Below are 144,179 nucleotides of genomic sequence, written 5' to 3' on the forward strand. Positions count from 1 at the left end.
GAGTTATAGGGAGAGGTTATATGGAGGAATAGGGGGAGTTATAGGGAGAGGTTATATGGAGGAGTAATAGGGAGGAGTTATATGGAGGAATAGGGGGAGTTATAGGGAGAGGTTATATGGAGGAATAGGGGGAGTTATAGGGAGAGGTTATATGGAGGAATAGGGGGAGTTATAGGGAGAGGTTATATGGAGGAATAGGGGGAGTTATAGGGAGAGGTTATATGGAGGAATGGGGGGAGATATAGGGAGAGGTTATATGGAGGAATAGGGGGAGATATAGGGAGAGGTTATATGGAGGAATAGGGGGAGTTATAGGGAGAGGTTATATGGAGGAGTTATAGGGAGAGGTTATATGGAGGAATAGGGGGAGTTATAGGGAGAGGTTATATGGAGGAATAGGGGGAGTTATAGGGAGAGGTTATATGGAGGAATAGGGGGAGTTATAGGGAGAGGTTATATGGAGGAGAGGTTTTATGGAGCAATAAACTTCCATATTCTTACCTGAAACTCAAGGAACTTCAGTGAAATTCATCATACAGTACTGTATACTTTACTTTTACAGTTGGCACAGACCTTAAAAAACAAAACAGTGGCTTTCAGCAGTCTGCGTGGAGTTCATACATTTTGCTTCATGTATATAGGAATTCAGAAACGGAAACTGAGGTTATATAACATTTTGTAATATGTTTTAAAGTATACATGGAGAAGGAGCGGCTCAGTGAGTAAAGACACTGACTGACACTGAGATTGCTGCAGGGGAACCTGGTTCAATTCCCGGTGTCGGCTCCTTGTGACCTTGGGCAAGTCACTTTATCTCCCTGTGCCTCGGGCACCAAAAACATAGATTGTAAGCTCTGCAGGGCAGGGACCTGTGCCTGCAAAATGTCTCTGTAAAGCGCTGCGTACAATTAGCAGCGCTATACAAGAACCTGCTATTATTATTTATAAATGTTTTATTTTTTGGGGGGAAAATGGGTTTTGTTATTAAAGAACAAATTACGATTGCTGCTCTTCTTTTTGTGTTTAATATTTACACCATCTGTAACCCTTTCTCTGCCAGAGGGAGAGTGGGTTCTTTCTACACCATGAGACGCATTGCAGACAAGGATTCTGGGTAATGATATGCAAATGAGCTTTCTGAGTGTGTCAATTATAGCTCGTTATCCATATGTGTTATGCAGCAGGCGAAAATAGAGGTAATCCATGTCGAAAATGGATAGGAAGCTAAAAATGACATGCCCAGCGTGTTCATTTGCGTGTCACTACCCAGAATCCTTGTTTGCAGTTTAACCAATGGGGCGAATGAGGCCGGTTTGGGGACCATTTGGGGAACAAGTTATGCAGACATATTTGTGGGATCTCTGTCATTATTTTAACTTGCATCGCTGTGAGATTTGGGACTTTTTGTCACTCACCATAACTTTACAGTGTACAGGGGTGGCCAACGCCTATCCTCAAGAGCTACCAACAGGGCAGGTTTTCAGGATACCCCTGCTTCACCACAGGTGGAGCAGTCAAAGACTGAGCCACCTGTGCTGAAGTAGTGATATCCAGAAAACCTGACCTGTTGGTGGCTCTTGTCTAAAGACTAACGTATAGAAGATTACATGGTAATATTACAAGGAAATCTATGCTCTAGTACAGCAATGTATGGACAATAAACTAGATAAAGGCTCAACTAGTTCTCCTAAGGGCATATCAGAAAATATTTAGGAGAAGGGCTTTTTGTAATGTTAATTTATATACATTTAATGACCTAAAAATGTGTTATTTATTTGATTACCACATGTATTACTACTGTGAAGCGCTATGTACACTAATGGCGCTATATAAATAAAGACATACAATACAATACAATACATTTAATGACCTAAAAATGTGTATGTCAACATTGTGCAAGTATTTATAGCAGCTGTACAATATATATTTACATTACCTTAAAGAGGCGCTCCTAGGGAGCGTTTAAAAAAATAATAAAATATATATATATATATATATACTGTGTGTTTATATATATATATTTGAAGCCGGGGGTCCCTGGAGCTGAACCACATTAATTTCAGCTCCGGAGACCCTATGCGTCCCTAGATACTTACCCCCGGCGGCGTGGCGGTAGCAGCCCGGACCGGGATATTTGGGGCTAACTGCTAAATTACTCCTTTAAAGTTCCTGCGTCGTGTGGGCCAATAGGAAGCCGTGGCATCATCCCCTGCGTTTTCCAACCGGCACTGTGACATTTAAACAGGAAAGACATACCGGTGCCCCCTACGGAGAGAGTATCTCGGGAAGCAGGCGGTCCCCAGGGTGCTCCTTTAGTTTCAGTGTGAAAAACTGCACTTGGCTGTGTGAGCAACTAGTATGAAACTAGCAGGAGCAGAGAGCCCGAGGGCCACACATCAGGGAGGTCGCCAATTGAAGAGCGCTGGATTAGCCTGTACGACTCTTCATGAGCATTCACATGATAACGAGGAGTCTTATACTTGCTCGGTAAGACAAGGACAGAGAATGCGGGCACATCTCCGGAAAGGAATCGCTCTGTCTAACGTGAATGCCTTTTCATCCCCAACACGTTGTATACATTTGTATGCAGAATGTGTGTATTTTGTCAGAAACAGCGAGAAAATGAATGATGAGTTGTCCTTACGTTGCTCATCCAACGACAACCGTTCTGAATTCAACAGTAATTCCTAGCCCCTTCACTGCCAAAGCGCACTGCAACACAGCTAATCAAATTACCAACGACATGGGTACATTTATTATTATCATGATGATGCCCTTTGTGCATACATTGGAGCGGTCCTACTCACTGCAATGGCCACTCCCTTGACCTGGTTTACTCCCGCTTCTGCTCTGTCTTTAATCCCTCTATCATGCCCTTTCCTTTCTATGATCATCACCTCCTAACCTTTAAACGCACTCTACCCTATGCACCTTCCACAAAACCTACTTCCACAGAAACCAGCATACTCCACACCTCCAATTTTCAACATCTCTACAATCTCTTCTCTCTGCCATCTCTAACCTTTCCTGTCTCAACCTAGCAACCCCTCTATATAACAGCATACGCTCATTAAGACAAGACTGCTCCCGCCACCACACGTCGCCCCCGAAAATTCAAACTACAACCGTAGCACACACCTTCCACCCGCTATCTCCAAAAGTGCTCACCCACTCATAAGGTGTCTGGAGGAAATCCCGTTCAAAAGCAGACTTCCTTCACTATAAATGTATGCTCCCCTCCTACAACACTGCCCTCTCCCTTGCCAAGCAAACCTACAGTACTTCTGTTCACTCATACAAACTTTGCCCTCTAACATTCAATGCCTATTTGCCACCTTTAGCGCCCTTCCCCACCCAACCTACCCACTCCCCCCCCCTCCACCCTAACGGCCAAGACCTCGCCACCTACTACACAGACAAGATTAAGTCAATAAGACATGATATCTCTTCATGTAATGCTTCACATGCAACGTCTATCTCCCCTCGGACACCTAAATCCACTCTCAGCTCATTTTCCCCTGTGATCGAGGATGAGGTCTCCATGCTCCTCTCATCATCTCGGCCTACATCCTGCCACCTTGATCCTATTCCTTCACATCTCCTCTGAATCCTCTTTGGCACACTATGCCCCAACCTAACACCTTTTTAACTTCTCTCTCATCTCTGGCACATTCCCATCTTCTTTCAAACATGCACTTGTCACTCCCATTCTAAATAAACACTCACTTGACTCATCCTCTCCCTCTAACTATCACCCTATCTCTCTTCTCCCCTTTGTCTCCAAGCTACTTGTGTGACTTGTGTATAACCGCCTGACTCAGTTTCTCTCCTCCAATTCCCTGCTTCACTCTTTACGTTCTGGTTTCCATCCTCTACAGTCCACCAAGACAGCACTAACAAAAGTAACCAATGAACCCCTCATAGCTAAATCTAAGAGTCATTTCTCCGTACTAATTCTCCTGGATCTCTCCGCTGTCTTCGACACTATTGATCACCCCCTTCTCCTAAAAATTCTCCACTTCCTTGGCCTCTCTAATGCAGCCTTGTCCTAGCTCATGTACAGTACTACATTTCCTTCAGTATTTCCTTCTCTGCTGTCTCCTCTTCTCTCCTTTCTGTTGAGTTCCAGAAGGTTCTGTGCTTGGCCTTCTGCTCTTCTCACTCTACACCTCTTCTATTGGTGAATTAATATGATATTTTTTCTTTCAGTATAATTTTTATGTCAATGATACCCAAATGTATCTCTTCCCTGATTTCTCCCCCTATTTTCTGTCCCATGTCCCTATAAGGATCTCTCAACATGGCTGCTGAGGCAGGACATCTGCCACTACCAACATGGCCACCGAGGCAGGAAGTCAGTCTCATTCTGGATCTATTGCCTGCACCTGCCGGCTCCCTTTATAAAGCTGCATTCCCCTCTCTTCCTTGCCTGTGCAAGGTTCTGTTTACCTGGACTCCTGCTGTAACCTTATCCTGCCTGCCTTGTTCATTCCTGTTACCGATCCCAGCCTGTGACCATGACCAACCTACTTTCTCCAGCCCAGACCTCGGAACTGTGACCCCTACTACTCTGCCTTCTCCAGCCCTGACCCCGGAACAGTGACCTCGAACATCCTACCTTCTCTTGCCCTGATCCCGGAACTCACGATTCTACTCTTCAGGATTTGGATCCCAGGTACAGGTCGGTCTCTATTCTCCATCTCTGCCTAGTGGATCTGTCTCCTGGACAGTACACAGCGACATACACGACAGTAACAGTCCCCAACTGTCTTTCTGCAATTTCCTCCTGGATGTCTCACCGCTAACTGAAGCTTAAAATGTCCAAAACAGACTTAATATTCTTTCCCCCTTCCACTGCCAACGTTACACCAACATTCTTCTTCACTGTCAATAACACCACAATCTCTTCAAAACATCAAGCCTGCTGTCTAGAGGTAATTTTTGGCTCTATTCTCTCATTCATTCCTCACATTCAGTCCCTCACTAAGACCTGCCATCTCTACCTCCAAGATGCAACTAAAATGCTTATTCACTCACTCATGTCCCGCCTCGATTACTGCACCAACGTACCGGTATACCAGGCACTAATCACGCCTAATAAAGTGGGGCTTACACTTGAGACACTTAAGGAACAGAGTGGCCAAGGGCCTCAGACATTACTGTGGACACGGTGTGGGTGTACACGGTGGTGGGGGAAGGGTGATACTTTCTATAAGGGAGAGTATTGTTTATGACAATTATAGAGTGATAAGTGATATAGATGTGCATTCAGTAAAGACCGTTTTTTTTTTAATGCCAGTCAGTATTCTTGTGGTTGTGTCCTGTGAGGGGCTCCTCCCACTCTGTTGGGATCCCTCCCAGGTGGAGGCGCTGCACCAATTGGTAGAAATATATCGCCCCAGGCTCTCCGTGGCAGAGGCTCAGGCCCTGTGAGCAAACAGGTTTATAAACAGCATTAGTAGTTCTGTGTTCAGAGGGAAACAGCGTTACATTTGGAGGCGCTGCTGAGAGCAGACCTGGGGTACCCGTACTCAGTAAATTATGTCGCTCAATCTGACGCTACCCTCCCGCCAAGAGGTGTACGCATGGGCGGTAAAGAGGCAAGTCCCATCTGTCCAAACTCTTGCTATAGGACGAGTTCCCACCAACACCTCCTCCTTTGAGATATGCTTACTATAAATGCAGTATCCAGGCCTAGAGGATGCCAGAATCCTAGGTCGCCACACCGACGCAGGTGGAGTATGGTGTGCAGTACTCGCCACTGGGGGATGTGATTTTTCCGCAGACAGAGGCCCGTCCAATTTACAGCCCCTGTTCCCATAGGGCAGGGGATATACAATTACTAGCCAAAGCCATAAAACAACTGGGAGTGCCCAAAACTGAATCCCCACCACAGTCACACTTTCGCAAATTGATAATCTTTTCCGGGGCCATCCCTACACCTACCGGTGAAGAGGCTTTCGAAGCCTGGAAAGGTTACACTCTACAGGTCTTAGAAGAATGGACGTGCCCTGACCCTGTGAAGAGACAGAGGATCATGGAATATCTAAGACTTTCTGCCTCTACCACGATAAAATGTATAAGGATCAACATTCGGAGGTCACGACGCAGCAAATGATAGAGTCTCTCAATCGAACCTGTGGCAGAGAAGACGACGTGAGTGAACTGTGGTCCAAGTACTACCACCTCCGTCAAAGGGAGGGAGAAGACCTATCAGATTTTATACATCGGATCCAATTAATCTTGAGGGATCTATGTTCCCGTAATGTCATCAAGGCCTCAGTGAAGACGTCTGCTACGGCCGCGGTCAGAAAGGCCACTTCTACAGGGACTGTCCAGAAAAGGGAGACCCGGATGAAAAACCTCCCAATCGAAGAAGTTCAGCTCGGTCCATGGTCTGCCATGTACAGGCGGCAGAGACTGAAATCTCTGGAACTCCTCCTGAACCCGCCGAGGTCACTCTTGAACCAAGCCTCTGTGATGAAGCTCCACCACTGGACGACTACTGTCGGGTGGGCCAATTCGCCATCGTGCCAGTTGTAGTGGAGGGAATCTACTCATCAGCCTTGTTGGACACTGGGTCACAGGTGACCATCATATACCAAGACAAATTTCCCTAGCCAATTCCAATCTGGCTTTCACCCCAAACACTCCACCGTAACTACCCTGCTAAAAGTTTGCAATGAAATCCAGTGTGGAATGGAACGGGGACAACTCACTGGTGCACTATTTATAGATTTTGCAAAGGCTTTTGATACTGTTGATCATGCTATCCTGCTTAACAAACTCCAGAGCTCTGGAATAGGGAAGCATGCTTTAAACTGGTGTCAGTCCTACCTATCAGGTAGATCCCAACATGAGTCCATCTCAGGCTCTAACTCCAACCCCCTGGATATCACATGTGGTGTACCGCTAGGCTCTGTTCTGGGGCCCCTACTCTTCTCAGTGTTCATCAATGATCTTCCCACAGCTTGTAAGGAAGCCTCAATACACATGTATGCAGATGACACAATCCTATATGCACACAGCCATAGCCTCTCTGACCTTCAACACATACTTCAGTCTGACTTTTTGAGACTCGAAAACTGGATTTACCACAACAAACTGTTTTGGAACTCTGACAAGACTGTAACAATGGTATTTGGGATGTTTCAGACAGTCCAGGAGGAGCAAAATATGGGGAAAAAGGAAACAAAAAACAGTGCAAATTTAAGTGCAGACGTTGAGACTAAAATCCAATATGATGTCAGTGTCTTGGCTCTACTGGTTATTCTACTCACAAGATGTTACTTGGTATATAAGCAGTTGGCAGATTGGGCTGCCACCCCAGGTGAATGCTGAATACTGTGTGACTCCCTCCAGGCTCGTCTCGTCAGAATGGTAGATACACATGCAGGGGAAGAAACAGAACTACATAGCGATCTGTCTTTGAATTGACTTTATAAAAGGTATTAGGCATATAAAATGTGCACTTACACTGTGCCAAAATTAAAATCGCATTTTTCACATATATAGTGACTCTAGGGCGTACTCCGCCGTTCTCACCACCTCCTCTCTGGCTCTGGATCTCCTCCGTCTGCAACCTGGGACTCTGAACTCCGTGTCTCCTCCGGTGCGTGTGACGTCACTGCTCAGTGGATGGTGCAGCTACGGATCCCTCACTAGACCAAAATACCACTCTACTCGTTTCGCCCAGCTCTCACAAGCTGTCAATGGCTTCGTCAGGAGTGTGTGAACGAAGCCATTGACAGCTTGTGAGAGCTGGGCGAAACGCGTAGAGTGGTGTTTTGGTCTAGTGAGGGATCCGTAGCTGCACCATCCACTGAGCAGTGACGTCACACGCACCGGAGGAGACACGGAGTTCAGAGTCCCAGGTTGCAGACGGAGGAGATCCAGAGCCAGAGAGGAGGTGGTGAGAACGGCGGAGTACCCCCTAGAGTCACTATATATGTGAAAAATGCGATTTTAATTTTGGCACAGTGTAAGTGCACATTTTATATGCCTAATACCTTTTATAAAGTCAATTCAAAGACAGATCGCGCTATGTAGTTCTGTTTCTTCCCCTGCATGTGTATCTACCATTCTGACGAGACGAGCCTGGAGGGAGTCACACAGTATTCAGCATTCACCTGGGGTGGCAGCCCAATCTGCCAACTGCTTATATACCAAGTAACATCTTGTGAGTAGAATAACCAGTAGAGCCAAGACACTGACATCATATTGGATTTTAGTCTCAACGTCTGCACTTAAATTTGCACTGTTTTTTGTTTCCTTTTTCCCCATATTTTGCTCCTCCTGGACTGTCTGAAACATATCATTCTATTTGGAACCCAGGAAACAGGTTCTACCAGAGGGTTTGAGCAGGGATTTATATTGAGCACTTATTTATTGTTTATTGCACTATTAACCTGTAAAATATCACTATTATTTAAGTTGTTAGCGCCTTATAATCACTATCACTCACAATACAATGGTATTTGGGACCAAGACTAAATTTGTAAAGCTTCCAGCGACTGAGCTCCAGATTAGAACCAACACTAACACCACCCTAACCCCTGTCACTAGTTTTAAATACCTGGGCATATGGTTTGACTACCACTTAACATTCGGGATGCACATTGATACCCTGACAACCAAGACCTATGCCAAACTAGGGGTACTTTACAGGAACAAATCCTCCCAAAGTCTCCTGGTCATAAAGCGTATCGCACAGCAGATGCTAATGCCAATTATTGACTATGGAGAGATAGTATATGGCTCGGCACCTCAAACCCACCTTAGCAAACTTGACACCCTCTACAATTCAATTTGTCATTTTGTTCTCCAATGCAACTACAACACACATCACTGCGAAATGCTCAAAGAACTAGATTGGTCATCACTCGAGTCTATGCGCAAAGTTCACCTTTCCTGTCTTGCCTTTAAATTCTTTATGGGCAAGTTACCCAGCTATCTGAACAAGGTCCTCACCCCTACCACATGCAGCACTTATCATCTGAGATCAGACTCCAAAAGACTGTCCATGGTCCCAAGGCTCAACAAAGTATCCGGCCGTTCCTCCTTCTCTTACCGTGCACCCCAAAACTGGAACAACCTACCGGAGACTCTCACATCCACCACCAGTTTAAGTTCTTTCAAATCTAAGGCTGTCTCACATTTTAATCTGGTCTGTAACTGTTTCATTCGCCCATAATATATATTTTCTTTAACTGTGCATGCAATGTCTTGTATATAATGTATACCCTGTTCATTTATGTAACTGTATTTGTAACCATGTATTATTTGTCTTAACTCTGTGCCCAGGACATACTTGAAAACGAGAGGTAACTCTCAATGTATTACATCCTGGTAAAATATTTTATAAATAAATAAATAATATATCGAAAGTTTTATGATCAGCATCTCAAACACTGCCCTTTACAGTCAGCGTAGCACATGAAGGTGAGGGGAATGAGTAATGAGGATTACCCCATTGATGGAATCGTACGGGTTGAACTAGAGATACTTCAACTGAACACAGGCAAGAAACACCCCATGAAGGTGGAAGCAATGGTATGTCCTGAACCGCAAGAACAGTCCAAGTACCCGATCATCCTGGGAATGAATACCGATATAGTGCGAGCTGTAATCCGGGTATACTTACAAGAAACCAACGAATTGCCCATGGCCAATCCCCTTCTCGACCCCGTCCTACAGGAGGAGTGCAACCAGATATATGTTTTAGAGCGTCACGGGGACCTCTACAGCCGTCAAACCGGGCTGATAACGATTTTACCAGGGGGAGTGCAACGCATGCCGTCAGGTGCTGCTATTCCGATCGAGATGAGACCGACCAACTTTTCTCTCTAGAGAGTACCCCTGAGGAAGATGTTCAGAGAGGGTATAGGGTAATACCCGAAGTGAGAGAATGGACGACTAAAATTCCTCTCCGAACCTATGTATATGTTCAGAATATTTCCCCATTCCCGATGGACCTCGATGCAGGACAAAGTTTGGGCCGCATATATCAGGTCAGCTCTGTGGAAACAATGCCACAGGTGAACGCCGCTGCAGTGGGTGAGCAGTTAATCGACCTGGACTTCAACTTTGGAGATTTGACACTGCCAACTGAGTGGAAAGACCGACTGACAGCCAAGTTGTATGAACGCCGGGCTGTGTTTTCCATGAGTGAGATGGATGTGGGTTGCAGTCGCAGCGCCCAACACACCATTAGACTGAGTGAGGCTACTCCTTTCCGTGAATGCTCTCGTCGCATCGCCCCTAGGGATGTGGACAATGTAAGGAATGTCCTGCAAGAAATGGAGACCACCGGGATTGTGACGGAGTCGCGGAGTCCTTACACCTCGACCATAGTGGTGGTAAGGAAGAAGAATGGATCCGTGAGACTGTGTGTCGATTATAGAACCCTGAACAATCGCACGGTACCTGACCAATATAATCTTCCTCGCATTGAAGAGATTCTAGACGCTCTAACCGGGAGCCAATGGTTCAGTGTTCTCGACTTACGATCGAGGTATTACATGGTACCCATGAGTGAAGAGGACCAGGAAAAGACAGCCTTTGTCTGCCCCTGTGTTTCTACCAATTTACGCGCATGCCCCAAGGCATATGCGGGGCCCCTGCCACCTTCCAGCACCTGATGGAGAAAACTGTAGGCGATATGAACCCTTGGAAGTGTTTAGTCTACCTGGATGACATTATTGTCTTCAGGAGGACTCTGGAAGAGCATGAAGAGTGGCTGCTTAAGGTGCTGGACCATCTTGGTAAAGAAGGGCTGAAGCTGTCACTCGACAAGTATCGGTTCTGTCACACCTCAGTGACTTACGTGGGACACATTGTGTCTGCCCAAGGAATTGCCACCGATCCGGCCAAAGTCGAAGTGGTGGTGAACTGGCCTCGTCACGAGAATGTTTGGAGCTATGATCGTTTCTGGGCTTCTGTGGATATTATCGTCGCTTTATGGAAGGGTACGCAAGTCGGGCTAAGCCCCTCAACAATTTATTGAAAATATATCCCGAAGATACGGGGCGGAAAGCCACTTCGGCCGTGAACCATTTGGCGATAAGTGGACACCTGAGTGTGAGCAAGCCTTCCTGAAATTGAAGAAAAGTCTGATGGAAGCACCGGTGCTTGCATATGCTGATCCAGAACAGCCCTACGTTCTGCACATGGATGCCAGTCTCAATGGACTAGGCACCGTTCTACATCAAAAGCACCCCGAGGGTCTTCAGTCTGTGGCCTATGTCAGTCGCAGTCTGACCCCCAGTGAACAAAAATACCCTGTGCACAAGTTGGAGTTTCTGGCGCTCAAATAGGCAATTGTGGACAAACTTCATGATTACCTCTAAGGTGTTACTTTCGAAGTACGGACTGATAACAATCCCCTCACGTACATTACGATTTCCGCCAAATTAGACGCGACCGGCCACCGATGGCTGGCAGCCCTATCTAACTACACCTTCACCCTAAAGTATAAGCCGAGTCCCTTGAACTTCGGAGCTGATGCTCTATCCCGACGACCAGGACTGAGTGCTACTCCAGATGATGATCAGTGGCAAGAGATTCCGGGATCAGGGATTCGAGCTATGTGCAGAACCGCCGCCATTATCAATGATCGCGTGGCCTTCTCAGAATTGAGGGTTGCGGACTCCTTAGGATGCCAGTCGCAGGCTATTCCCATCGCTTACTGTGATCCAAAGGGAATGAACATAATTCACGACAAAGTAATACGGTGGAAAGACCTGGTAGACTACCAAATACGAGATCCTGTAATCAGTATCATTCGGCAAGCCGTTCAAAAGAAGAACCCAGTACTCCTAAAGCGTGCTCCCAGAGACTTGGTTGCTTTGCTCATGCAGGAGGCGGACAAATTTGAAATTGACAACTGCTTACTCTATCGGGTGGTGCAATACCATAAACACCCGGATAGACGACAGTTATTCCTACCTAGGAACTTACAGTATATGGTGTTGAAGTCCCTACATGATGAACATGAACATCTCAGTGTAGAGAAGACCTTTGCGTTGGTCCGAGATTGCTTCTTCTGGCCCAAGATGCGAGAAGCGGTAGAACAACACTGTCGCCGTTGTTCCCGGTGTATACAACGCAAGACACTGCCCACCCGAGCAGCGCCCATGAGCCATCTGAAAAGTTCTCGCCCTATGGATCTAGTGTGCATGGACTTCCTGTGCATTGAGCCCGACACCAGAGGAATATGCAACGTGTTGGTCATCACGGACCATTACACACGGTATGCTCAGGCTTTCCCCACTAAAGACCAGAAAGCCATCACAGTCGCAAAAATTCTATGGGAGAAGTACTTCGTCCACTACGGTCTTCCAAATAATCTTCACTCCGATCAAGGCCGGGATTTCGAAAGCACTCTGATCCGGGAATTGCTCAAAATGATGAACATTAATAAATCCCGGACGACTCTGTATCATCCCGAAGGAGACTCTTTGTCAGAATGATTTAATAGTACTCTATTGGACATGCTCAGAACCCTGAAGGGTGCTCAGAAGACTGAATGGAGTCGGCACGTGGAGGCCTTGGTACACGTGTACAACTGTACCCGTCATGAGTCAACTGGATTCTCCCCATACTTTCTTATGTTCGGACGAGAGGCGAGACTGCCAGTAGATGTACGTCTTCGAGTTTCGACGGCTGGGATACACAATGCTACCCATTTCAAATATGTGCAAAGACTTAAGGACAGTTTGCAACAGGCTTACCAACAGGCCGAGAAGTCTACAGCTAAACTGGATGCCTACAATAAAAGACGATACGACCATAAAGTCAATGTGACAGGGTAAATAAAAGCCACCAGCTATATGCCTGGAAAACCTATGTCTAGTCTGCAGTGCAGCACTGACTAGGTTAACTTCAGCTGGGAACCTCAGGACAATTAGTTGGATCCCAGCTGCCTAATCAAGGTGTGTTAAAAACCCAGGCTGTAGACACATGGTGCTGGCTGTTGAGGAGAGATTAGTAAGATACTGAAGAGATTACTGATACAAGGTCTGTTATCAAAGTAGCTGAATGATGAACTGTCTGTCTCCTGCATAGAAAAGGGTAACAGCATTATTTTTAGACTGTCTGCTAAAGAGAAACTGTTTTGTTTGTCTGCTGAAGAAAAAGCCATTTTCTTTTCTCTTGTTTGCTGAAGAAAAAGCCATTTTCTTTTCTCTTGTTTGCTGATGAAAAGCTATTTTTGTTTTTTGTGCGCTGTATATCTTTTAAGGCTAAATAAATAAGCCTTGTCAAGAAACACCGCGTGTGTAGTTGCATGTACCCTGCAACATATGGTGTCAGAAGTGGGATTTTGAAAGGCCCCTGCAGTTAAGGACCACACACACACATACACACAAGAATGGAAAAAATGGAAGAATTTTTTTAAGAGTTTTTGTGCGAGCAGACCAAACAGCAGGGACAGTTAATGCAGGAGCAGGCCCGGCTGCAAGCAGAGAGAGATGAAAGACTATTGCAGCAGCAAACCCAGCTCGTAGCCCAGCAGCAGGCAGCACAGGAGGAGCGAATGGCCAAGCTGCTGACCCAATTCCAGGGGTCTGCAAGTCCAGAACTTGCAAGCAGACCTCCGATACTCCTGAGGAAAATGGCTCTGAACGAGGATCCAGAGGCTTTTTTACTGAAATTTGAAAGAGTCGCCAAAGCTCAGGACTGGGCTGCAGATCGCTGGGCAACTGCTTTGGCCCCGCTCCTCATAGGAGAAGCCCAGGCCTCATACCAGGGCCTCCCTACAGATCAGGCAATGGACTACCGACAAGTAAAAGCTGCCATACTGGATCGCGTAGGTCTGACCCCAGAGACTTACCGGCAGCAGTTCCGGAACATGAAGTACACCGCTAAGATGAGACCCCGGGTCCTCGCACAGCGATTATTGGACTTGTGTACACACTGGATACAACCCGAGGAGTGCACTAAGGAGGCAATTCTTGAGCAGGTGGTTTTGGAACAATTTCTACAAATAATACCCCCTTCTGCACGCTCATGGGTAAAACGCCACGCTGCTGAAACCCTAGCTTTGGCGGTCCGACTCGTGGAGAACTTCCTTGGGGCTGAGCAGCAGGCGAGTGTCCTGGACCCGACTCCACCGGCACTTGCGGACGCCCAAAGAGGGAAATCGGATCAACGGGGAACCTACGGCCCGTCCATACGCAACCGCCAAATCCAACGGAAGGAGCAGTCGTTCCAGCAAAGACGGAGTCCAAATGCTGGTCCCCGCCGAGACTCTCATCTCCTTCCTGATGTCGGCTCGTCGCAAAATGAGAGGAACTTCCGAGGACGTCGCCCACAGGACCCACCAGATGCCTGGTCTCCAGTATCCGGTCCAGCGGAGCGCTATCCACAGCCCCCTCCTGTGAGGGAACCCTCTCCATGTTCCGCCTGCGGAGAACAAGGCCACCGGTATGTGAACTGTCCACTGATGGATTGTTCATTCAGCAGGACCGTCGCCTCAGCCTTCACTGGAGAAAATTACAAGCCCTGGCTACTTCCAGCCCTGATTGGGGGAAAAACCATCCAGGCCCTTGTAGATTTGGGCTCTGGGAAAACTCTGGTCCTCCAGGAACTGTTACCGCCTAATGTGTGTTCTTTTGACTCCCCATGGAGTATAGAATGTATACACGGCGATGTAAAACGCTATCCGATGGCCAAAATCCGGCTACAGGTAAAAGGGCAGGAGGCTTACCTCGAAGTAGGAGTCGCTCCTTGGCTACCTGCCCCCGTTGTGCTCAGCCGGGACTGGCCTTTTTTTTCAGACCTAATGGCTCCAGTCTCTCACGAGGAGCCCCCTTCTATGGCTCAGGAGAACCCTGGCAAACTGTTCCCCTTCTCGGCGGACCTTTTTCCCAGTAGACACCGGGTTCAAAAGACTCGGAAGCAAAGACGCTCTGACAAACAGGACTGGTTGCAGAAATCTGGGTCTCAAGGTGACCATTCTAGTAGTCAGAGGTCACAAGTGATGGCTGGTGATGGCCAAAGGGAGGGGGATATGGGCCCTGGAGATTAACCGACCTGTACCTCCCTGACTTTCGCCAGAAGCAAAGGGAAGACCCAGTCCTTGCTAGACAGTATGACAAGGTGGTGAAAATTGATGAGCAGATTTTAGATGCACAGGGGGTGATAGTATTCCCCATTTTGAGCTATCAAATGATATCCTATATAGGGTGAATAGGCAGACACAAACAGGGGAGGTCACCAGACAGATATTGGTTCCCAAGGCGTTTGTTAAATCTGTGTTCACTCTAGCCCATACTGTCCCTTGGGGTGGTCACCTGGGCAGGGATAAAACATTGCACCGTATTCCATCCCAATTCTATTGGCCAGGGATACATAGCGATATTGCTAAGTTATGTGCGGCATGTCCGGAGTGCCAGCTAACTAGTCCAAAGGGACAAAAAACAGCCCCTTTGGTTCCTCTACCCTTGGTGTCAGTTCCCTTTGAGAGGATTGGGGTAGACTTGGTAGGACCTCTAGAACCTTCTTCGAAAGGGCACAGGTTTATTCTTGTAATTGTTGATTATGCAACAAGATATCCTGAGGCGTTTCCCCTGAGAACAGCAACGGCGAAGCAAGTAGCCAACAAGTTGTCGGAACTGTTCTCACGGGTTGGACTTCCCCAGGTTATGTTGACAGACCAAGGTACAAATTTCATGGCTAAACTGATGCAGGATGTCTTAAAGTTACTAGAGGTCAAGTCTGTTCGGACATCGGTCTACCATCCACAGACTGACGGATTGGTGGAAAGATTTAACCGAACTGTAAAAGGGATGCTGAGGAAATTTGTAGATTCAGAGAAGAGAGCCTGGGATGAACTTCTCCCTTTTCTGCTGTTTGCAGTGCGGGAAGTTCCCCAGGCCTCCATGGGATTCTCTCCATTTGAATTGCTCTATGGTCGCCAACCCCGGGGTATCCTAGACCTCCTAAAGGAGTCCTGGGAGGAACAGCGGTACCATTCTAAGAATACCCTGCAATATGTACTAGACCTTAGGAAGCGCCTAGATGTGGTCGGCCATTTTGCCAGGGAGAATCTTAGATCAGCCCAGGACAGTCAGGAGAAACATTACAATCAGAATGCTCGCATGAGAGTGTTTCACCCAGGAGACCAGGTAATATTATTGTTACCCAGTTGCGAGAGTAAACTCCTGGCCAAATGACAGGGCCCATTCGAAGTACTCCGCCGTACGGGTGATGTGGATTATGAGATCGCTCAACCAGGGTCCAGGAAGGGTAAACAAATTTACCATGTGAACTTGCTGAAACCCTGGAAGATGCAGCAGTCTCTATTCATCCACCCGGTGGAGGAGGAAACTGACTTGGGTCCTCAGCCTCCATGGGAGAACATCGTGAGTGACGATAAAATCCCAATGGGTAAAAAGTTGTCCTCTGAACAAAAAGGGGACTTGTTAGCAATAATTACACAATTTCATGATGTTTTTTCTGACTTACCAGGACAAACTAACTTAATTTCCCATGCAATCGAGACAGCACCTGGGGTAAAAGTACGTTCCCGTCCTTATAGGTTGCCTGAAAGTCGTAGGGCTCTGGTAGAGAAGGAGGTACAAGAAATGTTACACTTAGGAGTGATTGAGAAATCATGCAGTGAGTGGTGTTGTCCACTAATTATGGTCCCTAAACCCGATGGGAAGGTAAGATTTTGTGTGGACCTCCGAAAGGATAATGCGGTATCCAAGTTTGACGGATATCCGATGCCAAGGGTGGACAAATTAATTGACGCCCCTGGTAACGCGGAATATATATCCACGCTGGACTTGACATAAGGATACTGGCAAATACCCTTAGAGAAATAGTCCAAATGCAAAACAGCCTTTGCCACTCCCATGGGTTTATACCAGTTTGTGACAATGCCATTTGGACTGCATGGAGCCCCAGCCACATTTCAGAGACTCATGGATAAGGTACTGAGGCCCCATAGGAATTATGCCGCAGCCTACCTAGATGACATTATCATTTATAGTAAACACTGACGGGCCCATCTAAATAGGCTGAAAGCGGTCCTCAAATCTCTAAGAGAGGCAGGGCTCACAGCCAACCCTAACAAATGTGCCCTGGGTAAGGCGGAAACTAAATACTTAGGGTATGCAGTGGGAGGTGGAAAAGTAAGGCCACTAGCCGACAAGGTAGTTGCCCTGAAAGAAGTTCCGACCCCCCAAACAAAAACGCAGGTACGCTCTCTGCTGGGTTTAGCAGGGTACTACTGGCGGTTCATCCCCAACTATTCGGAAGTGGCAGCCCCTTTAACGGACCTCACAAAAAAGTGTGCCCCTACACAAGTGGTATGGTCAAGGGATTGTCAGAGAGCCTTTGAGGACATAAAAAGGTGTCTATCGGAGGGTCCCATCCTTAGAAGCCCGGACTTCAACAGCCCTTTTATAGTGCAAACAGATGCATCAGAGATAGGGCTAGGGGCAGTGTTGTCACAACCGTTTGAGGGAGTTGAACACCCTATCCTTTTCCTGAGTAGGAAATTGTTCCCGAGGGAAAAAAAACTACTCAGTGATTCAGAAAGAGTGCGTCGCAGTAAAGTGGGCAATCGAGGCTTTGAGGCATTACCTGGCAGGAGTCAATTTTACTTTGGTGACGGATCATGCTCCACTGAAGTGGTTAAATAGTATGAATGATTCCAATGCTTGGTTTACTAGGTGGTATATGGCCCTCCAACCCTTCTCATTTGAGATTCAGCACAGGTCGGGAAAAGAGGACGCAAATGCTGCTTTCTTTTCTAGAGAAGGGGTGGATGGTCGGGCTTCAGCCATGCGTAGCCCCAGCCACACACTAACAGGGGAGGAATGTGACAGGGTAAATAAAAGCCAACCAGCTATATGCCTGGAAAACCTATGTCTAGTCTGCAGTGCAGCACTGACTAGGTTAACTTCAGCTGGGAACCTCAGGACAATTAGTTGGATCCCAGCTGCCTAATCAAGGTGTGTTAAAAACCCAGGCTGTAGACACATGGTGCTGGCTGTTGAGGAGAGAGGAGTAAGCTACTGAAGAGATTACTGATACAAGGTCTGTTATCAAAGTAGATGAATGATGAACTGTCTGTCTCCTGCATAGAAAAGGCTAACTGCATTATTTTTAGACTGTCTGCTAAAGAGAAACTGTTTTGTTTGTCTGCTGAAGAAAAAGCCATTTTCTTTTCTCTTGTTTGCTGAAGAAAAAGCCATTTTCTTTTCTCTTGTTTGCTGATGAAAAGCTATTTTTGTTTTTTGTGTGCTGTATATCTTTTAAGGCTAAATAAATAAGCCTTGTCAAGAAACCCGTGTGTGTAGTTGCATGTACCCTGCAACAGTCAAACATCGGGAACATCAACCTGGGGACGCTGTGTTGCTTCGCAATCTGGGAGTCCCAGAAAAACATAAATTAGCTGACCGAGATGGTGTATATGAGGTAGGGTCACAGATGTTTGGCCTCCCGGTCTATCGTATCAAAGACACTGAAGGTCGGGTAAAGGTCTGGCATCGTAATTATCTTCTCCCCATTCCACAAGTGGGAGACGAGGAAGTCAACATACTGGCCACACCACTGAACGGTGAGTCCGAGTCATCAGAGATTGGTCAAGAGACTGTAAATAATCACACCAACTCTGAAACTCCTGAAGATCCTATGGAAGGACCCTATCAAAGGGACACTCTCACTGAAGGGGCATCTCCCGGAGGAGCTACGGGTAAAGGGCCCTGTAGGCCATTGCCTACTAAGGAGGCTCCAGCGAGCCAACCTCTGGATCCGCGAAGCCCGTGCTTCGTACCAAACAGAGACTGTTCAGAAACATTTCTCCCCTCAAGGGAAGAGGCTGAGCCTCAGGACTGTACCTATTACTCCCCCGAGGGGGTTGCTGAAGAACAGCTCCGTAGGAGCCAAAGAGTAAGGTACCCTTCAAACCGGGTAACCTATGATCAAATTGGGGCACCCCATTATGAGGCTCAGCAGTGGGCTCGCAGTAAAGTGCAGTCTGTAATAGTGATGTTCAATGAAATGTGCAATCTGATCTAGAGTGGATATTGTGTTTGCTGCATTTTTATTATATAATGATGTCATGCAATTTTTCATTATATAACTGCTGTATATAGTTATAGTCATGTTTCCCAAGCGAGGTCGTTGGGGTTTTACCAGGGGGAGTATGTAGCCAGGTCCCCCTCTGAATGGCGCCCCCCTCCCTGTACTCACCACGGCAGTCGGGATAGGGCGGCCGGTTGCGGGGTCGCGAGGATGTGAGGGCGCGCGCATCAGCTGGGCGCGTGAACCACATAATGCAGGGGCCGTGTGGTTCAGGATGGCGAGCAAGTCGCGGAGGCTCCGGCGGGCGGCCCGGCAAACACAGAGCGCCACCATCTTTGATTGCGCGTGCATGCGCAGTACCATTGGGCAATGGGGACACAGGTAGGTCGTGCATGCGCAGTAAATAGCGCACGAAGCCCCACCAATAGGAGAAGGCTCTTGGCAGGGACTACAAGTCCCATGAGCTTTAGGACACACCACCTGACGCCAGGAAACCAATAGGGTGTTAGGATTTCTCTAGGAAGGGGAAGGAGTAGGTTTCAGCAGAGCACGTTTGATTAGTCAGGACCAGGAAGAGCTAGGGGTAAGAGGTGAGTGCAGGGGTCGGTGACCCACTGCATTAGGCCAGCAGCCTCCTAGGCCCCAGTTAGGTCCTGAGCCACATATAGGTTGTTGTGCTTCAGAGACAGGCCCTAGGTTAGGGACCCGGCCCCTTAGTGATATATATAGTGGTAGTAAGGGATACAGCGGACACGGCACTTCCCGCAAAGAGGCATGGGATCAGGCCTACTCCACCGAGAGAGTAAGACTATCATCACGGTGGGATCACCCCTGACGGATCACTACGCTGGTGAAACCAGGACGTTGCGCAGGAGGTCGGCGGATCCTTTTCGACGATATTTACGGGCCCAGGTGCCGTCGCACTGGGCAGGTATCTTATATTTTACGTGCACCAACGTACCGGTATACCAGGCACTAATCACGCCTAATAAAGTGGGGGTTACACTTGAGACACTTAAGGGACAGAGTGGCCAAGGGTCTCAGACATTACTGCAGCCACGGTGTGGCTGTACACAATGGTGGGGGAAGGGTGATACTTTCTATAAGGGAGAGTATTGTTTATGACAATTATAGAGTGATAAGTGACATAGATGTGCATTCAGTAAAGACCGTTTTTTTTTAATGCCAGTCAGTATTCTTGTGGTTGTGTCCTGTGAGGGGCTCCTCCCACTCTGTTGGGATCCCTCCCAGGTGGAGGTGCTGCACCAATTGGTAGAAATATATCGCCCCAGGCTCTCCGTGGCAGAGGCTCAGGCCCTGTGAGCCAACAGGTATATAAACAGCATTAGTAGTTCTGTGTTCAGAGGGAAACAGTGCTACACATACATACATACATCCCTCCCCCTCTGTGATAGACTGAGCGCCTTCTCACTCACCCAGGAAACACCAGGGGAGGTGATTTTAATGGCAGTGGGATACCAAGGAGGAGAGGAGACAGATTAGATGAGTAGGAGAGGAGGGAGTGTCGTATGCGCAGAGAAGAGCAGACACAGTAAGACGGGGAGTGCAAAGAGAGGGGAGGAGAGAGTCCAAAGAAGAGGAGGGCATATACGCAAATAGAAGGGACGAACATCATGCGTGTTAGTTCAGAAACATCATGGTTTATTATGATGATAGGTAAGTATACATTAGTGCATTATCAGTCAATGTGAAAATTAATATCAACTAGTATATTTATAGTGAGGATGTAATGTTCTCATTCACACTTCCAAATTACTTGTTTGCTATTCCAAGTCAGAGTATAAAGAGGTATGCTTCTTCATGTGTGAACAATTTGAACCTGTAAAGATCGGTACACTAGTAGCAGTATCAAAATATACTGTGTACTGAGGCACACTCTACCAGTGTTTTAACTCCTCGAGGCGTGGTTCAAATGACCACATCAGTTTATAGCCTCTGGGTAAATAAATATACTCAATGTGCTGCTGGTGAGTATCTGGTTTAATGTTCTTATTCGTACTTCCAGAGCAGTTAAATGTCATTCCAGGTCGACCTTTCGGAAGGTGTACTTATTCATACGAAAACCCTTTTTAACCTACAGAAATATGTATACTGGTAATGATGTCAAAAAGTGTACCATGTACTGAGGCACACTCTACCAGTGTTTTTACTCCTCGAGGCGTGGTTCAAATGACCACATCAATTTATAGCCTCTGGGTAGATACACAGCAGTGGGCTGCTGGTAAGTATATAGTCATTCATATACAAACCAGACAGACCGAGACAATATTCAGAGACAAAGGCCTATGTGGGGTTTCAGTACCAGAGCCGGTAACTTCTCACCTGCCTCAAAATCTACTCTGCATTTCTGGATGTATTCAGCAAGTCTCAATCCGAGGAGCTTCCATCCCACCGATCATTCGACTGCCCCATCGACCTTCTACCCGGCTCAGTCCCTCCGCGAGGATGTTCTTATCCACTGTCACCTCCAGAGACAAAGGCCATGAAGGAATACATCCAAGAGAACCTGCAAAGGGGCTTCATCCGGAAGTCTTCGGGGTTCTTCTTTGTAACGAAAAAGGATGGATCCCTCAGACCATGTATTGATTATCGGGGACTTAATAAAATCACAATCAAGAACCTCTACCCCTTACCTCTCATCACCGAACTCTTTGACAGACTACAGGGTTCCACCAACTTTATCAAACTAGATTTATGAGGAGCTTACAATCTTGTAAGAACCCGACAGGGGGATGAGTGGAAAACAGCATTTAACAAACAGGATGGACATTATGAATACCTTGTTATGCCTTTCGGCCTTTGTAATGCTCCCGCGATATTCCAGGACTTTGTCAATGAGGTTTTCAGGGATCTCCTGGACCAATACATCATTGTCTATCTAGATGACATTCTAATCTTCTCCAAGACCGCACGTGAACACCTGGGTCTGTCAAGCAGGTACTCCAACGACTATGGGAGAATCACTTATTCGCAATATTGGAGGTGTCACTTTCATCAAACTACGACGTCCTTTCTGGGCTACATCATCACTGATACTGGCCTTGCCATGGATCCAGCCAAAGTGAAAGCAGTTTTGGATTGGCCTCGCCCTACGACCCTGAAGGCCGTACAATGGTTCTTAGGCGTTGCAAACTACTACCGAAGGTTCATACAAAACTTTTCATACTTAGTAGCACCTATTACAGTGTTGACACAGAAAGAAGCTGACCCGGCACTTTGGTCTCCTGCAGCCCTTCAAGCATTCGAGAAGCTAAAAACAGCCTTTGTGTCGGACCCCGTGCTGGTGCATCCTGATCCAGGACTTCCCTTCACGCTCGAGGTGGATGCTTCAGATGTTGGGGCCGGAGCAATCTTGTCCCAAAGGAAAACCCCACAAGCCAAGCTACACCGCTGTGCATTCTTTTCCAAATTTTTTTTTTCCTGCCGAACAAAATTATGACGTGGGCAATTGTGAACTGTTGGCCATCAAGATGGCCTTGGAGGAATGGAGGCATTTGCTCGAAGGCACTGAAAACCATGTAACTATTTTGACAGACCATAAGAATCTGCTCTACATTGAAGGCTCTCACCGCTTGGGGTCGCGACAAGCTCGATGGTTCCTCTTCTTTACTCGCTTCAATTTCATTATTTCTTATCTACCTGGCTCTAAAAATGTGAAGGCAGACGCCCTCTCCTACCAATTTCTTGTAGAAGACAGGGCTGAGGACCGACAGGAAACCATACTTCCCCATCATGTATCATCTCTGCCAACACATTTGATGCTATGGTGGACATCTGATATTCCAGAGGGTCTCGAAGTTCCAGAGGGACATCTCTTCACCGCAACAGACTATCATCAAAAGTTTTTGGAATGGGGTCATTCAACGAAAAGCTCTGGTGATCCAGGTACAAGGAGGACTATTGATCTTCTGGAAAGGACCTTTTGGCGGCCAGGGATGCACAACGACATAAAGGAATTTGTTACCACATGAACCACTTGTGCCCAGAACAAAACTCCCCATAACAGACTGTCACGGTAACTTATGACAAGATATAATATACACCAAAATAGCTGGGTTGAACTGAACACGACTAGATATGATAAAATATAATTTATTCCTTGAAAAAGGTGAACACACAAGATATACAAATAACAGACAAAATATGCACTTACTTAATGGTGTTGGATAAGAAAGCCATCAGAATACAGGATTGACAATTTCTTCCATAATACATGTTCAGATGTAGTCATCCCGAAAAGCACAAAAGACAATGGGCATAGGCTGAGCCTCGTTTATATACAATCTCAGTCCTATCTCTTAACCTTGGGGTGCCTGGCTGGCTAGCAGATTCCTTTGAAGTAGAATCTCCCTTATCTGCAAGTGTGAATTATGACACTTACAGACCACTCAGGCCCTTTGTTCCTCCGCCCTAGTGTATATAATCAGAGCGGTCAACCTTTGATCAGAGGGCTTATGCTAGACCATTTGTCTGCCCTCCTGACCTATTAACATAGCAGATGGGCTCTGCGTTCTCATACCAGACCCAAAATACCATTCACAGTTTAATATATTCACATATTAAAATAAGCGGTTCTGTTGGGCCAAGTGGGCTGATATTTACCAGCTTTTCTTGCCGGAAGTGTATCTTCATTGTGGCCAAGTTTCAGCCCTCTGCAACCCCCAGAACCGGAGATACACAAATGCACGTTAAAACACTTTTAAAATACAGGATTCTTCCCTTTAAAAATGAATCTCTGCCTTTCACTCTTTCCCCATTGAAATCAACGGGCTCCGCCGCCATAGGCGTTCAATGGAGTGACTTCGCCGTTAAAGTCAATGGGGTTACCCGCCATAGACTTTCAATGGGGAAACGCCGCCATTGAAGTTTATGGAAAAACCAAAAATCTTTACATTTGCCCACACTCCGTCTGGTTGTTTGGAGAGGGCTGGAAATCGACATGCATTCAAGCCGGAACCGTGGCTGCATGCGACCCAACTCACAGCCCTCTTGTCCCTCCAGAACCGGAGATATGGGCTTACACTTTTTACCATTTCGGACTTAGCCGTTTTAACGCCACGCGGCTTTCCCGCATTGGAATCAATGGCCGGCGCCGCCATAGACAATGCATGGGCGAGCGCCACCATTGGATTCAATGGGGCCTCCGCTCCGCAATTAAAGTCAATGGCGGGACCCTGGTTCATGAGTGCGGACCTTTACGGGGGTCCCTCATTCCCGGACCCGATGGGGGTCGTGTGTGGGGGTTCCTAGGGGCTAAGGGCAAAAATAATTTTATTTCTGGGTGCCCTAGAACCTAAGATTCCCACGCCAATTGTCGTTGAAATTGAACCAAGTGATAAAGCTCTTTTCAAAGCCATTGTATCCGCTTCTGCGGTTTTGCGGTTTGGATGGCTGCCAACCTGTTCCTGGAGGTCGACGTCGAGGAATCCTCATTGAAGTCAATGGCCCCATTGACTTACAATGGGAAACCACCGCTCCTCCTCTCGGACGCCACCTGGTGGTCGTCGCTGGAAACAGGTCCAAAACCGCTAGATCCGCAAATGAAATGAATGGAGCTCCAATGGCGACCTGTGGGACTCTGCAAAATGGTGCCTGAAAAGGCGGGAACATGGAATAAAGAGCTATAAACACTAAGTTAACCTTAACCCTTTCCTTTCCACATCAATCCCATTGTATGTGTTGGTGCAAACACTGGAACAGAAACAATACATTTTTACAGGGGATTATACATTGGGATGCTGAAGCAAGGTAAAAACACATTACTGGACCACAGTGTAAGGAATCCGCTCCTCGGTTTACTGTTTGCCTTACCTTGCAGACGTGTGCAGTCCTGGGACACTTCCCCTGATATTTACTGCAGCCTGGATTCACTCACCAAAGCAATACTGCCACACGCCCCTTCTGCCATTGGTTCTCTGACCTTTAAGTACTGCTTTCCCACAATGCTCCCTGCTGAGCATAGTCCTTCCTGGATGTCTCTGTGTTCTGCCATAAGCCTTGTCTTGTCTGTCTCCTTGGTTCCTGAGACCGGCTGCTAGTGTCACGCAGCGGTCTGTTCCTGTGCTGAAGCGGAGTACTCTCCTTGTTGTCTTCAGCTCCCTGGCTCCTGTGATCGGCTGCTAGTCTCATGCAGCGGTCAGTTCCTGTTTCCTGTGCTGAAGCTGAGTACTCTCCTTGTTACTTCAGCTCCTTGTTTCCTGTGACCGGCTGCTATATTCACGTAGCGGTCTGTTCCTGTCGCCTGTGCTGAAGCGGAGGTTTCCCCTGTGTTTCTTCAGCTTCCTGGTTCCTGGGGCCTGCTGCTCTTTCCCTACTGCAGAGGCCGTGTCCTGGTTCCTGCGCTGAAACAGAGGATTTCCCAGCCCGCTCAGGACTCTTGCGCTGAAGCACTGGTTTACCAGTGCAGCTAGGCGGTGTGCTACTCTGGTCTGTCTACCATCTCCTGAGACCAGTACCATGGGCCATGGTCGCCGCACGCGCAGAGGCCACTCCCGCGCTCCTAAGCTGAAGCGGGGCTCTCCTGACTACCTGTTGCCGAACTCCTGCTTGAACAACGTTTACCCTGATGTCTCCAGTCCTGACCCTGGCGTGTCCACCGACAATGCTGTCTTCTCCTATCCTGATCCTGCTACGTACGACTACGAACTGCGCAATCCGGATCAGCCTGCGCGGTCTAAGGTCGGTGCTTTTACAACCCCACCTCAGCCACGCGGTCCGACCCAGGTTTGTGGCGAGCACAGCCGTGACAGTATGCTTGGCCCCACAAACTCGGACCGCCCTGTGGTGAGGGTTGGTAAGTTTCTGTCTGAAATCCTGTCCCGGCCTGTAGACCAGTCCCAGTTTGAAAACCAGTATCTGTGCGAAATACTACCCCTGATTGAAGAACAGATTATGTATGAAGGTTTAACCCCGTTGCAAAGACAATGCCGTAACGATCTCATTATTAAGGCTTACTGCCTCAAGGACTTAAAACGGTCTCTGGCCGCTTGTGTTTGCTCCCCTGGTTCCCCTTTAACCTGGGATAATGTGAATCCTATCCAACTTGCCAACGCCCAAGATATACTCTTTGCCTTGGCCTTATAATTGGACATTCCCGTAGTACAACAGGACCCTCTCTTCATGTTGATTCATGCTCAAGACACACTCCGTGTACTTTCCCAGACTTTGGACATTTGCATAAAGGAACAGGACCCTCTCCTCGCCAGCTACGCTGCCGCTTGGCAGTCCACCTGTGCTGCCAGTCCTGTCGCTAAACCTGGGGACGTATCTCCCTCTCCAGGAAATGACCAAACTGACCCACTATCACTGCCCCCTAACGTAGAAGCTGCCACGGTCCCTAGCCCTGATTGTACACCTGGGTACTCTGACACCAATGATACGTCTACGTTAACCCCTGCTGATCAGTCCTGTGAGGTTCCCCTGGAATATACGTATATTTCTCTGGCCAACACTAAGGCTCTAGTATCCGAGAACAAGTCCCTTTGTCCCTCTATTCCTAACTCTGAATCTCCCTTTTCAGCCCTTGAAGTTTTTCCTGCTTTAACCCCTGCTAGGCAGTTCTGTATGCCTTCCCTGTCAGAGAACGAATCCCTCCTACCTCCACGTACTCAGTTTGAATTTCTAAGTTCTGTTCCCAGGGTCATTCCTGTATTAACCCCTGTGGAGCAGCTCTCTGAGTCCCCTTTGGTAACCCCCTGTTCTCCGCCAGCCATGGTCACGTCCCTAGCTCCAGAGGAAAAATCCCTTGTCTCACCTATTACAGAGGAAACACTCTCTATGTTCTACTCTCTGGTACTGTCTGCATTAACTCCTGTAAACTCTTGCTGCCTCCAAGCTAATGCCTTCGTTCTAGCCTCAGAGAATGTGTCCCCAAGTCCTACAGCAGAGGTTGCATTAAATGACTTCCCCAAGGTTGCTGAATCCTTAGTTAGTTTTTGCTATAAAACCCCTGCTTCAGCTCAAGTCTCAGCTGCTGTGCCCACTGAAACTTCGGCTAAAGTTCTGATTCCAGTTAAATGTATTCAGTTACCAAGTTTTTCCCTAAGCTTGGTCGCAGAGTTCCCATTCCCGGGTACTTCACTGAACCAGTCTGTCACCCAGAGAGCGATGATCCCTGCTTCAGCACATAGTCCCCACGTCGTGGAATCTGCAGTCATTTCTGGTTTCCCAGACACTCCTTACAAAATACCCACTTCAGAGACCAGTACAGTTATGATTACCCCCCGTGTACTGTCTGTGTTCTCCCCTTCTCAAAGCTTAGGGTTAAAACCGTACAGTGGTCAGTATGCCCCTCCTGGGGTTCATGTGGTGTTCCCAGGAAGGTTTGCTGACACACTGTTTTCACTCAAAAGTGACGCTTTTTCATATGTGGTAGCTAGAAGCCTGCACACAGTTTCCCCTCTCTCTGAAATTTGCCTTGCCGGCCCTGATACTCGGAGAGGTAAAAACCTCCCTTCAGATTCAGAATCTCTTTCTATAGAGGTCGTCCTTGCTGTTAGTTCCCCTGATTTCTCTGCTCATGCAAACCCTCCAGGGATCAGCATATCTGTTGTTACCCCCTTAATACAGTCTGACACCACCCTGCCTATATTACAAGTCCTGGTGATTAAATCTGAGCTATTTAGTTTTACTGCCCTTGCTAAACCTCAGTCCCTCAGCACTGCAGCTAAACGTGCTCCAGCAACCGTTGGGTTACTCGGGGAAAAAATTAAAATTCCTGTCTTAAAGGGTACTTTCTCACACATGTCCAGCAAACATAGAACCTCAGTGATTGATTCTAAGTCACTTATCACTATATCTGATTTTCTCACTAGTCAAACCCTGACACCCTCACCACTGGCTAGGAGTCCCGTTATCAGAATTTTTGCACTAGTAAACACGCCTAAATCTGTTTTTGTCATAACAAGCACCCCTGTTGTTAGGGCCCTTGCAGTTTTGGATAAGACTCCTTTTACTGCAAAGGTTTCTGCTATTGTGAGTTTCCACGGTTCCAACTTACCGCTTATTGTCTCTTTAACTCCCATCATTACTCTCCCATTACCAGTCACTGATTCCCAGGCACCAGCTCCTGACGCTAGTTCTCCTATCGGTACCCCTGCTTTGCGAGATGTTTCTGTTATGGATTCCCACCCTCCAGCTCCGGAGTCAATTCCTTTACTCGCTGCTGTTTTTGTAGTCACTCAGGTCCCTGTCACTGAAGTACAGACTTCAGCTTTTGAGGTTAGCTCCCCTCCCTCCGCTACCCTTGCTCTGCCTGATTCTCAAGTTTCTGATATTAAAGTCCCAAAGCCTATTCCTACTCCCCAGACAATACTATCTCCCACTGAGGGTTCCCCAGTATTTGGGAGCTCCACTGCTGAGTGCTTCTCTGCGTCTGTGAAACCATGGTTTTTCCCCTCGGAACCTTCTGTTGCCCTGTTATTTCCTTTGAGTTGGAAATACTCTGTACGTATCCCAAGATTTCGGTCTATATGTCTGGTTTACTGCTTGCCCTGTCACCTTCCATACCAATACCGAGAAATGCTCCCACCCTCCCTATACCCTCGCTGACCACTATCTGGGAGACCTCTGGAGGAGAAGTCCCTCTCAAATTCCTACATGCAGAGGTCAGACAAGACTTTGTTTGTCCCGAAGGTCGTCCTGGTATATTCGATCAACTATCAAGGCCGCTTATCCTAAATTCTGGTCCCATTACTATAAACTGGGTTCCCAGTGGGGGTTCTTCTGCCGTTTCTGCTCCGGAACCCTCTGGTTCTTCACAGCCTTGGATTCCCAAGCCATTTTGCGGGTCGAGCCATGTACCAATGATATCTCTACCACCACTCTCATATCCTAGAACAGTACTCACCAAGGAACTACGCGTTTACGGATCCCCTTTCCGCCTAAAAAACTTTAATAACAACTCGATGTCCCCAAGACCCATGGATGGCCCTGTCTGGCCGCAGTTCTCTCCGGGGGGTGGGGGTACACAAAGGAGTGACCACGAGTCTCTGAACCATGACTCTAACACCAATCCTAGACGGTTCAGGAACAACTCCTGGTCCCCCAACTCTATGAGAGGTCTTATTCGCCCGGAGGTCTCACGTGAAGGGGGGGGGGGTACTGTAAGGAATCCGCTCCTCGGTTTACTGTTTGCCTTACCTTGCAGACGTGTGCAGTCCTGGGACACTTCCCCTGATATTTACTGCAGCCTGGATTCACTCACCAAAGCAATACTGCCACAGCTGCCATTGGTTCTCTGACCTTTAAGTACTGCTTTCCCACAATGCTCCCTGCCGAGCATAGTCCTTCCTGGATGTCTCTGTGTTCTGCCATAAGCCTTGTCTTGTCTGTCTCCTTGGTTCCTGAGACCGGCTGCTAGTGTCACGCAGCGGTCTGTTCCTGTGCTGAAGCGGAGTACTCTCCTTGTTGTCTTCAGCTCCCTGGATCCTGTGACCGGCTGCTAGTCTCATGCAGCGGTCAGTTCCTGTTTCCTGTGCTGAAGCTGAGTACTCTCCTTGTTACTTCAGCTCCTTGTTTCCTGTGACCGGCTGCTATAGTCACGCAGCGGTCTGTTCCTGTCGCCTGTGCTGAAGCGGAGGTTTCCTCTGTGTTTCTTCAGCTTCCTGGTTCCTGGGGCCTGCTGCTCTTTCCCTATTGCAGAGGCCGTGTCCTGGTTCCTGCGCTGAAACGGAGGATTTCCCAGCCCGCTCAGGACTCTTGCGCTGAAGCACTGGTTTACCAGTGCAGCTAGGCGGTGTGCTACTCTGGTCTGTCTACCATCTCCTGAGACCAGTACCATGGGCCATTGTCGCCACACGCGCAGAGGCCACTCCCGCGCTCCTAAGCTGAAGCGGGGCTCTCCTGACTACCTGTTGCCGAACTCCTGCTTGAACAACGTTTACCCTGATGTCTCCAGTCCTGACCCTGGCGTGTCCACCGACGATGCTGTCTTCTCCTATCCTGATCCTGCTACGTACGACTACGAACTGCGCAATCCGGATCAGCCTGCGCGGTCTAAGGTCGGTGCTTTTACAACCCCACCTCAGCCACGCGGTCCGACCCAGGTTAGTGTATAATTTGTAAGCAACATTTGGTGTTTTAAGTTGGATATAGTCAGATGTGATATGCAAATAGGTAGCGATGAACCACTTTTTAGATCAGGCACTCTTACTAGTTTCCCAATATCCATAAGAAGAGAAGTTTTTATTTTATTATTATTACCAGTTTAATTCAATTGTTATGGATTCGAGTGATCTTGTATGAGGATAATACATGTGTATATTTACACTCATACGCATATACATGTTTATGCAAACAACCACTGATAGGTAACAATGGCCATGGTTTTCTCCAGATTTTAAAGCACCCAGCATTTGTGTGGTTAAAATGTAATTTAAATGTAATGCATCACTCAATGATTGAACTAGTAAATCAGCAATTAAAAGTTGAGTACTTAAACATGAGTCCAATGCAAAATCAAAACATTCTTGACGAAGCCGCACGCTTTGGAGAAACGCGTAGGATCTAGCAAGGGAATAGCAAAGTACTGGACCGTTTCTGACTGCATTCTAGCCAGTCACCCAGACTTGGCACACTGCCATAGTCCTCACCATCTCCAGCGCATACGGAGAAGACGCCCTTCCGGTATTGAGACGTCACTTCCGGGAGTTGCCGCAGCAACGAGGGCGACAGTCCAGGAGAATCCTCTGAGTGGAGGGACAGCATCAGCCTGCAAACGGAGGTTGCACGTTCGACTGGAGGATGTCTTCCTACCTGTGGACACACTAGGCTCCAGTGGCCCGACGTCCCAGCGCTTGGGGCACTACGGGAGGACAGATTGTACCAGACCACCCACGGAGGCAGCGAGAGACTTAGCTCTCTGCTTACAGGCGATTTTATACTCACATACTGTGAGAGCATTCTTAATATTTGTTTTAATCATATTACATAAAGGATTTGATGCCATGTCTGCGCCCCCTTTTGTTTTTGAGGTTATTCGTTCATGAAGAGGATCGGTTATCCTGTTGTTTGGGGCTGCACACGAAGGCATTCAATATCCATCTTTGATATAGTGACTGACTATTCCCAATTTCCATCAATTGTCACACAAGTAAACAATTTGCACCGACATTCATTTGATGCAGACAGGTTCACTTACTGTACTATTTGCATTTTGTACTTTTTGCATTTGCTTAGTTTTGCACATAAGGGAGAATTTCTATCAGTGGTTGTGTTACTTTGCATGTTTCATCTAGTCATATTTATCTTTTTATATATCCTCACTAGAGATGGGTACAATATACAACATCTCACAGCCCTCCGGGACACCAATAATTAACTGGACTAGTGGTGAATCGTATACAAGAGGGGTACCCCCGCAACAGCGATAGATGATAGTGATTATGACGGTGCTCCCTAGGTAAATCACTGATATGTGCACAAGGACAAAAGGTAACCCAGTTTGGGCACTCTGTCAAAAATCTGGATGTATTGTGGTATTATTAAAAACATATAACTTTATTAATATCCTTTAAAATATAGGTGATTAAAACGAACATTAAACAGAGGGTTGTATCCTGAGATGCAAACTAACGTCAGAAAGTCCAGAATACTTGAAGTTGTGAAAGGGTTAATTAAACCTTTCACTTGCGATTTCAGGATATATGAACTGAACCTCTCAATGTGGTACGGAGTGTCCACTGTTCTATAATGAGAACTTGAAAACCCCCTAGTGGTACTAATAGTTTGCAGTATGACCAGATGGTAAAACAGGGACAAATATAATGTACCTTTGTGGTGAAATACACATAGGGTTAATGACAATGTGGTGAGTTAACCCGCATTGATATAGTACATTTGGGTACCTATAAATTGCACTTAGCTGTAATTAACAGTATTATAACACTATCAATATTTGAGTGTTAACATAGGATGTACAGAACTGGATAAATATTTAATTAATATACCAGTCCATAATAACGTCTGAATAAATGTTAAAAAGCTGTGTGAGAAAGTCCCAAGTGTGACAGGCTGGTTGCAGAAGCAGTAGTAAGTGATAGAGATGAACTCCAGTAACACTTGCAGACAGTTGTAAACCTGTTCCTGCGCCCTAAAGTAACCTGTACACATGTGGGGTTCTGTGTGGTAGTAGCTGTGATACTCAGAATCCAATGAGTCCCCAGTCTGGTGTATTGAACCCAGGCTGTAATGCTGCTGACAGTGACTGCAAGATACTACCAGCGGTAGTGGTGAATCCCCACTCCCACCCATATCTACACAATGACATACACACACACAGATATATATGTCTCTTACATATAGATATGTACCTATCTGATAGGGTCCACTCTCACTCCCAGTAGGAGGAGGAAACAGAGAGACAGCAAGAAGAGGAGGAGACTACAGATAAGTAGGAGAGGAGGGAGTGTAGTGTAGTGTGCACAGAGAGGAGCACAGTAAGGCCGGGTCTCTGGTGGCTGCTGCAGCGTGCGGGTAAGGGGCAGGCCCCAGTGGCCGTGTGGGAACGCAAAGTGCGATGACGAGTACGCTGGCAGGAAAGATAAGAATTTTGTCTTTCCGTGTCGCGATGCGATCACGTGATCGGCGGGCAGCCAATGGTAGGGCAGATATGCCCCGTGATGGCCACGTTCCCCCCGTCATGGCCCCGCTCTTCATATCGCTCCCCTACAGACCGGCGAATCGTGGCTTTTGTCTGTGCACACGCCGCCAAGTCGCCAGACATGTGTGCAGCAGTAAATACTGGGGCCGTAGCCTAAGGCAGGGAGTGCAAAGACAGGGGAAAAGAGAGGAGAAGAGAGAGTGCAAAGAGGAGTAGGGCATAATGAAGGGGAAGAGAGACAACATGGAGAGGAAGAGACAGAAAGAGACAGCAAGGAGAGGAGACAGAAGGATAACGAGAAGGAGGTGAAACGGATCGGGGGACTCAGGCTTCCCAGCGTGTCCCCGTCATGTCAGTTCCCACGACTTCCAATCACCCCTCTTTCCTGCGTTCTCACTCTCTCCCTTCCTTCTCTCGCGGTCGTTCCTCCGCGGCGCGGTTTGCATGCCCTGACGCGAGTTCGGGTCACATGCGCGGCTCCCGCACTGTGCGTGCACGTTCCCGGTCACTCGCTACACTCCGCGGTACCAGCATCCCTCGGCGTGCGCCTATATCCCCAGCCCTTTCATTACCTAGCTCCTCCGCCTCTCCTTCCCTTCCGCCTCCGGTGCCGAGCGTCCCCTCGGCGGTGCGTATCTCGCGCCCTGTGACACGCCCGGTGCACGCGCATAACACACTTACAGAAGATGCGCGCACCCGCTCCAGTTATTTTCCGCCCCTAAACTCTAGCTCCGCCCCCCGTGGCTTACAAGCTATCTCTCTTGATTATTTCCCTGTCTCCTCCCCTGCTCTCTCAGATCTATCCCAGAAAACTCTCACTCAACCCTCTGCTCCTCCTCTCTCTCCTATTGGTCCCCCTTCCTTTATAACCCCACTCTGTCCTCTTAGTCATTGCTCTGCATAGCTTTCCTGTAGCTCCTGTGTGTGCAGTGTCTGCGTGTTATACCCTTACCACCTCAGTACTGGGGACTGGCCAGGTCTGCAGGCATACAGGCGTTACGGGAGGGAATGGAGCGCAGTGTGCACATTGGGCAGAGGGGAGTGCAAAGGGAGGATAAGAGAAACAGCAAGGTCAGAAGGAGGAGGAAACAGAGAGACAGCATGGAGAGGAGGAGGGAGTGAAGTTGTAAGGGATCGGGGGACACGCACCTCTCAGCGGGTCCCCGTCACCCAGGCTCCCAGTGCGGCCGCTCATCCCAGACCCCCTCCCCGTCGGCTCCTTACCTCCTCCGGTCGGACGCCATGCCGCTCCTCCACGGCGCACACCACATCCTCCCACATGCGGCCGGGCGCGCACACGGGAACCTTACAGGGCGCGCACACCTGATCCTCTTTGCCGTCCTCCCGCACCGCTGGCTCCGCCTCCCATCAGCTACAGGCTGTCTCCACCACTCACCTGGCTGACTACCACTCTGGGCACCTGAACCTATCCCTGGGCTCACTCAGACAGGCCTCCGCTACACCTCTTGCTCTCATTGGTCCTCCTGCATATATAACCCCAGTCTGCCCTCTCCTTCCTCACTCTGCATAGTTCTTCTGTGGCTTCGCTTGTTCGGTCGTCTATGCCTGGCTCTCTTCTGTATTACAGCTCTAGTTCCTGTCCCTGCCCCCGATGGATAACCTTGGATTTGATCTTGGCTCTCGTTGACTTCGTGTACCTCGATACTCCCTGGACTCGTCTTTGGACCTTACTTCGCTGCTCTCTCCTGCCCCTGACCTACGGCTCTCGGATCTCTACCCACTGGCACCCCGGACACAGCAAGTATCAAGTTAACCCTTTCTCACCAGGCCCGGCAACGCATCATACCATACTCCGGGCACGCCCTCACTGCTGTGGGTGTGTGTTATACCCTTACCCACCTCAGTATTGGGGACTGGACAGGTCTGCGGGCATTCAGGCGTTACATTATGAAGAGCCCAACAAATTCAGACCCCCCTGAGGTGGGCCAAGGTGTATCTATGGATCACTGGCAATTTTTAAGCGATCAAGTCACGGCCGTGGCACAGCAGCTTTCTAACCTGTCCCTGCGGGACTCGCCAGCTGCACTGTCCCCTCCTGCCCCCGTACCTATGGGCCTCTCGGAGCCACGTATTCCACCTCCCAACCGGTATGCCGGAGACGCCCTTACTTGCCGGGGATTCTTGAACCAATGTGACGTCCAGATCGAGATGTCCCCATCTCGGTTTCCCACAGATCGCTCTAAGGTGGCTTATGTCTATGCCCTGCTAACGGGCGACGCTCTCGCTTGGGCTTCACCTCTCTGGGAGCACAGAGCTGAGATAACACAAGACTACCCCAGATTTCGGCGAGAGTTCCTGCAGGTCTTTGACACACCAGCGCGTAGGGAAACTGCCGCTTCTTCCTTGTTTCATCTCTCCCAGCGTCGCAGGTCGGCTGCAAGATATGCGGTGGAGTTCCGCACCATCGCTGCGGAGACACGGCAGAATGATGAAGCCCTTTCCGCGACATATTGGCAGGGATTGTCCGAATCCCTCAAGGACGACCTGGCAGCTCACGCTCGTCCCTCATCTCTAGAGAACCTTATTGCCCTCAGCATCTGGATGGACCAGCGCATTCAAGAGAGATGCCAGGAGCGCTAGCGTCGCCGTTTTATGCTGCCCTCGTCTGCTTCTCCTAGGTCTCCTCCCTTGGCTCTTCCTGCATTGGATGCTCCCAAACCGATGCAGATCGGTAGCCAGCAGCTCCGGACCGCTGAGAGAACATGCCGCCGAAATGAGGGTCTCTGCTTCTACTGTGGGTCACCAGAACATCAACTACGTCACTATCGCCTGCGACTGGGAAACGAGAACACCCAGTAAAGGTAGAGGGGCTTTTACTGGGTACCATCTCTCCTTGCCCCTCTCCTCCCAAAGAGCTACCGAAGAGAATTCTTCAGCCCATAACTCTCGAGGGTTCCAATGTCCGGGTAGCAGTGGAAGTGTTCATCGACTCCGGCTCTGGTGGCAACTTCTTGGATCACGACTATGCTTGCAACAATCAAATTCCGTTAGTCAAGAAGAAGCCACCCATCGGTCTTGAGGCTATCGACGGTCGACCGCTCCAACCAGCGTTTATAATATTGGAATCTGTTCCTCTCACCCTGACCACTGCGGATGGTCATACGGAGGTCATCATCTTCGATGTCTTCCACTCATCCACTGTCGTGGCTCCAGCTTCACAACCCACGTGTCGATTGGATAGACGAATTACCGATCCAGTGGGGTCCTATCTTGAAGGAGGCGGTCATTCCTCCCGTTACCGTGCTCGCTGGTCTCGATGCTTCTTCACCTCCTCTCTCTACCCTACCTGAGGTATACCGTGATTTTTTAGATGTCTTCAACAAGACTCAGGCGGAAGTCTTCTCACCTCATCGTTCGTACGACTGCCCCATCGAATTAATTCCTGGAGCCACACTCCCAAAGTCTAAGTCGTATCCCCTCTCGGTGCCCGAGACCGAGGCTATGGCGACTTACATCCAGGAGAATCTCAAGAGAGGTTTTATTCGGAGTTCCACTTCCCTGGCCGGGGCGGGTTTCTTCTTCGTGAAGAAGAAGGATGGCTCCCTAAGACCCTGTATCGACTTTCGTGGGCTTAACAAAATCACGGTTAAAAACCGGTATCCTCTTCCTCTAATTTCGGAACTCTTTGATCGGCTCCAAGGAGACTCTATATTTTCCAAACTCGACCTGAGAGGATCTTACAATCTAATCCGAATACGCGAGGGTGACGAGTGGAAGACTGCATTCAACACACGTACGGGTCATTATGAATATCTAGTGATGCCGTTCGGCCTCTGCAATGCACCAGCCGTCTTCCAAGAATTTATGAATGACATCTTCCGGGACATTTTGGGTGTTTTCGTCATCGTATACCTAGATGATATCCTCATTTTCTCCAAAAACCTGGAGGAGCACATTCGTCACACCATGGTGGTCCTCGCTCGGCTTCGTGCCAATAGCCTCTACGCGAAGATGGAAAAATGTCTCTTCCACCAATCATCCACAGCCTTCTGGCTATATAATTTCCGACAAAGCCTTCACCATGGATCCTGAGAAATTGAAGGCTGTTCTAGATTGGTCATTGCCGAACTCCTTAAAAGCCGTCCAGCGTTTCCTTGGGTTTTCAAACTACTATCGGAAATTCATCCGTAATTTCTCCACTATCGCTCTACCCATTACCGCTCTCACCAAAAAAGGGGCTGATCCAGCAGCATGGTCCCCAAATGCCATCAAAGCCTTTGAGTTTCTTAAAAAAGCTTTCGTCTCTGCCCCCATCCTTCGTCACCCAGACACGTCTCTTCCTTTCACCCTTGAGGTTGACGCTTCGGATGTGGGAGCTGGGGCGGTACTCTCGCAAAGGTCCTCACCCCAAGAAAGACTCTATCCTTGTGGATTCTTTTCTAGGAAATTCTCTTTGGCCGTGATAAATTATGATGTCTGGAACCGTGAACTTTTGGCTATCAAGTTAGCCTTGCAAGAATGGAGACACCTCCTTGAGGGTACCAAAGAGCCAGTAGCAATTCTCACCGATCACAAAAACTTATTGTATATTGAGGGGGCTCGTCGTCTGGTATCCCGTCAAGCACGTTGGGCACTTTTTTTCTCTCGTTTCAATTACACGATTTCTTATATTCCGGGTACCAAGAATATCAATGCCGATGCACTTTCTCGCCAGTTCTATACAGAGGAAGTATCTAACGAATCTTCAGAGCCTATTCTTCCTGCAAGATACATTATTTCCGCCAATACTTTCGACATCCTGGATGAGATCACCAAAGCCCAGGCTCATATCCCTAGGAGATTTAAGGTGCTAGAAGGACGTCTGTACGCTGTTCCACGTTTTCGCCACAAGGTCTTGGAGTGGGGGCATTCTTCCAGATCAGCTGGTCATCCTGGCTTCAAGAGGACAGTGGATCTTATTAAACGGACCTTTTGGTGGCCTAATATGAGCAAAGACATTTTTGATTTCACCAGAGCTTGTCCAGTCTGTGCTCAGAGCAAGTCCGCTCGACACAAGCCATCCGGTCTTCTCCTTCACCTTCCTATTCCGGAACGGCCTTGGAAGCATATTTCCGTGGACTTTATTATGGAACTTCCTCCTTCTAAGGGGATGAATACGATCCTCGTGGTAGTGGACAGATTTTCCAAGCACACACTTTGTACCCCTCAAGGGTCTCCCCAATTTCAGGTTACACGGTGTTCCACTCACCATTGTCTCGGACAGGGGTACTCAATTCATTTCTAAGTTTTGGCAAGCATTCTCCCAGAGACTTGGCATATCCCTCCTATTCTCCTCGGGTTACCAACCACAGACCAACGGCCAGACGGAGAGAATGAATCAGACCTTGGAGCAGTATCTCAGATGCTTTGTGTCAGAATCTCAAGACAACTGGGTGGACCTACTACTCTGGGCGGAGTTCGCAATTAATTTGTTGAAGAATGAATCCACGCAACAGTTACCTTTCTTCATTAATTTTGGGTTCCACCCCAGCAGCATTCCTCTTTCTTCCCTGCCCTCTGGTGTACCTGCAGCAGATATCCAAGATTCTAATCTACAAGACTCCTGGAAAAAGATTCAAAAAGCCTTGCAAGGGGCCATCCAAAAACAAAAGGCTCAAGCAGATCGGCGCCGTCAGGTGGCTCCGGAGTACAAACCTGGAGACAGAGTCTGGCTTTTTAAAAAAAATATTAAACTTAAAACTCCTTTTCAGAAGCTGGCGCCCAGATTCATGGGTCCCTTCAAGGTCCTCGAATGGATCAATCCAATAGCCTATTGACTTTCGCTACCTCCCACCATGAGAATACCCTCAGTGTTCCACGTTTCCCTTCTGAAACTCTTCGTTCAGAATGTACATTTTCCAGACCGTTCTCATAGACCCAACCCCATCGTAATACAAGGGCAACAAGAATTTGAGGTTCACTCCATTCTCGATTCACGTTTTTCTAGGGGCAAACTTCAGTTCCTCATTCATTGGAAGGGATATGGTCCGGAGGAACGTTCCTGGGTAGCTTGTCATCACATTCATGCCCCAGCTCTTCTTAAACAATTTAGTCGGAAATTTCCTCACAAACCTTGGGAGGATCGTCCGGAGTCCGATCCTCAAGGGGGGGGGGTACTGTAAGGGATCGGGGGACATGCGCCTCTCAGCGGGTCCACGTCACCCAGGCTCCCAGTGCGGCCGCTCGTCCCAGACCCCCTCCCCGTCGGCTCCTTACCTCCTCCGGTCGGACGCCATGCCGCTCCTCTGCGGCGCACGCCGCATCCTCCCACACGCGGCTGGGGTGCGCACACGGGAACCTTACAGGGCGCGCGCACCCGATCCTCTTTGCCGTCCTCCCGCACCGCTGGCTCCGCCTCCCATCAGCTACAAGCTGTGTCCACCACTCACCTGGCTGACTCACACTCTGGGCACCTGAACCTATCCCTGGGCTCACTCAGACAGGCCTCCGCTACACCTCTTGCTCTCATTGGTCCTCCTGCATATATAACCCTAGTCTGCCCTGTCCTCCCTCGCTCTGTATAGTTCTTCTGTGGCTTCGTTTGTTCGGTCGTCTATGCCTGGCTCTCTTCTGTATTACAGCTCTAGTTCCTGTCCCTGCCCCGTTGGATACCCTTGGGTTTGATCTTGGCTCTCGTTGACTTTGTTTACCTCGCTACTCCCTTGACTCGGCTTTGGACCTTACTACGCTGCTCTATCCTGCCCCTGACCTACGGCTCTCGGATCTCTACCCACGGACTTCTGGCACCCCGGACACAGCAAGTATCAAGTTAACCCTTTCTCACCAGGCCCGGCAACGCATCATACCACACTCCGGGCATGCCCTCACCGCTGTGGTTGCGTATTATACCCTTACCCACCTCAGTATTGGGGACTGGCCAGGTCTGTGGGCATTCAGGCATTACAGAAGTGTGCATAGAGGAGCAGACTGTGACGACTCAGGGGATTCCTTCCCCTCCTTGTCCCTCTCTCCCATCTCCTGTCACTCCCTCTGCTCCTTCCCACTCCTCTCCTTTGCCTTTTACCTGTCTCCCATTACCGCAGTGCGTCCCCCGCAGGTCTCGCATACCCACGCGGTCCCTGAGTCCCTGCTATGATGCTCCCCACTCCCTCTCTCCCGCGGTGACCGCGTTACCTTCCCCAGCTGTTTCCTCCACTCCCTTACCTTCTTCCAGCGTGGTACCCGCGGCACGGTACTCCGCGCACCTGGTGACGCGGCCGGTGCGTGCGCCCTCGCAACTCACGGAGGGCGCGCGCACACGCTCCTCCTCTGGGTGCCGTGAACCGTCTGTCCCCTCCTCTCAGTCCCTGCGGGCCGTCTCCTTGGTGCAGCCGGTGCGTGCGTCTCCTCTGCCCACAGAGGGAGCGCGCGCACGCCTTTCCTCTGAGCTATGTTCCCCTGCTGCTTCTTCCCCTCACTCCTTACGGGCCGTCTCTGTGCTGCAGCCTGTGCGCGCGCACCCCTACCTTACAGAGGGCGCGCGCACACGCTCCTCTTATCCTGGCTGTCATGTCTCCGCCTCCCAAACCCTGCAGGCCATTCCCCTGACTGCCCCTTAAGTCTCCTCCTCTTCTCTCCCTGACCTATCCCTATTGTCTCCCAATTCGCTCTCTACTCCTCCCCTCTTTCCTATTGCTGTTCCCTCCTTTATTACCCCTGTCTGTCCACCTCTTCCTCGCTCTGCATAGTTCCTGTTTCCCTGTGTGTACCTGACCTATGCTGTGCTCCCTCTGTGTCGCTGCTGTTTCCTGCTCCTGTGTTATCTTGGATTTCCCTGGCTAACAACCCCTGCTTGACCTGGACTACTATGCTCTCTGGTACCCCTTTGAACCTTGCTACATATACTACTTCGCTTACCTCTGGCTTCCTAGGACCTGGCTTGTACTCTGACGATTCTACCCTCTGGACTCCTGGACATTGGCACACGGACACGACTATTCTTACGGACATCCCCAAGCATTGCAAGTATCATACTAAGGGGGTCATTCACTAAGCAGTGATAAGTGCTTTTAAGTGAGATAAAAAGCCATTATAGCGTGATATTGCCTGCTGTGAGATTCACAAAACAGTGATAAGTCTTTTAAGTGAGATAAATGCCTTTATAGCGTGATACTGTCTGCTATGAGATTCACAAAGCAGTGATAAGTGCTTTTAAGTGGGAAAAAATGCCATTATAGCACGATACTGCAGTGTTTTCACTGCTTTGTGAATCTCACAACAGGCAGTATCATGCTATAAAGGCATGTATCTCACTTAAAAGCACTTATCACTGCTTTGTGCATAGCACCCAGAACACCCACTTATCACTGCTTGGTGCATGACCCCATAACTCTCTTCCAACAGGCTCAGCAACGCTATACCACACTCCGGGCTTGCTCCCACTGCTGTGGGTGTGTGGTGTCATACCGTTCCCACCTCAGAACTGGGGACCTGCCAGGTCTGCGGGCATACAGGCGTGACATTATGCAGAGCCCAACAAACGCAGACCCCCTGAGGTGGGTACAAGTATTTCCATAGAGGCCGTACAATTTGTTAGCAATCAGCTGTCCACTGTCTCCCAGCAATTGGCTACCTTTTCCCTTCAGGAGGGTTCCATGGCTTCTTCGCCACCAATGGCTACCACCTACGCCAGTCCCGGCCCACGGATTCCCTCTCCAAATCGCTATGATGGGGACCCCCTTGCCTGCCGCGGTTTCTTGAACCAATGTGAGGTGCAGTTTGAGATGTCCCCCTCCCTGTTTCTAAAATTGCATATATATACGCTTTGCTCACTGGAGATGCTCTCGCTTGGGCCTCCCCCCTATGGGAGCGCAAATGCGAAGTAACGCAAGATTATCCTTTGTTCAGACGTGAATTTCAACTTGTATTCGATACTCCCGCACGGCGTGAGACAGCCGCCTTCTCCCTTTTTCATATTTCTCAGGGCCGAAGATCAGCTGCCAAATACGCCATCGACTTCCGTACGCTGGCCGCCGAAGTACAATGGAATGATGAGGCCCTCACTGCCGCGTACTGGCACAGACTCTCAGATACGTTGAAAGACGACCTTGCGATTCATGCCCGGCCTACGTCCCTGGGGGAGTTAATCAACCTGAGCGTACGCATGGATCAGCGTACGCAGGAACGACGGCACGAAAGACACTGTTCCCGTTCTTCTTCCTCAGTTGTTTCTCACAGGTCGCCCGCCACTCCTCTCCTGGCCCTGGAGGCCTTGGAACCGATGCTGGTCGGAAGTCAACAACACCAGGCAACCGAGAGAGCGCAGCGCCGCCAGAACAGGCTGTGTTTCTACTGTGCCTTTTCGGAACATCATCTCCAGAATTGTCCCTTGAAGCCGGGAGACGGGCGCACCCAGTAAAGGTAGAGGGGCTTCTACTGGGTACTGTCTCTCCTTGCCCCTCTCCTTCCGAAGCTCTCCCAAAGAAGTTCCTGCTTCCAGCCACGTTGGAGGGTCCAAACCTTTTCGTAAAGGTTGAAGATTTCATCGATTCAGGATCGGGTGGTAATTTCCTGGACCAGAAGTTTGCATTTGAGAATCAAATTCCCATGGTCAGAAGGAAGAGCCCTGTGGGCCTCGAGGCCATCGATGGACGACCCCTCCAGCCGGCATTCATCATTTGGGAGTCTATTCCTCTTACCTTGACCCTGGCTGATGGTCATAAGGAGGTAATTATCTTCGATGTTTTTCAATCTCCTACTGTGCAAATTATATTTGGATTGCCTTGGCTTCAACTCCACAATCCGCGCACAGCAGGGACTCCCTACATTCAGGAAAATTTGGAGAAAGGATTAATCCGCAATTCTACCTCCCGTCGGGGCTGGCTTCTTCTTTGTGAAGAAGAAGGATGGATCACTGAGGCCATGCATTGACTTCCGAGGTCTCAATAAGATCCCGGTGAAGAACCGGTATCCTCTCCCGCTCATTTATGAACAGTTCGACCGTCTTCAAAGGGCCTCTATCTTCTCAAAACTTGACTAAGGGATGCCTATAATCTCATTCGTATAAGAGAAGGAGACGAGTGGAAAACAGCATTTAACACACGTTCTGGACACTATGAATATCTTGTTATGCCCTTTGGATTGTGTAACGCTCCTGCCGTGTTTCAGGAGTTTATGAACGACATCTTCCGTGATGTATTGGGAACTTTTGTTATAGTCTACCTAGACGAAATTCTTATCTTCTCTAAAAATCTGGAGGAACATATTCAACATACCAAACTTGTGCTGTCCAGGCTTCGTTCTAATCGCCTTTATGCCAAGATGGAGAAATGTCTGTTCCACCAGGCTTCTACTGCCTTCCTGGGTTATATCATCTCCAGCCAAGGGTTTTCCATGGACCCAGAGAAGCTGAAGGCGGTCCTCGACTGGCCGCTCCCTAATTCACTCAAGACTGTGCAACGTTTTCTTGGCTTTGCCAATTATTACAGGAAGTTCATCAACATTTTTTCTTCCATTGCTCTTCCCATCACCGCTTTGACCAAGAAGGGCGCCGACGTCTCATCCTGGTCACCTGAGGCCATCTCCGCCTTTGGGAGTCTCAAAAAGGCGTTCGTGTCTGCTCCCATCCTTCGTCACCAGGATACCTCCCTCCCCTTCACTTTGGAGGTCGACGCCTCGGACGTAGGAGCTGGCGCAGTTCTTTCCCAGAGGACCTCCCCCCAAGAGAAACTTCACCCTTGTGGTTTTTTTTCACGGAAGTTCTCAGCGGCCGGAAGGAATTATGATGTCGGTAACCGTGAACTTTTGGCCATTAAACTGGCTCTTCAAGAATGGAGACACCTTTTGGAAGGTTCCAAAGAACCAATCGCTATTCTCACTGACCACAAAAATTTGTTATATATTGAGGGGGCTCGTCGCCTGGGTTCCTGCCAAGCTCGCTGGTCACTCTTCTTTTCAGGGCTTCTTTTACCACTTCCCATTCCGGGACAACCCTGGAAGCACATTTCAATGGACTTCATTGTTGAATTGCCCATTTCCAAAGGGATGAAACCCATTCTGGTCGTAGTAGACAGGTTCTCTAAACAGGCACACTTTATCCCCCTCAAGGGTCTTCCCAACTCTGCTACTTTGGCTGACGTCTTCTCCAGAGAAATTTTCAGGTTACATGGCGTTCCCATTTCAATCGTCTCGGACCGTGGGTCTCAGTTCATCTGAAAATTCTGACGGGCTTTCTCCCAAAGATTGAGTATATCTCTCTTGTTTTCCTCTGGATACCATCCACAAACCAACGGTCAAACGGAAAGGATGAACCAAACCCTTGAACAGTATTTAAGATGCTTCATTTCAGACTCACAAGATAACTGGGTGGATCTTCTGCCATGGGCCGAATTCGCCATAAATTCCCTGAAGAACGAGTCTACTCAGGAGTCACCCTTCTTTGTCAACTTGGTTTTCATCCCACTAGTCTTCCTCTCTAACCTTCCCCTTCAAGTGTTCCTGCAGCTGACTCTCATATCGCCAACTTACAAGAATCCTGGAAGAAGATCCTCAAGACCTTACAGACTGCGGTTGCCAAACAAAAAACCAAGGCAGACCGTCACCGTCACCGTCAAAGGGGTCCTTCCTTCAAGCCTGGCGATCTGGTGTGGCTGTCCTCCAAAAATATTAGGCTAAAGACTCCATCACCCAAATTATCTCCTAGATTCCTGGGGCCATTCAAAATTTTGGAGAAAGTGAACCCGGTAGCCTATCGTCTCGATTTGCCTCCCACAATGAAGGTTCCGTCTGTGTTCCATGTGTCCCTCCTTAAAAGCAATATCCCCAGTCGTCATTTTTCTAACCCCTCTCGGAAACCCAAGCCAGTGTCCACCTTGGGCCAACAGGAGTACGAAATTCAGTCCCTCATCGACTCTCGCTGGTCTAAAAAAAAGCTGTGTGTGCTGTGCACGCGCATAGTAAGTGATACTTCTTTGACTTTTGTCACAGAAATTGACTTATAACGCGCGTGCTCGGCACACGTGTCAGTGTGTCAGTCAGTGAGTATGTATGTGTTTGTTTGTGTGTGTGTGTCAGTCAGTGTATGTATCTGTGCCGGTCAGTGTATGTATCTGTACCGGTCAGTGTGTGTATTTGTGTCAGTGTGTGTGTGTGTGTGTGTGTGTGTGTGTCAGTGTATGTCTCTCTCTCTCTCTGTGTTGTGTGAATGTCTCTCTGTGTCGGTCAGTGAGTGTATGTGTGTCAGTCAGTGTGCGTGCGTATGTGTGTCAGTCAGTGTGTGTGCGTATGTGTGCGTGCGTCAAAGTGTGCATGCGTCAGTGTGTGTATGTGTTTATTGGCAGCAGTACCAGCATCATGAATGTTGAGCGGGTGGGGGAGCTCACAGTGGGGGGGAAGGAATAGGCACATCATTCAGGGGCGGTGTTCGGTACATCACTGGGGTGTGCGTGCGTGTGTCAGTGTGTGTCAGAGTGTGCGCGTGCGTGCGTCAGTGTGTGTGCGTGCGTCAGTGTGTGCGCGTGCGTCAGAGTGTGTGCGCGTGCGTCAGAGTGTGTGCGTGCGTCAGAGTAAGTGTGTGTGTGTGTGTCAGTCAGTGTGTGTGTGTGCGTCAGAGTAAGTGTGTGTGTGTCATTGTGTGTATGTGTCAGTCAATGTGTGTGTCAGTCAATGTGTGTATGTCAGTGTGTGCGTGTCTGTCAGTATGTGTGTGTCTGTCAGTGTATGTGTATCTCTCTGTGTGTACCGTATGTCTCTCTGTCTGTGTCCTGCCCCCTCTCTCCTGACTCCCCCCACCCCCGACGAAGCTGCGGACCCGGGGGGCTCAGTCTGAGTCTTCTGAGCAGATACCCCCCCTACCCCCCGGCGGCGCGCTCAAGCTCCCCCCTTCCCCACCCCCCGGCGGCGCGCTCAAGCTCCCCCCTTCCCCACAACCCGGCGGCGCGCTCAAGCTCCCCCCTTCCCCACAACCCGGCGGCGCGCTCAAGCTCCCCCCCCCGGCGGCGCGCTCAAGCTCCCCCCTTCCCCACCCCCCCCGGCGGCGCGCTCAAGCTCCCCCCTTCCCCACCCCCCCCGGCGGCGCGCTCAAGCTCCCCCCTTCCCCACCCCCCCGGCGGCGCGCTCAAACCACCCTATTCCCAGGCGCCGCTGCCAGCCGCTTCTGCGCATGCGTGGCGTGCGGCATGGCAGTGGGCGGGGAACGGCGCCGCTGCCAGCCACTTCTGCGCATGCGTGGCGCGCGGAACAGCGGCGGAACAGCGGCGCCGTGGCAGTTAGGAGTGGCGGCTATCGCCGCCGCATGTGAGCAACTAGGTGTGGGTGTGTGGGAGGGTGAGGGGTGCGGCGGCGATTAAGTGACAGGGGGGGGGCGTGTGAGCGGAGCGCCGTCCATTACGTGACGTCACTTCCGTTTCACATTTCGCCCCCCCATCTATCCAATTTTATCCCATCAGAGGTGCCACTAAAGAAGTTTCACTTCAAATAGACTGCAGTCTTTGGTACACTGGAAGGGCTACGGCCCTGAGGAACGTTCCTGGGTACCTGCACGTGACATCCATGCCCCAAGACTACTTTCACAGTTCCACCAGAAATTCCCCCTCAAGCCGTGGTTGGATCACTCGGAGATTGATCCTCAAGGGGGGGATACTGTGACGACTCAGGGGATTCCTTCCCCTCCTTGTCCCTCTCTCCCATCTCCTGTCACTCCCTCTGCTCCTTCCCACACCTCTCCTTTGCCTTTTACCTCTCTCCCATTGCCGCAGCGCGTCCCCCGCAGGTCTCGCATACCCACGCGGTCCCTGAGTCCCTGCTATGATGCTCCCCACTCCCTCTCTCCCGCGTGACCGCGTTACCTTCCCCAGCTGTTTCCTCCACTCCCTTACCTTCTTCCAGCATGGTACCCGCGGCATGTCGCTCCGCGCGCCTGGTGACGCGGCCGGTGCGTGCGCCCTCGCAACTCACGGAGGGTGCGCGCACACGCTCCTCCTCTGGGTGCCGGGAACCGTCTGTCCCCTCCTCTTGGTCCCTGCGGGTCGTCTCCGTGGTGCAGCCGGTGCGTGCGTCTCCTTTGCCCACGGAGGGCGCGCGCGCACGCCTCTCCTCTGAGCTATGTTCCCCTGCTGCTTCTTCCCCTCACTCCTTGCGGGCCGTCTCTGTGCTGCAGCCTGTGCACGCGCACCCCTACCTTACAGAGGGTGCGCGCACACGCTCCTCTTATCCTGGCTGTCATGTCTCCGCCTCCCAAACCCTGCAGGCCATTCCCCTGACTGCCCCTTCTGTCTCCTCCTCTTCTCTCCCTGACCTATCCCTATTGTCTCCCACTTCGCTCTCTACTCCTCCCCTCTTTCCTATTGGTATGCCCTCCTTTATTACCCCTGTCTGTCCACTTCTTCCTCGCTCTGCATAGTTCCTGTTTCCCTGTGTGTACCTGACCTATGCTGTGCTTCCTCTGTGTCTCTGCTGTTTCCTGCTCCTGTGTAGAAAACAGAGAGACAGCAAGATGAGTTGGAGACAGATGAGTATGAGAGGAGGGAGTGTAGTGTGCACAGAGAGGAGTAGACACAGAAAGGCAGGAAGTGCAAAGAGGAGCAGGGCACAATGAAGGAGAAAGTAAGGCCACGTCCATAGCAGGGGAAGCCGCGTTGAGCTGTGCGGACGCTCCGCACTGAGCCCCGGCATCCTCAATGAGGATGTCTTTAGAGGGGGCTCACGCGAGCGTCCGCAGGCGTGCTGAGGAGTTGGATTTTTCAGCCGACAGCCAAGCTGTTTTTCAGCGCGCTGTCGGCTGAAACATCCAATCAGCGCGAAGCAGCGTCAACGTCACGGCGCCGTGACGTCGGCGTGTTGCGGGCGATTGTCTCAGCGACGTCACTGCCCCGCCTCCCGATCACGCCCGCTGGCTCGCCTGCATGTGCATGAAATCGCACAGGCTTCAGCAGGCGAGCCTCAGCGTCAGCGCGGTTCAGCATTGCTCCCATCTCTATGGACACAGCCTAAGGTTGGGAAAAGGGGACAAGAGACAGCAAGGCATTATTACAGGGAGGGGTGAAAACAAAGAGTAATCTTTAATAACCTTTCAGATCTCCTAGATTGACATATGTTACGCCGGGTACAGCTAGTTATATTATAATAATATAACATTATTATTCATCATTGTTTGTTAATGAGTATAAATGGTTGTAGCAATAATAATAATGTATTGGTATTAATAATGAAAACATAAATATATAATATTCATTATAATAATATACAATAAGTATTAGTAAGTATTTTTTTAGTTAGTAATGCTATTAGCAATAATAAGGTATTGTTAATAATAATTCAAATATAAATATATATATTCATATATTAAAGAGAATATAAAATAGGTATTATTCATCATTGATTATTGAGTATTAATAATATTATCAATATTAATATTAATTATACTGTATTAGTATTACTAATGAAAACATAAATATATATTACTAATATATGATATTGATATACAATTAATATTCATTAGTATTAATAATAAAAAATGTATTGTTATTAATAATTAAAACAAAAAAATATATATTGTAATAATATGACAATATTATACAATGTGCTGTTGACTAGGTCACGTGTCAGGCTCCTTTCGTTTTCATTGGTCCCTGAGACCTGAGTGTGTGACACTCGGCCCCCAAATCAAACACCTCCGCCAGCCAATAAGCAAACAAGGCTCCAACCTCGCTCGGCCAATCAGCGCGCACCAAAACACCACCACTTTGGCCCTGTGCGCGCGCCTCTCTACCCCCCCAGCCTGGAAATTCCCCTGAAAGGAGGGGGCGCGCGAGAGTGACAGCCCCGCCGGCCAATCAGAGGCAGCGCCGTGCGGCGGCTCCATGTCTTGCATAGGAGAGGGGGGCGGGGTTAGGCGGGGGTAGTGGGTTAGGTTGCGCCTGGGCGAGCTGACGTGAGGTAAATATGAGGTAGTCGGTTATTTATAACAGCGGGGTACATATTAATGGCAGGCGGCGCGCCCCCGGGGTGGGTGTGTGGGAGCGGGGAGAGGGTCAGAGCCCCCGATACACTGTATACACTGACTCACCATTTTCCTGTGTTTTATTTCCCAGCCCCGCAGTATATATGGCGCCTGGCTGAAGCTGGCTGTGGAAGAGCTTGCTGTGCCGGTGACAGGAGGGTCTCAGGATGAGGTGAGAAATCCTGCTCACGTGAATGTTACTATATGGGGTACCTCTGTATAGTGTGTTTGTGGGTAAGGAAATCAGCTGATCCCCCATAGATCAGGGGTCCTGGGGATGTGAATTCCTCTCTCTATAGGGTGTCAGCTCCTTGACCTATATGGGAATCTATTGGGATGGTACACATGCCGGGTTCTCACATGCTCTCATTGGGATATACCTTCTACCGAAGGCCAACTCGCAGGAAACAATAATCCCTTACTTGGTGTGGTGAGGCGGCAACGTAACGCCATGTAGCGCCATTTTGTCACGTAGCGTCCGGTTGCTGTGGCAACGCGGGGTCATTTGACGCAGTCCAGCCATCTTCACTGCAGTTGTAGGGGGAAATTGCAGCAGGCTAAGATGCAGCGTTTCGCTGCCGCCACCCGGAGATTGAGGACGTCAACCCGTAGCCCAGAGGTCAATTCCCGAAACCTGGAATCTCCGGGTCAAACCCGGATAGGTGGCAACCCTGGATATACTATGGAGGCTGGTACAGAGATGTTCCGTTTGGGACCCTATTGTATGACCTGTATGGGAATCTATTGGGATGGTACCCAGGACTGACAATGCCGGTGTCTCCCATGCTCTCATTGGGATATACTATGGAGACTGGTGCAGGGACCTTCAGTTTGGGACCCTATTGTATGACCTGTATGGGCCACCTCGTTATTGTTGTCCGGGATAAGCGTAGCTGGTTCTGGGGCTGCAAATCCTATTCCCCATATACCTTACATAGTGAGTGTGTCGGTAAGGAAAGCAGGTCCATATATCCAGAGACCGGGTCATGGGTATGTAAATCTCATTCCCTGTAGGGTATCAACCCATCTATTCTATTGTAGGGGGAGTTATTGGGACTCTCCCATCCCCTCATTTGGATATACTATGCAGGCTAGTATGGATACCTCCAGGACTGTCAGTTTGGGACCCTATTGTTTGTTCTCTATGGGCAACTTCATTTTTATTGTCAGGGACAACTAGCCAGTCCAGGGTCTGCAAATTCTATTCCCTTTAAGGATGTCGTTACATTCACCTCTTTAGGAATGCCTCTGTATAGTGAATTTGTTGGTATGGAAAGCTGCTGATTCCCATATATCCAGAGACTGTAGTCCTGGGTATATAAATCCCATTCCCTATAGGGTATAAACCCATCTAACTGTATGGGAATCTATTGGGACTGGTCCAGCCTGTGTCTCCCATCCCCTGACTGATATATATTTTGCAGATTAGTATGGAGACCCCCAGATCTGGCATTGTGGGTTCCTATTGCAATTACCTGAATGCCCTCCTACTGTCTTTGTAGGTTCTTCCCACCAATTAGATTGTAAGCTCTTCGGAGCAGGGACTCCTCTTCCTAAATGTTACTTTTGTCTGAAGCACTTCTCCCCATGACCTGTTGTTTGTATTATTTGTTATTTATATGATTGTCACGTGTATTACTGCTGTGAAGGGTTATGTACATTAATGGTTCTATATAAATACATACATACATAATTATATATGGGGCAACTTCATTATTATTGTCAGGGACAAGTGTAACCAGTCCTGGTTCTGCAAATCCTATTCCCTGTAAGGGTGTCCCAACATTCACCTCTGTATTGGAGTTTGTGGGTAAGGAAAGCAGCAGAACCCGAGGGTCAGGAAAAGACTTGGACAGCCCTGGAAATACAAATCTTATTATAGCGTATCAGCCCCTTTATGGTTATGTATGTTTATCTTTATTTATGTAGCGCCCACAGCTGTACTTGGCGCTTTATAAGAGCGACAATACATTACAGGGAATAATAGTACAATAAGTGCAACAGATTTCAGACAATCGGAAAGTAAATCCCTGTCCTGCAGAGCTTACAATCTAAGGCTGAGTCCATGGTCAGCGCTTAGGTGCTGAGGCGCGCTGACGCTTGACAGTGAGCCCCTGCAGCCGCAATGAGAGCGGCTTTAGCAGGGGCTCGCGCAGGCGTGTGGAGGCGTAGCACTTAATTTTTTTTTCTCGTTTTGGCGCTCACGGGAGCGCAGAGCCGGTCACATGTGCGGTTCGCCCAATGAGGGCGAACCAGCTCCGTGATGTCACTGGCCCGCCCCCCGACACGCCCTTGGGATGGCGCACGAACTAAGGCCAGGGAAAGCACCTGCTTTCCCTCAGCCTCAGCGCGCCTTCGCACGGCTTACCATGGAATCAGCCTCAGTGGTATGATGGGAGACTTGGAGAGAGCAGGTGAGGGAATAAGTGCAGTAGATGACAGTGCTTGGTAGGGGTGACTGTGGGTGTGGGACAGTAGCCATGAGTGCAGGCTGTTGGGATGCTTCATTTGAGGGGGGAATTTGAAAGTTTGTCTTGAAGGTGGGAGAGAGGGTGCTTGGTGTATACGGAGTGTGAGGGAGTCCCGCAGGTAAGAGGCAGTGAGGGGAAAGGTTTAATGTGACAGAGAGCAGCAGAGGTGGAAAGGAGACAGTTATGGGTTGAGCGCAGGAGTATAGCGAGAGATCAAACCTGTTAAATAGGGAGGAGCAGATGAGTGGAGATACTTGAAGGTAAGGAGGAAAACTTTGTGGGTGATCCGAAATTTGATGGGAAGCCAGGAGAGGGATTTAAGGAGGAGATAAGCAGGGACTGTTTTGGGAGAAAGTTAAATAATTCTAGCAGAATAATTTTTTTTATAGATTGCAGGGGAGAAAATTGTGAGGCCGGGAGGCCTGTCGGCAGTATGTTACAATAATCCAGGCGGGAGAGGGTATAGGCATGAACTTGAGTTTTAGCAGTAGCGTGACAGAGGAAATTACAGATCTTGGCAATATTTCAGAGGAAGAAGTACCGTATTTCCTCGATTCTAAGACGCACCATCGATTTGGCCCTTACAATCGAGGAAAATTACTTGTTAACTTACCATATTTCAGGAGAGGTCCCAAGTCAGCAAAGAATGAAGCGGGTGGTGGCGGCGGCGGCAGGAGAGGTCCCACGTCTGCAGATGGTTGAAGATGGACAGTGGGTGCGTGTGCGGTGGGAGAACAGGTCCCAAGTCTGCAGGTGAATGAAAATAAGACAGCGGGTGGGTGGAGGGAGGAGATCATAATAGCAAGAGAGCTGAGCAGGAGCAGAGTGGCATGGGGGAACGGCTGGGAAGTAGCACACTGTAACACCGGAAGTTGACCGGTGTCTGACTTCCGGTTACAGTGTGCTCCTTCCCAGCCATTCCCCTTTGCTGCTCTGCTCCTGCTCGGCTCTCCTGCTATTATGATCTCCTGTCACCGCACACCTGCTGTCTTATTATCTTCATTCACCTGCAGACTTGGGACCTGTCCTGCTGCCGCTGCACTCCCGCTCACTGTCCATCTTCAACCATCTGCAACCGTGGGACCTCTCCTGCTGCCGCCGCCCACTTCATCCTCTGTTGACAAGGGACCTCCCTGAAACATGGTAAGTGAAAAGAGGGGGTTAGTACTGTGGACACTTTTTTTTTTTTTTAAATACATCGATTCTAAGACGCACCCCGATTTCAGACATGTGACAATCGGATAAAAGTTGCGTCTTGGAATCGAGGAAATAGGGTAACAAGTTTTAGCCATGTCGTGAATGAAGAAGGAAAGGGAGGAGTCAAATGTCATTCCCAGGCAACGTGCTTTGGCGACAGGATAGATGATAGAACTGTTTACTGTGATGGGGGAAAAAGGGAATATTGGGCCAGGTTTAGGGGGAAATATAAGGAGCTCAGTTTTGGCCATATTATGTTTTAAGGCTGTAAGTGCCATCCACGAGGCTATAGCCAAGGGGCAATCAGAGACTTGGGACTGGATTGCAGGAGTGAGGGTCGGGGCTGATAGATCTGCATAGAGATGATGCCTAAGGCCAAAAGAGTTGATGAGGTCACCAAGTCACGGTGTTTAAATAGTGAAAAGCAGAGGTCCCAGAACAGAGCCCTGAAGTCAAACCAACAGACGGGTCAACAAGAAATGAAGACATGTTAGCAATATGGAATATTATAGGTTATTACCCCGTACTTGCCCAGCCTGCCATTCCTGTACTTGGATATACTTTGCCGGTTGGTATAGAGACCTCCAGGTCTGACAGCAAAGGCATTAACTACATAACGTCCTTACATGCAATTCAGTTCTATTTCCCTGACCACAGAGCAATACAGTAGCCTGCCATGCCTTGCGATAAACAAGGAAACCATCATCACCACTGTCATATTTAGATCTTAACTCAAGCGTTGCCATTTATATTTCATTACTCAGTGAAACAGGAGCTCCAGAAGAAAAGCAAGAGACGGTGAAATATTTATGGGTCATACAAAAGTTTATAGTGATTGTGCCTCCGTGGTCATGGGAGACCCAGGTGTGTTTCTCACCCGTGATCAGACTTGCAGAAAAGATACCTTATACCAGGTATAACTTTCCAGGTTTTGCTGCATTCTGGTTGCTGTTTAGAAAAGTTTGGGCCTAAAGGATTCTTTGTGGTTGCTAAGTTTTTGCTGCTCAATGCTGCACTATAGGATGGAGGTTCTAGCTGTGTTTGGTGATCTCAGTTTGTTTTAACACAGGGTCTGCCAACTCCAGTCCTCAAGCCCCACCAACAAGTCAGGTTTTAAGGATATCATGCTTCAGCACCTGGTGTAGATCAGCGGTGCGCAAAGTGGGAAGCGGGGGTGCGAAATTCGTTGCGGGGACGCCGGGTTTATAGAGGCCCCGCGCGATTCCCGAAAGCATTTAAATTATTGCCGGGGGAGCTGCAAGGCTTCTGTCAACTTCTCCTTACCTTGATTCAGACGACTCATGGCTACTCGGCGTCAAATAATGCCGTGGGGCCATGTGAAGTCGTGTTGCCAGGACGTTTGAGTCGAGGTAAGCAGGGGGGGGGGGGGCGCGAGGAGAGGGGGACAGCCGTCAGGGGGGCGCAGGGGAAAAAGGTTGCGCTCCCCTGGTGTAGATAATTGTACATTTTTGCTGTGTGTCTTTATACTCCTCTTTAGGAAGAGGCAAGTGATTGCGTTTAAGCAATGGTTTAAGAATGTGTTTGTGGCACTAGGTGATGGGGATGTATTCAAATGACATACTTAGTAAGCTGACACATCAGATCTGTTTGTACCATAACCCAAATAAACACTTTCATATAGGCAAGTTTATGCATACTGCTATGGCATACATAATATTTATTCCATAGGAGTGGTGCTGATTAAAACACTTGTTTGAGCTGACAATGGCTTAGTCTGTTCTGAACACTGCACTGACAGTCAGCTGAGAGAAACAACTTGGTGTTCAAGAAATTGTCACATTGCGTAAACGGAGTGTAGTGCTGGGCCATCTTTATAAACCCATTTCATGCTGCCACTTGGCAATTTCTTGAAGATATGTTACTTATAAAATTATGCATATACATCCCTTCATACAGCACAGTATACCTACTTGCATTTTTTTAACTACTGACAATAATCAAATAGTGTGTGTGCGTATACACACACACACACACACACACACACACACACACACACACTCTGTTTACCCAACCCTCGTTCCAAAAGTCCTATTAAGGGTTTCTGCAGCGCCTCTCCATCTGCCAATGAAGTGGTTAAAATGAACCAGAATGCTATTTTCATCTTGCTGTGGGTAGGTTGAGTGTGTAATGCCTCATTTCACTCACTGCCCGTGTGATCTAAATTACAGCTCTGCCTAATAATCCCCTGTCCCAGCGAGAGAAGAGCAGCCATTCATTGTTCTGTTGCTGGGAGAGTGGATCGCAAGATGAGATCAGCGTACTATAGCTAGTAGATGTCAAGAACTTCCGGCCTGCATCCTCTATTTGCTTCACAACAAACCTACACTTCTCCACGACCAATACAGCTAATAGAACTCAACACTGTAACGGCTTAAATATGTAGACTTGGATAGGCAAAATAACACATGGGGTTTCACAAGCCCAAACTACACCGCTTCAGATCGTACCCAACAACGGACTGTACAGTTCAGCCCTGTTTTTTTTTTTTTTTTATATATATATTACAGCTTCCCCTAAGCATTCTGGGATTTGTAGTCTTGCTTCTCTAAATCCAGAAAACAAGTCTACAAATCCATGAACGTTGAGGGACCGCAGTTTAACACCAGGAGTGGGGTAGAATATCTGGAGCTAGATTACCTCAATGCCACTGTGCGTGTGTGATTTGGGTTATTAATGAGGTAAACCGGGACACACATTTTTGTGAAAGTGAAACTATTTGGGAAATGGGAAATGGTTCCTGCCGTCCCTATTCTTCCTCTAGCTCTCCCTGTTTGGTAAATTTACCCCGTAGATTGAATTCCCAGACTTGAACTGGTCATTATTCCTCTTCCAAGTCTGTGAGCTGTAACACTCAGGGCAGAATCAGAGGAAAGGAGAGCCATTAAATGTTTGTGTGTGTGTGTACATTATATTAATCGGGGCTTCTTTTGATCGTTCTCTTGCATCCGGGAGACTTTTAGTGATTACAGCACTGTGTGTTCAATAATAAAGTTTTATTTGTTTCATTGTTGGTGCTAATTTTGAACACTTAACCGATTTTTTTATGAGCGAGCATCAACCAATAATCTGCTTTTCTGCCTTTACTATTGGTTATTCGTTCTTGACTGATTGTATACAAGGTCACACATGATGGCATTCGCCCATTATAAAGATTATTCATAAATGATGATCTCATGTTGGCCCTCTCTAGAGAGACGAGAAAATCCATTCACAGTACTCATACGTTGGCTAAGTAACAGGATGATAACCAGCGACAATGGCACTTTTTCCACTTTCAGACTGTTTGGTCCTTTTATGTATGACACTGCGCTTTCTTCTTCTCTTTCAGGCTGCCTGCTTGTTATTCTTCACTTCCCTTCGTGGACAAAACTTCCCAGTCCAGGATGTCTGTTAAAGTATCTGTCGCAGAGCCTCGGGTTTGCTGAACGCCGCCCATCACCACCCACATCGTCACGATGAGTTCGAGTCTCTGGGGTCAAGAGAAAGCCAGCTCGACGTACTGGGAAGAGCGAATCTTCTACTTGCTGATCCAGGAGGGCAGCCTGATTGACAAACAGAGCCAAAAGTTAGTGAAGGTGCCCAAGGGCAGCATCGGGCAGTATGTCCAGGAGCGGTCAACGACACACAGCAGGGGCATTCCCTCCTCCAAGGGCAAGAAGGTGCAGATAGGACTGAAGATCCTGGAGCAGTCTCACGCTCTTCTGATTGTGGACGAGAAAGACGTTCTTGAAATTGGCGAGAAGATTGCGGAGCTGCTTCTGGCCGTTACGAACTGCGAGGAACGGTACAGCCTGTTCAAAAACAAGGCCAGGTTTACCAAGGCTCTGCAGATCGAGCCGGGCTCGGCTGTGAGGGTGTTTCTGAGGCCGGCAGACGGACTGTTCCCTGGAGTTGTGCGCTACAGGGGACCGTTGTTACTTGAGAGACCCCTCACTGCAATATGGTTTGGGGTGGAGTTACTGGTACGTTGTCTACCTGTTAATGTGCAGCATTGATTGATGCGGCACAGCAACCAGTGTGATGATACTAGGGCAGGGGTGGCCCAGTCCTCAAGGGTCACCAACAGGCCAGGTTTTCAGGATATCCCTGCTTCTGCACAGGAGTCTCAATCAGTCCCTACTTCAGCACAGGTGGCTCAATGGGTGGTTCAGTCTTTGACTGCGCCACCTGTGCTGAAGCAGGGATATATTGAAAACCTGACCTGTTGGTGTCCCTTGGAGTGGAGTTGGCCCCGCCTGTGCTAGGGCGTATGTCCGGAGTACCACTACGTTCACACTTCCTGTTTCTTTTTAAAGAAGAAGGGGTTTAGTGTAGAAGGCCTTTCACACGCTGCCTATTCTGTACAATCCAGAGATCTCTCTCCCGGGTTTTAGCTGTTGATTTTTGGTTTGTAAATCCGGCACAATCACACGACTTATTTCAGCCACTTGAGTTTTGACCACAACATATCCCAGATATTACACAGGACATGATGGTGGTGCTGGCTCCGTGTGTAATACACAGAGCGCATACCGCGGGTCCGTGCGTAATACACAGGACATGATGGTGGTGCTGGCTCCGTGTGTAATACACAGGGCGCATACCGCGGATCCGTGGAGAATGGGTTTGCTCGGAGTTGTCCAGGTGATGGATAGAAGGGGACCTGAGGCTTCCAAGTGGGTGGGAAGATTGGACACGGGGGGTTGAGGGCAGAATCGTGTGCAATTAGAGAGCGGAATGGGACATTTGGTCCTGGCCATTTTGCCGCGACTAATCGCCGGCGGTCGGCCGCAGACGGGACTTTTTATTGCTGTTTAAAGAAGGGGTTAATTGTAAGGGTTTTAGCGGTAGGTGGTTTTAGGGTAAGGGTCTGGGGTAGGGGGTTTATGGTAGGGGTTTTAGCAGTTGGGGTAGGGGGTGTTAGGGTAGGTGTAAGGTTTCCGGTGGCGGGGTGAGGCGCGGCAAAGTGCCGGCAGTCATTTGGTTGCGACAAAATGGCTGTGACCAAATGTTCTAGACCGCTACAGAGGGTATAGGAAGGGTAACGGGTAACCGCATTACAGGCCACTTAACATGCTCATTCTGTATTCAGTGTGTCGTCGCAGTGACAATGTTGATGAAAGGTTTGGTCCTTTACTCTTTGGAAGTGTCGTCCCCCCATTTACATGGCACATATTGGAAACCCTTCGAGACCTAAACCGTGTATGCTGTAAAGTTTGCCTGTTTGTTACATTCTGTGTACCGTATGTTACTTATCACTGTTTGGAAAAGCTGCAATGTAACTTGCAGAAGGCAACAGAATCTACTCTGAGACGGAGATCCCAAGCTCGAAATCTTTAGATTAAACACAGGAGTTCATTCACAAAGCCACGAGACCTGTAGATATAAAGGAAGCTAGTTGACTGCAGTGGCTTTGTTGAACAAGTTAATTAGAGTATAATAATTTGAAGATTTCAGTGCAACGGAAAGAAAATAATTGTAAATGTTGCAGCTCTCCTCCTCCTCATCCAAGAGGGGTGTCCTTTAATCTGCAAGCTGGCCTCCCTTTGAAGAGTGCAGAGAGCAGGCAAAAAGCCGACACAGTGAGCGAGACGCAAAGAAAAAGCCGATAAATCATTAAACAATATCCATATGTCCTTCTCCCCGACTCAATGAGACCAAACCGTTGAAACACTAAAAAAAAAATTAAAACAAATGATGAGAAATGTAGATTTGCTACAGGTAATGATATCTTTCAGTGGGCCAACACGCCATTTATCCCGTAAAGAGCTTTCCAAACCTCACTGGTCTCTCTGGTGATTTGTACACATGAAGAAGAGCAGCCTGTTAGCTTTTCACAAACTCCATACATTATCTTTTTATCTACAAAGAACTTTTATATGTCCATCAAAAGATATCATGACCGACAGCAAATCTGCATTTCTCCAGGAACGTAGAGAAACGTTGGCTTATCAAAACTGACCACTACACAATGATGAACCCATGTTGTTTGTGGGAGTGGCCAACTCCAGAACTCAAGGGCCACCAACGGGTCCACTTTTCAGGATATCCCTGCTTCAGCACAAATGGCCCTCTGAGCCACCTGTGCTGAAGCGGGGATATCCTGAAAACCTGAGGGTAGCCCTTGAGGACTGGAGATTGCCCCCAAGGGTCTCGTACATTACTAATGATTGGGAAGCTCTGTATGACACAGGGAGCACCAGTCTTGCAAAGGGCATCTTCCAAATTCCTTTTCCTTTCCCACCCCCCTCCAGGAAGACGGCCGCGGCCAAGGTTTTACAGACGGCTCGTACCAGGGGAAGCCGCTCTTCCGGTGCGACGAGGAGTGCGGAGTCTTCGTGGCCCTCGACAAGCTGGAGCTGTGCGACGAAGACGATGACGACGAGGTGGAGAGCGATTACGCGTCTCCGGTAGACACCAGCCAGTCTGAAATACCGCCTTTGGAGATCAACTCGAGGGTGTCGCTGAAGATCGGGGAGGGCATGGAATTTGGGACTGTCATATTCTGTGACGTCCTGCCGGGGAAAGAAAACCTCGGTTACTTTGTCGGCGTGGACATGGTGAGCAACCTTCGACTTTATTACCTAGTCCCTCCTAGGGGCAAAGTGTACTAATGGCAGTGACAGGGTTAAGGGGTCAGTCTCTCCTAGGGGTAAAGTGTACTAATGGCAGTGACATGGTTAAGGGGTCAGTCTCTCCTAGGGGTAAAGTGCACTAATGGCAGTGACATGGTTAAGGGATCAGTCTCTCCTAGGGGTAAAGTGCACTAATGGCAGTGACATGGTTAAGGGATCAGTCTCTCCTAGGGGTAAAGTGTACTAATGGCAGTGACATGGTTAAGGGGTCAGTCTCTCCTAGGGGTAAAGTGTACTAATGGCAGTGACATGGTTAAGGGGTCAGTCTCTCCTAGGGGTAAAGTGTACTAATAGCAGTGACAGGGTTAAGGGGTCAGTCTCTCCTAGGGGTAAAGTGTACTAATGGCAGTGACAGGGTTAAGGGGTCAGTCTCTCCTAGGGGTAAAGTGTACTAAAGGCAGTGACATGGTTAAGGGGTCAGTCTCTCCTAGGGGTAAAGTGTACTAATGGCAGTGACATGGTTAAGGGGTCAGTCTCTCCTAGGGGTAAAGTGTACTAATGGCAGTGATATGTTTCAGGGCATCACATCGGGTGATTATTGCCTTTTTTTTTCTTTACCAAAATCTGACAACTACTGTATAAGTATTTTCTGATCATTTTATAAAGTTATTATGTAAACATGGTGAGCTGAGATGTGGGGGGGGGGTTGATTTCCTTCTGCTCCTCCTTTTTGTCTGATGTCACTGTGTGTTCAACAAAAGTTTGCACAGGCAAAGCCCTCCTCTCTCCCCTTTGCCTTATCTTTATTGGCTCTCTGATAAGGGCAGGGTGTGATCAGGTTAAAGAGAAACACCAGATTTACAAACCCTCCCCTATTCAAAGACCTGTAAGAAAATTCAGCTTGTAAATACTTTCCTAAAGAATTAAAACGTCCAAATCTTTGCTATTGGCATGCCTAGATTTCTACCGGGAAGCCAATCATCCTGTTTAAAAAAAGGATGTTTTCTGGCCGACTGTGGGATTGCACCTTTTTTAAATGTAGGTTTGGCATATTTAAAGATGAATTAAATGAACAGTAAGATTACACACAGTCCCTGAAAATAATGATGATATATTTTGTATTGTCTTCCCCTTTTAGAGATATGTTTAGTTTAAAGCTGGGTTTGTCTTTTATTTAAATTGTAATGTTTGTTTAAAAAAAAATCTCCCGGGATCTATTAAATGATGGCCACTACTGATCACTACGATTCAAAAATGTACCTGCAGACAGTCCTCGTCTCCGCCAGCACTTAAAGCAGTATGCATTGCAGAGGGGGATGGACCCCTTCCCGGAATGGTCCAGCATCGTATCTCAGGAGAGGAGACCTCTGAAACTCGCCTACACTTCCAGATGTGGCAGCGAGAGAAGCGTGTACAGGGGCGGCTAACTCCACTCCTCAAGGGCCACCAACGGGTCAGGATTTAGGGATATCCCTGCTTCAGCACAGGTGACTCTTTGACTGCACCACCTGTGCTGAAGCAGGGATATCTTGACCTGTTGGTGATCCTTGAGAACTGGAGTTGGCCACCCCTGAACTAGAGCAAATGTAAGATGGCACCCCGGATCACAGCTTGTCCTACGTTTTAACTTGTTCGCCATATTCCTGTATACCTCTTTCTAAAGAAACAAAAAACAAATATCCAACCATTAAATAAAAGTATCTCCTGCATCTGTCCTCACAATCCCCACAAGTAGTGGATTTCATTTTTTTTTTCCTGCGTGTGTTGGTTTTGACCCAACATGGCTGCCAAGACTGGAAATATGGACACTGGTCACCAATAGGCCTTTTCATTGGCCGATCCGAGTCTACCATTTTGCCTTTTAAACAGCCTTGGGGGGGGGGGGGGGGGTGGGGACAAAAAGTTTGATGCTGGGGACCCCGCTCCCCACAACTGGTTCAGGTTGGTTATAAAAGGAAGAACAATAATAGCAAGCTGGTGGAGACGGTCCTTTTTAACTTCTTGATCAGGTTCGAAATCCAAGACCTAGACTCCACCTCCCTACACCCCATCGTACCACAATTGTCCGTATCTCCATTCTCTTGGAAACCTCGGTTTCAGAGAGCCTGCCGATAGTAAAGTGTGTTCACACGTCCTGCTCAGTCTCCATCTCTTTGCAGGATAATCCCATCGGAAACTGGGATGGAAAATACAACGGGATTCAGTTGTGCAGCTTTGCTAGTGTGGAGAGCACGCTCCTTCTGCACATTAACGATATCATCCCAGGTACGAGTAACACCATCTCGGCTATTTATCTGTGTGTATCGCTTGGTCAGCAGTGGGGCAACCTCTTCATGCTTTTTTTCAGAGAGTTAGTAGCTGGTGGGGGTGGGAACATTTTGCTTGGACACCCGTCCCTTGAGGAGATTGTTAATTTGCTTCCTTACAGTTAACACAGTTTATAGGCTAAACAGGAGGCCGTTATTGAAATGCTGCCTCCTGATTTGGTCAAAGTTCTGGGCATTTGTACTCCGTAAGGGCTCCTTGCCACCTGGTTGCCACAGTTCAATAATGCCTTCCATACCCTCCCCCCCCTCCCCTGCCCCCCTTCCTGCTCAGAGGGCTGCTGGCCCTAACTCGCCTAGACGGTTGCCAGTTTCACTGACCTCCCACTGCTCGCGCATGGGTTGTGGGCGAGCAGGATCCAGATGTCCTTTATAAAAGGGATCGCTCTGCAAAACTGGACACATTTGTGGAGTGGGTTCACCTCCTTGGCCCTGGACATTCATGGCCAGGTAAGGTCCTGCCCTTTGGGTAACAATGAACTAATAATCCCCAGAAGTCCTATACCTTTGCAGATCAGAGTTTGTTTGAGCTACGAAACTTGACATTGGGGGCAAATTTATGGTGGTCCGATTCGGGCTTTCGTACCTTGATCACCAATAACTATTCAAGTTTGTGGCGGTTGGTGCTGTATCGGGTGCGATACCCAGCATCGGACCTTAGTAAATCCCGACGGAAGTCTGTTTTGAAACTGCTTCCCATGCAGGAGAAGACTTCTGCTCCATTAAAATGAACAGGACTAAGATCTCCAGTATGGAGCAGCAGCTTCACAATATATTGCAAAAAAACACTGAGACTTGGGTCCATCTTTACTAAATAGTGCTAAGGCGTGATGAGGTGCCTTACAGTTTAGCACCAGTTAAAGGGGCAGTCCCTGGTAGTTGACCCTAGAAACAACATTTTGTAAAAATTTCATTGTCTTCCTTAAACAAATAACTGTGCTTAAAGCAAATTAAGCCCAATTTCTTTTTCTTCCGGGGCCTCTGACTGAGATGGGGTTCATCAAGTGTTTCTTCAGCTCTTGGGGATGGGACGCCGATGTTAATGGACACACAGTTATGTCCCACATTGCAGTGGGTTTTTGTAAAGTGGGGAAACTTGTGTCATGAGATGCCCCCCCCCCCCCCTTCTGTGATGTTCCAGAGACGGTATCTCAGGAGAGGAGACCTCTGAAACTCGCCTACACTTCCAGATGTGGCAGTGAGAAAAGTGTGTCCAACCACAGCAAGCCAAAGGTCACAGGTAATGGGACAGTCACCCCTTACTTCCGCCACCCGTTACCCCCAACACTCCACCCTTTAAAAAAAAATAAAAAATGTATAGCAGTGTAGAGAGAATGTTGTAGGATCTATAGCGTTGCAAAGTGGTAGACGCTGTGTTGGTCCTGGACACGAAGATTGTCTGCAGGTCACGATACCTTTTTGGGGACCTTTGCGAATGTTCATAGATGACATCACATCGTATATCGCTTTCCAAACCTCCCAGGTCTGTTCTTCATTTATTCAGCGCTTTTCTAAACCTCACAAGTCCCCTCTTCATGTGTGCCGTCAACTGTGAAGAAGTCCACATAACCGGTCCGTGTAAATGGGTTTAGCCTCCCTGCCCTTTGCTGGCAGAGGGAATAGAATATTTGCAGCATGGCTTTTGTTAAAGGGTTAAGGTTAGGGTCGCCAGATGTCCCGTATATACAGGATTGTACCTTCTTTCATTGACTTGTCCCAGAGAGGTCTGTCCGGACGCATCATTGTCGTGTATATTAGAGCCTTGGCGTGAAATGCCTGAACTTTAAATGACTGTGATGAAATCAATCATAAAAAAAACCTTACAGATTTCTACGTGAGGGTAATAGTTCCGCTTTCCGGTAGTTGTCGCATCACTAAAGGGAATCCTTGATGGAGAAGGATTTAGGAGTGCTTGTAGACAGCAGGCTTAGCAATAGTGCCCAATGTCATGCAGTAGCTTCAAAGGCAAACAAGATCTTATCTTGCATCAAACGGGCAATGGATGGAAGAGAAGTAAACATAATTATGCCCCTTTACAAAGCATTAGTAAGACCACACCTTGAATATGGAGTAACATTTTGGGCACCAATCCTAAGAAAAGACATTATGGAACTAGAGAGAGTGCAGAGAAGAGCCACAAAATTAATAAAGGGGATGGACAATCTATCTTATGAGGAGAGGCTAGCTAAATTAGATTTATTTACATTAGAAAAGAGGCGTCTAAGAGGAGATATGATAACTATATATATATATATACAAATATATTCAGGGACAATACAAGGAGCTTTCAAAAGAACTGTTCATCCCACGGGCAGTACAAAGGACTCGGGCCATTCCTTAAGGTTGGAGGAAGGGAAATTTCACCAGCAACAAAGGAAAGTGTTCTTTACAGTAAGGGCAGTTAAAATGTGCAATTCATTACCCATGGAGACTGTGATGGCAGATACAATAGATTTGTTCAAAAAAAGGTTGGACATCTTTTTAGATGGGAAAGATATACAGGCAGTCCTCGTTTTACAACGCTTCGCTTTACAACGAATGGCTTATACAACGCTATGCAATGCATACCTATATTCATTTTTACAACGCCAAAATGGCTTATCCAACGCTCTTACGACGCTTTGCAACGTTGTGTATGTGTGTATATATATACATATTCACATAAACAACGTTGCAAAGCGTTGTAAGAGCGTATATATATAATATTATACTATATAATATTTTATTTATAATGTTATATTATATATATAATACAGTATATACACTATATAATTTATGTGTGTGCTGCATATCTTATTGCCTGCATAAAATATTTGGTGTAATTTAGTGTTAAAAATGCCTTTAGGAACGGAACCTTTCATTTAAACAGTGTTCCTATGGGAAAATGTGTTTCGTTTTACAACGTTTCGCTTTACAACGCCATTTTGAGTAACGCATTGTGTCGGATAACCGAGGACTGCCTGTACAGGGATATACCAAATAAGTATTCATGAGAAGGATGTTGATGCAGGGATTAATCCGATTGTCAATTCTTGGAGTCAGGAAGGAATTAATTTTTCACCTTAATAGTTTTTTTTTATTTGCCTTCCTCTGGATCAATAAGTAAGTATAGATATAGGATAAAGTATCTGTTGTCTAAATTTAGCATAGGTTGAACTTGATGGACCTACGTCTTTTTTCAACCTCATCTACTATGTAACTATGTAACTAAATGATTTAAATAATGAAGTTAGGACACTGCCTGTCATCTCATAATACCGTGACCTCCGCCCCTACAGGCGTTACATTTTCTCCAACCGCTACGTGTTAGTTCAGCGCGCGTCTTTCCCCGTCCCGCCGAGCACAGGGAAGATACAAACCAGAGAATATAGCAGTCACGCCGGAGATACCATTCAGCTCGCAGGGGTTGCAAATGATTCATCCCTCATTTTGACATCGCACCTTCACACTCCGCCCCATAATCTAAAAACATAAATGTGGCCCCCCATAGTTATGGTTGCTATTAACCCCTTTTTCAGCCTGAGTTGCAGCCCCCTCACAAAGCGGAGGGGTTAGGTAGAAATGGCAGAGGAGGTGGGGCTTGCATGTGGTCTGACACTGCTCTTCCTGCCACGCACCTGGAGGGTGGCTCCCTCCTGCATGTCGCCTGCACCTGTTACATCGAATTTAGAGAAGTGGGTTTGCAACAGACGGCCGTGTAATGCCACACTGCGTGTAACACAATACGCCACTGGTTTAGAGAAAGCGTATGCACACAGGCTGAAGCAGATCAGACAGGTAAGCCAAAGTGAAGTCCCACGCTCGGGAGGCCCTTAGAGCGGCACGCCAGGATGCATTGCTCGGGAGGCCCTTAGAGCGGCACGCCAGGATGCATTGCTCGGGAGGCCCTTAGAGCGGCACGCCAGGATGCATTGCTCGGGAGGCCCTTAGAGCGGCACGCCAGGATGCATTGCTCGGGACGCCCTTAGAGCGGCACGCCAGGATGCATTGCTCGGGAGGCCCTTAGAGCGGCACGCCAGGATGCATTGCTCGGGACGCCCTTAGAACGGCACGCCAGGATGCATTGCTCGGGACGCCCTTAGAGCGGCACGCCAGGATGCATTGCTCGGGACGCCCTTAGAACGGCACGCCAGGATGCGTTGCTCGGGAGGCCCTTAGAGCGGCACGCCAGGATGCATTGCTCGGGAGGCCCTTAGAACGGCACGCCAGGATGCATTGCTCGGGAGGCCCTTAGAGCGGCACGCCAGGATGCATTGCTCGGGAGGCCCTTAGAGCGGCACGCCAGGATGCATTGCTCGGGAGGCCCTTAGAGCGGCACGCCAGGATGCATTGCTCGGGAGGCCCTTAGTGCGGCACGCCAGGATGCATTGCTCGGGAGGCCCTTAGAGCGGCACGCCAGGATGCATTACTCGGGAGGCCCTTAGAGCGGCACGCCAGGATGCATTGCTCGGGAGGCCCTTAGAGCGGCACGCCAGGATGCATTGCTCGGAAGGCCCTTAGAGCGGCACGCCAGGATGCATTGCTCGGAAGGCCCTTAGAGCGGCACGCCAGGATGCATTGCTCGGGAGGCCCTTAGAGTGGCACGCCAGGATGCATTGCTCGGGAGGCCCTTAGAACGGCACGCCAGGATGCATTGCTCGGGAGGCCCTTAGAGCGGCACGCCAGGATGCATTGCTCGGGAGGCCCTTAGAGCGGCACGCCAGGATGCATTGCTTGTTTTTTTTTTTTTATATATATAGCATTGAAGCAGGGGGTGTCCTGAGCTGAACCCCGTTAATTTCAGCTCTGGGGACTCCCTGCTTCAAGAGATACTTACCTCTCGTAGGGGGTGCCGGTATCTCAGCAACTAGTGTGCCTAGCACAATGGCGTCATTTAAATGTCCTGCGTCACGCCGGCAACAGGAAGCCGTGATGTCATCCCTCGCGGCATCCTATTGGCCAGCGTTACTTGGATATTTAAACTTCTCAGAGATGCCGGCGCCCCCTACGGAGGGAAATAACTCCAGAAGCAGGGAGTCCGCAGAGCTGAAATTAATGGGATTCGGCTTCGGAGTCCCCCGTGCTTCAAACCTGTAGCAAGACATGCAAGCTGGATTGCTGCTTTAAAGCGGCATTACAGCTTAATAGCATGTAGTCTTCCCGCACTCCTGTTTTAGATGCTAATATATGGCTTGTCCTTATGTGCTGACTGTGTAGAATGCCCGGGACTTCTCGGCTCCGCCACGGATAGCGGTAATACAGGGGAGTTCTTCAATTGATCGCACTATTCACAATAAGTCTCATAACGACATCTTCATATCAATTAGAGAAGAAAGTGGTGGAGCGCTTTATCAAAAACTCTTTGATAAAGCGCTCCTATAGCGCGAAACGCGTCAGAGGTACCTTATTTGTAGCCCGGTCTACTAATGCCATGAATTAAAGCATTTTTTAATTTGCAAGCAGCCTCCAGCCCTTTCATTTTTTCAGCAGTGCTCCACCACTTTCTTCTCTACTTGGATTCATCTTATTGGAAGGAGGCACGCTACACCTGTCCAGGAAGGTTTCGTGAGTTACTTATTTCTGTGATTGCAGTTCTACAATTCATGTCTTTATTATGTCTCATGCCTATGGGTTGAGGGGTGCTGTCCCATAAGTGGGTGTGGGGTGTGCTCTCTTCAGTGAGTGTACATTTCACACACCCACTGTGGTGCCTGCATACCACTCTTTATATTACCCTATCATATGGCCTTCAAGTGAGCACTCAATGCTTTAATACACTGCATAAGAAGTTAACTCTTGCCTGGACTCCTATGCTATATTGCACAATACTGCAGAGACATTTGTAGCACCTACAGGGATTCATTTCCCATACCTGTTATATCTTCATATCAATATTGTTATTGCAGGTGTCTGTGTACATAACTTTTGGGGAACATTGCACCCGAGGAAGGGGTTTCCCCCGAAACGACGTGCATCCAGACACCTGCAATAAAAATATGAAATTAATAAAGCGATCTTGTTGTTGGACTCGTTGGGAACAGTGCGGCCAATTGAAGAATTGACCTGTATTATGGCATTACATCTCTGGATATTTTTTCCATTTATTTTTTGACTAGAGGGGAAGCAGACGGTCTCAGGAGATGGACCGTGTTGATTTCAGCTCAGGGGACCCCGTGCTCCCCGAGATAACTCTAAAAATGTCAGTTTAAAGGTCGATAGAAAGCCATGGTGTAATCTCTTGCCACTTCCTTTTGGCCCGTCTGACGCGAGGACCTTTAAACAGATATGAGATACCAGCATCAACTTCTGATGCGAGTACAGGTGGTCCTCGTTTACAGACGTCCCGGTTTTCGACGGATGCCGTATCCGACGCCACATAATGCAGTCCGCGACGCCTCATAATGCAGTCCGCCAGACGCATTATCCCACGCCGGAACCGCTTTTCCAACGGTCACCGCCACCGATTAACATGGACCCGCAATCAGACGGTTAGCGGGACGCATTCCGTCGGAAAAGTGAGGACTGCCTGTATCTCTGGGTTCAGGGGGTCCTTAGAGCTGAAATCGTCCCGGTACAGCGCAGAAGACCCCCTGCCTCCCATCTAAGGGGATTTCTTTTTTTGGGGGGTGGTATAGCTTCTTTTATTCAGTTAGAAGTCAGAGCGCTGGTATATAGTGGTAATGAGTATCACTTTAAAACCATATATTGTATTTTACTTTGTGTAGAACAAGAAATGGGGGTCCCCAGCACTCAAATGAGAAAAATTAAGTAAATGACAAATAAGTTATAAAGAAATATTACTGTGATATTGCCACAATATGTATATGTAATCAAAAAGGTCAGCAACATACATACAACTGTGAGTAATAGCAAATGGTGTGGGAGAACACAGGGTGGGGGAAGGGAAAGGAATAAGGAAAAGACAAGGGAAAAGGGGGAGGGATCAAGACAAATAAGAGGGCCATGCCCTTTTATGTATTTACACACATGGTACTATTAATAAAATCATAACAGTCTACATGTCTCTCTCCTAATCGTTTGCATACAAAAAATTAGAACATTAGGACCTTCCTTCAATATATCAATCTTGGGGGATGGTTAAAACCAACATTCTCTTTTCCCTTATTCAAAAACATTGTTATCATACTTCATACATTATACTTAGTAAGTGTAACGTGTGCTCACCACAAACAAGGCGGGACGTGATGCTGAGGTGGGGATGTTGGTGGCCACCGACCTATAACCGAGCAGCCACGTCCGGAGTGCAGAGTGGTAGTCGTGTAGCTGGGTCAGGAAAGGAGAAGTCAGATTGGTCGAGGTACTTGCCGTGGTCTAGGATTGGAGAGATCGGGTTGCCGTTGTGCGGTGCCGGGGTTCAGGGGTAGAATGTAGAATAGTCGTATCTGTAGCCATGGTCCAGGGGTCAGAGAAGGCAGGAGTCCGGTTGTAAGCTGAGGCAAAAATACAAGAAGTAAACAAGCAATAATATAGCAAAGATGGGAAGCGCTCTAACACAAATAGAAAGTCTAAACTTTTGAGATGATTTGACGTGGTGCAGCTTGAACAGTTGAATTGTTCCCAATTCCCAGCAGCAGCAAAAATGTTCACAATGTTCAGTGCTCCTCGTGATAAGGAAAGCTGTGAGAAAAAGAAAAAAACAATATAGTGAAGTACTTTCACAGTATATCATAAGCACATAAAGATGGTAAGAGATGCACTTACATTCAAGTGCCTATACCAGGCATGTAAAGGTATCTTTTGATGTCATTTCACCTCCGTGTGGTAATAAAGGATTTCAAGAGGGACTTCTTTTAAAAAGCTCCAGCTTTATACAAATTCAGGTGTAAGTTGACACATAACAGTATAAAATACAAAAGGGACAGGCCAGTTCATGTGCGTTACTCCGGTTTCTGCGACATTCACCGCCAATCCAGCCGGCTTTCTACGTCACTGGATGGCTTAAATCCTTATTTTTAATAAGTCGAAGATGTTCCATGAGACGTATTTTTAAACTTCTAGTGGTCCGTCCCACATACTGTTTCACACACCCAAAGGTGAGGAGATAAATTACAAAAGAAGTTTTGCAGTTAATAAAACTGCGTATAACACATTTTTCTTTTGTTACAGTACTTTCAAATGTTTTAGTTGGCAATAAAATATCACAAACCTTACATGAACGGCATCTATAGGAGCCTCTGGTAGAGGGTCAAGAACCATCTGCATGAGGCGTGAATAAACTGGTTGAAAGGGAATTAGATATAGTTTTTGCCCTTCTAAAGACAACTTTTGGTTTTGATGGTAAATTTTGCCCTATAACTGGGTCTAGACGTAATATATCCCAGTGTTTTTCTAAGATAAGCCTGACCTCCTGTGCTTGCTGGCTGAATTGAGTAATAAAAAGTGGATCTGAAATTTGTGAAACCTTCTTTGGTTTCCTTATCAACAGTTGTTTTCTTTCCATCAGATCCACTTCCACTCTGGCCTGGGCTAAGTCCGAAGATCTATAGCCTCTAGCCAGAAACCTTTTTTGCAAATCATCTGATTGACTATGAACGTCCTCATCTTTGGAACAATTGCGTTTTACTCTCATTAGTTGTCCCTTCGGTATGCCCTTAACGAGGGACCTGGGGTGGCAGCTATCAGCTCCTAAATAAGTGTTCCGTGAGTTTTCTTTGCGGAAAATATCCGTATGAATTTTCAAAGAAAGATCAACGTAAAGTAATAAATCAATTAAGTGGAGATAATCATAAGTGAACGTGAATTTGAGATCATAATCATTGTTATTAAGTGAATCAACAAATAATAATAGTGTAGTGAGACCACCCTCCCAAATAAAAATAAGATCATCAATGAAGCGGCGATAAAAAACAATGTGATCTCTGAAAGGGTTTCTATCGTCAAACACGACTCCCACCAACCCATGAACAAGTTTGCATAGGAGGGGGCAAAGCTGGTACCCATAGCCGTTCCACGTGTCTGGAGATAGTAAACCCCATCAAATAAAAAATAATTGTGTGTAAGAAGAAATTTTATAGAATCCAAAATAAAAGTGACAAATTAGAATTTTCTAAAAAATATCGTGAAGCTGCCACTCCCAGGTCATGTTGAATTATGGTGTAAAGTGATATGACGTCCATAGACAACCAGATGTAGCCAGATTTCCAAGGAATATTGGTAATTTGATTAATCAAATCTGTGCTGTCTAAAATGTTAGAAGGAAGAGCCCGGGACAGGGGCTGTAGATTTCTTTTTTTTTTTCTACAGAGGTCCAAAGAACTTTAATTCCTTGTTTAAAATTTCATGAAATGAAGCCCAATCATTTTAGTCTAGCGTGAATATTCAGCAAAGGTTATTCGACCCTTGTCCCTCTGCCATCTTTACTGTGTATGTTAATAAGTGAATTTAAAAAACACATTGTAATTTTTTTTTTTTAACATAGCTTTAATTACTCACATTTTAACACCTGTAACATGTCGAGGTCATTGGCTCATTTTTGGTCTTGAGGGGTACAGCTAGAATATAAGGAGTAGAAGGGTCAGTCACAAGAATATTGTAATATAATTTTAGATATAGGGAGAAATCACTGTCACTGAGGAGGAGAGTGAGACAGCGGGCACGGCCGCACAGCAAAAATGGCAAAGGCTGGACTGTGCTATAAAGTAACTTTTTATTGCAGCATGGGATATTAAAAAAACAAGAGGAGGGGTGACACCCCCCCGCGCCTCTTACGCGTTTCACCCGCTATGGGCTTTTAAAAAAAAAAAGCCCATAGCAGGTGAAACGCGTAAGAGGCGCGGGGGGTTGTCACCCCTCTTGTTTTTTTAATATCCCATGCTTGAATAAAAAATCTTCATACAGCGTGGAGCACCGGATGAATTAAAGACATATGTGAGTACTTTGATACTACTTTGAAAATTGGAGCTTCCCCAGGTGCACTGGTTGATTGAGTTGCAGGACTTATGCATGGGGTCTGGGTGGGTCTTAGGACTTCCCCCGGACAACCCTTCATAGCCTTGCCAGACCAAGTCCCAACTAGGGGTTAATCTACATCAGCTCCACTGTTTATTTTCATTTTATTCCGGATGCAGCAATTCATTAATATGTGGGCATAATGCTCTGTAGCACTAGTCAATTGGGGGGACCTTTACCCCAATATTCCTTCAGTAATTTTAGATATATTTAAAGACTTACAATGGTTATATTTAAATGTTTTGAAGCATATATTACACCTATAGAATATATATTTACATGACCAATAGGAAGCCGCACCAGGTGATGTCACGGCTTCCTATTGGCCCGCAGGGCACTGGAGCTTCGATAAGCGGCTATTATGTGAGCCCTGCTAGTGGAGCGGCTCCCAGTGCCCGTTCCGGAGGTGTGTGTCCCCGGAAGCAGGGGATCTCCGGAGCCGGAATGAATGGGGTTCAGCTTCAATCCTATGTTAAAAAATAAACAAATGCCTGCTTGGATTGCCGCTTTTAAAATGGCGCCCAGGCTAGTACAATGCAATAAGCAGACCGCTCACGGCCATTTCAAGGCCCCATGGGCCTCAAGTTGAAGGGCCCTGTGGTACATCACGGGCACCTGCTGACCACTCCGGCATCAGGGTGCCAGTCGCGATCACATGACGCCGAGGTCCGCTGGCACTGGAAAGTTTAAGGCAGGGGTGCGCAAGCATCTGTTGCTGCGCCCCCCTGCCTGCTCTCCCAGTGCTGGCGCCCCCCCCCCCTTACCTTTTAAAGGTGGGGTCATGTGACGTCACGTGACCCCACAGCATCGCCGAAGCCGGCTGAGTCACGGTAAGTGAGTTACAGAGGCCTCGCGCGGTCTACAGCATTTCCTTTAAATATCTCAGGGAAGTGCGCGGGGCCTCTGTAACCGCTGCACCCCCCAAACAAATCTCATGCCCCCCAGTTTGCACACCCCTGGGGTTAAGGAACGGATGACTTTTTTTGTAAGTCTGGAAAAGATTGCATTATTATTTATTTATGGAACTTCTGTTTTCTGTCGTTTTTCCTTAAAGCCGGATCTACCTCGGAGACGGGAAGCAGAAACCGGTCGGAATTTTTTTACACTTTAAATGGCAACTCGGTGGACACTACGCCGCAGCCGAAGGCGAAGAGCACGTGGTACATTGATGAAGGTATGATTAAGACGTGGTAGATTTGATTTTAAAACTTTGAGCTAATAGTGGAAGCGGGTAATGGGGCAGCGCCTCCGCGTGTACTGAACTTGGGGCTTCCTTGATGGAGCTGGACATAGTAGCTAAGTCACATGCCATTTCCTCGTTTTCTAGTGGAGCACTGACCGCAATCTGGACTATTTTCCCCCTCGGTGATGCCACAATCAGGAGGTCCCTCTAAGGAAGGGGTCACAGGATAGTGATGTGCCGGAAGGGAGGGGAGCGGCGGGGGAGGAGAGGGGGTTTATTTCAGACAAACCAGTCTTTTCCCCATTATCTCTTAGCATGCAATGCTTCCATTGCAGAAAGGGATTCTGGGTAATGACTTTCAAATGAGCCCTCTCAGTGCGTCATTCTTTACTTATCTATTTTAACATCGACCCCTATTAGCTTATGCCTGCCAAATGATCAGGCTCCATGTTAAAATGGACAAGAAGCAAAAGGTGACACTGTACTCATTTGCTTGTCATTACCCAGAATCCCTTGCTGCAGTGGAAGCACGGTATGCTGAGATATAATGGGGATAGACAGGGGGTTGCACACCTGTCTGAGACGTGTGAGTGTGGTAATTGTATTTGCTGTACTGTCTACAGAATAAAAACACAAACAATTACACCCCTTCCCCTTAAACTTTTCATGGAAATGTTAAAAGTAAAAAAATAAGCGAATACTTGTCTGATTTTTCTTGTAAAAGTGTCAGTTGGCTCCAGTTAATCTGTTAACCCTTTTGCTGCCGGGCGGGATCATCGACGCCTTGCTCTGTATGTTCTGATGTTGCTCCACAATGCGTTGCAGGCCCCTCCGGCTGCGGGAGGGCTTGAACATGTCTACTTTGGTGCCCTTTCACCCTCCGTGCCCCAATGTCGTATGGTGTACAGCATGGGCCACCTGACCCGCCAGAGAACCTTATTATGTACCAGGTATGGCAGGGGTGGGAAACTCCAGTTCTCAAGGACCACCAACAGGTCACGTTTTCAGGATATCCCTGCTTCAGCACAGGCGGCTCAGTCTTCAACTACACCACCTGTTCCGAAACAGGGCTATCCTGACCTGTTGGTGGCCCTTGAGGACAGGAGTTGCCCACCGCTGAGGTAAGGCAGCGGCACTTGCGCGTTTCTGTAGGGGGTGGTCGAGGCGAGCCCTGTCGATAACCGAAGCTTAAGCCCCCTTCCACTTCCATTTCCCGGCGCCCGTCAAGTCATTGCTCCAGGAGCGATCACGTGACCCTGAAGCGCTGGAAGGTCGAACCCTCTGCACTCTAGAGGTTAAACCCTTGCACTGCTGGTTGCGACGCATTCCGCCTGCGCCCGTTGTTTGACGTTTTTGCTTTCTCTTCGGCAGCGCGCGAGAGATCTGCACGGGTCGCTGCCGGCGTGCAGGAGAGCAGTCGCTGTGAAGGTACGTTTTGTTTGTCGCTGCTTTCACCGACCTGACGTCTGTCACTTAGAAGTCCTATGAAGGGATCGCCGTTCTTGCGCACACGGACACATCCCTCGCATCACAGATCTGCACACACAGCTGCAGCGGGCATTGTTGCGTTCTTATCGCGGGCGTGTTCTATACCAGTCTTGTTATTAAAGACAATGGTTAAGGCGATGACACGTCTGCGTTAATTTGTGCGTTAACTCACGTGTAACGGGTTTAATACGATCTGCTACATCTGTATATATAAACAATCTCCTTGAGAAGGGTCCCGGCTAGAATCGGACGTTTAGTCGCTGGCTGCTGGTGTTTGGCCGCCGAGGGACCCTAACGAGGCAAATTCATTTAAGGGATTTTGCAGATTAAGGTTTTTAGGGTAAGGAGTTTGGTTTTTAGGGTAGGTGATTAGGGTAAGGGGTTTGGTATTTAGGGTAGGGGTTACAGTTAGTATGAGAGGTTTTTAGGGTAAGGTTTAGGGGTTTACCTTGGCAGCGAGATCCCTGCATTGAGGTGAGTGGCGGCTAAGCGCCAGCAACCAAATGCTATCGGCCGGGTCCGACTACAGGACAGAAACGTTAACTGCTAAAAAATAATAATCCTGTGAGCAGCTGTTTGTTTCCGCGGTTATACTGATTATTCTGGGTACCTACTCTTCTTCTTCTTTTCCTTCATCTGCTAGTCGTGGAAGATTCCGCAAAATCCCTAACGGACACATCCCCGGCGGCTTTCGGACATTGCTCTCCCCCCCTGCAACCACCGCCAGCGGCGAGCAGCTGCTCCCCCAGCGAGAACCGCTTCCACTCCCTACCCTTCAGCCTGTCCAAGATGTCCGGCACCAACGGCACCCTGGGACACACGCCCCTGTCCTTATCCGTCCAGTCGGTCATCGGGGAATTGAACAACGCCTCCCTACAGGACAGCCCACCCGGACCCCCCTACCTCTCCAACCTGCACGGCTTGGAGGTGGGGTCACTGGCCGAAGTTAAAGAGAACCCCCCTTTTTACGGGGTAATCCGCTGGATCGGGCAGCCAGCGGGAGTCAACGAGATGTTGGCTGGACTAGAGCTGGTAATTAGCATCGGGGTGGGGGAGCGCCCATTTTCATTCCAGCGTCCCCCGCCCCCAACTGGGGGCTGAGATGCAGGTTTTCTTTTTACTGTCATTTAGTGGTCCCCTCCCAAAAAGCAGTTGGGGTCTCCATTCTGTGCGGGGAGCGCAGGACGACCAAGGGGATGGATCTCTCCCCCAAAAATCCCTTTTGACCATATAAGGCTCTGTCTCTGTATGGCGCCATCACTGGGTTCTTGGGTGATGCAGAAACCATATAGTAGCCGCCACCTGCGAGTTTAAAGCCTCATTCCAAGCAAATGTTTTTGTAGGTGGTAAACAGGGGGTCTCGAGCTGAACCTCGATATTTCAGCTCGGGGCGGGGGGGGGGGGGGGGGCTACTTGAGATACGTACATCCATAGGGGGTGCCGGTTATTTGCTGATTACACGTGAACCTGCATATTGTTTACCCAGCTGGGGGGGATACATGGGGCAACTTTTTGGGGGTAACATGTCTTGAAGTACGGGGGGTCCCCGATGGTCAGCGGGTACCCTCTGCTTTCCACCTAGAAATATAAACAGGCAGCACGGCACTTTTATGCAAGCATTAGAGGTGGAATTGGTTATGGTAATTATTTTATGAATATTAATAATATCTTTTTCTTATATTGCTCCGTGTATGCAGTGCTGTACATAGTGTATGCAGTGCTGTACATAGTGTATGCAGTGCTAAACGTAGCGTTTTGCCCCAAAGAGCTGACAATCTAAATGTGGTGCCTGAGGCACATGAGATAAAGGAACTTGCCCAAAGTCACATTGGGGTTGGAGCTAGGTTCACCCACTTCAAAAGCAGTGACGTTGCCACTGTGCCTCTCCTTCAGATCTCTTGAGGGGCTGACCTCTGTATCTGGGGGGTAAAATGTTCAGATAATCACCACACTCTAACCTTAGCTGGGGGGGGGGGGGGGAGGGAGTTCTTAATTGGGCTACATTAATGGTGTGGTGTGTTTTTTTTGTTTTTTTTTAAAGATATTTATTATTTTTAAGTACCATCAAATTGAGGTTCTTCGTGCCCTCGGGGGGGCAATCCCTCCTAGGAACAAGTGAATTAATCCCAGTGATATTAAGGGGTCTCACCTGGGGGACTTTTTGTTACTCAAATCTGACACCTATAAGTATTTGAATGTATTTATTAAAGTGAGGCTTGGGAGAGGTTTCATTTCCCCTGGCTGCACCCTGTGATGTCACTGTGTGATGTCACTGTGTGATGTCACTGTGTGATGTCACTGTGATGAGCGAGTGCTGGTACAGCCAGACCCCCCCCCTCCCCTTATCTTTATTGGCTCTCTGATCAGGACAGGGGGGATACGTTGAAAGAAAACACTTGTTGATAAACATGTTATTTCTTTTGAATTGTTTCTAGCATGCTCTGTACTAGCGCACGTACTTTCCCATTCAGAGGCCCTGCAGAAATCTAACTTGTAAAAAAGAAAACTGCCAAATCTTTACCATTAGCAGTGTTAGATTTGTTTAGGAAAGCTAGTTAGACTGTTAAAATTATGTTATCTGGCCAGCTACGTGGGATTGCACCTTTAAGCAATTACTGTACTTTTCTGTCCTTTTTATGATATATTTCGCACATATCGAAATACAAGTTGGGTTCTTGATGCAAGGAAATTACGCTCTCTGTCTCCCCGCGTCTGTCTCTGTCGCTCTCTGTCTCCCCGCGTCTGTCTCTGTCGCACTCTGTCTCGCCGTGTCTGTCTCTGTCGCTCTCTGTCTCCCCGTGTCTGTCTCTGTCGCTCTCTGACTCCTCGTGTTTGTCTCTGGAGCTCTCTGTCTCCCCGCGTGTCTCTATAGCTCTCTGTCTCCCCCCGCATCTCTGTCGTTCTCTGTTTCCCCGCGTCTGTCTCGGTCTCCCGCGTCTGTCTCTCTCTGACCCACCGTGCGTGGCTCTATGTCTCTCTGTCTCACCATGTGTGTCTCTGTTGCTGTCTGATTTACCGCGTCTCTCCTGCCTATCTGTGTCCCCCACCTTACCCGCTTTCTGTCCACGCTTAGGAGGATGAATGCGCTGGTTGTACAGACGGCACTTTCAAAGGAACGCGATTTTTCACCTGCGCCCCCAAAAAGGCCCTTTTCGTCAAGCTGAGGAGCTGCAGGCCAGATTCCAGGTTCGCTTCCCTTCAGCCAGTTTCCAACCAGATAGAGCGCTGCAACTCTCTAGGTAACGACGATGAGTGGGGTCCGGCAAAGAGCCTGTTCTTCTACACAGGGCGGCGATCGTAGGCGTTCGAGATCAGGGCCCAATAACTAAGCATGCACATGTAGCAGGACGTCGCGGCTCGGAGATAAGTCGCTGCGATATCATTGAAGGGGGTCCATGCGTCTGCATGGGAAACCCCCCACAGCGATAATCCTCCAGCGCCGTGACAGCCGTGGTCACGCTGCTCCAGTAGGTGCCTCAGACAATACGTCCGGCTACATCTGTATGTGTCAAGGCAAAATGTCTTGTGTCAAAGAAAAAGAGCCCAATCAGATCAACACAATTCGTTTGTTTTCTTTGATACATCTTGTACACCGGTAAAAAAACAGGGTAGACAGCACTCAAATGGATGAACTACTAGATAGCAAATAGGTGCAAACAGGATCAAGGAGGAACCCTATTTCCTCCACAAAATATGGTAGAAACAAGGGGGAGCGTTCAAACCCCCAGGCAACGAGCACAAAGCTCACAACGTCACAGGGCCTGTGAGGTGGCAGACGCCGAGACGTGACCACGGGGCATTCGAAAGATTAAAAGACAGAAGATACTTTTTATTTAAAAGCAGCTTAAAGCCTGTAACGGATTAGCCACATGACACTCCTGTTCATTTATTTGAACTTGTAGATTTTTGCGTAATGTGCTGAAGCAGCTGTTTTGGGCCCAAAATCTCCATTGGAGTCTATGGATTTTCGTTAGAAAACAGGCCCTTTGGCGTACATAAAATGACCCCCTTTATGTCTTCATATTGGGTTTTTACGATCTTTGACTTATGTTTTTATGCTAAAACTATTTGCAACCTTTGTTTTTCTTCTGCGCAGTGTTTATACCAGAGCTGGCCAATCCTTTTTTTTTTCCAGGGTGTACATTTTTGGGCGGGCCACTGCCCCTCCCCCTTCCCCTCCCTACCTCTCACTCAATTCCCCCTCCCTACAGGAATTTTACCTTGAGGGGTGAGGAGTGACCTCCAATATCGCAGCAGAGGGGGGATGGATATACGGCTGGTCCAAATGCATTGGCATGGCCATCCCTGGTTTAAACAAAGGATGAAATGAAGCTGCCATCGTTGGTCAAAGAGATAAAGGGGCAGGGCACCAATTAACAGATCATGTTGGACTATTAACTAAACTAAAGAAAATAGAAAGTGATCAGTTGCTTAAACAATGTGTGTTTGCACGCCGTGTGGAATTGCCCCTTTAACTGCTCTTCTGTCAGAAGGCACGGGAGCACATTGCCGTGGTTTCAGCACCACTATACACTGCGGCATGTACATATTAAGGCCTCGTTTATAGTGCGCGCCGCCAAAACAAATTACTGTTGTCCATTGAGCGCGCACATAGAGTGCCCGACTGACGCATCCAAGCGCGCACATTTTGAACTGACATTTAAAATTGTTTTTGCCGCGGCACTATCGCGTGCGCGCACTGACGCCACAACTGTAAACGTGGCCTTGGGAAAAGGCCTCTTCTATAGGCGGCCACTTCTTGTAGGAAAGAGGTCTTTGGTCCGGTATTGCCGGGGGTATAACGTTTTTTTGCATCCGTCTCGTTCTCAAGCGTTTGGGGGCTACCTGAGCGAAGTGGTGGAAGGCAACACCCCTCCGAGGACGGAGAAAGAGGGCCTGGAGGTGATGCTCGGCAAAAAAAAGGGGATTCAAGGACACTACAACTCCTGCTACCTGGATTCCACGTTATTCTGGTGAGCAGGGGAGCCGGCGGATCGGCGCATACGCGCAAGCGTCGCGGCGACAAACCGTTTGACTTGGGCAAGTTTTCTGTCTTCCCCGCACAGCCTGTTCTCCTTCAGTTCGGTTCTGGACTCCGTCCTTCTGAGACCCAAAGATAAAACCGACGTGGAATATTACAGCGAGACGCAAGGCCTCCTGAGGACCGAGATCGTGAACCCGCTAAGAATGTAGGTGAATGATGCGTCGGGCGCTCAGGCGCAGTGGATAGGTTTAGTACACCTCCGCGGTTTCATCTCTTGCTGCTAGAGAACTTTGGGGGGGGGGGGGGTGCTAGCCAACTCCCTGCCCCCAAGGGCCACCAGCAGGTCAGGTTTTTGGGATATCCCTGTCTGAGTCACTGATTTGAGCCACCTGTGCTGAAGCTGTGCTGAAGCTGTTTGGTGGCCCTTGAGGGCTGGAGTTGACCTCTCCTGTGCTAGTGCATGTGGTAGAAGCATGATATACCGGTGGCGTTTCTCTGGGGGTGTATTTATCTTTTAGTAGGTTTGAAGCAGGGGGTCTCTGGATCTGAATTACATTGATGTTGGCTCCGGGGACCCCCTGCTTCCCTAGATACGTCCATCTGAAGCGGCTGCCGGTGTGTTCACAATATCGTAGTTTAAATGTCCCGCGGCGCTAATTGGCTGCCTATTGGCCCATGTGACATTTAAACTGGAGAGATACTGGCAGCACTTATGGGGGTCTGTATCTCTGGAAGCAGGGGGTCGCCGGGGCTGAAATAAACACCATTCTGCTCTGGAGGACCCCTGCTGTAAGCGTGGGGGGTTGGAATAGCAATGGTGCTTTAAACCCTAAAGAGAGCTGCATATATATATAATTGGAGCACAGACCGAAGGGAGCTTGTAGCCATGGATAGGAACGTGCTCTGGTCAGTGCCTCCTCCTTACAGTGGGCACGGGAGGAGCCGTATTTATCACTGTCATGAAGCAGCTAAGGGATTGGTATGAAGCTACGATCCACGCAACATCTCCGCTCCCTCTATACTGTGGCGAGGGAGAGCGGGCTTCTGTGAGACGGCCAGAGGTTGGGGCACAGTTGGTGATCTCCAAGGGATTCGCCCCCAAAAATTCTGTAATGGTGGCTCCCAGGCAGTATAGCGGGGTCCTGAGCCCGTGTGGGGACTGCGCACTTAGGAAGACCCCAAACTGACCGTAGCGTGGTGGGGATATAGCTGTAACTTACAGTAGGAGCTTCCAAAGTTGCTCCCCATAATGCTTTGCACCCACAGCAGCAAGGCATTGTGGGGCGTGACTTTGGAAGCTCCTGCAGTGAGTGACAGCTACACCCCACCATGCTGCCTGCACACACCGAGGGGCAGTTTGGGTGATTTTTACCCCGACGAGCTCAGGACACTATACTGCCTGGGATCGGTCGCACGGTGTTAGCGATAGTCTGAAGAGTCGGCACTAAGATTTATTCATTAGGGGTTTAGGGGACGAATATTTCCCAGCAGGGGGATCAGTGTAATAAAGTTTGGGAACCGCTGCCCTAGAGTTTCATACATCTTGTAAAGCATGGCGGGCCCCTTTGGCAGCAGAGGGGTGAAGAGTATGCGCACAGGGTATCTGCTTTCTTTACAGCGTGTGTTTGCTTCGCCCTTTCCAGATACGGTTACGTCTGCGCCACGAAAATAATGAAGCTGAGAAAGATCCTGGAGAAAGTGGAGGCGGCGTCCGGATTTACATCGGAGGAAAAAGGTGACGCAACCTACAGAGCGCTTTTATTTCAACAACCTCGCCAGCTCCCTTTGCTGTGCAGGGGTTTGCTCTGCCACTGCCGGGGGAGTGGAAGGGAAGGGGGTGCTGTGTGTAGAGTTAAAGGGGCAATGGGAAGTAATTCCGGTGATGTGGTTAAGGGGTCTCATCTGGGGCACTAATGCCTGTGTACCCAAACCGGACACCTATAAGTATTTTATAAGTTAAAGTGAGTCTTGGAGGGTCACTGTGTGAGGTCACTGTGTGAGGTCACTATGATCAGCGAGTGCTTGTAAAGCCAGAGTCCCCCTCCCCTTATCTTTATTTGTTCGTGATAGCCAGGGTGAGATAAGGGCAAAGAAAACACAAGATGGAGTGTTGGTCAATTATTCTTAGGCCGGTTCTATAGTGCGTGTGCACGCGCGGCAGTTTTAGTTGGCTGAGGTTAGTCAGCCATTCTATAATTGCCCCGCGCGCGCACGGCAGGGAGAGTGGAACGGGCCGACAGGGGGGAAGATGAGAAAAAGAATGAATTTGCGCCGCTACCGCCACTGAAATGTGTGTGTGTGTGTGTATATTATAGTGTGTATGTACAATGTTATTAAAAAAATTATTAAAGGATTCATGTATTTATTTATTTGAAAACGTATTTACACACATATATACACACACACACACACACACACACACACATACACATACATACAAACACACACACACACAGTACCTCACTTGCGCACAGTATACACACACAACGTGTGTGGCACGTGCACGCGCCTTCGTACAAGCTCGCGCACGGCCGCCCACAGTATATAACAGCCCTTGAGCTCTGAAATAACTTGTCATTCATTTTTAAAGAAACTGAAGCAGCCAAATCTTTGCTCTTTGCTCTTTGCACAGCCAGGTTCATTTTAAGGTAGCGGTGCTCAACGCCAGTCCTCACGTACCCCCACCCCAACAGGTCCTGTCCTTAAGCAGGGACTGATTGAGCCACCTGTGCTGAAGCTGGGACATCCTGAAAACCTGACCTGTTGGGAGGACTTGACGACTGGAGTTGCGCCCCCCTGGGAATTAGATTGTTATATTCTCTGCAAAAGGTTGTTGTTTGGCCAGTTGCGCGGGATTGCACCTATTTAATGGTTCTCTGGTTTCTTGAGTAGTTAGAGCTGCATGTCTGTACTGACCTACTGTTCATTTTCTTTCTACCCGTCACAGACCCAGAGGAATTCCTGAATATTTTGTTCCATCACATCTTAAGGGTGGATCCCTTGTTGAAAATAAGGTAAGCACTGTTACTGTGCTACAGCTCCCCCCTAGAAGAGATGTACTGTAGGTGAGGGAAAGCACCGGTCGGGACGCAGCTCATGTCTCCAGTCTATTAAAGGAGCAAGGAGACTTGTTTTGAAGTTTTGCAACCCCATTAATTTCATCTCCGGGGACCCCCTACTTCCGGACATTCTGGTCTCTGTAGTAGGTGCCGGTAGCTGGTCCCGCTGAGCAAGCAGGGCTTTTAAGCTTAAAGCTCCCGCGTCACATGGGCCAATAGGAAGCCGCACCGGTGATGTCACGACTTCCGATTGGTCTGCAGGGCCCGAGATCTTTAAACAGCGGACATATTGTGAACCCTGGTAGCTGAGGAGAACTGCTAACGGCACCTACTTCAGAGGTAAGTATCTCCGGAAGCAGGAGGTCCCCGGGGCTGAAATTAAAAGGGTTCCGCTTCGGAGACCCCCTGCTTGAATCCTATATATATAAAACAATTTTTACATTCAGGCTTGGATTGCCGCTTTACCTGAGCTGTCTGTATTCTGGGAATCAGACGGTGGCTTGTGGCAATGCATCTACGTGGCAGTCAGGTCTTCCAGCAGCCTGTTCCAGGCCAAATACTGCAAGAACTAGATTGACTTAAAGATGCATTGACACCATGACAATATGTGCCCAATAATTTAGGGTTGGTGATGAGCCTGTAATTATTTATATCGGTGTTCTCCAAAAGAGCCAGATCAGAAAGCGATTAAGGAGTAGAAGGTCCGCAAGCTTATTATAATGTCATTTTAAAAACACTTACAAAATAAAAAAAAATACCTTGAGAGTTAACACTTTTTTTAAAGTTTGTCCTGGGCACAGAGTAAAGGTGACAACATTACACGTTACAGTTACAAACCTGATTAAAGTGGGAAACGGCCGAAGTCTTGATGGAACTTGGATAGGAAGCGGATTTGAGGGACTCTGGTAAATTGCTTTAGAAGTTGGTTGATCGGTACGAGAAGGAAGAGCGACCCAATTTATTTATTGAACCATGGCACTATAAGTAGGGATCTTGAAGCGGATATAATGAGAAGTGCTGTGTACATTAGGGGATTAGAAGCCTGCTCGAGTAGTTGGGTAACTTGTCCAGAAAGTATTTGAAGGCAAGAGAGGACAGCTGTACATTGCGCCTGGACTCAAGAGGTAGGCAACCAAGTTCAGTTACCATACAGTATCACAAGGGTGGGGGGTTGACGTTACATAGCAAGACATAACGGCATATTGAGTGGTAAAGAATGTCGTGTTTGCTGAGATGAATTTGCGGTGCTGTACTATACACTATATCCCTATAGTCAGTAAATAGAATTAGCATCGGCTGTACTATGTGCTTTCTGACACATGAGCTGAGGCAGGATTTATTTCTATAATATACACCCAGTTTGGGATAGATTTTAGATGTCCGCTTGTCAATATCCAAAGCATATGTTAAATTGGAGTCAAGCCAAATACCCAAATATTTAATGCTAGTAACTGAGGTAAGATTAGTGTTAGAGCTGGTTCTGATCAGTAGCTCTGTCACGGGAAGCTTTAGAAATGTAACGTTCTTCCCAAGTAAGATAGTTACTGTTTTGTCAGCATACATGTGCAGAGAGGCTGGGACTGCGTGTATATAGGGTAGTATTATCAGCATACATGTGCAGAGAGGCTGGGACTGCGTGTATATAGGATAGTATCAGTATACATGTGCAGAGAGGCTGGGACTGCGTGTATATAGGATAGTATCAGTATACATGTGCAGAGAGGCTGGGACTGCATGTATATAGGGTAGTATCAGCATACATGTGCAGAGAGGCTGGGATTGCGTGTATATAGGGTAGTATTATCAGCATACATGTGCAGAGAGGCTGGGACTGCGTGTATATAGGGTAGTATCAGCATACATGTGCAGAGAGGCTGGGACTGCGTGTATATAGGATAGTATCAGTATACATGTGCAGAGAGGCTGGGACTGCATGTATATAGGGTAGTATCAGCATACTGTACATGTGCAGAGAGGCTGGGATTGCGTGTATATAGGGTAGTATTATCAGCATACATGTGCAGAGAGGCTGGGACTGCGTGTATATAGGGTAGTATCAGCATACATGTGCAGAGAGGCTGGGACTGCATGTATATAGGGTAGTATTATTAGCATACATGTGCAGAGAGGCTGGGACTGCATGTATATAGGGTAGTATTATCAGCATACATGTGCAGAGAGGCTGGGACTGCGTGTATATAGGGTAGTATCAGCATACATGTGCAGAGAGGCTGGGACTGCGTGTATATAGGGTAGTATTAGCATACATGTGCAGAGAGGCTGGGACTGTGTGTATATAGGATAGTATCATCATACATGTGCAGAGAGGCTGGGACTGCGTGTATATAGGATAGTATCAGTATACATGTGCAGAGACTGGGACTGCGTGTATATAGGGTAGTATCAGCATACATGTGCAGAAATGCTGGGACTGCATGCATATAGGGTATTATCAGCTTACTTGTGCAGAGAGCCTGGGACTGCGTGTATATAGGGTAGTATTATCTGCATACATGTGCAGAGAGGCTGGGAATGCGTGTGTATATAGGGTAGTATTATCAGCATATATGTGCAGAGAGGCTGGGACTGCGTGTTTATAGGGTAGTATCGGCATACATGTGCAGAGAGGTGGAGACCGAGAGTATATAGGGTAGTATCGGCATACATGTGCAGAGAGGTGGAGACTGCGTGTATATAGGGTAGTATCGGTATACATGTGCAGAGAGGTGGAGACTGCGTGTGTGTATATAGGGTAGTATCGGCATACATGTGCAGAGAGGCTGGGACTGCGTGTATATAGGGTAGTATCGGCATACATGTGCAGAGAGGTGGAGACCGAGAGTATATAGGGTAGTATCGGCATACATGTGCAGAGAGGTGGAGACTGCGTGTATATAGGGTTGTATTATCGGCATACATGTGCAGAGAGGTGGAGACTGCGTGTATATAGGGTAGTATCGGCATACATGTGCAGAGAGGTGGAGACTGCGTGTGAATATAGGGTATTATCGGCATACATGTGCAGAGAGGTGGAGACTGCGTGTATATAGGGTAGTATTATCGGCATACATGTGCAGAGAGGTGGAGACTGCGTGTGTATATAGGGTAGTATCGGCATACATGTGCAGAGAGGTGGAGACTGCGTGTATATAGGGTAGTATCGGCATACATGTGCAGAGAGGTGGAGACTGCGTGTATATAGGGTAGTATCGGCACAGAATGGAATGTGACCAAATCGCCACCGCTAGGACAACTCACCACAGGTTGTCATGCCGCCGGTCACCTTGCCGCCATTTTTAAATGTCCTTCCGAGCCGCATGGCACCTTGTGCGGCCGTCACTCAGACTCCATTTGAGAGTTCACCCATGCGTGCGCCCAGCGCCCAGACTGTCCAGGCGAGCTCACGAATGCCGTCTGAGCGACGGCCGCACCAACATTTAAAGATGGCGGGTGGACATTTAAAGATGGCGGCGAGGTGGCCGGTGGCAAGACGACCTACAATGAGTCGTCCTGGCGGCGGAGCACCAGTGGCGATTTGGTCGTGGCCAAATGTCCTCAACTGGTATCGGTATACATGTGCGGAGACGCCTTACAAACCGTGGGCAGGTCATTTAAATGCAATGTCTTGTATATAGTGTATTCCCTGCTCACTTATGTAACTGTATTTGTAACCGTGTATTATTTGTCATTTTAACTCTGTGCCCAGGACATGCGTGAGAACAAGCGGTAACTCTCACTGTATCACTGCCTGTAACACGTTATAACTCTGTGCCCAGGACATGCGTGAGAATGAGAGGTAACTCTCACTGTATCACTGCCTGTAACACATGTTATAACTCTGTGCCCAGGACATGCGTGAGAACGAGAGGTAACTCTCACTGTATCACTGCCTGTAACACATGTTATAACTCTGTGCCCAGGACATGCGTGAGAACGAGAGGTAACTCTCACTGTATCACTGCCTGTAACACACGTTATAACTCTGTGCCCAGGACATGCGTGAGAACGAGAGGTAACTCTCACTGTATTACTGCCTGTAACACACGTTATAACTCTGTGCCCAGGACATGCGTGAGAACGAGAGGTAACTCTCACTGTATTACTGCCTGTAACACACGTTATAACTCTGTGCCCAGGACATGCGTGAGAACGAGAGGTAACTCTCACTGTATTACTGCCTGTAACACATGTTATAACTGTGCCCAGGACATGCGTGAGAACGAGCGGTAACTCTCACTGTATTACTGCCTGTACCACGTTATAACTCTGTGCCCAGGACATGCGTGAGAACGAGCGGTAACTCTCATTGTATCACTGCCTGTACCACGTTATAACTCTGTGCCCAGGACATGCGTGAGAACGAGCGGTAACTCTCACTGTATTACTGCCTGTACCACGTTATAACTCTGTGCCCAGGACATGCGTGAGAATGAGAGGTAACTCTCACTGTATCACTGCCTGTAACACGTTATAACTCTGTGCCCAGGACATGCGTGAGAACGAGTGGTAACTCTCACTGTATTACTGCCTGTAACACATGTTATAACTCTGTGCCCAGGACATGCGTGAGAACAAGCGGTAACTCTCACTGTATTACTGCCTGTAACACATGTTATAACTCTGTGCCCAGGACATGCGTGAGAACGAGAGGTAACTCTCACTGTATTACTTCTGGGTAACGCATTGTATAACTCTGTGCCCAGGACATGCGTGAGAACGAGCGGTAACTCTCACTGTATTACTGCCTGTAACACATGTTATAACTCTGTGCCCAGGACATGCGTGAGAACGAGAGGTAACTCTCACTGTATTACTTCTGGGTAACGCATTGTATAACTCTGTGCCCAGGACATGCGTGAGAACGAGTGGTAACTCTCACTGTATTACTGCCTGTAACACATGTTATAACTCTGTGCCCAGGACATGCGTGAGAACGAGAGGTAACTCTCACTGTATTACTGCCTGTAACACATGTTATAACTCTGTGCCCAGGACATGCGTGAGAACGAGCGGTAACTCTCACTGTATCACTGCCTGTAACACACGTTATAACTCTGTGCCCAGGACATGCGTGAGAACGAGAGGTAACTCTCACTGTATTACTGCCTGTACCGCGTTATAACTCTGTGCCCAGGACATGCGTGAGAACGAGCGGTAACTCTCACTGTATCACTGCCTGTAACACACGTTATAACTCTGTGCCCAGGACATGCGTGAGAACGAGAGGTAACTCTCACTGTATTACTGCCTGTAACACATGTTATAACTCTGTGCCCAGGACATGCGTGAGAACGAGATGTAACTCTCACTGTATTACTGCCTGTAACACATGTTATAACTCTGTGCCCAGGACATGCGTGAGAACGAGAGGTAACTCTCACTGTATTACTTCCTGTAACACGTTATAACTCTGTGCCCAGGACATGCGTGAGAACGAGCGGTAACTCTCACTGTATCACTGCCTGTAACACACGTTATAACTCTGTGCCCAGGACATGCGTGAGAACGAGAGGTAACTCTCACTGTATTACTGCCTGTACCGCGTTATAACTCTGTGCCCAGGACATGCGTGAGAACGAGAGGTAACTCTCACTGTATCACTGCCTGTAACACGTTATAACTCTGTGCCCAGGACATGCGTGAGAACGAGAGGTAACTCTCACTGTATTACTGCCTGTAACACGTTATAACTCTGTGCCCAGGACATGCGTGAGAACGAGCGGTAACTCTCACTGTATTACTGCCTGTAACACATGTTATAACTCTGTGCCCAGGACATGCGTGAGAGCGAGAGGTAACTCTCACTGTATTACTTCCGGGTAACGCATTGTATAAATAAATAAGAGTTAAATTATATTTCGCCATTTTGCATCTATAACATCTAAATATAGCATTATAACATCTGTACCATATATAATTACATTACTTTCACTTAAAAGTAAGTTTCGTTATGAAAGTTACACTTAGCTGCCCAAGCAATTAGTAGCCTGACCTTAGATAGAGCAGAGCGGGTAAGGGTCGCACCCATGCCCCGATCTGATATTTCAATGCCAATTTCAATAGATATACAGTAGAGTCTTGGTTATCCGACATAAACGTGACCGAAAATGACGGATAATCCTGAAAACCTGACCTGTTGGGGTGGGGGGGGTGGGGAGGGAGCTTGAGGACTGGAATTGAGACCCTCTGATCTAATCTATGCAGCGAGTAACGCGTCCCCTTTTCATATCCCTTTTAAACCTTTAGGTCAGCGGGTCAGAAGGTGCAAGACTGCTACTTCTACCAGATATTCATGGATAAGAACGAAAACGTGGGCGTTCCCACGATCCAGCAACTCCTGGAGTGGTCGTTTATCAACAGCAGCCTAAAGTTTGCAGAGGTTAGTCCCAAAACAGGGCGGGTTACGATTTGCCATTGGGATGTCCCAGGGCCCTCCGATTGGGAGCCGGCTAAGAATAATTTGGGGAAGAATCGAGCAATTCACTGGCTACCTTAAACACATATAACTATGCTTAAAGCAAACGTTTGGCTGATTTTTGCTTCTTTTGGAATCGCGCACATTTCTTTTCTTCAGGCGCTGCCAGGTGTGTTATTAATGAGTCGGTAAACATGTTGAGCTGAGACTTGGGAGGGGTTTGCTTTCCTCTGGCTGCATCGTGTGATGTGATATGATGTGCTGAGCAGGCGTTTGCCCAGGCAAAGCCCCCTCTCCATATCGGCTCGGACAGGGTGGACTAGAGCATGGGTGCACATCTCAAGTCCCCCTCCCCAACAGGTCAGGTTTTCAGGATATGCCATGAGGACCCCACAGATACCGTGATATTTACTTTGCTAGTTGCCGGGGCTCCAACGTGGCGCCGCATGGCTTCCTATTGGCCCCGCGGGTCTCGCGAGATTTTGAACTGCCATATTGTTTCCCCAGAAGGCAGATCGGCACTGACACTGTTCACCAATATCATGATAACTGTGGTATCCCAAATAAATGATGCAGCACTCGCGGGCGTCAAAAAGCGTCGGGGTATTAAAAGATGGATTTTTAGTTTCTAAACTGTGGGATAGAAAAAAAATGTGAAGACTGGCGCCAACGCTGCCCTCCGGCCGCGCTACCCACCGCACCAACGCTACCCACCGCAGCGTTGCAAGGCCTACCGTGCCCACACTCGGCTCACCGCAGCCGGTTGTGACATCAGTCATAGTGTGTGTGTGTCTCACTCACTGACCCCCCTCCCCAGGTCTCACTCACTGCCCCCTCCTCCCCAGGTCTCTCTCACTGCCCCCTCCTCCCCAGGTCTCTCACTGCCGTCCCCCTCCCCAGGTCTCTCACTGCCCCCCTCCCCAGGTCTCTCTCACTGCCTCCACCCCCCTCCCCAAGTCTCTCTCACTGCCTCCCCACCCCCCAGGTCTCTCTCACTGCCTCCCCCCCCCCTCCCCAGGTCTCTCTCACTGCCTCCCCCCCCCCTCCCCAGGTCTCTCTCACTGCCTCCCCCCCCCCCTCCCCAGGTCTCTCTCACTGCCCCCCCCCAAGGTCTCTCTCACTGCCCCCCCACGTTCCCCAGGTCTCTCTCACTGCCTCCCCCCCTCCCCAGGTCTCTCTCAGTGCCCCCACCCCTCCCCAGGTCTCTCTCACTGCCCCCCCTCTCCCCAGGTCTCTCTCACTGCTCCCCCCCCTCCTCCCCATGTCTCTCTCACTGCCTGCCCCCCTCCCCAGGTCTCTCTCTCTGCCTGCCCCCCCTCCCCAGGTCTCTCTCACTGCCCCCCCTCCCCAGGTCTCTCTCACTGCCTGCCCCCCTCCCCAGGTCTCTCTCACTGCCTGCTCCCCTCCCCAGGTCTCTCTCACTGCCTGCTCCCCTCCCCAGGTCTCTCTCACTGCCCCCCCTCCCCTCCCCAGGTCTCTCTCACTGCCCCCCCTCCCCTCCCCAGGTCTCTCTCACTGCCCCCCCTCCCCTCCCCAGGTCTCTCTCACTGCCCCCCCTCCCCTCCCCAGGTCTCTCTCACTGCCCCCCTCCCCAGGTCTCTCTCACTGCCCTCCCTCCCCTCCCCAGGTCTCTCTCTCTCACTGCCCCCCAGCCTCGGCAGGTCTCTCTCTCACTGCCCCCCCCTTCAGGTCTCTCACTTCCCCCCTCCAGGTACTAAGGAACAGTAACAACTGTGAAATAAGAAGGGAATGTTACTTCAAGTGGCAAATAAACAATTATAACGACAAAATCCTACATACTACAAATATCCTAAAACCAGGAGAAAAGAAATATTATAAGATCAGAAAAAGCATATCATGCTCCTTGTAAATGGTTATAACCAAATCACAGCCTCTAAATAGTAATATGACCGATGTTTATACAATATACTGTAGCATCGTCCTTAGAAAGTAGCAGTGTGAGAAACTTCTATAAGAACGTGGCCCTGTGAGACTTGCGGCGGGCCGCATGCGTGTGGTTAAAGGGTAATTGGGTTAAAGGGAGGTATTTAGCGGTGTTGCTGCTTTTTGTTTTTCATGTTGAGAAAGGTCCACAGGTTAGGACAGACATGTCAATCGGTTGGTAAACCCGCCACTTTTTGACGCCCGTGAGAGTGCCGCACCTATCATTTTATTTGGGACATACCTGAGATTCTTCAGCATGGAGCAAAACAAGCACCTGTGGGAGTTATACCCAGCTCCTTTTCCTCAACCATGGGGCTCCCACAGCTGATAATAGCTCTGGGCCCCGCACAGAGGGACCCGCTGGTTCCAATTATGTAAATATTTTTTAAAAATAAAAATCCCAGGGGGTTGCTACTTTAACTGGCAACCGATCTTTTCTGAAACACAAGTCATTATTCCAACTGTAAAACCATGAGTATGACAGCAAACATGGTATTATAATACATGTTATACATACATATTATAATACAAGGAGCTTTCAAAAAATTACAGTAAGGGCATATATATATATATATAAAAATAAAGATGTCCAACCTTTTATTTGAAGATATCTATTTTATCTGCCATCACAGTCTCAGTGGGTAATGAATTCCACATTTTAACTGCCCTTACTGTAATTTTTTGAAAGCTCCTTGTATTATAATATGTATGTATAACATGTATTATAATACCATGTTTGCTGTCATACTCATGGTTTTACAGTATATATATATACACACACACACACACACACACACACACACACACACACACACACACACACACACACACACACACACACACACACACACACACACACACACACACACACACACACACACACACACACACACACACACACACCAAATAAGTATACATGGGAAGGATGTTGATCCAGGGATTAGTCTTATTGCCAATTCTTGGAGTCAGGAAGAAATGTATTTTCCCCTTATTATGAGATATCATTGGATGATATGTCACTGGGGTTTTGTGTTTGCCTTTCTCTGGATCAATATACTGTAAGTACGGATATAGGATAAAGTATCTGCCGTCTAAATTTAGCATAGGTTGAACTAGATCAACAGATGTCTCTTTTCAACCACATCAACTATGTAACTATAGTATATAACTATGCAACTATAACACTTTACTGAGGAATCATCTCTTTCTCTCTCCCCCCCCCTCCTTTCTACCCAGGCTCCTTCCTGTTTAATAATCCAGATGCCTCGATTCGGGAAAGACTTCAAAATGTTCAATAAAATATTTCCGTCTCTGGAGCTGAACATTACCGATTTACTGGAGGACAGTGAGTAGAAGCGGGTTTCTCTGTTCTTCTGTATTGTTGTAACTTACCGTAAACACAGAGGCCCCAGTGCACATCCAATATGACCACCCATTTAGTTCTTTTCTATAGGTTCTTTACATAAGTGTGGGACATTTAGTTCATTTCTATAGGTTCTTTACATAAGTGTGGGACATTTAGTTCATTTCTATAGGTTCTTTACATAAGTGTGGGACATTTAGTTCAATCTTTTGGCCAATGCACATCAAGCAGCTCCTACACTACCAATGTTATACTGTGTCCTTCTGTATTTCCTCCACTGCATAGACAAAAAACAAACAATGATATAGTCAATACCATGGGATGCGTGCCTAAGGGGTTAACATTTAGGAACACTATGTGAGAGCTACAGTACAATTACAACTGGTTAAAATCCAGAAGTGGCCTAATGAATATAGGGAAAAAAATAAAGCGCAAAATAATATATATTTCCCACGCTTATTGCTGCAGTAAATGCTATCACCGGGTTACTGCTTACCGACCCACAGATACAGACCACGCGCTGCTATCACCGGGTTACTGCAAACCGGCCCACAGATACAGACCACGCGCTGCTATCACCGGGTTACTGCTTACCGGCCCACAGATACAGACCACGCGCTGCTATCACCGGGTTACTGCTTACCGACCCACAGATACAGACCACGCGCTGCTATCACCGGGTTACTGCTTACCGGACCACAGATACAGACCACGCGCTGCTATCACCGGGTTACTGCTTACCGACCCACAGATACAGACCACGCGCTGCTATCACTGGGTTACTGCTTACCGACCCACAGATACAGACCACGCGCTGCTATCACCGGGTTACTGCTTACCGGCCCACAGATACAGACCACGCGCTGCTATCACCGGGTTACTGCTTACCGGCCCACAGATACAGACCACGCGCTGCTATCACCGGGTTACTGCTTACCGACCCACAGATACAGACCACGCGCTGCTATCACCGGGTTACTGCTTACCGGACCACAGATACAGACCACGCGCTGCTATCACCGGGTTACTGCTTACCGACCCACAGATACAGACCACGCGCTGCTATCACCGGGTTACTGCTTACCGGCCCACAGATACAGACCACGCGCTGCTATCACCGGGTTACTGCTTACCGGCCCACAGATACAGACCACGCGCTGCTATCACCGGGTTACTGCTTACCGGCCCGCAGATACAGACCACGCGCTGCTATCACCGGGTTACTGCTTACCGGCCCACAGATACAGACCACGCGCTGCTATCACCGGGTTACTGCTTACCGGCCCACAGATACAGACCACGCGCTGCTATCACCGGGTTACTGCTTACCGGCCCACAGATACAGACCACGCGCTGCTATCACCGGGTTACTGCTTACCGGCCCACAGATACAGACCACGCGCTGCTATCACCGGGTTACTGCTTACCGGCCCGCAGATACAGACCACGCGCTGCTATCACCGCGTTACTGCTTACCGGCCCACAGATACAAACCACGCGCTGCTATCACGGGGTTACTGCTTACCGACCCACAGATACAGACCACGCGCTGCTATCACCGGGTTACTGCTTACCGACCCACAGATACAGACCACGCGCTGCTATCACCGGGTTACTGCTTACCGGCCCGCAGATACAGACCACGCGCTGCTATCACCGCGTTACTGCTTACCGGCCCACAGATACAGACCACGCGCTGCTATCACCGGGTTACTGCTTACCGACCCACAGATACAGACCACGCGCTGCTATCACCGGGTTACTGCTTACCGGCCCGCAGATACAGACCACGCGCTGCTATCACCGGGTTACTGCTTACCGGCCCACAGATACAGACCACGCGCTGCTATCACCGGGTTACTGCTTACCGGCCCACAGATACAGACCACGCGCTGCTATCACCGGGTTACTGCTTACCGACCCACAGAAACAGACCACGCGCTGCTATCACCGGGTTACTGCTTACCGGCCCACAGATACAGACCACGCGCTGCTATCACCGGGTTACTGTTTACCGGCCCGCAGATACAGACCACGCGCTGCTATCACCGGGTTACTGCTTACCGACCCACAGATACAGACCACGCGCTGCTATCACCGCTTTACTGCTTACCGGCCCACAGATACAGACCACGCGCTGCTATCACCGGGTTACTGCTTACCGGCCCACAGATACAGACCACGCGCTGCTATCACCGGGTTACTGCTTACCGACCCACAGATACAGACCACGCGCTGCTATCGCCGGGTTACTGCTTACCGGCCCGCAGATACAGACCACGTGCTGCTATCACCGGGTTACTGCTTACCGGCCCACAGATACAGACCACGCGCTGCTATCACCGGGTTACTGCTTACCGGCCCACAGATACAGACCACGCGCTGCTATCACCGGGTTACTGCTTACCGACCCACAGATACAGACCACGCGCTGCTATCACCGGGTTACTGCTTACCGGCCCACAGATACAGACCACGCGCTGCTATCACCGGGTTACTGCTTACCGGCCCACAGATACAGACCACGCGCTGCTATCACCGGGTTACTGCTTACCGGCCCACAGATACAGACCACGCGCTGCTATCACCGGGTTACTGCTTACCGGCCCACAGATACAGACCACGCGCTGCTATCACCGGGTTACTGCTTACCGACCCACAGATACAGACCACGCGCTGCTATCACCGGGCTACTGCTTACCGGCCCACAGATACAGACCACGCGCTGCTATCACCATGTTACTGCTTACCGGCCCACAGATACAGACCACGCGCTGCTATCACCGGGCTACTGCTTACCGGCCCACAGATACAGACCACGCGCTGCTATCACCATGTTACTGCTTACCGGCCCACAGATACAGACCACGCGCTGCTATCACCGGGTTACTGCTTACCGGCCCACAGATACAGACCACGCGCTGCTATCACCGGGTTACTGCTTACCGACCCACAGATACAGACCACGCGCTGCTATCACCGGGTTACTGCTTACCGGCCCACAGATACAGACCACGCGCTGCTATCACCGGGTTACTGCTTACCGGCCCACAGATACAGACCACGCGCTGCTATCACCGGGTTACTGCTTACCGACCCACAGATACAGACCACGCGCTGCTATCACCGGGTTACTGCTTACCGGCCCGCAGATACAGACCACGCGCTGCTATCACCGGGTTACTGCTTACCGACCCACAGATACAGACCACGCGCTGCTATCACCGGGTTACTGCTTACCGACCCACAGATACAGACCACGCGCTGCTATCACCGGGTTACTGCTTACCGGCCCACAGATACAGACCACGCGCTGCTATCACCGGGTTACTGCTTACCGACCCACAGATACAGACCACGCGCTGCTATCACCGGGTTACTGCTTACCGGCCCACAGATACAGACCACGCGCTGCTATCACCGGGTTACTGCTTACCGGCCCACAGATACAGACCACGCGCTGCTATCACCGGGTTACTGCTTACCGGCCCACAGATACAGACCACGCGCTGCTATCGCCGGGTTACTGCTTACCGGCCCACAGATACAGACCACGCGCTGCTATCACCGGGTTACTGCTTACCGACCCACAGATACAGACCACGCGCTGCTATCACTGGGTTACTGCTTACCGACCCACAGATACAGACCACGCGCTGCTATCACCGGGTTACTGCTTACCGGCCCACAGATACAGACCACGCGCTGCTATCACCGGGTTACTGCTTACCGACCCACAGATACAGACCACGCGCTGCTATCACCGGGCTACTGCTTACCGGCCCACAGATACAGACCACGCGCTGCTATCACCGGGTTACTGCTTACCGGCCCGCAGATACAGACCACGCGCTGCTATCACCGGGTTACTGCTTACCGACCCACAGATACAGACCACGCGCTGCTATCACCGGGTTACTGCTTACCGGCCCGCAGATACAGACCACGCGCTGCTATCACCGGGTTACTGCTTACCGACCCGCAGATACAGACCACGCGCTGCTATCACCGGGTTACTGCTTACCGGCCCACAGATACAGACCACGCGCTGCTATCACCGGGTTACTGCTTACCGGACCACAGATACAGACCACGCGCTGCTATCACCGGGTTACTGCTTACCGGCCCACAGATACAGACCACGCACTGCTATCACCGGGTTACTGCTTACCGGCCCACAGATACAGACCACGCGCTGCTATCACCGGGTTACTGCTTACCGACCCACAGATACAGACCACGCGCTGCTATCACCGGGTTACTGCTTACCGACCCACAGATACAGACCACGCGCTGCTATCACCGGGTTACTGCTTACCGGCCCACAGATACAGACCACGCGCTGCTATCACCGGGTTACTGCTTACCGACCCACAGATACAGACCACGCGCTGCTATCACCGGGTTACTGCTTACCGGCCCACAGATACAGACCACGCGCTGCTATCACCGGGTTACTGCTTACCGGACCACAGATACAGACCACGCGCTGCTATCACCGGGTTACTGCTTACCTGCCCACAGATACAGACCACGCGCTGCTATCACCGGGTTACTGCTTACCGGCCCGCAGATACAGACCACGCGCTGCTATCACCGGGTTACTGCTTACCGGCCCACAGATACAGACCACGCGCTGCTATCACCGGGTTACTGCTTACCGGCCCGCAGATACAGACCACGCGCTGCTATCACCGGGTTACTGCTTACCGGCCCACAGATACAGACCACGCGCACTTACATCTTATGCGGAGAATAGGACGGCGCTGAACACCTTCTCTGGTGTTTTACCTTCTTCTTGTTAAGCAATTGGCTGCTCACGAGCGGTGCTTTAGAACCGCACATACAGAGAGATGTTCCCGGGTCATCCCTGCCGCGACCTACGCCATAGGCTGCTTGTGGCTCTACACCGGACGCCTCTCGGGAGATGCTGGACTTGACCCCAACGCAGGGTTGAGATTCTTCCGGCTAGATCCTGCTTGGTACTACATGTTTCGATGGTTATATTCCTGTTATGTACGGCACAGGATGTAGCCGGAAGGATCTCCCTCCGTGGTGCGGCCCAGTATGCCCTGGAAGCGCTGCAGAAGGGATGTTGCAGCCATGGGTAGGAGCTTCTCCCTGCCTCCTCCAGTCAGCTTCTTAATGCCGGCATGCTGATGAATACTGTCCCACTCCTCTCCTTACACTGGGAATTGGTCATTAACACGGTCATTAGGCAGCACAGGGAGAGGGAAAATGCTGCAGGTTATCCCTGCAACATGGGGGCTGCAGGTCAGCGGGTCACTGTCTAAAATATACAGATATAATAAGACTTGCTGTGGTCCGTGTCTGCTGTGATTGCGCTGCAGCGGGGGTCCATGTTTCTAAATGGGATCCCACGTGTGGTGTTAATCCTTCGTTGCCACAAAGACGTTTAGATCTTGTTGCATGTGTGCATCTTGTAGTTCTACGTGGCATCTTTGTGGCCGAATTCATTGGGCCCTGCCCACCGATTTAATCCGTACTTGTATTTCCTGTGCCCTCTTCCCAGCTCCCAGGCAGTGCCGCATCTGCGGGGGGCTCGCTATGTACGAGTGCAGAGAGTGCTATGACGACAGTGACATCTCCGCGGGGAAAATCAAGCAATTTTGCAAGACGTGCAACACCCAGGTACACCATGAGTGCTATGCGGGTACGTGGGGAGGGAGACGATCGGGTATTCGTTAAACCATCTAACCGGGGTACAAACCCACTTTAAAGGAGCAATCCCCCCCCAACTATTTTCCGGTTTCTTTACATGAAGGGACACGGGGGGCGGTCCAAAGATGATCCGCACTATTCTTGGCTCCAGGCACCGCTCATGCCCCGAGATAGGTACTGTGTGAAGTTACAGCTATCACTTCCTGGTTTTTAAAGGGGATTTAAACGGCCGCCCAATAGGAAGACACAACCGATGATGTTGCAGCGTATTATTAGCCTGTGTTTGGCAGCCATTTTATTTCCCCTTGAGGGAGATTTAAATCCGGTAACCTTCACCGGTATGTATCTAAGGAAAATAGTGGCGATTGGCTCCGGGGAGCCCCCCAGATCTCCCACCCTGTAAAAAAAGACACAGGTTAAGCAGTAGGAGGAACTGCTCCTTTAAAAGCTTAGGTTCACAAAGCAGCATTCGCCTATGTAATGTAACGTTCGCCTAGAGGTACCCATGTTAAAAGTAATGCTGTATGCACTAGAGAATTGTGTTTTACTCCTCTTCATTGTGTGTGTGTGTGTGTGTGTGTTATGAAGAATTGGCCAACTCCAGTCCTCAAGGGCAACCAACAGGTCAAGTTTAAGGATATCCTTGCTTCAGCACAGGTGGTGCAGTTATTCTGATTGAGCCACCTGTGCTGAAGCTGGGACTGATTGAGCCACCTGTGCTGAAGCAGGGATATCCTTAAAGCCTGACCTGTTGGTGGCCCTTGAGGATTGGAGTTGCCCACCCCTGCTCTAGCAGAACAAGCGTAACACAAAGAGCCAAACACTGGGATAGTTTGTATTAATGATATTTGTTAAAAAGTAGTCAGATTGCCCTCACACACGTGCTAGTAATAACCAGCATATAGGAATCGCTCGGACGCTCCCCGTGTGCAGGCTTCAGACATCGCCTCTATTCCAACCGCCTCCCCCCAGCGTGTGCAGCCGGCAGCTGGAGCTGTCGCGGTGTTGGAGGCCGTGGGGGGGGAGTGAAAACGAGGCTTGGTCCTATGCTGGCGGCACTACGCGTTTCACCCGCGCAGTTCTGGCTACAGGGGTTGGGAGAGAAAGCAACTTAAACTGCGGTCATGTTGCCATGGTTACCCCTTAAAAGCACCAGTACTTTTAATTATCTAATAGCCACAAAGTAGCCTGCCATTTAGAGAGAAAATGATCAGTTCATGTTACTCGCAAACAATTTGTGTGTAAATAGCTATTAAACATAACACACACACAGCAGAAAAATCGTGTGTGTGTGTGTTAATATATACAATAAACAGACAATAAAAAAAATTATATGTATATAGGGGCTGGTTAAAAATCAAGACTAGATCGTTTTGCCACAGCCAATATGTATGTATGTATGTATGTATGTATGTATGTATGTATGTATGTATGTATGTATTAAAACAAAAAACATTAATATTACATTTCTGGGCTATATTATATTCAAGGAAGTACTGTATATACATCTTTATTGATGGGGGAGCAGAGCCAATGGAATTAACAATAAGTATATAATACATGTAATAACAGGGGGGAAAAAATATACAGTTGTAACCATAAAACATTTTTTGAGAGTTCTCAAAACTATTACAAATTATATGGAGTACAAAAATAAGAAATATAAAATTAACAATAAACCCATGTTAAAAATGAATATATATATATTATCTTTATCTATCATTTGTAACTCCCCCTCCTTGTGTTTGGTTACTAATGTAATCTAAGGAGATAATAGTAAGCGGTGGATGATGGGCTCCACCCTGTGATTGCCACGTGATAGGGGGTATAAGAGTCAGAGGAAATGTTCTTGACGGTTAGACTCCAGAAGGAGAGTAGGCGCCTCAAGGAGTAGAGGGTGGGGCAAAGTCCCACTAGTAACCTAGAGATTAGACCCTCCTGTTTATTGTTTTTTACCGCCTTAACAGTTCAGTGTCTTTCCAGTTAGGACCCCTACATACAACAATGCACAGACAAGAGATGCACGTCCCAGAAAGGGAATGCAGACATGCCACAGAGAGCTGCCTAGGTAGGACTCTGTGATGTCAGGCGATCAGCCCGACAAGAGGATCTCCATAAACAGAGTTAGTAGCCCCCGAAAATGTGGCAGATTCCTGCAGGAGAAAGGAGGGTGATAACCTCCCCAGAGCAGGACAGGATCTCACAGGGGGGGGCTGAAATAGCAGGATCACATGGATAGTGCTAAGCAAGCGCAACAAGGGGGGCCTGTTCAAATACAGGTAGTCCTGTCAGTAACAAGTGTATGCACCTCTTCTGTTAGAAGGCTCCCAGGGAAGAACCATGTATAGAGCGATAACAGTATGATGAAACAAGGTACAACCATGGCACTCTTACTGTGACTGTAGCGTTCCCAAGCCTGGGGACATGAATAAAGATTGAATTTGTACTATAAAAACTCCTGGCACCCATCTTTTCCATCGCCCAGCCAAACACATCCAGCACCCTGAGACACGGTAATTATATGCACAATCGGGCCGATGTAACCTCCCTAGGAAGCCGGCAGGGAGGGTTGCTATGTAAAAATGTATAGGAAGCGAAAACCACACCACTTACGGTATCTCTGCCGGGAAGGGAGGCTTACACATTTTATATAGCACCCTTATCCAGGGAGCTGTACATTTTCATTAGTAAAGCAATGGTGGGGTTATATATGGAACATTTCATGTGATAGGAATAGAGTAATGGTTAGGATGTTTTGTGGTGGGATTAGGTGGAAACATTATGGTCGGGCCATGGTTTAGGTGCGTTGAGCGCTTGGTTGGTGGGCAGGGATTGGGGCCAGGTCTGGGTTTAGTCTTGTCGGTGGTATAGTAATAGTCTGACAGTGGAGGTGATTGCCACATTGATGACCCCTCTCTCCCTTGGGCTTCCCGTTTTCTCTCTCTAACCTCTTATTTTGGCCTTCAACAGTGGACTGCAGCCAGCACCCACACAGATGGCCACTACCTAGACCTGGTTTTCACTAAAAACTACTCTCTCTCTGATTTCTCCATTTCCCCTTTTCCTCTCTGACCATCACCTCATCTTTCTCTCCTCTCTCAGCTCTGCTCCAGACCCTGACAGCCTAGTCAGGAACTACAACTCTGCCCTATCCTCCTCTCTTGATCTACATGCCCCGCTTTCTCTCTGCCGTTCTCGCCCTTCTAACCCCCAGACCCTGGCTAAATTCCCACACGCGCATGCTGCGTTCCTGCGCTCGTTCATCTGAACGCCTCTGGAGGAAATCTCACACTCTCGCAGACTTCCTTCACTACAAATGTATGCTGTCCTGTTTCAACTCTGCCCTCTCTCAACCTAAACAATCCTACTTTTCCTCACTGATCAACACGTACAAGTCTAATCCCCGCCGACTCTTCTCTATCTTTGACTCCCTACTCAGACCACCCTCTGCTACCTGTTCTTCTTCCTCCGTCTCACCTCAGGACTTTGCCGACTATTTCAAGGAAAAGGTGGAATCCATACGTCAGGCCATCCCCTCTGTATCCTCCTCCCATCCTACACCTCTTCCTAACTCTCCTGCATGCCTTGACTATTTATCTGCTGTCACGGAGGTGGATGTCTCGATGCTGATCTCCTCTTCTCCCTCTACCACATGCCCTCTTGACCCCATTCCCTCCCATCTCCTAAAACTTCTTGCTCCTACTATAATCCCTACCCTCACACACATTTTTAACTCCTCCCTCTAATCTGGTACCTTTCCATCCTCCTTCAAGCATGCAACAGTTATATCATTACTCAAAAACAGCAAGCTTGACCCTACCTGTCTTTCTAACTATCGACCTGTCTCCATCCTGCCTTTTGCCTCTAAACTCCTTGAACGTCTTGTATTCTCTCGCTTGCTCCATTTTCTCAAAACCTATTCTCTCCTGGACCCTCTACAATCTGGCTTCCGCACTGCTCACTCTACTGAGACAGCCCTCAGTAAAATAACGAATGGTCTCCATGCTGCCAAAAACAGAGGTCATTACACTCTTCTCATATTGCTCGACCTCTCTGCAGCATTTGATACTGTGGATCACCCTATTCTCCAACACATTCTCCATACTCTTGGCATTCGTAACAAAGCTCTATCCTGGATCTCCTCTTACCTCTCCCAGCGTACTTTCAGTGTCTTTTGCAAACACCGCCTCATCTATCGATCTCTCTGTGGGTGTACCCCAGGGCTCTGTCCTGGGACCTCTTCTCTTTTCTCTGTACACACTCTCTCTAGTTGACCTAATCACTTCTCTTGGGTTCAGATATCGCCTCTATGCTGACGACGCACAAATTTATTTTTATACCCCTGACCTTACACCTGCGGTACAAACTAAAGTCTCTGAATGTCTCTCTGTGATATCATCATGGCCCTCCGCCGACTTAAACTCAGCAAAACAGAGCTCCTCATTCTTCCTCCCAAACCTGGCCCTATTTCCTCCTTCCACGTTACTGTTGGAACTACGATCATTCACCCAGTAGCCCAAGCACGCTGCCTAGGGGTCACACTCTCTCACATTCGCCCCTCACATTCAAAACATTTCTAAAACCTGTCGCGTTTTCCTCCGCAATATAACAAAGATACGCCCTTTCCTCTGTTGCTCGACTGCTAAAACTCTGACTCAGGCCCTCATTCTTTCCCGTCTTGATTACTGTAACCTCCTGCTGTCCGGCCTTCCTGCCTCTCACCTGTCTCCCCTACAATCTATCCTAAACGCTGCTGCCAGAATCACTCTACTCTTTCCTAGATCTGTCTCAGCATCTCCCCTCCTGAAATCCCTCTCCTGGCTTCCGATCAAATCCTGTATCTCACACTCAATTCTCCTCCTCACTTTTAAAGCTTTACACTCTTTTGCTCCTATCCATCCAGACTCTTGTGTTCTGCTCAAGGATGTCTTCTCTCTACCCCTTTTGTATACAAAGCCCTCCCCCGCCTTAAATCTTTCTCACTGACTGCCCCACACCTCTGGAATGCCCTTCCCCTCAATATCTGACTAGCACCCTCTCTATCCACCTTTAAAACACACCTGCTTAAGGAAGCATATGAGTAGCTCGATGGCTGATAATTAACACCTCATACATTAACCTTGGCCCCTTGCAGACACACTTACCAGAACACCCTCCTACTTTCTCTGTACGTTCTTCCTACCAACCAATTGGATTGTAAGCTCTTCGGAGCTGGGACGCCTTTTCCTAAATGTTACTTTTAAGTCTGAAGCACTTCTTCCCTTTGTGTTATTTATATCTTATTATTTATATGATTGAAACTATTACTGCTGTGAAGCGCTATGTACATTAATGGCACTATACAAATAAAGACACATACATACATACTCAGTAAGTGGGTGACTTTGGAGGGACTTTAGGAATGTGTGAGGGTAGGCGAGATTATGGGCGTTGGTGTGGGGGTGAATGGGATAGAAGGCGGTTAACGGGAGCTCTTGGAATGCGTTGGTGAAGTGATGCGTTTTGAGTTGGCTTCTGTAGATCATTAGGGAAAGGGCAGATTGGATGTGGTGAGGGAGCGTGTTCCAGTGGAGGGAGGTGAGTAAGACAAATGATTGGAATTGAGAGGCAAAGGGAGGGAGTGAGGGATGTGGCAGTCGGGGAGCGAAGTGGTCAGGAAGGGGTCTAGCGAGAGATGAGTGCTGCAAGGTATGGGTGGGGGGCTCAAGACCATGGAGAGACCATGGTGAGGAATTTCAAGAGGGAACATTGATGGATTGCCAGCCAGTGGGGTTGGGAGAGGAGACTGGTGGTGTGGGCAGAGCGGGGGTGATTGAGAAGTGTATGGGCCGAGGAGAGAGAAATGAGTGGACACATTTTTCTTCTGTTGTATAGGTGGTCATGATGGAGGGAAGGGTAAATGGGTAATGCCAGGGTTGTGAGCAGAAGGGAGGGTGGGGGGATGTGAGGGGCGGAGAGGAGATGGAGATTGGGGAGGAATTTTACAGGTTCATCATTAATTTTATCATTTATTTTCTTTTGTATTCCATATCATTTGTAATAGTTTTGATGACTCTAAAAAAATTAAAATAAAAAATGTGTGTATATTATATATTTTTCCTACTTATTCTGTAGTTTAGTGCATTGTCTCTGCTCCCCCTCCATTAGAAGTATATATTGTATTTGCTCTCATAAAAATGTATTGTTTTTATATATAAATACATGTTGTCTGTGATAAAATGATCTGCACATATTTACTTGTCTTGTTTTTTTAATTATGCTCTATATACATATATATGGTCTTTTTATTGAATGTATTACATATACACCCACGCTACTTTGTGGCTATTAGATTATTACAAGTACTAGCGCTTTAAGGGTAACTAGTGCTGTTTAAGTTGCTTCGGTAGCGTTCTCTACCCAACCCTGATGAAGCGGGAAAAGAGCCGGTGAAATGCATGGGCCGCCAGCATTGGACCAAACCTTGTCTTCTCTCCCACTGCCTCCCTCACCCCCACCGCCCAGGGATGTCACCTGCCTCCGACACCCCGATGCCCATCCAGCTGACTGCTGCACATGCTTGAAGGAGGTGGTTGGAAGAGAGGCGATGTCTGAAGCCTGCACACGGGGAGCGTCCGAGCGATTCTTATTTGCTGGTTATTACTAGCACGTTTGTGAGGGCAATGCGACTACTTTTTTAAAATATATATTCTTAATAAAAACTATCGCACTATGCTTGGGTGCTTTGTGTTGCGCTTGTTCTTCTAGAGATATCCTTTACCGGCTGTGTCGGCCCTCCCCATTATTACATCAGATTAACCATAAAACCAGCACCTGGACTTAAGTACTAATGCACTAATAATAGAAGTGTATATGTATGTGTATATTTATATATAAATATACAATATATATATATCTATATCCCTTTGCCCTAATTTACGTGGAACCATGAAATGCATAAGTCTCATGTCCTGGCTCTTGGCTTCTCGTCCTGGTGTAGGTTCATCTCCATCCCAAAAGGCAGCACCATAAATTCAACCCGGTGTCTCTTCCCAAAGACCTCCCAGACTGGGACTGGAGACACGGCTGTATACCCTACCAGAAGATGGACCTGTTTGCCGTGCTTTGCATCGAAACCAGCCACTACGTTGCGTTCGTTAAATACGGCAGGGACGACTCTGCCTGGGTCTTCTTCGACAGCATGGCCGACCGCGACGGTGCGTATCTGCTCCGATGAGTAGAGCGATGATCAACTTTGGTACAACCTTACAGATGTAGCCAGACTTGCTGTGACCAGATCCGTGTGGAAAAGGAAAACACTGCGGCTCCGGCAACATTAAAAGTCACGGCTGCCCTGTGAAGGCGTCCGTTCTGCCAAATGCGGACCCCGCGCAGGGCCGTGGCACAGAGAACAGAGGCTGGCTACATCTGTATTTGTATTCTTTCCTAGTTTCTAGTCCTCATGGCTTCTGCTGCGTATTGTCACAAGACTTACCGCTCTCTGTGTGTGGCGCTCGCTCTCTCTCTGTGTGTGGCGCGCTCTCTCTGTGTGTGGCGCTCGCTCTCTCTCTGTGTGGCGCTCGCTCTCTCTCTGTGTGTGGCGCTCGCTCTCTGTGTGTGGCGCTTGCGCTCTGTGTGGCGCGCGCTCTCTCTCTTGTGTGTGGCGCGCGCTCTCTCTTGTGTGTGGCGCGCGCTCTCTCTCTGTGTGTGGCGCGCGCTCTCTCTCTGTGTGGCGTGGGCTGTGTGTGTGTGTGTGTGTGGCGCGCGCTCCCTCTCTGTCGCGCGCTCGCTCTTTGTGTGTGTGTGTGTGTGTCTCTCTCTCTCTCTGTGTGTGTGTGTGTGTGTGTCGATCTCTCTCTCTCTTTGTGTGTGTGTGTCGATCTCTCTCTCTCTGTGTGTGGCGCGCGCTCTCTCTCTGTGTGTGGCACGCGCTCTCTCTCTGTGTGTGGCGCGCGCTCTCTCTGTGTGTGGCGCGCGCTGTGTGTGTGTGTGTGTGTGTGTGTGTGGCGCGCGCTCCCTCTCTGTCGCGCGCTCGCTCTTTGTGTGTGTGTGTGTCTCTCTCTCTCTCTCTCTCTCTCTCTCTCTGTGTGTGTGTGTGTCGATCTCTCTCTCTCTCTCTCTCTTTGTGTGTGTGTGTGTCGATCTCTCTCTCTCTGTGTGTCGCTCTCTCTTTGTGTATGTGGCGCTCTCTCTTTGTGTGTGTGGCGCTCTCTGTGTGTGTGTGTCGCGCTCTCTCTTTCTCTCACTCTCTGTGCGCCGCGCTCTCTCTGTGGGTCTCTCTCTCTCTCTTTCTCTCTCTCTGCACCTCCCTCTCTCTCTCTCTCTGCACCTCTCTCCTCTCTCTCTCTCTCTCTCTCTGCACCTCTCTCTCTCTCTCTGCACCTCTCTCTCTCTGTGTCTAGAGAATTTACACCATTTAACAGCAGTAGCAAAAATGAAAACATGTTTTGTTTGTGTGTTTTTCGTAGGCGGCCAGAACGGGTTTAACATTCCACAAGTTACCCCGTGCCCAGAAGTTGGGGAGTACCTAAAAATGACCCTGGAAGAGCTTCACGCACTGGACTCTCGGAACATTCAAGGCTGCGCCCGCCGGCTCCTATGCGACGCCTACATGTGCATGTACCAGAGTCCCACCATGAGTTTGTACAAGTGAACAGTCGGTACATTGTAACGCACTAAAAATGTGGTTCCGTATCCCCGCCGCCCGTCGCTGCCACGGTGGGCCTTCCCGGCAGCAACCGGTTAATGCCACTTCCGAACCACTTTTGTTTCGCTCCGCGGTTGAAATATTTAACGAGATGCATTTTTTTTTTTTTTTTTGCACTCCGAAGAATATCTGTTTTTTGTTTTTAAACGGACTACAAACCGGTGGAGAAACGGCGAAAGCTTTAACTTATATCGGGTGCTCTTAATGGCTTTTTTTTTCTTTTTTTTTTTCTGTTTGAAAAGTATTAAACAGCACAAATGAAAAGTCTGTTTTGGCAGGCATTGGTGTTTTCTAATAAGATATATAGAGTATATATATATATATATATATATATATATATCATTTTTTTCTTATGTAGCTATGATGGTGTACACAGCACTGTGCTTGGAATATTGCAGGCACAATGTGTCCCCATAATATTAATAATAATATTAATAACTTTATTTCATAAAGCACTTTTCTCCCAGTGGGACTCAAAGCGCATCACAATTACATTTCCAATTACAGCGCGCGGTACGCAGCACATAGAAATGTTACATACACAGTCCCTGCCCAGGTGAGTTTACAATCTATGTTTTTGGTGCCCGAGGTACAGGGAGATAAAGTAACTTGCCCACGGTCACAAGGAGCCGACACTGGGATTTGAACTTGTTTACACAGCCCGTGCCTTTACTCGCTGAGCTGCTACTCTTTCATTAGGATAATTCCTGTGCACTTGGTGATATGGCTGGTAATGCCGGTAGACCTTTCGAATTGAAGACTAGAGGGGAGTGTTACGGTCTTTATCTCTTATCAGTCCAGTTTTATAGGTAGAAAATTAAACATTTGGGATTTTTTTTTGTATTTGAAAGCTCGCAGTGTCTGCTGGTTTTTACACGTTCAGAAACGCTTTCTATATACGAAGAGCAATCCGCCCTAACAGCAATTAATGTCTCTTTACAGGATTTGAACCTGGAGGTTCTCGGGAGATGGGCCGCACCCCCCCCCCTCACCCCCCTCTCACCCCCTTGGTACGTGAGATAATTACTGGTGAAGTTACAGTTATTGCATCCGGGTTTATAAAGGGGATTTATATCCGATAGGAAGTCACAACCGGTGATTTGGCAGCTTCCAATTGTACCGGAATTGAAGCAGTGTGGTTCTGCCACGGTGCACATCAGATCAATTAGCCAGCGAAGGAACTTGTATATAGCAAGGAAAAGAGAAAGTATTCAGGGACTCCAGTGGTCTTGATGTAAAATAAAGTGTTTATTTGGACAGGATCGGCGTGTGTGTCCAACCTCAGGTCTTTGACACAGGCCCATCCATGACACAGGCCCAAGGTTGGACCGAAACGTTGATCCTGTTCTAATAAACACTTTATCAACACCACTGGAGTGCCTGGATACTTCCTGTTCACGCAGCATCCTATTGGCCTGAGATGTGGCCGCCATTTTGTTTTTATCCAATAAATGATATCCATGCCCTGCACTTCCCGTTGCTGTTCTGTTTTGGGTGAAGAGATTTTCTAACGAGTATTTTCAGCGGTGCGGAGTATCTGTACGGCGGGATCTCCCACGGGCCGTCACTGCATCACATTTCATTCGGAGAAAGATTTATGCACTTGTTTCAGGGACAGAGGTATATATATATATATATAGATATCAAGATCGACGGGGTGCAACCTAGAGAAGGGTTAACACCCCGAAACTTTGTGCCCTGTTGATCTTTATATATAATGGTCAAAAATGGTCTAATTTTTCTCTGGGTGCCATTTTGTTTACGCTAAGGGAATTAAACCCGGTAACTTCACCAGTCCGTATCTCTGAAGCCTGGGGGTCCCCAGAGCTCAAGTCGCGTTCGTCTCGGAGACCCCTAGTTTCCCAACCTGTAAGAAATGAACGAGTAGGTGGTACTGCTTCTCTAAAAGGTCAGTTCCACATAATGGATGAAAGGAGAAAATGAAGCCATTTAACAGAATCCATTTCTTATCAGAGGAATTAAACACCCTGCTAGGAAAAAGTTTCACTTTCCCGATCCCTGTGAAAAATTTAACTTTTCCTTTTGACCTGATCCTCTGTATTTCCAATCTTGTCTTGCCTGATTAATTAAATTGCGAGCAGAATCTACGGGTAACGTTTCAATTCTTTTTTTCTTTTACAAGACCCCCAACCAGTCTGATCACAATAGAGCGTTAGACAATGATTGCACAAGCCCATTGGTTGCCAGAGAAACACAATTTTAAACCAAAAACATTTACCCTCATAAACATGCCACTGCCATTGGTGCCATTTGGTCCTCGGAGGGATTGTATCTTCAGACATTTCCAATGCCTTAAAAAATACATACATTTAGTTGTGTATGTATATGTGTGTATGTATACGCACAGCTGTACTTGGCGCAGTACAAGAGAGACAATACAGTACAGGGAATTCTAGTACAATAAGTGTAACAAGGTCAGACAGGGCACTCACGGTACCTGGTATAATTGCCACCGGTGCTCAGCAACGGTAATCCTGCACTCGTACAGCAACCACCGCTGAGGGAGGTTCGCAAGCAGACTGAAACGTCCATCTTTGCTAATGGTTTTTTTCCCCCTTAGACCACGCGAGTGCCACTGCTTTTGTATTTCTAGACAGTAGGAAAGGAAATCCCTGTCTGGGGAGCTTACAATGTAAGGGGTATGATGGGAGACTTGCAGAGACAGCAGGTGAGGGAATAAGTGCAGTAGATGGCAGTGACCGTGGGTGTGGGACAGTTGTCATGAGTCCAGGTTAATGAAATGCTTCATTTAAGAGGGGAGTTGTAAGGACATACATACAGACATACATACATACATACAGGCATATTCACTAAGGTCTGTTAAGATTAAGGCAAGGACTTGCAACATTTAGTTCGGTCATTGTTTAAGGTTCCTCAGGGTTATGGCAGCGTCGACGCGAGTAACGCCAGCCACAGTTAGGTATGATTTAACTAACATTGTGTTTTTTACTGACGTTATTTTCCGCTCCTCTCCACATGAGCTAAACGCCTATTTCAGGGCTTGCATGGGAGTAACATACTTAATGTCACGTTATTGGAAGATAACGCACCATTTTGATACAATAAGGTGGTGTTCAGCCTATGCCAACGAGCTTTGGTTTTACAGGTTGTTTGCATATACTGTAATTAGCTTTTAAGATGTGCGTGAATTTTGATGGCAGTGGGTGGTACTCAGTACCTCTACTTTTTAATTTACAAACGCCGAGTACCTCTACTCCTTCCCTACTTTCTTTTCTCCTGTTTTCTGTTTCCAATTGTGCAGACCTTTGTAAATGGCAGCTGTGTGGTTTTATGTACAGTACGACTCTTTTATCGCTGCTTCCAAATTAAATGCCGTATACAATGGAATTATTAGATATTCTGCTGAACAAAACCAAGTGTTTCCCAATGGATGCAAACCGCACACAAACATTAACGTGCGCTACGTGTGTTTGATTATCTGTGTAATGTTATAATTGTGGCACAACAGGGAACTCTTTTTGTAAGTTTATAAAGTTACTGTTGATCCCATACAGAAAAAAACTATCAGTAGTCAAATATGACCCATAATAATTAGCATGGGGCTGATTTCTATCTTTCAGTCAGCCGCAGATTCGCCAGTCGCTTTTAGCCCCGGATTAGACTCAAAGGGGCAAATCTGCCATTTTCTTTTTCTATTGCCGTAAATACAAACCCCACTTGTGAGCACAATCATTTCTCAGCCAGGTCTGCAATGCTGCCTTTCCCCATTATCTCTTAGCATACAATGCTTTCACTGCAGCCAGGGATTCTGCGTAATGACATGCAAATGAGCACAGTGTGTCACTCTTTGCTTCATATCCATTTCTATTACTGAACATCCGAGTCTGAATCTGACGAATTTATCCAATCCGCTGTTGGATTTATGTTGAATCCGAAAAGATTCCGCAGACCGGGATTTCCGCTAAATCCGACGTCGCATTTGTAAAAAAAATCTGGAAACCTGAGCTTTACGGGCGGATCTGAAGGAATCCGCGCGGGCTAAAGTTGCTGAAATCCCAACTGATTTCAATGTGCGGAGCGGATGTTGTCTGAAAAGCCCGGTGAAAAATCCGGGAAGGTCACGTGGGCCGTGTCCCCCTATGTCTCGTACTAACCATAGACACATGGAAGGAAAGGAAGAATTAATGTATTTTAGGACGGGTGTATAGTGCCATCTTGTGGCTGGAAGATGAAGTGACTATAATTCTGAATAATTGTATGTACAGTAGAATTGTTTATATGTAGTACCAACAGCACATTACAAAATGTCAATACGAGGTAAATAAATGACAAACAAGGGGGATATGCACAACAGGTTAATGACGATTTAAGGCAAAGGGAGACCCTGCGCCCAAAGAACTTACAATCTAAGTGAGCTAAATATTCACGGGATAATTGGACATACTTCCAAGAAGCCGTTTGTGGCTGAAACCCCATCATTTACATCAAAATCTAACTATTAAGTTAAGCGGCCAAAATATTTTACTGTTTCGCACCACTTAATAGATCTGGCCCTTAAACCATAGAGTGCCCTTGTAACGTACCCGGTATCTTATGGGTACTTGCTCGTATTTTAGGGTCCGATCAGGCCCACCACTGTTGGCAATCACATGATGCGGAAGTGCTGGGGGTTCCGCCGACACTCTGGGGGTCCGGAACCCCCAGCACTGTAACAGTTAATCTTTTATGTGCTAACAAGGTCTATACAATGCTAGTTTCCAGACCAGCGGCAGGTTGCTTCATTAAGCATTTATTCAAATATTCTGCCCTTCCCGGCGCGAAGACGCCTCCCAGCCCATTGATTTCAGAAAGACTGTACGTGTCATAGCAGGCACGTTTTTTGTATTATTGTTATACATTTTCTGCATCATGTAGTCCTGTTGTGGGACTTGCTCTCAATACATATATTACATCCTACTGGTTCTCGGTGCGCTTTCTATTTTCTTGTCTATGTGAGCTCCCTTAGGGCTGGAGTACTCCTGCTGACGGCTGCACGGGAAATGCAGTATACATCATACATATGGGACAACACCAGCGCGGACTGCCTTACTTTTTGTCATAGCAGGATGCTGCATAGTACATATGGGCCCAATTGCTGACATCTCAAAGTCTGTAACTCTCATGGAGAAGGGTATGTCGGGAGAAGTATAGAACAATATATAACGTGTATCTGGGTATATCATTGTATATGTAGATGGTGTGTATGGTTGCAGGGGGCCTGGCTGACCACGCTGGGGTCAGGCCACTAGCTGCCGCCGGGCACTGCGTCTCCCCAGCTGTTGGCCTGCCTCTCTCCTGCACCGTCCCACTCTTGGCCTCTCATGCCGGTGAGCTCCAGAAGCGCGCTGCAACGTCCGGCATGCGCCAACGTCACCGAGGTCTGGCGTGGGACGGTGCAGGAGAGAGGCAGGCCAACAGCTAGGGAGACGCAAGGCCCCGCTGCAGCCAGAGGCCTGACCCCAGCGCCGGCCAGCCAGGCCCCCCGCAGCCACCACGAGGACAGTGAGGGAGAGAAGCAGGCTTGCCCAATTTAAGTAAGTGTGTGTGTGTATTGGGGGCGGGGGAGGTAGTGTGTGTGTGTGTGTGTGTATTGGGGAGGGTGGCGGGGGGGGGAGTGTGTATGTATTGGGTATTTGTAAATGAGAAACCTGTTTTGCACAGAAAAACTATAAAAATAACAAAATAAAGGGACTTTTTTTTTTCCCCCCACATATTTTTATTTTTCCTAATTCTGATTAAAGTAAGTGTGTTGTATGTTAATGCTTATACAGTATAAAGCTATTAGTGTGTGTGTATAGTATGTGTTGTGGGGGTGTAATATTCAAGCGGCTCTCGGAATATTTTGGACAAAGACATTTTTTAGAAAATGGCTCTTCCTTGAGAGGTTGCAGACCCCTGGGGTAGGCTATTTAATAGGCAGGTGCCTTGTGGTTTACCTCTCCCTGATTACTCCCCAAAAGGTTTGGCTGATGGAGGTAATGAAGGGGTCTTGGGCACCTTTGACTTGAGTAGTGTGAGTGTCTGAATGGCATGAACTTGGGGACAGGGGGAGTGGATTCGGAGAAGGAGTGCTTTCGGGCAACAGTGGGCTTCCTGTTAGCCAGATTTAGGGAGCAGGTGGGACAGCTGTCCTGGTTACCCCTTTCTTTCTGGGTCCATTACAATGGAGGGACAGTTAGAAGCACTTGTTCTTTAGGAGGCTGGTAGAGTGCTGGAGGAGAAGGAACAGGAGAATGAAGGGAACAGTCCATTTTTACCAGAGGTTCTTGGACGTATGGAATAGGTTTGCTTTTCAAGGTTGGACGGAGATGATTCTGCGTGAGAAGGGACGGCCCAGTGTATTACGGTGCTACACTTTGGGGGCAATTGATCCTCTCCAGATGTGGTCAGTGGATTGGTTTAATGGAATCCGTTGGGATGTGGCCCAGTTGTCGGTAGCATTCCCATTGTACGTTGTAAGTGTTCGGAGCTTGTTACGGCTGGTTTGGAAATGGTCTCGGTTTAAGAAGACGGGTGGCAGGAGTGGGCTAAACTCAGACAGGGGTAATGGATCTGGTCAGGTCATTGGGGGTAGTGCAGTTTAGTGTGAAGATTTGGAAGAGGAGGGAGGAGGTTGGTCTTTATCGGGAAGATGGTGTTCACCTCTCTGAATTAGAATTGGTGATTTGGTAGATGGTGCTTCACCAGTAAGTGCTCTATTGTACAGAATAAGAACAATATATTCAGAGTAAAGTCCCAATGTATTGTATTGTATTGTATGTCTTTATTTATATAGCGCCATTAATGTACATAGCGCTTCACAGTAGTAATACATGTGGTAATCGAATAAATAACAGATAATATAAATAACAGATCATGGGAATAAGTGCTTTAGACAAACATAACATTAAGGAAGAGGAGTCCCTGCCCTGAGGAGCTTACAATCTAATTGGTAGGTAGGGAGAACGTACAGAGACAGGAGGAGGGAGTTCTGGTAAGTGCGTCTGCAGGGGGCCAAGCTTTATGTATCATGTGTTCAGAATATTCACAGTGCTATTCATATGCTTCTTTAAGCAAGTGTGTCTTAAGGTGGGTCTTAAAGGTGGATAGAGAGGGTGCTTGTCGGGTACTGAGGGGAAGGCCATTCCAGAGGTGTGGGGCAGTCAGTGAAAAAGGTTTAAGGCGGGAGAGAGCTTTAGATAAAAAGGGGGTAGAAAGAAGACATCCTTGAGCAGATCGCAAGAGTCGGGATGGTGCATAGCGAGAAATTAGGGCTGAGATGTAAGGAGGGGCAGAAGAGTGTAAAGCTTTAAAAGTGAGGAGAAGAATGGAGTGTGAGATGCGGGATTTGATTGGAAGCCAGGAGAGGGATTTCAGGAGGGGAGATGCTGAGACAGATCTAGGAAAGAGTAGAGTGATTCTGGCAGCAGCATTTAGGATAGATTGTAGGGGAGACAGGTGAGAGGCAGGAAGGCCGGACAGAAGAAGATTATAGTAATCAAGACGGGAGAGAATGAGGGCCTGAGTCAGAGTTTTAGCAGTTGAGCAACAGAGGAAAGGGCGTATCTTTGTTATATTGCGGAGGAAAAAGCGACAAGTTTTAGAAATGTTTTGAATGTGAGGGGCGAATGTGAGAGAGGAGTCGAGTGTGACCCCTAGGCAGCGTGCTTGGGCTACTGGGTGGATGATCGTAGTTCCAACAGTAATGTGGAAGGAGGTAGTAGGGCCAGGTTTGGGAGGAAGTATGAGGAGCTCTGTTTTAGCCATGTTGAGTTTAAGGCGACGGAGGGCCATCCAGGGTGATATAGCAGAGAGACATTCAGAAACTTTGGTCTGTATAGCAGGTGTAAGGTCAGGTGTTGAAAAGTATATTTGTGTGTCGTCAGCATAGAGGTGATATTTAAACCCAAAAGATGTTATTAGGTCACCTAGAGAGAGTGTGTACAGAGAAAAGAGAAGAGGTCCCAGGACAGAGCCCTGGGGTACCCCCACAGAGAGATCAATAGAGGAGGAGGAGGTGTTAGCAGAAGAGACACTGAAAGTACGATGGGAGAGGTAGGATGAGATCCAGGATAGAGCTTTGTTCCGAATACCAAGAGTATGGAGAATGTGAAGGAGAAGAGGGTGGTCCACGGTGTCAAATGCTGCAGAGAGGTCGAGTAATATGAGCAGAGTGTAATGACCTCTGTCTTTGGCAGCATGGAGGTCGTCAGTAATTTTGAGGAGGGCTGTTTCCGTGGAGTGAGCAGTGCGGAAGCCAGATTGTAGAGGGTCTAGGAGAGAATAGGTGTTGAGAAAATGGAGCAAGCGAGAGAATACAAGACGTTCAAGGAGTTTAGAGGCAAAAGGCAGGAGGGAGACAGGTCGATAGTTAGAAAGACAGGTAGGGTCAAGCTTGCTGTTTTTGAGTAATGGTATGACTGTTGCATGTTTGAAGGAGGATGGAAAGGTTCCAGAGCAGAGGGAGGAGTTAAAAATGTGTGTGAGCGTAGGGATTATAGTAGGAGCAAGAGGTTTTAGGCGATGGGAGGGAATGGGGTCAAGAGGGCAAGTGGTAGAGGGAGAAGTGGCGATCAACAGCGACACATCCTCCTCTGAGACTGTGGAAAAAGAGTCAAGGAAGGCAGGAGGAGAGTTAGGAAGAGGTGTAGGATGGGAAGAAGAAACAGAGGGGATATTCTGACGTATGGATTCCACCTTTTCCTTAAAATAGTCAGCAAAGTCCTGAGCGGAGATGGAGGAAGGAGAGGCAGCTGAGGGTGGTTTGAGTAGAGTATCAAAGACAGAGAACAGTCGGCGTGGGTTAGACTTGTGCATGTTGATTAGTGCAGAAAAGTAGGCTTGTTTAGCTTGCGAGAGGGCAGAGTTGAAACAGGATAGCATAAATTTGTAGTGAAGGAAGTCTGCGAGAGTGTGAGACTTCCTCCAGAGGCGTTCAGAGGAACGAGTGGAGGAACGCAGCATGCGTGTGGGAATTTAGCCAGGGTCTAGGGTTAGATGGGCGAGTGCGGCAGAGAGAAAGTGGGGCATGTAGATCAAGAGAGGAGGACAAGACAGAGTTGTAGTTCCTGACCAGGTTGTCGGGGTCTGTAGCAGAGCTGAGAGAGGAGAGGGAGGAGCGTAAAGTGGACTCAAAGTCAGGTAAGTGAATAGAGCGCAGGTTTCTGCAGAACCGGGGTGTAGATGGAGGTGGAGAAGGGGAGAAGCGAGATAGAGAGAATGAGATGAAATGATGGTCAGAGAGAGGAAAAGGGGAAATGGAGAAATCGGAGAGAGAGAAGTTCTTAGTGAAAACCAGGTCTAAGTAGTGGCCATCCTTGTGGGTGCTGGCTGCAGTCCACTGTTGAAGGCCAAAAGAAGAGGTTAGAGAAAGAAAGCGGGAAGCCCAAGGGAGAGAGGGGTCATCAATGTGGCATTTGAAGTCCCCAAGGAGAAGAACAGGGGAGTCTGAGGAGAGGAAGAAAGAGAGCCATGATTCAAAGTGAGGGAGAAAGGCAGAAGGGGGATGAGTAGAGGTAGGTGGGCGATAGATGACCGCCACATGAACAGGGAGAGGAGAGAAAATCTGGACAGTGTGAGCCTCAAGGAGGGAAAAACAAGAGAGGGAGGAATAGGAAGGGTTCGGTAACGGCAGAGAGAGGAGAGCAGGAGCCCCACGCCTCCACCCCTGCCATCAGTGCGCGGAGTGTGGGAGAAGGAAAGGCCACCGTAGGAGAGGGCAGCTTCCAGAGCAGAGTCAGACTGAGTGAGCCAGGTCTCAGTTATAGCAAAGAGAAGCAAGGAGTGAGAGAGAAAGAAGTCATGCACAGAGAGGAACTTGTTAGAGAGGGAAGGAGCATTCCAAAGGGCACAGGAGAAAGGGAGAGAGGAGGGAGGGTGGCAGGGGATGGGTATGAGGTTGGAGGGGTTGACACCAGAAGGAGTAGAGGTTGCAGTTGGCAGGCGAGGACGAGTGCATGTAGGAATAAGACAGGGACCAGGATTGGGAGAGATATCCCTAGAAGCAAGGAGGAGAAGCATGGATAGAAAGAGGATGTGTGAGGATGATTTGTAAGGGTGTTTTTTAGTGCAGAGGTTATAGCTGTGTGATGTCAGAGGACGCAGGTAAGAAAGGAGTTCATGTGAACAGAGAAGTGGTGAAGGAAGGAGAGATGGAGATATATGAATGGAGTTAGAGACATACTGAGGCTGGTAAAAAGAAGTGCATAATTTGAGAAGAAGTGAAGTCACTGCAAATATAAATGGTAAAGGCAGCATCACAGCAGTAATGATGCAGTCTGGTATAGATGATATCCTCCTTTCCAGCGTAGATCAAATGCAGGAATCAGGGCCAGATGGGGTGTCCACTTCTTCCGAACTTCCTTTTAAACTTCAGTTGTTCAGTAGTCATGCCACTTATAATGGGCCACTTGGATATGGGCTGCAAGCAGACTAGCTGTTCTGACTGGGTTTATATAGGCCTAAAAAGTCACCTGACAGTGTTGTTCTGTCTGCTTAATTAGCACATCTGAGGCACATTCAATGTCCATAATAACTCTATAATTACAGAGATCAACCAAGTGAGATTAAGGGACCTAGTGGTGCCCACCTGGCTACCCCAGAGATTGGTCACCTGGTAAGTGATTACCTACCCATAGGGTTTAGATCAATAAAACAGCAGGCACTGAAAAGGTAAATACAGAGGGGCTGATGCCCTTTACCTGACAGTGAAATCCAGACAGTGAAAAACTCTGCAGCATGCAATCCTCAATGGTAGAGATAAGGATATGTAGAAGGAAATGAGCACAGCTTCAGCATCAGTGGATCAAACATAGATAGGGCAACTTCAAATGTAGTAACATTGTGTTGATTGCACAATCAGCTTAGCAATGAAGGTGTGGGAAACACACCAACATGTTTCATCCAACAGGACTTTATCAAGGTGTCATCCTGTTGGATGAAACATGTTGGTGTGTTTCCCACACCTTCATTGCTAAGCTGATTGTGCAATAAACACAATGTTACTACATCTGGAGTTGCCCTATCTATTTTTGATCCACTGATGCGGATGCTGTGCTCCTTTCCTTCTACATATCCTGAATTAGAATTGGAAATATTTAACTTGGGTTGCAGTGGTTGGTGGAGGCTGTGTGGTTGGTGGAGGCTGTGTGGTTGGTGGAGGCTGTGTGGTTGGTGGAGGCTGTGTGGTTGGTGGAGGCTGTGTGGTTGGTGGAGGCTGTGTGGTTGGTGGAGGCTGTGTGGTTGGTGGAGGCTGTGTGGTTGGTGGAGGTTGTGTGGTTGGTGGAGGCTGTGTGGTTGGTGGAGGCTGTGTGGTTGGTGGAGGCTGTGTGGTTGGTGGAGGCTGTGTGGTTGGTGGAGGCTGTGTGGTTGGTGGAGGCTGTGTGGTTGGTGGAGGCTGTGTGGTTTGTGGAGGCTGTGTTGCTGGTGGTGGCGAGGCAATTTTGAGGGGTCAATTGGCCTCGCCATTGGAGGGTTCATACTGGTCAATTTTGCCGTGGTGGTTAATGTGGTATGTGAAGGGTTAAAATGAGCTGGTCTTGGGTCAGGGCCAGGTGCGGTGGGCATAAGGGTGTCCTCCTAAAAGGGACTCGGTCATGAACTGAAAGGGCTCACTGGGTCATGTAGCGGCAGTGAGCAGGGTCAGGGTCACAGGTTTGGGGCGACTTGCTGAGCAGGTCCAGGTAGGTTTGAGGTTTATGGTTATATAAAAGGCTGTGGCCATTAGAAACCAACTGAAGGGGTCTGTGTTTGTTGGGATTAAGCGTAACATGGAAGGGTCACAAATTGAGGGTATATGGGTCACGTGTCTCTACGTTTATAAGTGTTTTAGGCGGGACCGACACTTAAACCACTAAGACCAAAATGAACTTATGAATGGTTAAGAAGTCATCTGGGCAATTCATACTTTTTTTTTCTGACACCCATGTGTATATATTTTTTCATTAAATGAGACTTGGGAGCAGTTTGATTTCCCTTTTTGTGTGATGTCACTGAGTGACCAGCAAGAGTACAGCCAACCCCTCCCACCCCCCATATTCTTTATTGGCTCTCTGATAAGGATGGGGGGGTATAAGGGGAAAGAAAACACCTTAATTGACTAACACCTCCTCTTTCAAAAGCACCTGAGAAATTCAACTGGCCGACTGTGGGATTGCACATCTGATGTAATTCGAGGTCAGCAGCTACAAATGGCAGAGGGCACCATTCACCCCTTCCCTGCTGGAGGGGCCAGCAGTGCATTACATCCTCCATATTAAGTCCCGACCCTAAAATATCACTTCATCAGGTGTCCAATGCCTTTGTTTTTAGGATTTAGATTCGCAGAACATAATAAACCATTCACACATTGTGAGCGAGTACGTGCAAACCGTCCGGCTAGTTAAGCTAATGACCTCTTCATTAATACATCAGCACAGTAGTTTAATTAACACCCCATTAGTCTTCAGTTCAAAAGGCATTTAGTAAATGGAAAATGAAGAAGTGGCTCATATTTTTCACATGCTGCTTAAAAGCTTTCATATGCATAATTGATTAGGAAAATCCAGCATTGATTTCAGCACTCGCCGTAGCAGGTTAAGTGCCCACTTATTGTAAAGTATATTTTGCAAGCGCATTCAGAGCGGTGAGCAAGTTTTGTATATAGGCAGCAATACAGGACTTGTGCAGCACAGACTGTAATACCGATACAGTAAGGACCTTACTCTATATACAGGGAAGTGGGCAGAAATTGCCTTTGACTTTATTGGGGATTTTCAGCCAAAAACATATCAAATGGCCGCTTTGAAGTATATAGAATTTATCCCTAAGACGGAACCAATTCATATATATACACTCACACACGGTGAGTTTGGCGTGTGTCTCTTACCTCCTCCAGACCCGTCCAGTTATAAGGCATCGCCTTCCCGACGCATCGTCCCGTGTTGCATGGGGCCTCTTGGCCGCCGTGATGTCGCGTAGTCATGGCGACGCGTTGTCACAAGGTAGCAAGAGGACCTGCGCTCTCCCCCGGCAATCACTGTTTAAATGCCGGGGTGGTAAATTTAACCAGCACCACATTAAACTGTGACGACTGAAGTTGGGCCGGGGAAGAGTGCGGGGCCGGTTGCAGTCACATCTATGGCATCGCCATCAAGCCGGCCCTACATTTACATATACAAACACATCTGTAAGGGTTTCGGTCTAGGGTTTTTCTGGAACTTGCCCTGAGGTGACTGTTGTGGCCATCTTGGTTCCTGGCAAACCTCTTCCTCGAGTTGGTAATTGGCTGCATCTGTTCCAGGGTCTTAAATAGCAGTCAGTGACTCCCAGCCACTGCTGAGTATGGTATTGTATTCCGTTTGTTCCTGTTTGTCTGCAGCTCTGGTCGTGTTACCTGTCGTCCTGCCTGTGAATTCCCTGTTGCCGACCCCAGCCGGTAACCCCAACCATGCATCTCTGCCTCCTGCCTTGACCTCTGCCTACATCCCGACTCAGACTGCTCCAACAGGACTCTGTCCCCTGGCTCTGGTCAGTGATTATATACCCTTACTTTCGATCTGCGGCTCTGCTTTCGACGCGCACCGTTATAATATACTCTATCCTAAGGTACACTCCATCATACAGCGAGCGGACACCTTACCTTCTTGTTTCAATAGTCCCTCATTCCCTCCAGCGTGTAAGTTGTAAGGATCCATTACCTCTCTGTATCTGTGCATGTTTGTCCTTATTTTTACGTAACTTGATGTAATGCACAAAACTCTACTCCCGTTATACCGCACGGCGGAATATGTTGGAGATTTACAAATAAATTAACACGAGCGTAAGTTTGCCTGCTGCACTCCCAGTATATCAGACTGTTTAATACGTTACTAAGTGGAAGATGACAGCTCACGTTTGAACTGGCACCGACTATTATTAATTTCCGACATGCCATAAGCAAATCCAGTTTTCAGCCTCACTTCCAGCGCCCGTGATCCCCATACCCAGCAGCTGAGCAAAAACCTCTCCGCACAGGAATAGCGCCACGATGAACTAGATCGGCACGATATTCCCCCTGTCTTCTGGCTCACTTATTATTATTAGGGCCCCGGCCGTCTGATACCAGGCTACCATACATTGCAACGAGCACAAACGAGCCTGTAATGGCCCATCTGCTTTGATTTTTATTTAGTGATCCCTCAAGGACCAGGAGCTGGAGTGAGAATAATAATACTTCATCCCATCTGCTAATGTGGTATAAGATCTAGTTGAATTATCGCAGGCTCTGAGTGGTTGGCATATGCTGTGACATAAAGCGACAGGAAAGTGTTGCTTGCCAGCTGTTGAGTAACAAATACTTTTCAGCCAGTCATTAGCTCCGGTTCAGTCGCCTCCGGGAAGCCGCAGTGAGAAGGCTGACAAAATGTTGATTTTTCTATTTGTAGCAAAAAAAAAAAAACAATCCCCCAGCAGAGAGGCAGTGGAAGGGGAATTGTACTCGCCTTGCCTGTTCTCTGTATTAATGGAGGTGAAGGAATTCCTCTTTGTTTTACGTGCGGCGCTAAGTTAATGGTGTTGGGAAAGACTTGTTGGCTCAGAGATGCTGTGACTTTAGTGGCACTTTAGCGAGACACTTTTGGGAATGAAGTTAGGATTAGAAGGGAGGAGGTTAGGCTGGTCTCGCCAGTTAAGGAACACCGCATTGGGTCCAGAGAGAGGTGGAGAAGAGGGAGTGACAGAGAGAGGGGGGGAGATAGAGAAAGGGGGGACAGGGGGAGAGGATAGAGAGAGGAAGGGGGGAGTGACAGGGAGACAGGAGGAGGAGGGGGAGAGTAAGAAGGGGTAGAAAGGTGGGGGGAGAAAGGGGTGAGAAGGGAGAGAGCAAAAGAGGGGACAGGGAGGGGAGGAAGGGGGAGAGTGGAGATGGGGAGAGAAGAATATTACAGGCACTTGTCCAAATAGACCTACAGTGATACGTACAATTGGTGTTCGACTACAGAAAATAAGTGAAGGCGGCTTTTGAAACAGCACAGCTGAGTAAATATGGGCCTATGAAGTTTTGGGACTATGAAATAGGATAGAGAGGCACAGCTACAGCAGGGGTAACAGTAAGGTGAAAGAAGTGCTAGACCAAGGGACCGTGCTGTGAAGCTGGTGGGTGGGGAATGTGAAAGAGAAGTGTGTGCATGGAACAGCATCCCAGCAGAATTGGTGGAATTTAATTAAGGGTTTGATGTTAAAACAATTTATTTCAAATTGTGTCCTTTTACGGCCCATACAAGGAGGATATTTGTACTGGCTTCTACCTCATCAATTAATACGTTTGGTAGGGGTTATAGAGGTGTTGCATCTATAGGAAGGAATCCATTGTATTAATAGTGACAGCATATGCACATCCATGTGCGGTACAGATATCTGGCATTTGCTTAGCTCACAGGTTAACGCTTTCCTGTCTGGCACTAAAGTGGTTATATTAGATGAGTTATACCACTGAAAGAATGTTGGAATAAATTAATTTATTAAGAGCATAAGCTCTCAAAGTAACATTTACCGTGACTTCTTATCAGAATGAAGTGTAAAATTAAACTAATTCGATTTCTTCAGTTCCTCTGTCAACACCGCATGTAGATTCAAACATTTGTCATTAGCAGCGTTGATCGTTAAAAACGGCAATCGTTGGCTTCATGAAAAATTGATTTGATGTTTTCTTTTGTAACTTTGCAAAGTGCTGTTCCACTCTCCCCAAACCTGTTTTTTTGTTTTGCTACCTTTGTCATTTCTCGTTGCTGAAATACAAAGCCCTATAAAGCAGGGCCTCCAGAGCACGGATTAAATTAGCATCCAGGAGTTACGTACCATGAGTTAATACAGATAACTGGCCACATCTGTAATGCACTACGAAATGTTTTGGTTTTGCAACCCGGGACGACTTCGGCAGTTAGACCTCTGGCCACCACATGAATTTTGGGAGGGGCGTATTAATCTAAAAGATGGTACAGGACAATGGCGAACTGTGAATTTATTCTAAAATATCTGGGAGGGAAAAAAATACATGTGACGTCCAGGGGAGGAAAAAAAGGGTTTGTGGTTGGATTTTGTGAGCTGTTACAGCGATGCTCTTGAGTGAAATATTAGTCGGATATGTGTTTGACTACAAAAGGATCATTTCATGTTGCGGTGGTGGATTTCTGAAGGGGGTGGGGGGTTATATTTCTTATTGTACGAAAGGACCTGTACTACCCAGCTGTCAGCGGCACGGGGCTGTACGCAGAAACCCTGGCTTACATATGAATTGCTGATTAGATTTGCCTTTTGAATCCGTTGAATGCCATGAATAATGGGGCACAGAGGCTGTCAGCATTTTGACTTTAACTATAACTGTTACAATTAATTATGGGTTTAATTAACATACATGTCTGGCAGTTTAGTGTATAATACCTCTTGTTTAACAGATGACCCGGCAGCTGTAATATAAAGACCACGAGTAGAGATAGTTATTAATAAATTGCTGCCATTGTTGAAGTCATTAATTATATAAATTAGCAGACACTACATAATCAACTCAAATTGTATAATTTATAATAATTGATTTGATTTTTTGACTGACCGCCGGGTTGATGTACAAGGGAAGAGAAATAGCCCTATTAGGGTAAATTTAATCCTAAACATAGCTAATGAATCCTATTACCTTAAGGTCAAATTTGAAGCTTTCGCTAATTGTCACAACCATTTTGAAATTGATTAGGGTTAAATCAAATCAATGTAATGTTAAAAAAAAAAGAAAATATATATATATATTTCTAATAGATGTTGGCAGGCCGACCTCACACACACGCATTTATCAATGGCCCAGTGAATGAGTAGGGGAGCGCAGCTCATAAGTCACGATTGTCTATAATATGTGAAATGTCACTTTTTCAGCAATTGGTTATGTCATTTGATAAAGCTGTTAATCCACGAGTGGCCAACTCCTGTCCTGGAGTGCCACCAACAGGTCAGGTTCTCAGTCATTCTGACTGAGCCACTTGTGCTGAAGCAGGGATATCCTGCAAACCTGACCTGTTGGTGGCCCTTGACGACCAGAGTTGCCCGCCCCTGTGTTAACCGTTTGCTAATTGAGACCTCATTCCCAATTACACCATTACACATACCTAAAACTATCTGACTATTAAACAGGGTGTTAACATCTACCTTGTTGCAGTAAGAAACAGGCCAGGTTTTGTTCCATTTCTGTGTAATGTTGTAACTTCAGAGGTCCTCGTGTTGGGAAGCTGCATTCCCGGCGTTGGAGATTTTAACTCCATGCATTTGAAAAGAGCTGCCCTCTTCTCCAGCAGGGGGAAGCGGCTTCACATGTATGTATGTGTGCATCTTTATTTATACTGTATACAGTAGCACCATCCATCTATATAGCACTTCCCAGCAGTAATACACGGGACAAAATAATATAACACAATGGGATGAAGTGCTTCAGACATAAAAGGAGTCCCTGATCCGAATAGCTTACAATCTAAGTATCATATTTCACATATTTATCAGTGAGACTATGGTGTTGCAAAGGCTTCTGGGTATTGCCATGCAAATAAGCACAAGGGCCCTCTGTGGAAGAGTTCAGCTTCATTCATGTAATGAAAGTCTTCTCCGGCACTGGGAACTGGTTCACAGCATTTTTAATAAGGGCCAATGTATTTCATTGCTGAGCGAAACTTGGTATTTTAGCTCAGCTGAGCAATGATTACCGCCTATAGCGCCAAAGTTATGTGTCTGGTACCGGCAAACGGTGTGATGAAGAGCACATTTGAGTATGGTGGATGCACAAACCAGCTGCCTGGAATATAGTCAAGCGCAGAAGAACTGGGATAGAAACTTCTTTGTATAACCCCCCACCCCCCAGTTTTTAATGAAAATAATTTGACGTTCATTGATTTTTCTGTATTCCTAGTTCATTATTTTTCTGAAGATCTGGCCAATGTCTGGTGGTAATTTCATGGATAAGCATAAATTGCCCGTAATAGGTTTGGGTTCACTATTCTATCGCCCATTACTACTAGGAGAAGCACACCATTGGTTGTGTATTCCTTTTGTTTTGGTCCCATCTGCTCATGTTGTCACCCTGCAATGCAATGTCTTCTTACACCAACCAATTTACCAAACAAGATTATGTTTTAACAAATACATCGGAGCTCAGAAGATCACCCTGTAATCTGGTATAGCAAGGGGTGGATAGAGAGAGGGTACTGGGGAGAGAGGGAGGGGACTGGGAGAGAGGGAGGGGTTGGGACTGGTATGGAAGGCGGAGAGAGAGGGGGGACTGGGGAGGGAAAGAGAGATTATTAGAGTCCCAAGTACTCTATATATTCCCTCAAACACACCTTTTTAGAGAACGTGTGGAGAGTAGAGATTGGCCATTCTTTTTGCGGATTGGGACCCGCCTCAGCTCGACTGGTTCCTTGGGTCTGCGGATTTCTGTGTGTCGGTCTCAAAAAGACTAATCCGTCGAGAGAGAGCGTGAGAGACTGACTTTCAATTTAGTAGTGTCAATAGAGTTGATAAAAATAGAGATGATTGCTAGAGAGATTCCTGCAAACCTCCCTTCAAATAAATTCAGGGGACACCTGTAAAAAGGAGCACACCTGAGGTACCCTGGGAGATATGCTATTGACTATGCAAAGTATATTTTAATGAGTGCCATCCCACACTCCCTAAAAGGATTTCTATACCAACTATATAGAGTTAATAAGCCTAAGGCAGGGGTGCGCAAACTTTTCCCCCTGCACACCCCTGCCTGCTCGTTCCCCCTCCTTCCTTGTCTTCTGGCGTCACGTGTCCCTGCAGCATCATTTGCCATGGCAACGTGTCACAGAAAACAAGGTAGGAGAAGTTGCAGAGGCCTCACGATCCCCTGGCATTTAATTTAAATGCTGTGGGAAAGAGCGTCTGGCCTCTGCAACCGCCGTGCCCCCCTGAAAAATCTTGCGCACCCCTGGTCTAAGGCACCTAATGACTGGAATAGTGCTAGACTTAACAGGACTAGAACCCAAAACTACTGCTTTTCTAGGCGAAAGCCCCCCTCCCCGTTTCCCTCCATCTCTCCCCCCTCCTTCCTCCGTCTCTCCCCCCTCCCCCTCCATCTCTCCCCTCTTTACCCCCTCCCCCACCCCCCCATACGGCTACGGATTTCGGATTCAATAAGAAATACGAGTTTGCATTTTTAAAAATATGTTCGGATTCTATTCAATGGCGAATTTGAATAGTGCCAGATCCGCGTATATGGATTTCAGGGATTGGGATGGATTTGGTCAAAACAATCTGTGGAATTCCGGGGAACGGATTTGGACCGGTTCGCCCATCTGTAGTGGAAAGATACCAGTGCCAATATATCTCCGATCGGCCACTTCAGCTAATATGTATATATCTCTGATCGGCCACTTCAGCTAATATATATATCTCCGATCGGCCACTTCAGCTAATGTGTGTATATATATATATCTCCGATCGGCTACTTCAGCTAATGTATATATATATGTCCGATCGGCCACTTCAGCTAATATATATATATCTCCGATCAGCCACTTCAGCTACGGTAATATAAGCCTCTAAATGAGAAGGTAGACTCGCTAAAGATCAACAAAAAGAAGATCTAAATAACAGACTAATAGACAGAAGATGAAATACGGGACCTAAAATAGATTGTCGAAGTACCAGAAGTACAGTAGATGCACAAGTTCAAGTGAACTAATTTTTTTTCAGGATCTTGGGAATGTTATCTTAGTAGAAGCTGTACTTTTATTTATTTTTCAAATATTTTACCAGGAAGCAATACATTGGGTTACCTCCCATTTTCAAATATATCCTGATGACAGTATATGGTTGCATTAAATGAACAGAGGTTATAGATTATATTTAAAGACATTTCATGGACAGTGAGATATAATATATGTTATAGGCGTATGTAACAGAGACCAGATAAAATATGAGACGGCTTAAGTCTTGAATGAACTTAGACTGGTGGCGGCTGTAAGAGTCTCCATTAGATTGTTCCAGGTGTAGGGTGCACAGTAAGAGGAGGAGCGGCCGGATACTTTGTTGAACCTTGGGACTGTGAACAGTCTTTTGGAGTCAGATATCCGATGATAAGTGCTACATATGTTAGGGGTGAGGGGCTTGTTCAGGGAGGTGGGTAGCTTGCCTTGAAAGTAGACATCCCGCAGACAACCCAGAGATATGTTTAACCCACTGAAACCTCTGTAACCCCTGTTATTCAAGAATCACCCCCATCCTGACTATTTGATCTGTGGTATGTTCAATAAACAATGTTAAATGTCGTGTTAATTATCCAGCTTGTAACAGGCAGATTTATTGGGGGGAAGTCATGTGACTGTTTAGATGTATAAAGCTTTTCAGGGTCTAAGCATTGCATCTTAAAGTGAGAATCTTTAAGTGAATATGTAGTTAAACTGCAGTTGGTGTCAGGAATAGCCCTGACAGTTTCCTAGATCTCCATCTCTCCAGTTCCTTTGTCTGTCCACCGGGTCTGCTGCTGTTTCTGTCTGCTCTGGGTTTCTGTCTGTCTGTCTGTCTCTTCGGTACTCCTGTCTTTTGTCTCTGCCTGCCTTAGGCTGCGTTCACACTGGGGACTTTGCGACACAGCATCCACGCCTCTGCTGGGCGATGTGTGATCATCCCCAGCTGACGGAATGATCCGACACAAGGCGACATCCTGTGTCCTGTGCACGTCATATCCTTCACAGACAGAAAGGAAACAAGTGCCGAATCATCCAGCTGCTGTCTCCAGAGATTATCCATTGTAATAAATATTACACTTAGTATGAATTGTAAATAAAAACTATATTTACACAACTATAAAAAAATCTAGAATATATAGTTATAAACTGAAGTAACAAGGTCTGTAAATAGATAGTGCTGCTTTCACAATGAAATGGAGTCTGGAGTCTCAATGTGTGAAAAGTTTGTGCTCATGGCCAGACGTAGGTTGGGTCTATCAATGTTTACATTACATTAATTGGCTGCTGAAATTGACGTCACACGGCTGCAGCCAGAAATCACAGATTCAAAGGTCTCCCTCTAGTGCAGCAGCGTCGACGCCGTACTTTGCAGCCAATGGTAATTTCAATACTGAACACTACCATCGGCCGATAGGAATCTGTGACGAACGCGCGCACGTTGTGTAGCGCGCTGTGTGAGCGGGGCCTTATAGTTTCCTGTTTAATGTTCCTCTTTGCCTTTTTTTGTGATTCTGACTCCTGTTTCTGCCCTGACCTGACCTGTTCCCTGTAGTCCTGATTACATATTAAAGGCCCCTGCCTATGATGTGGCTTGTCCCTGGTCTTAGTTCCTGCTCCCTGGTCTCAGTTCCTGCCTTCCTGCTGCCAACCCCTGCCTGGATCCCGACGATACTTGCCTGCCTTCGACCTCTGCCTGTGACCCCGACCATGCCATCTGCCGCCTGCCTGTGACACCCGACCACGCTATCTGCCATCTGCCTGCGACCCTGACGAGTCTTGCCTGCTTCCCACTGTTCTGGCCACCGAGGTCCTACCTGCTCCTGGAGTCTCCCCTGTGACAATTGGATTACAGGTGGACTGGGAGTGGATCTTACTGCAAATTCTTCTACACAAGGCAACAAACGGTGAGCTTATCCGACCACACTATTATCCATTGCCTGTTAGCCTGCACAATTAACTCCCCTGTACACTTTATTTACTGCAGTCTCTCCCAACACTTAAAAACAGAAAAGACACAGCGCACAACGCTCATAGTGCATTAAACAATATATTGACATCAACAATAAGGTAAGGTGAGTAATATGCGTACATCAAAATAATTGAACATAAACAGTTAGGGATAATGTTACCCAACGCCTCAGGAAACCGGAACAAGTGTCCTCACAAGGGTTTTGGCGCTGATACCTCGGATGCAGGATCCTAGTAGTAGAAAGGTAAGTAGGAAGCCTCTACAAAATTCTTTATCCCCAGAGCACGAGTCCAACGTCTGCTGCTGTCGCATACAGTTCTTTGCCAAAGCAAAGCTCCACACCGGCTGGGTTCTCTCACTCCCCTCCGTACAAAGCACTTCCGGGTCAATGACGTCACCGCGGGGGAGATGGCTGGTAATGGCGCCGTGTAAACTCGATCAGCTCGCGTGATGGGGTAGTGGTTAAAGGTAGAGTTCTTGACCAATCATCCAACGCGTTTCGAAACCCGTGGGTTTCTTCACCAACACTTGTCTGCACACAACTGCCTCTCCCATCCCCAAAATCCCTCTGCAATCCCTGAACAGACCCTAATACTGCAAATGCAGCACACTTTCAGCAGCAAGTAAAAGGCACACATCTGTTGTCTACTCAATGCACACACTAACCTGGCTTACCACAGCTTCTTGCAAAGTAATCTACCTTTGTGATAATGAACCTGCTACTTACCTCAACTGCTATTTACTGTGGCCTCATGGAAATGTTACTCTCTAGAAACACTACAAACTCCTCCCCCTTGGCCAATGCCCAATATCACCATACACCCTGGATTACTCAAAAGCCTTGCACTATCTTCTGAATGTTGGTGGAGAGCTCTGAAAACCAGCACACCAACCACCGCTCACTAATGGCAAACATCACAAATTTAAAACTTGCAAACAACTACTCCAATTTCTTTTTAGACTGTTACTCTCTTTAGCAGGTGATATTGAACTTAACCCAGGCTAACTCTGTCCCATACCCCTGAAAATACCCCCTTCAAACGGTGGTTTCAAATCCGCCACCCATGGCACTTGCATATGCCGACCGCCTCCTTTCTGCCTCCCTCGTCCCTCAGATTCGCAGCGTCAAATGACGCCGTGGAGATCACCAACGTGACGTCATATGGTGTCTCGTAGCCATGGTAACGCAACGTCGTGTTGCTATGGAGAAGGAAGAGGGGAGCGAGGAGGAGGGTGGTAACAAGGATGTGCCTAGCATATGTAAGGCCGCGACTATTGTGGCAGCGGCGGCGGCACGCAGAATCATATACCTGGTGTCCAATGACACTGTGCATAGTGGGCGCGATTGTGCGGAAGCGCAACAGAACGACTATCCAGAGACGACAAAATAATTTGTTTTCGATGCGACGGCTGCACACCATTGCCGGCACTATAATCACGGTCTTAGTGACTTACCATCAGGCCCAAAAGCGCAGCACATTTTGCCACCTGGTCCTAAAGGGAAATCTGCCACTGTCCCTTACACATTCCAAAAAGGGCTATATGTTTGTGACAGGGTGAATGAACGTCACCAGCCATATACCTGGCAAACCTATGTTTAGGCTTGCAGTGCAGCAGTGACGAGGTTAAGTTTCAGTTGAGAAGGGCTGCTTAATTAGTCTTACCCCAGTTGCATAATCAAGGTGTTTAAAACCCCCAGGCTGTACACACATGCAAGCTAGCTGGTTAGGAGACAGGACTGAAATACTGCAGAGATTACTGCTATAACGTCTGTTTTTCAAAGTACATGTGTGATAACTGTCTGTGTCCTGCATGCTGAAGAGAAGCTGCCTTGTTTTCTATGCTGAAGAGAAGCTATTTTGTTTTTGTCTGCTGAAGAGAAGCTATTTTGTTTTGTGTGCTGTATGTTTTTAAGGCTCAATAAAGAAGCCTTATCAAGAGAACCCGCGTGTGTGTTGCATGTACCCTGCAACACATGGTGTCAGAAGTGCCGCAATTTTGAGAGGCCCCTGCAGTTGAAGGGCCACACACACACACAAAAATGAGAAAATGGAAGAATTTTTAAGAGTTTCTGTGTGAGCAGACCAGACAGCAGGGACTGTTAATGCAGGAGCAGACCAAACAGCAGGGACTGTTAATGCAGGAGCAGGTCCAACTACTATTGCAGCAGCAAACCCAGCTCCTAACCCAGCAGCAGGCAGCACAGGATGAGCGGATGGCCAAGCTGCTGACCCAATTCCAGGAGTCTGCCAGTCCAGAACTTGCGAACAAACCCCCGGTCCTCCTGAGGAAAATGGCTCAGAACGAGGATCCAGAGGCTTTTCTATTGACATTTGAAAGGGTTGTCGAAGCTCAGGGCTGGGCTGCAGATCGCTGGGCAACTGCCTTGGCCCTGCTCCTCATAGGAGAAGCCCAGGCCTCATATCGGGGCCTCCCAGCAGATCAGGCAATGGACTACCAACAAGTAAAATCCGCCATACTGGATCACGTAGGTCTGACCCCAGAGACCTACCGGCAGCAGTTCCGGAACCTGAAGTACACCGCTAAGATGAGACCCCGGGTCCTCGCTCAACGGTTATTGGACTTGTGTACTCGCTGGATACAACCCGAGGAGCGCACTAAGGAGGCAATTCTTGAGCAAGTGGTTTTGGAACAATTCCTACAGATAATACCCCCTTCCGCACGCTCGTGGGTAAAACGCCATGCTGCTGAAACCATAGCTTTAGCGGTCCGATTCGTTGAGAACTTCCTTGGGGCCGAGGATCAGGAGAGTGCCCTGGACCCGACGGATCCAACTTCGCCAGCACTTGCGGAGACCCAAAGGGTGAGATTTGAACAACGGGGAACTACGGCCCCTCCATGTGCAACCGCCAAGTGCCACGAAAGGAGCAGTCCTTCCAACAAGGAAGAGAACCTCATCCCTTTCCTGATGGCTTGTCACCAAATGAGAGGAACTTCCGAGGACGTCGCCCACAGAACCAACCAGATGCCTGGTCTCCTGTATCCGGTCAAGCGGAGCTCTATCCACGCCCCCCTCCTGCGAGGGAACCCTCTCCATGTTCCGCCTGCGGAGAATAAGGCCACCGGCATGTGGACTGTCCACAGATGGATTGTTTCTTCAGCAGGACCATCGCCTTGGCCTTCACTGGAGAAAATTACAAGCCCTGGCTTCTTCCAGCCCAGGTTGGGGGGAAAACTGTCCAGGCCCTTGTAGATTCGGGCTCTGGAAAAACTCTGTTCTTCCAGGAACTGTTACCGCCTAACGTGTATTCTTTTGACTCTCCATGGAGTATAGAATGTATACACGGCGATGTAAAATGGTATCCGACGGCCATAATCCGGCTACAGGTAAAAGGTCAGTGAGGCCTACCTTGAAGTAGGAGTCGCTCCTTGGCTCCCTGCCCCCGTTGTGCTCGGCCGGGACTGGTCTTTCTTTTCAGACCTATTGGCTCCAGTCTCTCACGAGGAGCCTTATTCTATGGCTCAGGAGAACCCTGGCAAACAGTTCCCCGTCTCGGCAGACCTTTTTCCCAGTAGACACCGGGTTACAAAGACTCGGAAGCAAAGACGCTCTGACAAACAGGACTGGTTGCAGAAATCTGGGTCTCAAGGTGACCATTCTAGTAGCCAGAAGTCACAAGTGATGGCTGGGGATGGCCAGAGGGAGGGGGATATGGGCCCTGGAGATTTACCAGACCTATACCTCCCTGATTTTCGCTAGAGGCAAAGGGAAGACCCAGTCCTTGCTAGACAGTATGATAAGGTGATAAAAAATGATGAGCAGATATTGAATGCACAGGGGGTGATAGTGTTCCCCCATTTTGAATTATCAAATGATATCCTGTATAGGGTGAATAGGCAGACATAAACAGGGGAGGTCACCAAACAGATATTGGTTCCCAAGGCGTTTGTTAAATCTATGTTCACTCTAGCCCATACTGTCCCTTGGGGTGGTCACCTTGGCAGGGATAAAACATTGGACGGTATTTCGTCCCGATTCTATTGGTCAGGGATGCATAGTGATATTGCTAAGTTATGTGCGGCATGTCCGGAGTGCCAGCTAACTCGTCCGAAGGGACAAAAACCAGCCCCTTTGGTTCCTCTACCCTTGGTGTCAGTTCCCTTTTGAGAGGATTGGGGTAGACTTGGTAGGACCTCTAGAACCTTCTGCGAAAGGACACAGGTTTATTCTTGTAATAGTTGACTATGCAACAAGATATCCTGAGGCATTCCCCCTGAGAACAGCAACAGCGAAGCAAGTAGCCAACAAGTTGTTGGAACTGTTCTCACAGGTTGGACTTCCCCAGGTTATGTTGACAGACCAAGGTACAAATTTTATGGCTAAATTGATGCAGGATGTTTTAAAATGACTAGAGGTCAAGTCTGTTCGGACATCGTTCTACCATCCACAGACTGACGGATTGGTAGAAAGATTTAACCGAATCTTGGGATGCTGAGAAAATTTGTAGATTCAGAGAAGAGAGCCTGGGATGAACTTCTCCCTTTTCTGCTGTTTGCAGTGCGGGAAGTTCCCCAGGCCTCCACTGGATTCTCTCCATTTGAACTGCAGTATGGCCACCAACCCCGGGATATCCTAGACCTCCTAAAGGAGTCCTGGGAGGAACAGTGGTCCCCTTCTAAGAATACCCTGCAATATGTATTGGACATTAGGAAGCGCCTAGATGTGGTCGGGCATTTTGCTAGGGAGAATCTTAGATCAGCCCAGGACAGTCAGGAGAGACATTACAATCAAAATGCTCGTATGAGAGTGTTTCACCCAGGAGATCAGGTGATGTTGTTGTTACCCATTTCTGAGAGCAAACTCCTAGCCAAATGGCAGGGCCCATTCGAAGTACTCCGCCGCACGGGTGATGTGGATTACGAGATCTCTCAACCAGGGTCCAGGAAGGGTAAATAAATTTACCATGTGAACTTGCTGAAACCCTGGAAGATGCAGCGGTCTCTATTCATCCACCCGGTGGAGGAGGATACGGACTTGGGTCCTCAGCCCCCACGGGAGAACATCGTGGGTGACGATAAAATCCCAATGGGTAGAAAGATGTCCTCTGAACAAAAATGGGACTTGTTAGAAATAATTACACAATTCCATGATGTTTTTTCTGATTTGCCAGGGCAAACTAATTTAATTTCACATATGATTGAGACAGCATCTGGGGTAAAAGTACGTTCCCGTCCTTATAGGTTGCCTGAAAGTCGTAGGGCCCTGATAGAGAAGGAGGTACAAGAAATGTTACACTTAGGAGTGATTGAGGAATCATGCAGTGAGTGTTGTAGTCCTCTTGTTATGGTCCCTAAACCCGATGGGAAGGTAAGTTTTTGTGTGGACCTCCGAAAGGTCAATGCGATATCCAAGTTTGGCGCATATCCGATGCCAAGGGTGGACGAGTTAATTGACGCCCTTGGTAACGCGGAATATATATCCACGCTGGACTTAACAAAAGGATACTGGCAAATACCTTTAGAGGAAAAGTCCAAGTGCAAAACAGCCTTTGCCACTCCCATGGGTTTATACCAGTTTGTGATAATGCCATTTGGACTGCATGGAGCCCCAGCCACATTTCAGAGACTCGTGGATAAAGTGCTGAGACCCTATAGGGCTTATGCCGCAGCCTACCTAGATGACATTGTCATTTATAGTAAACACTGGCGGGCCCATCTAAATAGGCTGAAAGTGGTCCTCAAATCTCTGAGAGGCAGGGCTCACAGCCAACCCTAAGAAATGTGCCTTAGGTAAGGCGGAAACCAAATACCTAGGGTATGCAGTGGGAGGTGGAAAAGTAAGGCCACCAGCCGACAAGGTAGTTGCTCTGAAAGAAATTCTGACCCCAAACAAAAACACAGGTACGCTCTCTGCTGGGTTTAGCAGGGTACTATCGGCGGTTCATCCCCAACAACTCGGAAGTTGCAGCCCCATTAACGGACCTCACAAAAATGTGTGCCCCTACACAAGTGGTATGGTCAAGGGAGTGTCAGAGAACATTTGAGGACATAAAAAGGTGTCTATCAGAGAGTCCCATCCTTAGAAGCCCAGACTTCAACGGGCCTTTTGTAGTGCAAACCGATGCATCAGAGATAGGGCTAGGGGCAGTGTTGTCACAACAGTTTGAGGGAGTGGAACATCCGATCCTTTTTCTGAGTATTAAATAGTATGAAGGACTCCAATGCTAGATTGACCAGGTGGTATATGGCCCTCCAACCCTTCTCATTTGAGATTCAGCACAGGCCTGAAAAAGAAAATGCAAATGCTGACTTCTTTTCTAGAGAAGGGGTGGATGGTCGGGCTTCAGCTGTGCGTGGCCCCAGCCACACACTAACAGGGGAGGAATATGACGGGGTGAATGAACGTCACCAGCCATATACCTGGCAAACCTATGTTTAGCCTTGCAGTGCAGCAGTGACGAGGTTAAGTTTCCGTTGAGAATGGCTGCTTAATTAGTCTGACCCCAGCTGCATAATCGAGGTGTTTTAAAAACCCCAGGCTGTACACACATGCAAGCTAGCTGGTCAGGAGACAGGATTGAAATACTGAAGAGATTTCTGCCATAAGGTCTGTTTTTCAAAGTACATGTGTGATAACTGTCTGTGTCCTGCATGCTGAAGAGAAGCTGCCTTGTTTTCTATGCTGAAGAGAAGCTATTTTGTTTTTGTCTGCTGAAGAGAAGCTATTTTGTTTTGTGTGCTGTATGTTTTTAAGGCTCAATAAAGAAGCCTTATCAAGAGAACCCGCGTGTGTGTTGCATGTACCCTGCAACACATGGTGTCAGAAGTGCCGCAATTTTGAGAGGCCCCTGCAGTTGAAGGGCCACACACACACACAAAAATGAGAAAATGGAAGAATTTTTAAGAGTTTCTGTGTGAGCAGACCAGACAGCAGGGACTGTTAATGCAGGAGCAGACCAAACAGCAGGGACTGTTAATGCAGGAGCAGGTCCAACTACTATTGCAGCAGCAAACCCAGCTCCTAACCCAGCAGCAGGCAGCACAGGATGAGCGGATGGCCAAGCTGCTGACCCAATTCCAGGAGTCTGCCAGTCCAGAACTTGCGAACAAACCCCCGGTCCTCCTGAGGAAAATGGCTCAGAACGAGGATCCAGAGGCTTTTCTATTGACATTTGAAAGGGTTGTCGAAGCTCAGGGCTGGGCTGCAGATCGCTGGGCAACTGCCTTGGCCCTGCTCCTCATAGGAGAAGCCCAGGCCTCATATCGGGGCCTCCCAGCAGATCAGGCAATGGACTACCAACAAGTAAAATCCGCCATACTGGATCACGTAGGTCTGACCCCAGAGACCTACCGGCAGCAGTTCCGGAACCTGAAGTACACCGCTAAGATGAGACCCCGGGTCCTCGCTCAACGGTTATTGGACTTGTGTACTCGCTGGATACAACCCGAGGAGCGCACTAAGGAGGCAATTCTTGAGCAAGTGGTTTTGGAACAATTCCTACAGATAATACCCCCTTCCGCACGCTCGTGGGTAAAACGCCATGCTGCTGAAACCATAGCTTTAGCGGTCCGATTCGTTGAGAACTTCCTTGGGGCCGAGGATCAGGAGAGTGCCCTGGACCCGACGGATCCAACTTCGCCAGCACTTGCGGAGACCCAAAGGGTGAGATTTGAACAACGGGGAACTACGGCCCCTCCATGTGCAACCGCCAAGTGCCACGAAAGGAGCAGTCCTTCCAACAAGGAAGAGAACCTCATCCCTTTCCTGATGGCTTGTCACCAAATGAGAGGAACTTCCGAGGACGTCGCCCACAGAACCAACCAGATGCCTGGTCTCCTGTATCCGGTCAAGCGGAGCTCTATCCACGCCCCCCTCCTGCGAGGGAACCCTCTCCATGTTCCGCCTGCGGAGAATAAGGCCACCGGCATGTGGACTGTCCACAGATGGATTGTTTCTTCAGCAGGACCATCGCCTTGGCCTTCACTGGAGAAAATTACAAGCCCTGGCTTCTTCCAGCCCAGGTTGGGGGGAAAACTGTCCAGGCCCTTGTAGATTCGGGCTCTGGAAAAACTCTGTTCTTCCAGGAACTGTTACCGCCTAACGTGTATTCTTTTGACTCTCCATGGAGTATAGAATGTATACACGGCGATGTAAAATGGTATCCGACGGCCATAATCCGGCTACAGGTAAAAGGTCAGTGAGGCCTACCTTGAAGTAGGAGTCGCTCCTTGGCTCCCTGCCCCCGTTGTGCTTGGCCGGGACTGGTCTTTCTTTTCAGACCTATTGGCTCCAGTCTCTCACGAGGAGCCTTATTCTATGGCTCAGGAGAACCCTGGCAAACAGTTCCCCGTCTCGGCAGACCTTTTTCCCAGTAGACACCGGGTTACAAAGACTCGGAAGCAAAGACGCTCTGACAAACAGGACTGGTTGCAGAAATCTGGGTCTCAAGGTGACCATTCTAGTAGCCAGAAGTCACAAGTGATGGCTGGGGATGGCCAGAGGGAGGGGGATATGGGCCCTGGAGATTTACCAGACCTATACCTCCCTGATTTTCGCTAGAGGCAAAGGGAAGACCCAGTCCTTGCTAGACAGTATGATAAGGTGATAAAAAATGATGAGCAGATATTGAATGCACAGGGGGTGATAGTGTTCCCCCATTTTGAATTATCAAATGATATCCTGTATAGGGTGAATAGGCAGACATAAACAGGGGAGGTCACCAAACAGATATTGGTTCCCAAGGCGTTTGTTAAATCTATGTTCACTCTAGCCCATACTGTCCCTTGGGGTGGTCACCTTGGCAGGGATAAAACATTGGACGGTATTTCGTCCCGATTCTATTGGTCAGGGATGCATAGTGATATTGCTAAGTTATGTGCGGCATGTCCGGAGTGCCAGCTAACTCGTCCGAAGGGACAAAAACCAGCCCCTTTGGTTCCTCTACCCTTGGTGTCAGTTCCCTTTTGAGAGGATTGGGGTAGACTTGGTAGGACCTCTAGAACCTTCTGCGAAAGGACACAGGTTTATTCTTGTAATAGTTGACTATGCAACAAGATATCCTGAGGCATTCCCCCTGAGAACAGCAACAGCGAAGCAAGTAGCCAACAAGTTGTTGGAACTGTTCTCACAGGTTGGACTTCCCCAGGTTATGTTGACAGACCAAGGTACAAATTTTATGGCTAAATTGATGCAGGATGTTTTAAAATGACTAGAGGTCAAGTCTGTTCGGACATCGTTCTACCATCCACAGACTGACGGATTGGTAGAAAGATTTAACCGAATCTTGGGATGCTGAGAAAATTTGTAGATTCAGAGAAGAGAGCCTGGGATGAACTTCTCCCTTTTCTGCTGTTTGCAGTGCGGGAAGTTCCCCAGGCCTCCACTGGATTCTCTCCATTTGAACTGCAGTATGGCCACCAACCCCGGGATATCCTAGACCTCCTAAAGGAGTCCTGGGAGGAACAGTGGTCCCCTTCTAAGAATACCCTGCAATATGTATTGGACATTAGGAAGCGCCTAGATGTGGTCGGGCATTTTGCTAGGGAGAATCTTAGATCAGCCCAGGACAGTCAGGAGAGACATTACAATCAAAATGCTCGTATGAGAGTGTTTCACCCAGGAGATCAGGTGATGTTGTTGTTACCCATTTGTGAGAGCAAACTCCTAGCCAAATGGCAGGGCCCATTCGAAGTACTCCGCCGCACGGGTGATGTGGATTACGAGATCTCTCAACCAGGGTCCAGGAAGGGTAAATAAATTTACCATGTGAACTTGCTGAAACCCTGGAAGATGCAGCGGTCTCTATTCATCCACCCGGTGGAGGAGGATACGGACTTGGGTCCTCAGCCCCCACGGGAGAACATCGTGGGTGACGATAAAATCCCAATGGGTAGAAAGATGTCCTCTGAACAAAAATGGGACTTGTTAGAAATAATTACACAATTCCATGATGTTTTTTCTGATTTGCCAGGGCAAACTAATTTAATTTCACATATGATTGAGACAGCATCTGGGGTAAAAGTACGTTCCCGTCCTTATAGGTTGCCTGAAAGTCGTAGGGCCCTGATAGAGAAGGAGGTACAAGAAATGTTACACTTAGGAGTGATTGAGGAATCATGCAGTGAGTGTTGTAGTCCTCTTGTTATGGTCCCTAAACCCGATGGGAAGGTAAGTTTTTGTGTGGACCTCCGAAAGGTCAATGCGATATCCAAGTTTGGCGCATATCCGATGCCAAGGGTGGACGAGTTAATTGACGCCCTTGGTAACGCGGAATATATATCCACGCTGGACTTAACAAAAGGATACTGGCAAATACCTTTAGAGGAAAAGTCCAAGTGCAAAACAGCCTTTGCCACTCCCATGGGTTTATACCAGTTTGTGATAATGCCATTTGGACTGCATGGAGCCCCAGCCACATTTCAGAGACTCGTGGATAAAGTGCTGAGACCCTATAGGGCTTATGCCGCAGCCTACCTAGATGACATTGTCATTTATAGTAAACACTGGCGGGCCCATCTAAATAGGCTGAAAGTGGTCCTCAAATCTCTGAGAGGCAGGGCTCACAGCCAACCCTAAGAAATGTGCCTTAGGTAAGGCGGAAACCAAATACCTAGGGTATGCAGTGGGAGGTGGAAAAGTAAGGCCACCAGCCGACAAGGTAGTTGCTCTGAAAGAAATTCTGACCCCAAACAAAAACACAGGTACGCTCTCTGCTGGGTTTAGCAGGGTACTATCGGCGGTTCATCCCCAACAACTCGGAAGTTGCAGCCCCATTAACGGACCTCACAAAAATGTGTGCCCCTACACAAGTGGTATGGTCAAGGGAGTGTCAGAGAACATTTGAGGACATAAAAAGGTGTCTATCAGAGAGTCCCATCCTTAGAAGCCCAGACTTCAACGGGCCTTTTGTAGTGCAAACCGATGCATCAGAGATAGGGCTAGGGGCAGTGTTGTCACAACAGTTTGAGGGAGTGGAACATCCGATCCTTTTTCTGAGTATTAAATAGTATGAAGGACTCCAATGCTAGATTGACCAGGTGGTATATGGCCCTCCAACCCTTCTCATTTGAGATTCAGCACAGGCCTGAAAAAGAAAATGCAAATGCTGACTTCTTTTCTAGAGAAGGGGTGGATGGTCGGGCTTCAGCTGTGCGTGGCCCCAGCCACACACTAACAGGGGAGGAATATGACGGGGTGAATGAACGTCACCAGCCATATACCTGGCAAACCTATGTTTAGCCTTGCAGTGCAGCAGTGACGAGGTTAAGTTTCCGTTGAGAATGGCTGCTTAATTAGTCTGACCCCAGCTGCATAATCGAAGTGTTTTAAAAACCCCATGCTGTACACACATGCAAGCTAGCTGGTCAGGAGACAGGATTGAAATACTGAAGAGATTTCTGCCATAAGGTCTGTTTTTCAAAGTACATGTGTGATGAACTGTCTTTGTCCTGCATGCTGAAGAGAAGCTGCCTTGTTTTCTATGCTGAAGAGAAACTATTTTGTTTTTGTCTGCTGAAGAGAAGCTATTTTGTTTTTTTTATGCTGAAGAGAAGCTATTTTGTTTTGTGTGCTGTATGTTTTTAAGGCTCAATAAAGAAGCCTTATCCAGAGAACCCGCGTGTGTGGTTGTCTGTACCCTGCAACACTGTTGCTTATATAAATATCCATAGCCTGTTGCCCAAACTGGATGAACTAAGGGCATGGTGCCTTATGCATAAACCCAAAGCCATTATTCTCACAGAAACATGGCTTATATGTAAACCCTCAATGCAACTATCGTCATTCAGGGATACTCCATTTCTAGGAAATATAGATCAAAGAGATGAGGCGGAGTGTTACTTTATATTGAAGACACCTTGCAATTAACACTGCTAAATTGCCCCCCAAACCCACCATCTTTTGAAAGCCTCGTTGGCAAAATTTGCCTCCCCTTTTCTAAGCACCTTCTTATTGCTGGCATCCTCTGCTTCCCTAAAGCCCCACTGGAATCTGAGTGATATCAGTCAGGATTAAATTACAATTGACTTGACCCTAAAAATAACTAAATCCAGTCACAACTCAAGTCACTAAACCAAACCCAACTAATTACACAACACTTCCCACAATTTTAAATTTGTCCCAGTATCTGAAGAGGAGATTACACAAGCGCTCCTCAAATTAAAACTAAGCAGCCAATGTGGACCTGATATACTGCAATCAAAGTTCCTACGCCTTGGTGCCCCAGCCATTGCCACACCACTTGCTTCCCTAATCAACGCTATGTTGTCTTCGGCCATATCTCTAAGACCAGGAAAACTGCCAGAGTTATCCCAATCTTCAAAAGTGGGGCAAAAACTCTGTTTCAAACTACAGGCCAATCTCTCTCTTCTCCCAATACTATCCAAAGTCATGGAAAAATGTGTTCACTCCCAATTAAGCGATTACTATACCAAGAAAAATTTCTAGCCAATTCCAATCTAATTTTCGTCCCAAACACTCCGCGGTAACTACCCTCCAAAAAGTTTGCAATGAGATCCAGTGTGGAATGGAACTCTGACAACTTACTTGTGCAATATTCCTAGATTTTGTAAAGGCTTTTGATAGTGTTGATCATGGTATCTTGCTAAACAAACTTCAGTGCTCTGGAATAGGGAAACATGGTTTTACTCATACCTATTGGTTAGATCCCAACAAGTGTCTATCTCAGGTTCTATCGCCATCCCATTGGACATCACCACTGGTGTCCCACAAGACTCTGTCCTGGGGCCCCTACTCTTCTCAGTGTTTGTCACTGGAGACAAAGTTATTTACACCTTTTTACCAGGATCATTCATTGAGCAAAAAAAGATAATGAAATAAATTGTACTTTATTCAGCATAAATTCGCTCACACATAATGATACACAAAATACACTCAAAAAGACACACTTACTTTGGGACTGGAGTCAAAAACTAGACTTTTCCTAGATGCAGGGAACTCAGTATATGAGTTTTACCCTGAATGGGATTTAGCCCGGAATTCATTGGAACTCAAATAGGCATGAAGTTTCACACGCCACAGGTACGTTCTCTTCTGAGTACTTAGTCCCTCCTGACCGCGAGTTGCTACAAATCCTCTGCAACTCAAATCGGCATAAAATCCCAGCTGCGTCCGCTACGTTCGATTTTGAGAACTTGGGCGCAAAAGTCGGAACATAGTCTCTGGCAGGCAGACTTTTCAGGCTTGAAATCGAAGCTGGTTGCTCTGCTATTCGCACAGAATCAACTTTGAAAAGCCCGCCCGCGCTCTTACTACCGGAGAACTATAATCTATTTGGCTCACAGATTCTTATAGTATTCTGAGTTTCATTCAAAAAAACTCAGCAGCCAATCATCATGTGGGAAAATTCCCTAGTAACCAATCAGAGCCAAGCTGGCTAGAAAAGCCGGGTCAGCGGGAAATCTGAACTAGCCAAGGGACATGCGCAAGCCTGCCACATTCGTCTCTGGCTATCTCAATGCCACCTGCTGGGTCAGGCTCCATCTAGTCTGGCAGAGCAAGTGGAAGCCCGGATGACTGCCATTGATCTCCGGACCTGGTACTCCGCCTTTCCCCGCTACCCAAATGCTATTCTCATCTTTGGGCATCCTCTGACTGCTTTGAACTCCGATGTCCAGCAGACTTACCGGTGCCTATGGGTTATCTCGGGCAGCCTGTTTGGACATCGGTTCCGAATGTAAAAGCCCATTACATTCAATAAAGTATATTTTAATACAGCGGTGCGCAAACTGTGGGGCGCGACCCCCAGGGGGGGCGCGACAATGCCGACGGGGGGCGCGGGGTTTACAGAGGTAAACTAAATTAAGTGCCGGGGGAGCTGCAGGGCCTCTGTAAACCTAACTTACCGTGGCTCCGGCGGCTTCCTCCCTGCGTCGCCATGGCAACGCGGCGTCAAAATGATGCTGCGAGGTCATGTGACGTCACGTTGCTATGGCAACGTGACGTCATTACGCCGGAGCGCGGGTAAGTTGGGGTTGGGGGGGGGGGGCGTGGGAGTGAGGGGACAGCCGGCAGGGGGGCGCAGGGAAAAAAGTTTGCGCCCCCCTGTTTTAATACATTAAGGTATGTTGGTAATATACTTCTGAGTCTCTGGGTACAGGGGACAGAAGAAGAGTCCTGCTTGTGTTTTCAAGGGGAGATAATGCCGAAACAATGTGTCTACATGTATCCGTGAATCAGGCATGATTCCCGGGTACATTTAAGGGGGGACCGACAACTCCGGACCCCAACTCCTAGGCACAGTGTGAGGATCCGTGATTCGTGCCCCCCACCCCCCGGCCCACTCCCAGCTTACCCAGACCCGCGATCGTGTATCCCACTTCGTCTGCCTCCTGCAGCACATCTCGTGGACTGGCGAATGCCAGCATTCCATCTAAGGGCGTGCGCGGATCACACGTGGCACTAAATGCAGTCCCCACTGGTCCCACCTCCAGATTACGCTCGCGTGGTGACGTCACCGTCGCGCAGCGCTCACCCGCTATGTGTGACGTGCCCAAAAGCTTCCTTGCTCCTCTACCTAGAGGATATTTGGACTGGGGCGCTCCCTAGATTTCGTGGCTAAAAAGTTGTTGTAACGCCTTACTCTGTTAAAAATAATAAAATATACAAATATGGTGTTGTGTTTGTAGTGCAAAAGAGTATATAGAAAAACATATACTGGCCCTTTTTGCTGAATTCGTGGTTGCTGCTTGACCTTGGAGAAGGGAATCCCGTGTCCTTCTCAGCGTGGCAGTAGTGGTGTGAAGATGGTCAGCGCAAACCTCATGGACCTCACGAATTTGATGGATCCGGATGAAGTATCAAAGAAAGGATAAATAAGAATTAAACACGATCTTAGTGTATCATATGCACATGTGGGGGATAGGAGGGAAAGGAGGGGGGGGGGTGGGAAGGGGGAGTTGTGGGGTGGGTAAGGGGGGAGTGAACGATGGAAGGATTGATGGTGGGTTCCCACTAACTAATCACAGAATACATAGAGTATATGGATCCAGTGACTCACACGGGCTTGTGTGGTGTCTCTCCCTCAACGCTTACTGGAGTGGGTTAATACAGACTCATATACTGGAGTCTCAATATACATAAAACTCACACGGCCTGATGTGAGTCCTTGCCCTCAGAGGGTGGTCTCCTGTATGGATGGTGTCTTGTTGTTTCAGCAGAGTTGTCCCCCGATGGGTGTGGTGTGTGTGTCTCCTCTCCCCGTATCCCAAATGACCAAAAAAAGAATGTGTGCAAACCAAAATAAAGTGAAGGTCTTTAATGGGTTAACAGTGAAGACATGAGCATACACTATGCATACATGTTGTGGTAATTAAAAGGTATAAAACAATATAACACAATGACACAATGAACTAGACAGTAGATGATGCACTGAAGCAAACACAAAATAGACACTCACACTATGGCAAAAATACTTGCCCAGCATCAACCGCTCTAAACACTCCTGCACGATCTCCTCCGTTCTTGCTCTCACTGGCGCGTCCGGCAGCGGAACCGGAAAGGGGGATCAGTACCGGATGTCCTGCAGTGTGCTGGGTCCCTCTGTCAATGAGCTCCGGCAGGGAACAACGCGTTTCGCAATAAGCTTCATCAGGACAGCAACCCACCATCAATCCTTCCATCGTTCACTCCCCCCTTACCCACCCCACAACTCCCCCTTCCCACCCCCCCCTCCTTTCCCTCCTATCCCCCACATGTGGATATGATACACTAAGATCGTGTTTTATTCTTATTTATCCTTTCCTTGATACTTCATCCGGATCCATCAAATTCGTGAGGTCCATGAGGTTTGCGCTGACCATCTTCACACCACTATTGCTCCTCTACCTAACTGGTACACCTGTGTTGATACGCTCCAGCCGATCACAGCCAGGCATACTCGTGAGTATGCTGCATGTTCATTGGACTGCCTTGGTTTATATGCTCAGCCTGCTCTCTGGCACATTGGCTGAGCATAATCTCTTGTTTGTGCGCTGTGTTCACTACAGTCCTAACCTCCTGTCTGACCTTTGCCTGATCTTGTCCTGTTTTGCCTGACCTTGCTTCTTTTTTGGATTCCACACTTCTCCGCTCCTGACCCCGGCTTGCCAACGACAATCCGCACCTCTCCAATCCCGACCTTGGCTAAAGTACCTGCAATGATCCATACCTCTCCAATCCAGACCTCGGCAAGTATCACTGACCATCCTGACCCCTCCTACCCCGACCTGGCTACCTCAAATTATCTACACTCCAGACGCACCCACGCGGCTGTGGGTTGGCATTTTATCAAATCCACACCTCGGCCTCGCGGTCACACCTAGTTTGTGGTGAGCGCATCGTTACAGTATGCTCAGACCCGCAAACATGGACACCGCTGAGGTGAACCGAGTCTTGAGCACGCACGCCAGCATGTTCTCCAAAATTGAAAAATACTTTAAACAGAATGACCAGCGCATAGAATTATTGCACCAGAACCTCATGTCCCTTACTGCCTGGGTTCAAACCCCTTCTCCTAGTCTTGTCCCTTAAGGGCCTTCTCCTGCAACTATTGCTTCTAGGCCTATTCCTCCTCATCCTGAACCCAGACTTCCCACACCCAACCGTTATGGTGGCGACCTCCATGGGTGCAGGG

At 48.1% G+C, this 144,179-nt stretch overlaps 2 protein-coding genes across 4 annotated transcripts in view; both read left to right on the top strand.

Moving 5' to 3' along the window:
* NOD2 (nucleotide binding oligomerization domain containing 2) overlaps positions 1 to 1,004 on the top strand; it is a 155,087-nt gene extending 154,083 nt beyond the window's left edge. The window contains exon 12 of the mRNA XM_075577144.1: positions 1 to 1,004. This exon is cut by the window's left edge and continues 7,165 nt beyond it. The gene's annotated coding sequence lies outside the window, so the exon portion shown is untranslated.
* Positions 1,005 to 48,462: 47,458 nt separating this feature from the next.
* CYLD (CYLD lysine 63 deubiquitinase) lies at positions 48,463 to 106,182 on the top strand. Of its 3 annotated transcripts, none has more exons than XM_075577145.1 (19): positions 48,463 to 48,532; positions 48,688 to 48,768; positions 55,614 to 56,247; positions 58,519 to 58,824; positions 60,999 to 61,104; positions 62,305 to 62,403; positions 72,166 to 72,285; positions 73,666 to 73,722; positions 74,426 to 74,814; positions 76,856 to 77,021; positions 78,614 to 78,755; positions 78,849 to 78,971; positions 80,410 to 80,501; positions 81,714 to 81,780; positions 88,072 to 88,204; positions 91,421 to 91,529; positions 97,081 to 97,199; positions 104,209 to 104,425; positions 105,677 to 106,182. In XM_075577145.1, exons 3-19 carry the CDS (start codon positions 55,741 to 55,743, stop codon positions 105,859 to 105,861), a joined length of 2,937 nt encoding a protein of 978 aa, XP_075433260.1. In that variant the 5' UTR covers positions 48,463 to 48,532; positions 48,688 to 48,768; positions 55,614 to 55,740; the 3' UTR covers positions 105,862 to 106,182. The 3 variants fall into 3 exon arrangements, with proteins under 3 accessions (XP_075433260.1, XP_075433262.1, XP_075433261.1); XM_075577147.1 differs by having other exon boundaries at positions 74,426 to 74,709; XM_075577146.1 differs by having other exon boundaries at positions 48,497 to 48,543.
* The last annotated feature ends 37,997 nt before the right edge of the window (positions 106,183 to 144,179 follow it).

Source organism: Ascaphus truei, chromosome 19, assembly GCF_040206685.1.
Source record: "Ascaphus truei isolate aAscTru1 chromosome 19, aAscTru1.hap1, whole genome shotgun sequence".
NCBI classification, from domain to species: domain Eukaryota; kingdom Metazoa; phylum Chordata; class Amphibia; order Anura; family Ascaphidae; genus Ascaphus; species Ascaphus truei.

Coding starts and splice junctions, on each gene's coding strand:
- CYLD (XM_075577145.1), top strand. CDS start 55,741: ATGAGTTCGAGTCTCTGGGGTCAAGAGAAAGCCAGCTCGACGTACTGG. Junction 62,404..72,165: donor CAGCAAGCCAAAGGTCACAG/GTAATGGGACAG, acceptor TTTTCCTTAAAG/CCGGATCTACCTCGGAGACG. Junction 91,530..97,080: donor TACCGATTTACTGGAGGACA/GTGAGTAGAAGC, acceptor CCCTCTTCCCAG/CTCCCAGGCAGTGCCGCATC.